Source organism: Oryza glaberrima, chromosome 4 (genome assembly GCF_000147395.1).
Source record: "Oryza glaberrima chromosome 4, OglaRS2, whole genome shotgun sequence".
NCBI lineage: Eukaryota > Viridiplantae > Streptophyta > Magnoliopsida > Poales > Poaceae > Oryza > Oryza glaberrima.
Window position 1 is genome coordinate 12,919,457 of NC_068329.1, and position 144,179 is coordinate 13,063,635.

At 40.9% G+C, this 144,179-nt stretch overlaps 6 protein-coding genes, 1 long non-coding RNA gene and 1 pseudogene across 12 annotated transcripts; 6 read left to right on the forward strand and 2 right to left on the reverse strand.

Annotated features, from left to right (window-relative positions):
* Positions 1-23,243: 23,243 nt before the first annotated feature.
* LOC127772309 (aspartic proteinase 36-like) lies at positions 23,244-32,998 on the reverse strand. Its single transcript, XM_052298338.1, has 9 exons — positions 32,757-32,998; positions 32,535-32,664; positions 32,146-32,378; positions 29,170-29,394; positions 28,176-28,341; positions 28,023-28,093; positions 27,222-27,312; positions 23,450-23,519; positions 23,244-23,368 (listed from the first exon to the last, which is right to left on the reverse strand). The coding sequence occupies exons 1-9, from the start codon at positions 32,996-32,998 to the stop codon at positions 23,244-23,246; spliced, it is 1,353 nt and encodes a 450-aa protein (XP_052154298.1).
* Positions 32,999-58,701: 25,703 nt separating this feature from the next.
* On the reverse strand, positions 58,702-67,961 carry LOC127770450 (aspartic proteinase 36-like). Its single transcript, XM_052296173.1, has 10 exons — positions 67,505-67,961; positions 67,282-67,411; positions 66,938-67,185; positions 66,093-66,317; positions 63,273-63,435; positions 63,110-63,180; positions 62,667-62,757; positions 59,708-59,783; positions 59,527-59,598; positions 58,702-59,179 (listed from the first exon to the last, which is right to left on the reverse strand). The coding sequence occupies exons 1-10, from the start codon at positions 67,738-67,740 to the stop codon at positions 59,028-59,030; spliced, it is 1,464 nt and encodes a 487-aa protein (XP_052152133.1). The 5' UTR covers positions 67,741-67,961; the 3' UTR covers positions 58,702-59,027.
* A 10,706-nt stretch (positions 67,962-78,667) lies between these two features.
* LOC127770118 (importin beta-like SAD2) lies at positions 78,668-93,717 on the forward strand. 2 transcript variants are annotated; one of them, XM_052295793.1, is made up of 22 exons: positions 78,668-78,838; positions 80,620-80,755; positions 80,828-80,912; positions 81,685-81,837; positions 82,225-82,387; positions 82,457-82,641; positions 82,707-82,880; positions 83,236-83,381; positions 83,512-83,635; positions 83,716-83,896; positions 85,000-85,159; positions 85,249-85,290; positions 85,364-85,482; positions 85,563-85,761; positions 86,278-86,409; positions 87,563-87,666; positions 87,767-87,946; positions 91,191-91,330; positions 91,427-91,566; positions 91,767-91,918; positions 92,777-92,906; positions 92,994-93,717. In XM_052295793.1, the coding sequence occupies exons 1-22, from the start codon at positions 78,749-78,751 to the stop codon at positions 93,143-93,145; spliced, it is 3,087 nt and encodes a 1,028-aa protein (XP_052151753.1). In that variant the 5' UTR covers positions 78,668-78,748; the 3' UTR covers positions 93,146-93,717. The 2 variants fall into 2 exon arrangements, with proteins under 2 accessions (XP_052151753.1, XP_052151752.1); XM_052295792.1 differs by having other exon boundaries at positions 78,669-78,838; positions 80,825-80,912.
* A 3,583-nt stretch (positions 93,718-97,300) lies between these two features.
* On the forward strand, positions 97,301-103,388 carry LOC127771345 (uncharacterized). 3 transcript variants are annotated; one of them, XR_008017126.1, is made up of 4 exons: positions 97,301-98,129; positions 98,350-98,460; positions 102,544-102,783; positions 102,982-103,388. It is a non-coding gene; the product is annotated as an uncharacterized LOC127771345 (long non-coding RNA). The 3 variants fall into 3 exon arrangements; XR_008017127.1 differs by having other exon boundaries at positions 97,322-97,845; positions 98,050-98,129; positions 102,544-103,388; XR_008017125.1 differs by having other exon boundaries at positions 97,387-98,129; positions 102,544-103,388.
* Positions 103,389-104,808: 1,420 nt separating this feature from the next.
* On the forward strand, positions 104,809-110,107 carry LOC127771341 (probable aldo-keto reductase 1). Its single transcript, XM_052297233.1, has 5 exons — positions 104,809-105,293; positions 105,399-105,602; positions 108,460-108,632; positions 108,717-108,819; positions 109,429-110,107. Exons 1-5 carry the CDS (start codon positions 105,060-105,062, stop codon positions 109,765-109,767), a joined length of 1,053 nt encoding a protein of 350 aa, XP_052153193.1. The 5' UTR covers positions 104,809-105,059; the 3' UTR covers positions 109,768-110,107.
* Positions 110,108-120,965: 10,858 nt separating this feature from the next.
* On the forward strand, positions 120,966-128,246 carry LOC127771342 (probable aldo-keto reductase 2). Of its 3 annotated transcripts, none has more exons than XM_052297234.1 (5): positions 120,966-121,251; positions 121,388-121,591; positions 124,136-124,308; positions 124,394-124,496; positions 127,635-128,246. In XM_052297234.1, the coding sequence occupies exons 1-5, from the start codon at positions 121,018-121,020 to the stop codon at positions 127,971-127,973; spliced, it is 1,053 nt and encodes a 350-aa protein (XP_052153194.1). In that variant the 5' UTR covers positions 120,966-121,017; the 3' UTR covers positions 127,974-128,246. The 3 variants fall into 3 exon arrangements, with proteins under 3 accessions (XP_052153194.1, XP_052153196.1, XP_052153195.1); XM_052297236.1 differs by lacking the exon at positions 127,635-128,246 and adding an exon at positions 124,637-125,065; XM_052297235.1 differs by lacking the exon at positions 121,388-121,591.
* A 3,761-nt stretch (positions 128,247-132,007) lies between these two features.
* On the forward strand, positions 132,008-135,298 carry LOC127771340 (probable aldo-keto reductase 2). The gene is made up of 5 exons (XM_052297232.1): positions 132,008-132,359; positions 132,470-132,670; positions 133,781-133,953; positions 134,038-134,140; positions 134,670-135,298. Exons 1-5 carry the CDS (start codon positions 132,126-132,128, stop codon positions 135,012-135,014), a joined length of 1,056 nt encoding a protein of 351 aa, XP_052153192.1. The 5' UTR covers positions 132,008-132,125; the 3' UTR covers positions 135,015-135,298.
* Positions 135,299-140,521: 5,223 nt separating this feature from the next.
* On the forward strand, positions 140,522-144,161 carry LOC127771343 (probable aldo-keto reductase 2; annotated as a pseudogene).
* Positions 144,162-144,179: the final 18 nt, after the last annotated feature.

Below are 144,179 nucleotides of genomic sequence, written 5' to 3' on the forward strand. Positions count from 1 at the left end.
ATCTTCCGGAGCATAACGAGCCAGACGATTGAACTCGTGCAGATACTCGGTGACCGTGCGAGATCCTTGGGTGAGCGACCTAAATTCTTTCTTCTTGAGAGACACCACTCCCGATGGTATATGCGTCTTCCGGAAAGCAGCGGTGAATTCAAGCCAAGAGATAGGTTCAGCAGTAGTCCTGTTAAGGCGGAAGTGATCCCACCACTCAGAGGCAGGGCCATGCAGTTGGTGTGATGCAAATGAGACCTTCTCCTGATCGGTGCACTGAAGCAAATCCAACTTCTTCTCTATGGCGTGCAGCCAATCACCAGCTTCCACAGGATTAGTGGTGCTAGAGAAAGTGGGCGGCCTCACACGAAGAAATTCTGCTAACTTGTTCTGGGGAGGTGCGTGGTTATTTCCCTGATTCTGCTGGTTCTGGAGTTGCTGCATCATCATGTTCATAAGCTGTGCCTATTGAGCCAGGACTTGAGCAAGTGTGGGATTCTCTCCATTGTTGTTGTTGTTGTTGTTGGGGCCATTCCCGTTGCTGCGAGTGAGCACCATCTGGCACAGGCAAGAGCATAAGAAGAGAAACCGGGAAAAACTACTTAGGACAGAGAATTTATTTTTCCACTAACTTAACTTTTATTGATCTTAACTGAGTTTCATTATTACAAAACTGAAGACTCTCTCACACCACTAAACTCACCAACTACCTAACACTCGAAAGCAAACAAACGCATGCACTTACATCCCACCACTGATGTAAACCACATGCAGGACCCACACACACAACCAAACTTAAAACAAGCAAACTAACACAACGATCTAGGACAACAGCTTGACAGGGAACTCTAGGTCTTACGGGCATCGGAGTTGATTGAAGGCTCGTTCGGCTCGTCTTCATCATCTTGAGTGGCTCCCCACTCGACCTTTGAATGGGTGCGCTTCGATTCTTCTCCTTCATCATCACTTATATTGACGACCGGAGGATCTGCTAGGGCTGGGGTAACTTCTTTCTCCACCACACGGACCTTTGGCGCCAATTGGTAGCGAGGGATGAATAGAGCTCTCTTCCTTGCGGTAAGACGAACCCTGGCCTTCTGCGGCGGTGCTTCTCCCTTCAATGCGGCTAGTTCCTTCTCCAAACGATCCACCTTGTCTTCTAGCTTGCAAATCTTTCCACGATTCCGGTCTTCACGATCTTGAGCTGCTAGTACAACCTCCGCGCGGGTCTCATCCATAGCCCACAGCATCTCAACCAGATGCCTTGTGGTAGCATCATTCTCAATCCCCTCAGTCTCAAGGTAGCTGCCACGGTCACTTCCCTGGGGTTGGCGAGGATGGTAGCGATACTCAGTGTCGGCCAACTGATCACTGTAGCGATCGCGGAGCTCTCCTATGGCGATCCTTGCCACCTCCTGACATGCATGAATATAATTTCCCCCTCCAGCTTCGAACATCACTGATGGGATATCTTCACTATTACTGTTTAAGGTGACTTTGACTCGACACTTCTCTTCATCCCGATCATGAGGAATCTGGGCATACATAGGGGCAGTCCCAAATCCTATGGCAAAGGACATCGTACGCAACTCCTGGACAAATCCCTCAACACCAAACAAGTACTCAGGCTTGTAGTGCGGCATCTAAAGACAAGTGAAAGGAGGGAGTTAAGACGTTTGTCCAATTAATAGCACAAGTTTTTGGATTAATTTGAATAAATTTAGAAAATCAAAGTAAAAGATAAGTAAATAAAGTAAACCAAGCTTGCAAGATAAGTTGAAACAGTTGGAAACAGGATCACAAATTTTGCACTTTTGAACAACAGGTTTCAAAATAAAAGAAAAGTTATCAACCTGCTAAATTTATTTCATTGTAACAAGATAAAACAATGTTGTAAAACTTTTGCTGGTAAATGAGTCATTAGTACAGTAATAGATGTACGGTACTAATAACACAGGATTAATAATAAATAAATTTTTAAATGAGAACAATTAAAGGAATTATAAACTGCATGTGCCATTTGTTTGGTTTAATTAAAAGAGAAAGAGAGGAGAATAGTTCTATTTTTCCAATATTTTTAGAGGGCTTCTATGGGTAACCATTTGGCATAACCTAGGGTCAAGGAGGCTCTGATACCAACTTGTCACACCCGGAATTTCTATCCAAAATTCCAAACGCTTACATGTGCGCGAACCCTCGTCCAGGAATCAGCCGAGGCACACAATAACAAATTGGTAATAGAGTACAATTATTACTCTAATTAATAAGCGAATAAAATGTCATTACAGAGGTAGATAGTTCCTCTCAATCAATAAAGATCTAAGCAGCGGAAAATAAGATCAACGGCGCAGACGATTCCACTCCACAGGCAGCTTGACCAGGGCTACACCTAATCCTCCACACCATCAGCATCACTGTAGAACTCCTCCTCTGATGAATGATTGCAAGGTGAGTATATGACATACTCAGCAAGCCACGCAGCAAATATGCAAGTGCACAGGATAACAAAGGATGGCATAGTAGGGTTTCATTTGCATAAACAGCATTTAATAAACATTTCAGAATTTAGTAAAACAGTTGAGTAATAATTAAACAATATTAATCCAACGCTATACAACATACCCTGTTGCATAGGCCCAACCATTCTGAACAACCAATCCCGGCTGCACAGTTCTATCTCCAAACCAGGAATATTCCATTCCAAACCAGGAGCTAACCAAATTATTACCAGTCATAGTATCTTTTATTATGATGAGAGGTGTGAGACTAATCACGAAAGACATTGTTAGACCCGCCCATAACCGCGGGCACGGCTATTCGAAGAGTTTTACTCTGACCAGAGGTGTACCACTGTACCCACAAGACACAGCCCCACGACATGTCACCATGCGCCTTGATACCACCACGGTACCTCAGAAAGGAACTGTGACAGTACCCCTCGCACAACACAATCCACCACAGCGCACCGTTCCTGGATCATAATCACCCCCTTATAAACAAGGCATGGACTCCCCAGCGATCCCCGTGGGCTTATCTCCGCCACTTCTCAGTCTGGTGCCCCGCCATGAACCATGCTATACAAAAGGTAAAGCCGTTGCCCACGCTGGCTTGTGGTTGGCACGGTTAATGTTTCACAACCGAAACTCGTGAACCGGTCCTTAATTGTCATGAGCACGACCATCAAAACCATGTGCTCACAACCCACCATTATCAGGTTTTAGTTGGCAAATTAATTAATTTACCAATCATGATTAACCATCATGAGTCATCATTAAGCCATCATTAAATAATAGTGAGTCATAAGTTATCCCAATAGTGTGCTAAAGTTTCTAAGCATGGCTAAGCAATCACATCTAATATCTAGCTGAACCAATATAAAGCTCAACTAGTCAATTTATAAGAACCCAAGGTATCAAGGAATAAAGTAATCAAGAACAAAAGGGCTATAACAAACAATAGGTTAATTCCACCCAATGACATTCGAAAATAAATGCAATAGTTGAATAGAAACAATAGCTTTAAATGGGATCAACATGCTCAAAGGGGTTGTTTGGGATCTGTGTGACTTGCCTTGCTGGCCTTGGAACTCTTCAAATTCTTCTCCTGCGAAAACGGACTCTCCGGAAACGTCGGAATCTAAACAGAAAAGAGCAAAACACCAAAACAGCACATAAACAAGCATGAACAGTACATGTGGATATTTTTAACATGTAGATCTCAATTTTAGAAAAATTTAGAGACTTGAACCAACTAAATCCGAGCTAAGATGAATTAGTTATGAATTTTTAAAGATTAAATCGGATTAAAACACTTATATGGATTTTAATTGAATTATGACATAATAATGAATTATTTTTGAAAAGGAAAAGAGGATTTATTGCGTCAGCGGCTAGGGTTTGCGGTGGACCGGGTGCACGGTGACGGTTCACGAGAACGGACGGCCGAGATCGATCCATCCAAAATGAACGGCCGGGATCGAGCGGTCCACAGCCAGACCACAGCGGTCGGCACCGATGGCGTCAGCGGTGACGTCACCTCCGGCGGCGACCGAACCGCGCGAGCTCGCCGGCGAACGACGGCGCGGCGGCGCGAACGGAGAGCACCTACGGGTAGCGGACGGCACGGCGAACTCACCGGTGACCAAAGAAACGGCGGAAGAACAACGGTCGGCGACAGCGGCGAAGAAGAAGCGGCGGCGACCTCCGGCTTGACGACGGCGACGATGTTCCGGCGGTCGACAGCGATGGCGGAGGGGCGGACGAGGACGGCGACGCGACGGCGACCACGACGGCGGCCTTCCCGAGTGACCGCGACGACTGGAGCGACGGCGGCGCACGGCTGGAGCGGCGGCGACGACGGCGGCGCTAAGCTACACGGTGCTAGAGCTCTACCGGCGACGAGAGGCGAAGGCGAGGGTGGCGACGGGTAGCGGAGACACCGGGGATCCTTTTAAAGGGGCAAGGAGGCGGCGGCGAAGGCCCACGGCAACCGGCGACGCGAAGGAAAGGTTAGGGTTCGGGAGAGAGAGACGAATCCGATTCGAGATCGAATCCACGAATTTCCAAAGCGATTTAGATAAAGTTCCAAAAGGGAAAAGGTAGAGGAGGTCCCGAAGATCATTTCCCCTCTATTGATTTCATCGGAAACGGAAAGGATCGGCCGGATTTGGAAGGAGACGACGGCGGCGCGACGCTAGGGTTTCGGGCGGCGGCGGCGCGAGGAAGACGACGACCCTGACAGGCGGGCCCCACCTGTCAGCGGGCGGACGCGCGCGAACGGCGGCTGCGGACTGGGCCGACTTGGGCCGAGGAGGAGAGAGAGAGGGTTTTGGGCCGACTTTCGGCCCAAAGCCAAAAGAGACTTTTTGAAACTTTTTCCAATTTAAATTATTCATGAAATGCAATTCCATTTATTAAAAATACTTCCTTAGCTCAAATAAATCCCAGAAAAATCTAGGAATTATAGAATTAAGCAAAGTATTTAATAAAATTTTATCTGGCCCCATTTTATATTGGAATTTATTATTTAAAATTAGATCTTCTCTTCTAGGCTTTTAAAATCAATTCTAATAATTCCAATTAAACAACAATTTATATATTTGAAATTTTTAGGATGTGACATTAAGTCAAAGGAAATAGAGGGCCATATAGCCGATTTGAGGAAGGTTTTCGAGAGAACTAGAAAATATGGCTTGAAGATGAACCCGACAAAGTGTGCTTTTGGTGTATCGGCTGGCCAGTTTTTGGGATTTCTTATTTATGAAAGGGGGATTGAGGTGATTCAAAGGAGTATTAATGCAATTAAGAAGATCCAGCCTCCAGATGATAAGAAGAAGCTGCAGGAGTTGATCGGCAAGATAAATTTTGTCAGGAGGTTTATCTCTAATTTATCTGGAAGATTGGAACCGTTTACACCTTTATTGAGATTGAGAGCCGATCGACAATTCACTTGGGGGGTAGAGCAACAAAAAGCTTTGGATAATATAAAGGAATAGCTTAGTTCCCCTCCAGTTTTGGTTCCTCCACAAAAGAGGATACCTTTCAGATTATACCTGTCAGCTGGTGAGAAGTCAATCGGCTCGGTATTGATTCAGGAGCTTGAGGGCAAAGAGAGGGCTGTATTTTATTTAAGCTGAAGGCTCTTGGATGCAGAAACAAGGTATTCTCCTGTGGAAAAGTTGTGCTCGTGTTTGTATTTCTCTTTGTCACACCCTAAAAATCTCAAATATATAAATTGTTGTTTAATTGGAATTATTAGAATTGATTTTAAAAGCCTAGAAGAGAAGATCTAAGTTTAAATAATAAATTCCAAAATAAAAGTGGGCCAGATAAAATTTTATTAAATACTTTACTTGATTCTATAGTTCCGAGATTTTTCTGGGATTTATTTGAGCCAAGGAAGTATTAATAAATGGAATTGCACTTCATGAATAATTTAAATTGGAAAAGGTTTTAAAAAGTTCTCTTTTGGCTTTGGACCAAAAGTCGGCCCAAATCTCTCTCTCTCCCTCGGCCCAATCCGGCCCAGGCCGAGCCGCCGCCCGTGCGCGCGCCCTCGCCCGCTGACAGGTGGGGCCCACCTGTCAGTCTTCGTCTTCCTCGCGCCGCTGCCGCGCCCGAACCCTAATCGAGCCGCGCCGCCGTCTCCTTCCAAATTCGTTCATTCCTTTCCCGATCCGGTGAAATTGATCCCCGCGATCCACTCTACCTTTTCTCTTTTGGAATCGTCGGCTAAAATCGTTTGGAAATCCATGGATTCGATCTCGAATCGGATTCGTCTCTCTCCCCGAACCATAGACCTTCCTTCGCCGTTGCCGGTCGCCGTGGGCCTCCATCGCCGCCTCCTAGCCCCTTTAAAAGGACCCCCGGTGTCTCCGCTACCCGCCGCCACCCTCGCCTTCGCCTCTCGCCGCCGGTAGAGTTCTAGCGCCGTGTAGCCTAGCACCCCCGTCTCCACTGTTCGTCCAGCCGTGCGCTGCCGCTGCTCCAGTCGTCATCGTCGCTCGGGAAAGCCGCTGTTGTGATCGTCAAGTCATCGCCGACCTCGTCCACCCCTCCATCGTTGCTGTAGACCGCCGGAGCACCACCGTCGTCGTCAAGCCGAAGGTCGCCGCCGCTTCTTCCTTGTCGCCGTCGCCGTCCGTTGATCTTCCGCCGCCGTTTTGGTCACCGGTGAGTTCACCGCGTCGCTCTCGTTGGTTCCGTTCGCCTTTTCTTGGTATAGGAAGCGCATGGAGGAGGGTTGACGGGACATTTTGGAGCTAAGAAGACGGAAGATGTTTTGGCCTTGTATTTCTTTTGGCCAAGGATGAGGAGAGATGTTGAGAGGTTCGTGGCACGTTGCACCACTTGTCAGAAAGCTTAGTCTCGTTTTAATCCACATGGTTTGTATAAGCCTCTTCCTATACCTTCTATTCCTTGGGAAGATATTTCTATGAACTTTGTTTTGGGATTGCCTAGGACTAAGAGGGGTAGGGATAGCATTTTTGTTGTGGTGGATCGTTTTTCTAAGATGGCACATTTCATACCATGTCATAAAAGTGATGATGCTATTCATATTGCTGATCTATTTTTTCATGAGATTGTTCGCTTGCATTGTATGATTTCTATTATTGTTTCAGATCGCGATGCAAAATTCGTAAGTCATTTTTGGCACATACACACTATGGAACAAGTTGGGTACAAAGCTATTGTTTTCTACAATAAGTCACCTACAAACAGATGGACAAACGCAGGTAGTCAACCATACTTTGGGTACCCTGTTGAGCGCTATTTTGAAGAAACATTTGAAGATGTGAGAAGAATGTTTGCCTCATGTGGAGTTTTCATACAATCGGGCAAGACATTCTACTACCAAGGTAAGTCCTTTTCAGGTAGTATATGGTTTCAACCCTCGTGCTCCTATTGATATCTTGCCTTTACCTACTAGTGAGAAGGTTCACAATGATGCTAAGGCACGTGTTGAATTTTTTTTGAAAATGCATGAGACAACTAAGCACAATATTGAAAAGATGACTGAAAAGTATAGAATTGCTAATAGTAAAGGTAGGCAAGAAATGAAGCTTGAACCAGGTGATTTAGTTTGGTTGCACTTGAGAAAGGATAGATTTCCAGAATTGAGAAAGTCTAAGTTGATGCCTCGCGTGGATGGTCCTTTCAAAATTGTTGAGAAGATTAATGATAATGCATATAAACGTGAGTTGCCTCCCGAGTTTGGGGTTAGTCCCACGTTTAACATTTCAGATTTGAAGCCATACTTGGGGAGAAGAACATGAGCTTGAGTCGAGGATGACTCCAATTCAGGAGGGGGAAGATGATGCGGACATCACTCCTTCAACAATCCTTCAATGGTCATTCAAGGACCGATAACAAAAGCTCGCGCGCGACGATTGAATTTAGAGATGAGCTCGTACCTATGTTCTTCTTGGTACAAATTTGAGAATAGATTGCTACCTAATCATTATATTGTGATTAGGAACAATGGAGGGGACAAGGAGACACTTAGAGAAGGACTTAGAATCATCAAGGTGGAGGCCCAAACCAAGTCAACCTCGAGTGCAACTCGGAGTCCAGGACCAGTCTGCACTAAAACGGGCGACCAGGTCGCATACGTGCTTGGATTGGGGCATTCTTTACATGTATGGAAAAGGTAAGAAGATAACCTTTCCAATGGATTTGGTCCCATGTCCAAATTCTTTCCGAGTCAACAGGAATCAATCGAACAAGCTGGCATCTAGAATCTGTTCCGGTGCTGCATCACCGTATTTGGGCCTTTGGGCAATGTATCGTGTTGGAGCCCATTAGGGTTGCGCCAAGGGTTTGTTGCACGACCCAAACTCTATATATCAGTACCGGCCGTCATCTTTATGGTTTGGGTTTTGCTTAGATTATTCTGTCGAGAACAATTTCGCCGCTAGATCGGTTTGTAAGACCCCAACTTGTGAGCTTAATCATTCATTTGCAATTTTGGTTGTATTCTATCTTGTTTCTTATTTGTGTTCTTCGATTGGCAACCATGGATTAGCATTCTCGGCTGTGACGGTCGTTAGCGATCAGTTTCGACCATCAATATTACCAAAATAGAGGAGAACTAGTTATGCTTGTAATGCATATTTATGTTAGAATAATAATATTCCACTAGTGTTTGGATCACTTACCTTTTGCAGAGAATAATCATAAAGTGGAGGAGAATTGACATCAAGTTAGACGACAAATCAATCGGACGATGTCGAGAATCAGACTTATGTATGAATGGGCCAAGAACTCAGAATTGACACGTTGAATTGGGCCAAAATTCACAAGTCTGAAGTGAGCAACAGAAGAGGAGGCCGCCAGCCGAAATTGGGTTGGATTTTGCCGTCCCCTAGTTCGGCCAAACCAACCATGCAGCCGCTGGATGCAGGGTCTTTGATGGACGGCTGGGATTGATCCCCAATGACGGTTGGAGGGTATTACTGACCTTTCCAACCGTCATAGCCATCATTACCTGTCTATTTAAGGAGCTCACTCTCTACATTTCAACACACTCTCTCATATTCTCTCAAGTTTAGTTTAGTGTTCTTAAGCTAGTGGAGTAGAAATAAAATAAAAATCGGAGTCCGGAAGAGTTCGGGTATGGCTCTAGTAGCTCTCCTTTCCTCTTTTGTAAGCTTTGTACTTTATTTAGAATACTCTTCTTTATACATTTCTAGTATTGGAATACTTTCCGAGTATATGAATGCCAACTTTACATTATGTTCATGTTATATTGATTATACTACATAGGTACGGGTATAACGTTTGCCTATGCAATTACTCTATGTCATGACGATGATATTAGAGTAGTATCTGGTAGTTTTGGCGTGGTGTCTAGATTATGGGATATCACTATTTGGTGTTATATGCTGCAGATGAGAGGTGGGCCGCTGATGGTGACAGCTCAGTACGGGTATTCCTCCACGCGTGTATATAATCCTATGTTAATTTCCTAGGGAGGGTACTCCTCCATATTTACCCCGGTTGTATGGTCATAATAGGCTGTCGTAAGGAAAATCGACAATCAGTGGTGGCTTTTTGAAGTACCAGGAGGGCATCAGAAAGAGGGTATTAGCTAGTTAATCGTATAACTAGAATGTATGCATACTATGTATACTGGAAGTATAGGAATAGATTCTTTTCTATTTTCTTTCCACTTAGCTTAGATATTTTAGTATGAGAATGAGTAGCTCCACGCTTATGTGTCACTCTACCCTTTGATTTATCTTAACCCCTGCTTAGACTATGATTATTACAAGTAACATATAAATTATTAGTATGGTTCTCTCTACTATGATCTTCCCACGGAATTAAACAAATACAATACCCTTGGAATACTCTCGGGTGAAAAGCTACAATGGTATATCCGTGCACTTGCGGATGAACCCTGTAACCATAATATACCAGGAGTATTTCTGCGCCATTGCTGGGAATTATATTTCTAGTAATATCGTTAAGAAATACCAACATCGGTGAGGTCATCCGCATTTCGACACGAGTGATAACTAGAGGAGACGTGGTGCTGCGATTGCGGGGCTCAAGAGCGTGTTCGTTCAAGAAGCCAGATCGATTTGTGTCGGTTCTCTGCCAAAATCGTTGTTTATCAAAACATTTCGGAAGATCGGCAACCCTAGTCCACATCATTTTGCCGTGGTTTCATGTGCGGAATCGTGTCTTGTGGGTAAAGTTGTAGACCTCTGATCAGAGTAAAACTATTCAAATTGCCGTGCCCGTGGTTATTGTGCAGTCAACTAGCTCACAATAGATAGCGATGATTCGGGTTGTCGAATATCTGGGCGCGACAAGTTGATCAGAGCTGATCTTGACCGTAGGACAAGCCAAACGGAAAACACATAGAGCCCTCTGAAATTCTCTTCTTCCCCTGGAAATCTCTTATTCCCACATTTTGAAGTGGTCCAGTGAGTCTAAATATATGAGTCTGTTTTCTTTTGAGTTTCTGAGTTTCGTCAAAATATTTTTTTTTCTTTGTGCCTTTTTTATTTTCAAAGAAAATGTGTTTTCGGCTATTTTTTTAAAAAAAAGATTTCGGCAAAAAAAATGTTTCGGTTAAAAAAAGGGGGATTTTTCGGCGGAAAAAAAAGAGAGAGGTTTTGGTATTTTTTTAAAAAAGAGTTTTGGTATTTAAAAAAATTTGGCTGAAAATAGTATTTTAAAAAATATATTTATATATTGCTTTAGTCTTTTGATTTCAGTTTAGTGCTTTTTCTTCCTTTTTGCTTCTAGTTTTAATGCCAGCATCTCATTTCTGATCGGAGTCAGCTTTGTTCCTTCTATCTTCTCTTTAGATGGCCGATTTCCCCCTATTCACCGTGCTGAGCTCGCAAATATGACATTGGTTGCCGGCTACATTGAAGCTTCAGAGTACACAGTTATTGAGCCCCTCAGTGGAGAGTTGCTGCATAGAGTTCGCTTGGAAGTTCATGGTAGTTTGGGCACCCCTCTGCTTAATATGGTGGTTGAGACTTCTAGAGGAACAATAGAGCATGCTTGCCAGGAAGCCGTATATTTGGTGATGACCAGGATTTGAGAGAAGTTTGCTTTCATCTTCGATGGAATTGCTTACCGTTATCATCCAAGCTGTTCAGCAGGAGGCACTGCTAGTACTTTCAGTTCAGCTTCAAGTGAGAATGATACTACTTTTGGTCGCATGAGGACTGTGATGAGAGCGCTTGACAAGATGCACCAGGATCTTCACCGAGCCTCAGAGACGTTGAACGACAAGAAGCTTATTCAAATAGCTTGTTTGCAAGATGAGGTTGATCGTCTCAAGGTCGATAGCGCAACGCTCCAAGGTCGTCCAGCACCAAGAAGAGCCAAAATCCGGACAATGTCGAGGAAGAGGTCTACAGCTCCCATTCGCATGCAGTTGGCGTCCCGCCCCAGTCGATGTCCTAGCCGTCGATCCCGTTCCCGTCCCAGTTCGCGCGTCTTCACAGTTGCCGATGCTCTCCGCCGCCGAAGCCGCAACAGTTAGTGATGCAGTGAAGTGGATCGTGTCAATCTCTAGTAGCAGCAGTTCGAGTGGTGATGAAGAAGACGATGTCGTCTCTGCCGATCATAGGAGCTGTTCCGAGCATTAGGCTTGCTACCCTAGTTTACCGTTTTGTTTACTCATTGCTTGGTAGATTTTTGTGTTTAGGTGTGTTTGTTTGTGGGGTTTAGTTGACAGTCGATACCATGTGCCTATGGTATGACGTTCTACTTAAGGATTTTTTAGTGTGTTTTAAACCAGAGCAGAACAATTACAGTTGAACAATAAATAAAAAAGTAATGAGGTTCCCTAGTAACTGTTTTTCTCCTTCCCTATTTCTCTTCTCGTCTTCTGCTTCAGATGGTGAACACAAGGACTACCCGTTCTGGAAACAATGTCAATGAGGAACAGCTGTTAGGAAATGGTTCAGGAGATATATCAGAGAATCCTCCGCTTGCCTAGACAATAGCAAGACAGACTCAGATAATGACAACCATGATAAATCAGATGCAACAACAGTATCATCAGATGATGCAACATATGATGCAGCAACAGTAGCAGAACCAGCAGCACAATGGTCCCCCTCAGTCCATGTTGCCAAAGTTTCTATGTGTCCGTCCGCTGACTTTCTCGAGCACAAGTAACCCAATGGAGGCTTACGATTGGTTGTACGCCATTGAGAAGAAACTTAATCTACTTAAGTGCACTGATCAGGAGAAGGTTGCGTTTGCCACACATCAGTTGCAAGGTCCAGCTTTAGCTTGGTGGGATAATTAAATGATTACCTGTTCAGCCGGAATAGAAGTTACTTGGGATGAGTTTTGTCGTGTTTTCAGGAAAGCCCAGGTTCCCGATGGAATTGTTGCATAGAAGAAGCGAGAGTTTAGGTCTCTACATCAAGGAAACATGACTGTTACTGAGTATCTGCATGAGTTTAATCGTCTAGCACGTTATGCCCCTGAGGATGTGCGAACCGATGCTGAGAGATGGGAAAAGTTCTTGGCAGGTTTGTATGATGAGTTGACTAACGAGTTGATTTCTAGAGATTATGCTGATTTTGAGAGAATTGTGGACAAAGCCATTCGTCAGGAAGACTAGCGTAACAAAATGGATCGCAAGAGAAAAGCTATACAGTTCAGGAGTCAGCAAGGTGGACAACAGAAGCCCCGCTACGGTCCTGGACAGCACAATGGTCCAACTACTATGATTGTCAGCACAATGGTCCAACTACTATGATTGTTCGACAGCACAGGCCGTATCAGCCAGGAAATTTCAGCCAAGGCAATAGTGGAAATCAGAACAACCGTAATCCCATTCCGCGCCCGCCAATGGAACAGTCTCAAGCTTCGCAGCCCCAACAGCCGAAGGAGTTAGGAGGAAAGCCCCTCACATGTTTCAACTGCGGAGATCCCGGACATTTTGCAGGTAAGTGTCCTAAACGAAAGAGCAATGGACCCAAGATTGTTCAAGCTCGTGTTAATCACGTGTCTACAGAAGAAGCTCAAGCAGCGCTGGAAGTGGTTTTGGGTACGTTCCCTGCGAACTCAATTCCTGCTACAGTTTTTTTTTATTCTGGTGCTACGTATTCATTTATATCCAAGAGATTTGTTGGGGTACACGGGTTAAGAAAAGTGGAACTTAGTACTCCCATGAAAGTTAATACACCGGGAAATAGCTCAACATTAGTTAGTTTTTGTCCCTCTACGATGATAGAAATCCAAGTGTCACCTTTTCTAGCCAATCTTATCCTTGTGGAGTGCAAAGACCTAGATGTCATACTGGGAATGGATTGGTTGACAAAACACAACAGAGTCATTGATTGTGCAAGCCGCACAGTTACGTTAGTTAATGGAAAAGGAGAAGTGGTAGTGATGCAGTCTCCATTAACTCAGAAGAAAGGAGTAAGTTTGAATCAAGTGGAAAGTGAACACCAGGAATAAAGTGATCAAGTTTTGTAGAGTTCAGTGGAGCCATCATTCGGAAGATGAAGCAACTTGGGAGAGAGAAGATGAGTTGAAAGCCACCCATCCCCATCTCTTCACCAGTTCTTCCGAATCTTGAGGATGATATTCTATTTAAGGGGGTAGGTTTGTCACACCCTGAGTTTTACCTTCCCTTAGGTTCCAAATCACTAATAAATGGCTTCAAGAATTTGCTTTGGTTAATCAGGAGAAAAACCCAATTAACAATGCATTTAGTAATCGGAATTGTCAGGGAATTTTTTTTTTCAAATTCTCTTTGCTCTGAAAATCACTAACAGGACCTAAAGAGTAAATATTAGAACAATGGAGGCAGTGTTGCTAAGTAAAAGTGTCAAGCTAATAATTTCTTCCTTTGCTTTTGGTCGTGAATTGTGCCCAATTCACACCCCTCTTGGTCTGCGGTTTCGTTTTGCATGACGAACAATATCCGTTTCCGTTCTTTTCCTAAAATGGCACTGCATTGATTTTCCTTTTCAGGAAAGTCCTAGTCTCCCCTTGTTTCCTTTTTCCTTCCCACTTTCCCCATCAACCGTGCGCCTCCCCCTCCTCCCGTGCGCGCGCCGCCCTCCCCCTTTGCCGAGTCCGATTCCCTCCCCTCCTCTCAATCCTACTCCCCCTAGGACTCCACATTTCCTAATTTAGTCCTCCCCTATATAAGTGATCCCTCCCCTTTTTTTTCCCTTTTGCAACTCAATAGCCTAGCCGCCGCCGTCGCCCTCGCGTCACTGGTGATCCATTTTCCCTCTTGATTGAATTGTTTAAACCCAATGTCAATTATATCCCTGTCTAACATAACCCGTTGTGTCCTCTCTAGCACCGCCTCCATCATCAATCTCGTGCTTGCCGCTGGACTGCCGCCACCGTCGTCGTGCTCCCTCGCTGGTTTTGCTCTACGGTAAGGTTTTCAACCTTGTTTTAGGGTTAGTTTTTCCCCTTGTTTTAGTTGGTTTGAATCGTGCTGCTAAACCCTAGCCGCCGCGCTGCGCCGCCCCGCCTAGCCGCCGCTGTGCCGCTCCGTCTAGCCGAGCTGCCACCGTGCCGAGCCGCCATGCCGCGCCGCCACAGCCATGTTGCCCCGCCTAGACGCCTTGCCGAGCCGCGCCGCTGCCGTGCCGAGCAGCGCCGCCGTCACGATGAGCTGCCGCCTTGCCGTGCCGAGCCGCTTGCCGCCGTTGTGTCATGATTGCGCTTTGCTAGAACCTAGTCGTTGTTTTGTCCCGTTCCTCAGTAGTTGAGTTGTCTAGCCGTAGGTGCAACCCTAGGTTCCTACCGGCTTATTGTTTGCCGTACCAAGGCTTTACCGTGAATCGTGTCTAGCTCGCCGGTTTAGCCGCAGCCATTGTTGAGTCGTTCGCTCGTTCGTTCGAACAAGGTGCTCCCGTGGTTCGTTCATTCGTCCGTGTTGAGTCGTCCTTTAGTTTAGAGCCGTTCAGAGCCGTCAGTTTTGGTTGATCATTTCGATGATCCCCTGTCACGTAGAATCAACTCGTTGAGTCAGTATCTCGTGAGGCTCGCTAGCCAGTCAATCTATCCTTTGATCTTATTTTGTTTTGGGCATTAATCTCTGTCAAATGATTAAGTTTTTTCTGTTATTAGTAATAACACAGAGCATCTTGTAAAATTGATAATTAAATAATATGAGCTCCGTTTTAACACATTCAAATTGCAGTAAATTCACTAAAATGTCAAGAATTCAATAAAATTGGTTTCTTTTGCTGTTTCAGTAGCTTTTTAGCTTGTACTTACTGTGTGCCTTGTTTGTCGTTTAGACTCCAGCAGTTCTGACGCTCCAGTTTATTTTGAAGTGGTTACTGAGGTCTCGTCAGCTCAAGAGCAAGGCAAGTCATATGAATATCATTGATCATATTGAGCCTATTTGCAAAACCCCTGCTTTTCTCTTAAATTTGCATTATTTTATTATGCAATGTGGGATGGAATTTACCAGTACTCAGCCTATGTTTACCCTGATTCATTGATAGCCTAGGATAATAATTTGACTAGATGATTGGTCTAGGGACGCTTAGCCATGCTTGGATCAACTAGCTCACAATGAGATTCACTGTAATATAGTCCTTAATTTTTATGCTGATATTGTGCCATTTTGGCATATGGTTAATTAATTAGATATGCTTTATTGGTGGGTCGTGGGTACATGCATGATTCATTTGGTGGTCGTGCCCATGACAATTAAGGACCGGTTCAAGGGAATCCCTGGAAGATATGCTTGTACTAACCACAAGCCAGATGGGCTCCAGGCTGAATCTTAAGTATTATATTTTCTAGCTAGCACACCATTGGCAAGGGTAGGCGTGATGGAGTATGGATGGGCTGGGGGACGGTCTACGCTGCTTCTGGATTAACCAAGGCATGAGCGGGGACTGCCCATCGCCTTATGGGGATAGGGGTGAAACCGGAGGTGGGTGTACTGGTTAGTGGTGGTTATATGGAGGATTTTGTCACGATTTATCCCTTTGCAGTATCGTGGCGGTACTTGGGGGCATGGTTTCATGTGCGGAATTGTGTCTTGTGGGTAAAGTTGTACACCTCTGATCAGAGTAAAACAATTCTAATAGCCGTGCCCGCGGTTATTGGGCGGTCAACTAGCTCACCGTGATTAATCTCACCTTAATAATTTGACTTCTTGAACTGGTGTAGTTCAGGTGGTTTTGGGTTGGGCCTGTCGCAATGTGGTTTAGCATTGGACAGTGATGATGTTAATACTTCTTAATTATCTATTGTTTTACTATTTTCAACTTATGATTTATAAATGCTGCTTTTAATGCAAAATATCCTATGAGCCAATCCTGTGATTAACCTTGCATCATACCTTCTCCATCGTATGACTTGTCGAACACGGTGGTTGTACTTAGTCTTGCTTTATTTTTCCCAATCCCCCAGAAGCAGAGATATTTTGCATTAAAAGCAAAATATGAAGATTAGGCGTGTGCCAGACGTGTGCCAGACGTCAAGATTTTGCCTGTGGAGTATGGAGGAAGCTTCGCTTCGCTGAGAAGATTAAGTTTAGTTGGTCTTTCGTTTTTCCGCTGCTTTTTTGAGTTTATTTTGTATTTTTGTAAGACGTGGAACTGCATCAAATTGTCACCTGTGTACTCTGGTTGATGCATGGACAGAGGTTAAATGCACATATAGCCGGTGATTTGGGTTGTCGAATCTATGGGCGTGACAAAATCCATTTTCACAAACATACCTATTAAGAGACACACCTTAAAAAATAGGTCTATTTTCGCTGATGGTCCGATTAAGAGGCCTGCCTGCAAGTTTTCACACCCAACCGGTTCATACTTCCTTTATGATTTACTCCCCCGTCCATCACCTCTCCTCCCGAATCTCCTCTCTGTACTCCTCCCCTCCCCTTTCCTCTCCCTACCTCATTTGGCTCCTCTCAGCTCTACCGATGATGGGAGCGTGCAAGCAAGCGCCAACGGGTGGTGGCACTGTCCTCAGGAGCGGCAGGAAGGGGCAACAATGACTAGGGCGATAGTGATGGAGGCAGCGGCCTTAAGGCAGCGGATTAGGCGGCACCACCCTTGGCCGCGGGAGAGGCGGATCCATCACCACCAGGCAGCCCCGCTATGGGATCCGCCTCTGCCGACAACACGATGGGCGGTGACAACAACTGTGCGGCTACGGTAACTACGATGATAGTGAAGGCCTCAAGGGGAGCGGATCCACTGGTCCCAATCTCAGGAGCGACGCTGGTGAAGGAAAGGCAAGGGGTGGCAGTGGAGGTGCAGGATCGACTGCCCGGCCCTGCGACGGGTGGATCTATACAGGGTGGTGAAGGAGTGCTGAGGAGAGGCGGCAATAACTTCCGGTGCAACGACAATGACATTGGACTGCGCTGGCGACAACGACAGTGGGAATGGGAGCACGGGTTTCTAGGTTTTTGATTTTCTGGACTTTTTTTTTTGCAGATGGATGGCATTATGCAAAAAATCTGTTTTCGTACACGGTTCAGCTACCTGTTTGGGAAAATACCGATTTTCACAGACACCTCGGGGCATGTGGGCCTCATAGTCGTTTACAAATTTATGTTTTGACCGCTTGTAAAGATGGTTTATGTATGAGAGAACATGACTCGTAAAACCGTAGATGAGACTATTGCACAAAGTCACTTCCTCTATAAAATTTTGCATTTCAACCCTTAACTATTTGACCATTTTAGTCCCTTTATTAACTAAAAATGTTCAAATTTTACACTACAAACCTTATGGCACTAAGTACTATCATACATGTACCATTTCCTTACCCATGCCCCACTGGCCATTGTCAAAAGCATCACATTTTCGTCACCCTCATCTATCTCCCTCACACAATTACTCTGCTCACCGCACATTGGACACCGATCCCAAATCGCCTACACACTAACACCATCACCATCCCCATTTACTCCAAAGCACAAGCAACGTTGTTGTCCCTTATTGGTGATATGCCCTAGAGGCAATCATTGAGATGATTGTTTCACATACTTTGTCTAGAATTATAATGAAGTGTTCCTTGAGATAGATGACTTACTATTGATCAATGAGTATGTGACTTATTCGTGATACTCTTCATCTAATATGCTACTATTTCTAAATCCTCCTTGATTGTATATCATAGGTGGTATCATGATTCTCAACAAGCATATTGGCTAACTTTAGGTTGTTAAATGCTACTGCACGTAACTAGATTGCTATAAAGGAACTATCTAGGTCTGTTATGATACATGTAGTGAGTGTACACGAACCTATTGGGTCGCACACTTAATGTATTGAAATGACTTGATTGGATAGGGATCTAGGTAAGCGTCCTAATGGTCCTTGGAGGTCCAATTAGAAGTTCTATTCATTCAAGGGCAACGGTTGAGGGGGTAAATGAGACATGCAAGTACATGAACCATCATGATAAACCCTAGCCGCCCCTGCACTCACGAGCCAAACACTAGCTGTAGGTAGACGTGTCTGCACACAACGTTCCACCCATAGACGTGTGGATAGCAGTAGTCCGCCCATGTTGTGGCATTGATTAGCGAGTGAGTGCGAGGAGAAAACGTTCATGCGAGGAGGATACGATCAAGTTGCTGGGATTGACTACTTGAAATATGTTGTCCCAAGTTTGTCAAACCAGTTTGCTGTGCTCCAAATCTTGTACCGCTGCTCAGCATCTCACGGTTCCTGTTTTATATGGTAAGAAATTTTCTTTTAAACTATCATAGCCTAACCATAACCCTGCATACCCATCTACCCTCACACGCCTGGACCGTCGTTGTCCTCTACTCCCAAATCACCATCGCCACTTCCGCCTCCAACTACTTCCATTCACTGTGAATGCTGCCATCCTCATTTACTTTAAAGCTTTGAGTCATCACTCTTCACCAATCACCACCACCTCCCCACTTCCACCGTCCCCTCCCACGATTGAAGGGCTTGTGGTAACACGGATGACGGATCGTGAGCAGCCCTCCATGGAGTTTGTGCAGTGGGCTGATGAGCTCTGTGGCGCCGAGGGCTGCTCGGCTGAAGGACGATGTTGATGGCACATATCAGACGATAAGCTTGCAGTGGTGTGTCACGCTTGACGGCTGTGGCACATATATGGCAAAGAGATCAGCCGATAAGCCTTATATCAATGCAGATGCAAAAACTTGCCCAGCAATGGTGCAGATATGGTGTCAACGTGAGCAGCTGCGTGTCTGAGGTACTGATCCAACAACGAGACAAACACCTGGAGATGCTTGCCCTCACTAAGCTCTCCCCATGCCGTTTCCTCTGCGGTGTGGAGCATCGTTTTATTCTCCAAAGGAATGTGCCTCAGTGAGTGTACCCTGACACTACTGCAAGCCACTGCTTCCACCTCCCCTCTCCTCCATGACAGGATGCCTCCTACATGGACTTGTGAGGCCATTCGCCAACATAGTGCATTGTAAATTAATATATATAATTTGAGTGGTTTAAAAGTTATGACCAGAATAATAAGTAAACATAGTTTTGCTTGTTTGTCGGAATTCAGGTTTTTCGGCTTTCAGATTTTATATTGAGCATTCTAGAGGTAATATTTTTCATTCTAGAGGTAATATGTTTCGAACTTGATTTGTTCTTTAAGTTTGAAGGGTTCTAGTACCGCTGATAAGACTTTGGGCTATTACCATCTTTAAGGTAATTGTGTCATGAAGTTGTTTTATGTGTGATCATTCAGCAGTTTTACTCTATTCAATTCACTATATCTATTTTATGTTTTTAATCGGTCTAACTATTTTATAATCCATATGTGCATCATTATTATTATTGTTGCATGCTATTAATCCTCTTATATGTCCATCTTTTCAAGTTCATGATGTTATTCTCCTTAAATAAATTAAGTGCCACTAATAGTCATGGAAGTGTATCTTCGGTTCTTTATTTATGTTCGTGTTGCTAGGCACTGGTACTGTTTACTTGACTTGAACGCTAAATGCTAAGATGCAAATCAAGATTGTCCACAATAAAAACTAGGACGGAAACTACTATATCATGAACTTCCGTCTTTTTCCATTGAAGGAAAAATGTTTCAGATAAACGAAATTAAATTGTCTGTTGTTATAAAGGAAATAAGAATATTTTTATTTGTAAGTTGTTTATTTGTAGGTCATTGTGCATATGTTTCAAAATACTGAATTATACTTGCTATTTTTTTTTTGATTTTGCAAGTTATTGAATACTTCTACATATAATTTTGTAAATTTTTAGAAATTGAAAATGCTTGTCATATTTAGGTTTGGAATTTGTTGTTTGACCTTTTATCCGTATGAAAGAGACTCTATTTTGACTAATTAAGAGTGGACTTATTAGAACTATAGGATTGCCACCCAAGGAATCTAAACAATCCCTTTTAATAAACTCTAGACATACATTGGTTTTCTCTTTGTTATTTGGTGGCGACCAAAGGCAAGGAAGCCCGAATTCGGCGTGCCAATGCTCATGTATCAGCGTGTGGAGGTCGCCCTTTCTTTCTGGGCACCCCTTCTTTTCTTGCTCCACATGCTTTCCTTATTTGAAATGTTTGTACAGCTAAAGTTTATACAATCAAAGTTTATACACCCAAAGTCTATACACATAAAGTTTATACACCAAATTTTAAATGTCTGACAAATGGATTCAAATATCTCATACCGAATTTAGCTTCATTGAATGTTTATACACATAGATTTTATGTGTATAAAGTTTATACACATGAATATGTCTGAGCAGATTTTTTCTTCTTTTGTTAGTATTTTTTTTCTTTTCTAAACATATATTAAATTCTTTCTTGAAAACCATATGAGAAGGGGGGCGAAGCCGCGCATTGGGATGGGGGGAGCACGTCCGTGCACGGTTGATCACATGTTAGATCCCCATTAAAGCATGCCTCCAAGAAAATATGGGCAACCGTCGTTGTGAATGGGTATGCGGCCTAGTATTTACACTTTTATGCATGGTAGCACCTACTAGCTCATGGGTTCAACTCTGGTGTGAATTTTCAGAGTTGGTTTAAGAAAAGGTCATTCGCTGGCCCCTTGAACCGACCTACAAATAGTGGGCGGCCATTGTGTACGTGATTGGGGCCTCAATGCACGGGTTAAGGCCTCAACCATGTGGCATGGGTCATAATTACTTACCGCCGTCGCAAGCAGCAGTCCAAGAACACGTCGGGTGCACCATCAAGTTTCCTTTTAGTGTGTCATATCCCTAGTTGGTAATTTCCTATTAATCAGGTTATAATTTGATGTACTATTGGACAATAAAGAAGGAATAAGCAGAAACTATCTCCTTCCTTGCATGTTGTTCACAGCATGATGATTCCTTGTCCTCACTCACGGCTGGTGCCTCAGCATCCTAGGGCACTAGGGACTAAGCCTCCTATTGGACACTCGTACAACATTCGCAACCTCATTCACCACCTAAATTCTATCCATAATATATTGGTATCAGAGCACTCTTTCGCCACCACCATCTCGATGTTAACAATTGAAGGCATGGTACCCCTCTTCGCCAAGATGGATGAAGTCCTGGGTTAGTTGTCCACCATCATCTACATACAGGACAACCATGAGCTCCACTTTCACAAAAGATGGATGAAGTCCGGGGGCATCTATCCACCATTAACCGAATACTGGAGAGCCACGATCTCCACCTTCCAAACATCGACAAGCATGGCTCAGGTTTTGCTCTCCACCTTCCAAACATCGACAAGCATGGCTCAGGTAGCAGTACAGGAGAGGAGTCTCTTGTTCCAAACATGGATCAGAGCACCAGTGGTAGTGGTGTTCTGCGGTCAACAAGTCAGAGTTCCTGGACTTCGACAGCCAAGCAGGAACCACTATCGTTGTTAAAGATATGTGAGCAGTTCCTCCATGGGCACAAGGTCATGGAGGAGGACATTCTATGGCTGGCTTCTTACCATATGATTGGCAATGCTCAATGTTGGAACATACACTTCGAGGAAGAGGAGGGCGAACCATCCTGGCCACATTTCTCAGAAAGAGGTGCGCCACAGTTTCACTTCGGACTAACAGCAACAAATCTTCATCATTGGTCTTGGTGATCCCCTAAGTTATGAGTATTGACATCTGTCATCAAAAGCTAGACAATCTGGGGGAGACAACCACCAACTGCACACGTCGTGACTAAGGGCATGTCAGCGACTTCATCAGCGTCATGATCGTTGACCAAACTAACATTGTCGGCTGCCAGTGCAATTGCGGTGGACAGCCAAGCTGTGACCGGGGAATCAGCAGCACGGTGGCAGCGACCACTGTCGTGAACCCCCCTCCCACCTCCCTCCGAACTAAATCCGTATTTTTAGCTATAGTTCGTCTATTTTCACCATATGTACACTCTCGTCCTTCAAATCCCAGGCACCTACATAAGCCTAAACTCAGTCCAAAGCAGAGTAAAGAAGCAAGTGGTGACCCTCCCCCCATTTTGGTCTATCTTCGGATGGGAAAAGCACGCTCCTCGAGATTCGATTGCCACACCACAATCCTTGGTGGATTCTGGTTAGGTTCATTGCTTCCTATTCACGGAGGCCAAGGCTCGTCTCGGGGTGCATGTGCAGCACATGCGCTAGAGCATGTCCATCAACGTTGCAAACCAAGAAGGTTGGCATGAGTGGCCAAGTCCAAATAAACAACCAGAGGAGGATAAGGCATACCTGATATTTTAGTGTTAGGCTCGACGGGGCCCACCATATACCAAGTCTTGTACGGAATCAAGCCTCATATACGGAAGGTATTCCGAATAAGGAAAGAGAAGCAAAGTCCTACTTGGACACTAGAAGGACTAGTCGGATTGTATCCAAACTTGTCTTCCTATTCCTAGTTCTACTTGGACAAGGGGCACCCAAGGATATAAATACACTCCCAAAAAGGCTTATTTGGATGTAACTCCACCCCAAAAAGGGATGGACTGTGGAGGATAATCAAAGGGATAAACAAAGTGTTTTCTCTTTCCTTTCCCTTCTCACTCTGGCCTGGCGCCTCGGATTCCTAGAGTGCTAGGGCCTTGGCCACTAGTTTGACAATTATACAACCTTCGCAACCTCGTTCACCTCCTAAATTGTAGCCGTAACACTATCCTTGCCATGGCTAGAACAGCCAAGATGCAGGGGCATAGCTAGTTCAGCATCCAATTCATACTCCTTACTCCTAGCCAATGACTTTATTCGGTGCCTCCATCTACAAGCCTCCATGCATCCTTCCTATTGGGCTGAGGCCCTCGCTACCGCCACATGCCTCCTCAACCGCTGGTGTTAGAACAGAATATAACACTTTATCGATAAAATTTGAACAAGTTGAAACTTACAGTTGTGCTCTGTCCAGCCAATGGCTTGCTTTTCCATGTCATAGACGACCACCTTATTTGAGATGACCATGTCTGAAAAAAAACAGGGCAATGGCTCTAGCATAAAAAAAATATGAAAAAGGAATTTTCTTTTGGAGAGCAATATATGCAAACCTCCGAAAATGATCATATCCTTGTATCCATGTATTCCAGCATCTTGGAATCCAAACCAATACTGGTTACCCTGCTCCAAACAAGTCTAAGTGTGATGAACATATATCTATAGACTTGCACTATAAAATATTAAACAAAAGCATGTATACCAAACAGAGTAGCATGCATGACTGAAACAACTAACTGTCAGTTGATTGAGAATCTCAGAATGGGACTCTTCACGTACGAAACAAGAACTAAAATTTGACAGCTGAAGGTGAAACTCAAAACCATACAGTTACTTTTGGAGATATCATCGTCTATTTAATGTATATAGATTATTTCTTATCTCTCTTGTAACTAATTAAACAATTCTCTACATTATAATGCCAATGACGATGAGCCTAAGTTACTCTGTCAGTACAATGAAGAAAAAAAGTATGACACGAAGTACATATATATTCAATTTAGCGAATGTTTGTTAATGGGTACCCATTATATGACTAGCACATATATCTATGTAGCGCATGATGTGGCCCGCAATATGTATGGGATAAAATCCATGGTTGGACTTTGAACTATTTTAGCTTCATATAATTGTTTCATGTTTCATTTTTGTGATGTCTTGATAAATTCATCCCAAATTAAAGATCACATTCTAAAATGAATAATAGAAATAATTAAAAGCTAAAATAGTTTGAGAAAAGTTCAAGAACATGTTCAAGAAAAGTTTGAATGTGGCTTAGAGTATGTTTCTTAAATTCTCCATGCTCTAAAATGTCACCTCAGTTTTTCCTTGATTTTTTCAGAGCATCCTAAAATATGCAACAAAACAAATTTCAGAGTTTATGAAAATAAAAAACCTAAAAACAAGTATGTCCTCTCTTTGGGCCGATTATAGCCAAAGTCCGCTTCCTGTCCTCCTCCGTTGGCTCATGAGCAAAGTCCCCTCCTTCTCCCGGGTCTACCTTGCTCGGCCTAGGTGGGCACGGCTCAGCCAGCCCAGGAAGTCGTTGCGTCATCGTCTTCCACCTCCAACTCGCCAATTCAGTTCCCCTCTCCCTAGCTAGCACTAGCACTGCCACCGAGGTTGATCCGCCTCCCCAGACGTCTCTCCTCCAAATTGATTGCAAAAATCATTTCCCTACTTGCATCTCTCCAATTCTGTCATATTTTCCCCCCTATTAATTTGGCTTTATATCGCAGATTTGAAACCTCCCAATTCATAGTCGCCGTTAATGGCCTGTGGCTCCTCTGACGACCGTTCCCCTCCTTCCTCTCCCAGCCTATAAAATGGCGCTGTCTTCCTCCCTTCGATCCATTTTCACAGCCACCTCAAGCTCTCTTGCTCTCCTGCCATCTCGACTGCGCCGGCGAGCTCCTGCCACCCTTTCCCGTAGACCCACCCAAGCCACGTATGGAAGACCTCGGCGCCGCCACCCCTGGCCACGCATTAACCTCCTATAGCTCAGCAACCCCACCATTTTGCCTGGAGATCGCTGGAAGTTCATCCTTGCTAGTGATCAGAGAAGAACGCCGTCTTCTTCCTCCTTCGGCAGTCCCTCCAGCCTTGCCAGAGCACCACCCCACTGCGTTAACTTGTCTACCTTCGATGTCGGTCTTCGATTCCCTCATCGTCCTCTTCCTCAACCGTGCCTTCTCATCAAGTGAAAACCATCGGAACGCACCCCCGCCATCGACCCGAATGACGTCACCACTATCTTCCTCTGGCCGCTGTCCCCTCCTCATCCAAGTGCTTCCCGTCGTCACCACTCACCACCGCCTCCCTCAAGTCTGCAGCACCAATCCCTCCGTTGTCCCCTCGTCGTTGACCAGTTGCCGTCATCACTGCTCAAGCTCGCCATTGTCTTCCTCACCAACAATTCCCTCCTCGCTATTTTGGCTGTCGCCATGTTTGTGGTGAGAATCCGGTTTCCGCTCTTTCCCTCCTATTTTCCTTGCCTTAGGTGACTACCAGTCATGTGCCGCAGTCACCGGTTGTCGTCTCCATCCGCGTGTAGCTGCATTTTTTTGACGTAAAGTGTAGCTGCGTTTAGACGCACGTGACTGCTTGTTTGGCATCATGTGGGATCCACTCTTCAGTCTTTTCTCTGAGGCTTACATGTAGGTGCTCTATTCCCGTGCATCGTCTCGGTGAACCTGATCCACGGTGAACTAGCCGTCTGACCCGTTGGTCCTGGCTGTTAGTCGCTCGATCCTTTCTCTCCTCGAGCGATGTTGTGTTACACATAATTTATGGGAACAATAATAATTAAACAATTCAGAAATCTTCATTTAAACTACAGTTAAATTTTGGATTGTCTTCTTTTGGCCAAATGAGCTCCAAATTGACCAGTTGAACTTTTGTTATAACTTAAATTACCCATGTATGTTGTTTTTATGTCTTGTTATCATTTCTCTCTTAGAGTTGTGGCTTTGTTTTGGGTCACCTATAGTTGTTGTCATTTTGGAGTTTCTAGTCGTGCAGTTCATGTTCGTTGCTGAAGTCTCGGAAGTTTGTTCTGTTGAGCAAGGGAAGTCACGCTCTCCTTATTGAATCCCAATTTACGGAAAGTATTTTAATTTAAATTTTTGCATTCGCTTTACTAAATTTATCGCGTTATAACTGTTTTACTTAGCCTTTCCTATATTCTTTGTTATGGCCTTATTTATTGAATATTGAGTAATTACCTTTGACAACCCTAGAAAACCAAAACTATCTAGTGAGAACTCTATGTGCGGTGTTTACTAGAGATTTTAGGATTATGCTTAACAATGCCCTAACATAAACATATAGTTATTTTCTAATGATCTGGACATTGGGAATAACCATATAATCTTGATTAATGGTGGATTAGAGGCTTGTTAGCCTGGACATGTTGGACTTCTTTTCATAATTCTCAAACTTGTTTTAGGTTGGGCTCAATGTGCTTGGTTCTGTTAGTCGCACCTTGGCCATCATATATAAGGATCGGTCCCCGGGCCTATGTTACAATGCATATTCCTTACAACCACATGTCTAGTGGGCAAGGCTTAACTCATAGCTTAATATGGTCAGAAACAAAAGGACATGGATGATCAGAATATAATCTATTCGAATAGCCAAGCCCTCGGTTATGGGCAAGCCTAGCAATGTTCCCAAGTTAGAGATTTTATTTAGTTAAACTGGAATGATTGGAACTGCAATTTGATGACCTGGGTTAACGCAAGTACGTGCAAGTGTGCAGCTTGACTAAAAAAATTGACTAGATTAGGATCATGCTTTGAAATGTGTTTTAAAACTAAACTATTTAAAAATGGGTTTTAAGCAAAAGTCAACATGTATCATTATTGCTTGTACCCATTTGCATTATGTGTGCATTTCTTGGTGTGGCTTGCTAAGTATGGTGGTTGTACTCATTCTTAATCTTTCATCCTCTAATTGGAGAAGCTTTGAAGAAGTCTTAAGTGGAGTCCTAGCTTATAGCACTGTTGAGCGCTTGTGAAGATGGAGTCATAGGTCCTCTAGTCCGCTGTTGTTTTTCTTTTGTTGATAGGCCTAATGTGCCTATGTAATAATATAAATATCATCGTGATAATTAATAAAGATGTGTCTTTTGTATCAAGTCTATTGTGGTGTCCCCGGATTTTCCTACGACGGGGATTAATACACTAGCATTCGGAAAAGGTATTTTCTGGCCGTGACAAGTTTGAAGTGTTAAGTTGTCAGAAGTAACAAGACAAGGCAATACCAATTTGTGAATAAATTTTTATACCAACTTTGGTAGAGCATGGGGGTAAAATGTCATGTTACCTCATATTCAAGAATGTAATCATATGGATACACGTCCAGGGTAAGATCATTCTCGAAATGGAAAGTTATCTTTGGAAATTTATCATCAACACTGCACAAGAAAACAACAACATAGTTAGAATAATCACAAAGTAAAATGGAATAATTATATTCTACCATCTGAAGACTAAGTTGCATATAATATACCCCATCCCTCAGAACTATGGAACAGTCTAAGTAATCCGAAAAGAAATAGGAAATCCTCTAAATAAACCCTTACTGCACTTTTGACATAGGTTTTGCTGCTGTAGCAGATGAAATAGCAGTTTATGTGTCTTTTACCGAGTAAATAGTATAATGAAAACAATTTCCACTACTGCTTCTCCATCGTACCTTATATTTTGTCTGAAACTCATATAGAAAAGCAAAAGTTTCTTTTATTTTTATTTTTACTCTAAGGTTTTGGTAATTTGGGCAACTTCACCCATTTAGAGTATTATTCAAGACTTAAAATTGTCCATAACAAAGCTTCGGTTTGAGTAGGCAGCGTTCTTTATTAGGTTATGACCCAATGGGAATTGTTAGAGAATTACTGGTTTTCCTCACAATCAACAAATGTATAGGGTACTTGGGTATTAAAACAAGGGTAATGTTAGCGGAGTACCAACAAATTGGAGTTACTTGATGGATAAAGCGGAATTCAGAGGCATTGAAAAGATTGAATTAGAACTCAATATGAATCCTATGAATCTTCTGGTATTTAGTCCATTGGTGAATGTAATGTCTCTGCACTATAGCTAGATTTTGTGTTATAGAGTATACCTTCCAAGAAAATGAAAACATTGAAAATTATACATAGCACCCATGTTTATATCCGGATGCTTGGCAAATACCTGCAATTGGTTGAGAGTTATATGTAAACGTAATTGCAAACAATTCTACCACTAGAAAAGAATAGCAGTACTTTTGCCATACCGCAAGTATTAGTTCTGAATATATAATCTCTGGAAGGTACACCAAGGTTGAACCGCTATCAATGAATGTACCCTTTGTTTTGGTCGTTCCAAAAATATTGGCAGGAAGCTGAAGTGTTGTGCTAGCAACATCGATCGACTTGAGGTTCACAAGGTGATATACCTCACTATGTGATAGAATCGTGAATTGATGTGAGTTAGTGTGCGTGGTGTGTGAGTGGGCTCAAAAGTTCCAGATGCCTTGTTGCTTTTAATTTTCAGAAGATGCAGATAAACATGATAAGTATTTCTATAAAAAACTATGCATATTCCCTCAAATTTGTAAATCCATGCTTTGGGTCCAGTGATTATTATACAGATTCAAAATGGATACAATAGCATTAGTTTGGTGGAAACGAGAATAGAACCAAACAAGGTTTGGTTATGGTCTTTGTGTTGGAACCACGAGTCTGGGTTACACGCTGAAAGACATGTATTCTCAAAAGGTTACAACATGTAAAAAGGCATACGTGCACTACAATACAAATTGATATTATATGCATATATCCCTACTTGTCATAAACCTAACATCCAACAGGGACTGGTGGAGAGCCAAGATCATGTACTAAAGTATATAAATAGCTTTTTTAAAAATTATAGTTTAAGGTTCTAGCGATTCCAGCCTAAGAGCACCCTTCAGTCCATGTTGAAGACAGCCAACATAAATTTTCACATAGCTATGTGCATTCAAAACTTTGAAACATTGTGCCTAATAAGAACACTCAAGAACAATAACACATACATTTTTTTCACAACGTTTGTACCAGAGATGTACCACTTGACACAGTTCATGTTTAAGTGGATAAATGCATCTTATTTTAGGGGGGTTGATAAATGCTTCTTAAACAAGTATACCGGAAGATGCTATAACCAGGGTAAAAATATATGTATTTAAAGTAGAGCCAAATTAAATTGTGACCATAAAAGAAACATAATAAAGTGCATGGTTAACTCACTTATTCTTTACTATAGGTGTAGTTTTTACTTTTGGCTCCACCACTTCTCCTATAGCAAAAATTCCACCTCCATTTGTGGAATCAAGGCAATGAGAAAATATTTTCTTTGTCTTCCCTGCTGCAGCCAATTGTGATAGCACAGTCTGATTAGAATTGCCAAAACCAATAATTCCATCAATCACTACTGCTGAATTGTTTAAACTTCCAGATTGTTGTAAACCACACCTAGAAGCACAGGGGAGCCATTTCATCGAATTATTGTCACGGATTTTCTCCACGTCCCTAAAAATATGTTTGCTAAAAAATATTCTTCTACTGCATAGGTTAGATTACTTTCCAAGCCATTTGTTAAGATTGTTTCTCAAGTAGGTAATCCACAAAAATAAACTAGTAATAATTTGTTTCAAACATGGCCTTAGTGGCCAACATATATAGTACACCTTCTTAGATAGCACAGCTATAATAAAACACAATTAATACAGCCTGCCCACCTTATGGAGAACAAGGCATAGAAAATATCAAAATATACCTATAACCGCCATAACCGGTTATTGTCATGTGATGAGTTCATCAGAGATTTACATGAAAAGCAAATAAAAATACTTACACAAAACCCATAACCAGCATCTACGCTAATTTCTAAACCAGCAGTGGCCAGCCGACACTAGTGATCTCGGCTATCACTACCGGTGGCCGAACCGACAGCGATGCTCAGGCTATCATAGTGAATTCACATAGATTTGGTAAATGCCCAACCCGGCTGGCATGAAATGGCATTAATAGTCAATAATTGTTGGCACTATGCATGGCAACCAGTAGTGATGGGTGGTAGTGATTAGCTCATGTGTGCTAGTGCAATAAAATACCATTCATATGAAAAAGAACTAGTGTGTTGTGTGATGCAACATCCAATGGTAGCCCCCCACAGGACCATTCATATGAAAAAGAACTAGTGTGTTGTGTGATGCAACATCCAATGGTAGCCCCCCACAGGAGCATTAACTTATGCCATGTCTCTTCTGCTACTTCGCTGGATTATAGCCATGGATTTGCTCAACGCCTCTAAAATTGAACATTCTTCTATTGCATGTATACTTATTGGACCACTTGTTCTAAGCTATCTGTTGAATATATTTCTGAAAATATTTTGTCTATCCCTATAATCAAAGCAGATAATCCATGAAAAAAATACAGTCAATAATCAATTTCAAGCAGGTCCTAAGTGGGCAAACTTATATAGTATGGCTTCTCAAAAAGAATATCTACAATAAAAGACAATCAATACAGCATACCCACCTTATAGACAATAGTGAACAAAAAATATATGTATGGTTTAATTATTGCCATGTGATGCAGTAAAATAATGCTTCAGATTTAATAAAACAATACCAGTACGGAAACTCCGATCACCATCGGTTCATAACTAATGCATCACTATCAGTTTTTGAACTAGATGAGGTCATCCAGCAGTGGTGGCCTCACCTATCACTACCAGTTGCTGAACCGACAGAGATGCTAGGTCTATCATAGCCCATACACATGGGTTGGTAGGGAAAAAAATATCCAAGCCAGCATGAACCGGCATTATATATAGTTAATCACTGCTAGCCTATAGCAACCGTTAGACCGGCAGTGATTGCCTACTGTGTACTTGTGCAATGGAATGCCTTTGGTATGAAAAGGAACATTGTAAATGCCATCATCATGCAAGTGCTCGACTCTATAAAATGCCATCAACATGCAGCCACTCGACTCTATGAAATGCCATCAATAAATATGACTCAAATTTGGAAGGAATCCAAATTTGAAAAGATTGGAGTTTGATTTGTAAAGCGATAAGTTGTATACTTGTTCGGGTAGGTTTTCTATGAGATTAGAACTAGTTATCCAAGTTGAATTCGTGGCTTTGTGCAGCCACTTCAAGGTATAAATAAAAGAGGGGTTGAGCCTCTTGGTACCATTCTGTGAGATAACAGTTTTGAAAAAAAAAAAGGGTTTAGCCTAAATTTTGAGTATAGTCAAAAGTTGAGAAATGAGTGTTATTGTTACACATTGTGAGCAAAATTAGAAGCAATAAAGTTGATTTACTTCTAAAAAGTTCTTTGATTTGTGTTTTACTTTGTTTTGGTAGTTAGACTCGTAGCATCCTTGAGGTCTGACCGGCGATGGCACAGTGGTCACACAGGTGACTTCTAGATGGTTGGACCGGCAGTGTCAGGCAAAGGGAGAAGCAAGGCTATTGGACCGGCGACTCTACACCGGTCAGACCGACAGCATCAGAGCGGTCAGACCGGTGCACACCAGACTTCATCGTGGACTCTGTAAGGTTAGAGGATTATTTTTATTCCATTTTGGTTTTTGGTGTTCGTACCATTCACCACTCTCTGGTAGATTTGGTTATTGTGTTTCGATCTTATAAATATGAGTTATATGTTATGCCATCATACATGTTATTTTTCTATCTTTTCTCCATTGCTGTGAACTAACCATTAAGGGGCCTTTGTTGTCCTCTAATGGAAAGTTCATTTCACCATAAACTGCAACAGGCACTCGCGAAAGTCTGTCGAGGGTTTAACAGAGTTATCAAAGGTGTTTTGGTCACTGTAAAAAATAAAAGAAGTCTGTCAAGGGTATAAGTGTGTTCTCAATGATATTTTGGTCATTTTGTAAAAACTAGAGACAGAATTTGAGGTTAACCATGATGTGATGGTAAAAAAGAAAGAGTATTGCACGTATGGAAAACATATTGTTGAACTATTGCTTATCAATGGCATTTTACAATAGATCACTTCAGTTGTAAATCAATAAATTTCACATACGAAAATGGTTGTAATACATTGATATGTCATGCTATGAGTGTATCTAGATTTTTTATAACTTCCATTTAGCAAAATCAAACGGTTGAGATGATTGTTAGTAAAAATTTAGTAAGAAAAACATAGTACGTGTAGCAGTGCTCTTTCTTTAATAACTCACCCAAATGTGACACTGGTGCTGGTTGGCTGAGTCTGCCCATTCCCGTACAGTTGATGATAGTGCAGAAGATCAGTGAAAAGGATGCCCATTGTTAAGCCACCATCAGCGTACCCCGTGATGTACGGACAACGTAAGGTCATGTTGCATGGTGGTCGCGAAGTGCATATTGTATCGTCACATTTCACCTCTTTTGAACTTACTGAGCTCCTAGGGTCATAAAATGTCAGCTTTCTCTGCACACAAGCAAATACAGGTACCCACGACAAAAACAAAAACATACTACAATCCAGAATTTCAACTTCTATAATGAATAAAAACCCTAAATTGCAAAAGAATTTTGCAAGCAAATTAAGGGACTGAAACTAAAGAAACACTACAAGGAAACCTACCAATATGTCGCTCTCGTGAGGGCATTGCTTGCAGGAGATGCCGTTAACCCAAAATGCCTTACTACCGGTGTCCAACTGCACATAGTACTTCACAGCGGGTGTCCCGATCCCTATATCCGTGTAGTATAGCCTATGCCAAGATCTATTTTTTAACCCTAATAACCAAACCAACCAACCAAGCAAACACAGACATGACCAAATGCAGAGATGATTGAAGCATACCCAGTGCCGTATGGGATGTTGAAGCCACCAAGTGGGAGCTCTGCAGCCATAAGGTTACGGCGATGATGGCGGTTCTCATCATGGGTTTGTAATGCACCTATGTCGCTCCCCTTGTACACACCGTCCACGATATGGAATTTGCGGCGCACCTGGAATACCCCATTGGCCATGGTACCATGAGTAGAGGATGCTACCACCACTAGAGCCAAAATGATTGTTGATAACAACAAAGGAGCTGCCATCTCTTCAGCAAAGTACGTACTATCCCTTCCCTTTTTGTATTTTATGGAGTTTTAAATGGTAATTGTTGGTTCCTCATCTGGTCCTCATCTCTGGCAATGGGCTATTCTATGAGCTTCAATATGAATGGGTAGGGGCATGCTAGCAAAAGATGTGGGAACCGTGAACAGGAAATAGCTAAAAGTGGAAGCAGTCACCAATTATTGCCGGGAGAGAGTACGAGGAAACTGGAAACTACATGGGTTTTTGCGGTTGAGAAAAATGCACGTGCGTTTTTTTCAGATAATGGATATAAATCTGGCCACTACACTGGTGAAGAAACCGTCTTTAGTCCCGGTTTGTAACCCATGTAGTCCCGGTTTTCCAACTGGGATTACTAATCCGGGACTAAATATCGCTATCTTTAGTCCGAGATGAAAAAACCGGGAGTAAAGATCGATCTTTAGTCCCGGTTGGTAACACCAACCGGGACTAAATATCGATTCATTTTCTTTATTTCCATGGCCACGTTGCTGCATTGTTGTTGGTATTTCTTAACGACATTACTAGAAATATAATTCCTAGCAATGGCGCAAAAATACTCTTGGTATATTATGGTTACAGAGTTCATCCGCAAGCACACAGATATATCATTGTAGCATTTCATCCGAGAGTATTCCAAGGGTATCGTATTTATTTAATCCTATGGAAAAATCATAGTAGAGAGAACCTGACTAATAATTTATATGTTACTTGTAATAATCATATTCTATGCAGGGGTTAAGAAAATCCAAAGGGTAGAGTGACACACAAGTAGGGAGCTACTCATTCTCATACTAAAACATTTAAGCTAAGTGGGAAGAAAACAGAAAGAGAATCTATTCCTATACTTCAAATATACATAGTATATATACATCCTAGTTATCTGACATAGTAGCTAATACCCCCTATCCGATGCCCTCCTGGTACTTCGAGAAGCCACCCCTGACTGCCGAGTTCCTTACGACAACCCGTCATGACCATACAACCGGGGCTAAATGCGGAGTAGTACCCTCCCCAAGAAATTAACTTAGGACTATATACACACGCGGAGGAATACCCGTACTGAGCTATCACTATCATCGGCCCACCTCTCATCCGCAGCATATAACCCTAAATAATGATATCCCATAATCTAGACACTACGCCTAAACTACCAGATACTACTCTAATATCATCTTCATGACATAGAGTAATTGCATAAACAAACATTATACCCGTACCAACGCATCTCCCAGATAAGCTAGCAGTATATTCAATATAACACGAACATAATGTAAAGTTCGCATTCATATACTCGGGAAGTATTTCAATACTGTCGACGTTTGATGTCACGACTACGGTATTTGCATAGTATGGGGATCGTTGGTACTAGGATATATGCGAGATTGAGGTAAAAGAGATGGGGGCGAGGATTTTTATACAGGTTCGGGCCCCTGAATTGTCAGGTAATAACCCTACTCCGGTTGGCTGAAGCCGGTCGTTGCTCTTATGCACCATAATCACACCAGTACAATATTTGGGGTAGCCTATCTAACTGTTGTCGACTTGGCGATCTGAAGTGCTGACTCGTAGTCGACAACAGGGTAGCCTTCCTCCTCGAATCCGCATCCGGCGAGATCAAAGACAGCGCTATGTCTCTCCTGACAGTATCTGTAGATACCGTAGGGGACTAGCCATGCTTATTTTCGAAGTCAATATCCGGCGTCTTGTCTTGGCGCATGTTGGCTTATATATTGATCTTGTGTCTTGATCTATTGTTCTGTGTCCTCTCCTCCTAGAGGGCCTTATATTTATACCCATAGGTGTCCCCATGTCCAAGTAGAACTAAGAAAACCAATATGGATACAATCCGAGTAGTCCCTGACGTTTCCATGTAGAACTCTAGTTGTCTTTTCTTATCCGGAACTCCCGCCATATCCAAGGTCAGTTTCCATATAAGACATGTTATGTGGTGGTTCCTGCCGAGATTTAGTCAACTACTATTAGGTATGTGGTATCCACAACCCTGACAAATACCATAAATGTATAAAGAAGAGTATTCTAATAAAAGTACAAAACTTACAAAGAGAAGAGAAGAGCTACTAGAGCCATACCCGAACTCTTCCGAAGGCTTCCGGACTCCGATTTCTACTCTATTCCTATTCCACTAGCTTAAGAACACTAAACTAACTTGAGAGAATACGAGAGAGCTCTTGCTTGAGGTGTATGTTGAAGTGAAGAGAGTGAGCTCCTTTTATAGGCAGGTAATGACGATTATGACGGTTGGAATGGTCGGTAATACCCTCCAACCGACATTGGGGATCAATCCCAGCCGTCCATCAAAACCCTGCATCCATCGGCACTATGGAAGGTTCGGCCAAACCATGGGCTGGGCCCACCTGGCCCAAACTCAGCAGGTGGCCTCCTATTCTGTTGCTCATTGCAAACTTGTGAATTTTGGCCCAATTCATCGTGTCAATTCTGAGTTCTTGGCCAATTCATACAAGTCTGATTCTCGACATCGTCCGATTGATTTATTGTCTGATTCAATGTCGATTCTCTTTCACTTTATGATTATTCTCTGTAAAAGGTTAGTGAACCAAATACTAGTGGAATATTATTGTTCTAACATGGATATGCAATACAAGCATAACTAGTTCTCCTCTATCTCAGTAATATTGACAGTCGAAACTGATCGCTAACGACCGTCAACAATAGTTTATATATATTATGTATATATATGTTTCAAAATGCTTCTATACTCCCAGGTGTACGTACTCCTACTCTCATCCACCGTTGATCCCAACCTGCATGATCGAGTATCCCCATACCTGCTAACGGGCGCAGCATCACGAACCCGTTCCGGTTTTTGTGGAAAGAAATAATTTCCGTAATTGTTAATTATCCTGAATAAATGGACTCGTCCATACCGAACGGATCGCACAAATCCATCATTCCCGATATCAAAAGGAAATAGTAGAAAATAAAAACCCTAGTGTCCAGGCGGCGGCGCCGATGCCGACGACTAAATCTCATCGGCAGCGTTCCCATCCCTTGCGCAGGTGGGCGACATCTCGCCTCTCTCCCGTGACATTCCCTGGCGGACGGCGACGGTGTCACACCTCGATCTCCCTCGGTATTACCAGTTGATCAGAACAAGCAAACCTTCCTATTTTCTCTGTTTCAAGGCGTTCAACACAGTACTTTGTTTGAATTTCCTCACTCCAAATTAATGGTGACCGTTCTACACGAAAATATTAAAATATTATATCAACATCAATAAGAAAATATTTGACGCATCAATACATATAATACAAGATGGAAAGCAGAGAGGCAGAAACTAGTAGTATATATATACCGTTATTTCTAGAGTATTAGGAGAGACCACTTGTTCTATATTTATAGTATATACCATTTTTCTAAATCTGTAGTGTATACTGATTTTTTTTGTCGAAGGAGTATATACTGTTCTTTTCTATTTTTTTTGGGGGGATACATACTATTCTTTTTTTTTAAGTATGTTACTACTCTTTCGTTGTTAGAAAAGACAGTATGTGCCGCTCTATTGAAAAAATCTAGCATATCTATGGAAAATGCAGTATATACTTTTGTGTAACAAAGTTCAGTATATACCCGACCATAGAAAAATTCAGCATATTAGCACTCCATAGAAAAAAGCAGTACATACAGAGTCCAGTATATACTTCTGTAGAAAGAAAATCAGCATATATGGCTGGTAGGTGTCGCCGCTGCCTGCCTCAGAGCTGGAACTGCTGATGATCACACGACCACCACTGGGACAAGCTGGCAGCCATCCTCCACTGCCACCTGCTGGACCCCTGTAGGCTGAAGCTGGCACGAAGGAGAGGGCGGATGCTGGAGCTGGCACGGGAGCAGGAGCTGGAGCTGGCGCCGGAGCTGCGGGAGGTGCTGGAGGTGGAGGTGGTGGCGGATTCCTGGGCGCAAGCTGAATGCGCACTGGAGCTATGGTCGACTTCCTTGGCATGGTGCGGATGCGGGCTCCTCCTGGCGGTGAGCGTCCGTGCAGCCTGGCTACCTCCTTCTTGAGGCGACCGTTCTCATCCTGCAACTCCTCACAAGCTTCTGGTCGTTGAGCCTCTTGGTTGCCTTGTGGAGCATGGCGTGCAGCTTGTCGTAGCCCTCCATCACCTCACTCATGTGGCCGAAGGTGACGTCGTTCTCTCCCCAAGCTGACTTGAAGGTGCTGGTGTTGGAGCTGGAACCGCGGCGAGGGTGGAAGCGGTAGGTGGTGGTGTTCAGGGTGCCGTCATGCCGCTCCCTCAGATGGGCCATCATCCTGAGGGAGGCCTCCTCACAAGCATGCTCAAATGTGCCCCCACAAGCTGTCACCTCCATGTTGTGCAGGTAGGAGTGTTTGCCGTGAATCTCCAAGCGGACCTAATGTGGGAACTCGCCACTAAGAGGGTGGATGCTGGTGTACTGCAGCTCCCTTGGAAAACCGATCACAAACGCCATGCGGGACAACTCTGCAACGAAGCCTCCCATAATCTGACCTTGGTGCGTTAGGGGACAGTCGGCCATCTATAGAAGACAAAGGATGGAGAATCAATGTATGCTCAAATCCAATTATAAAATAAACAGTAAAGGACTGAAATAAAGTAAGCGAATAAGAGCAGAATTTTGTGCATAGATCATTTTTGCATGAGAGCGAATAAATAAGACTGATATACATTGCAATAAGATAATGAGGAATTAGATACATAATAATAATAACAATGATAATAAGAGCATAAATAACTTGCAACCCATGTTCCTTAGTGAAGACCTAATGCATACCTCCTATTAAATCCCGACTGACTGTCAAATAATTCTCAAATAATTTTACTAAAACCCTAGACTGACCTCATTTGAACAAATTTCAATTGAAGGAGCGATCAAGATTTTTCCCACGAACCCAAGGAACAAACCCAATTTTTTCCCGAAACAAATCCAATTTGCAAAGAACATATGCAAATGAAAAGGATTCAGGGGGCTCTTAGGGTTTCCATTTGGCTTGTCCTACGGCCAAGGTCGGCTCTGATACCAACTTGTCACGCCCAGAAATTCTCGAATAGAATTCCAAGCAGAATGTGCATTATAACCCCTGTCCAGGACCGGCCAAGGTACACAAACGACAAAGTTAACATACAGATCCACGTCTTACAAACATAATAAAATTCTTACATAAATAAAGCGGAAAATTAAAGATAACTGGAGCTAAGCCTTGACTTGGATTGCAGCGGGAACACCACTCCACAGGCATCCTCAACGGCACGGACGAAGCCTACTCCTCGGAGAAACCACCACTGACGCATACTCGAACTCTGAGGGTTGGGAGATAGAGCAAGACTGAGTACTACCCACTGTACTCAGCAAGTCATACCAGAACGGAGGGTATGATGCAATATATAACCAAAGGAAGGCTAAAGGGGATCATTTGCATAAAGCTAGCATTTATAAACAGTAGTTGAAAATAGTAAAACAATTGTAATAATTAATCAATATTAACCATCCATTGTCCAACGCTACACCGCATTGCAACAGGCCCAACCAACCACCTGAACTAATCAATTCCATTAGACTAAGCTAGGGTGAGACTAATCACGGTGAATCTGGTTGACCGCCCATAACCGCGAGCACGGCTATTCGAATAGTTTTACTCTGATCAGAGGTAGACAACTGTACCCATAAGACACAGCCCCACGACACGTTTCCGTGCGCCGGCATGCCATCACAACATACCGGAAAGAGGCCGTGACAGGACCCTTTGCATAACCCCCTCTAACCAAACACACCACACCTCAGGTTTCACCCCCACTCCTTGCAAGGCATCGGGCAGTCCCCTCTCGTGCCTAGGTGAATCCGAAAGCCGCACAGGCTGTCGCAGGGCCCATCCGAACTCCATCACGCTCACCCTTGCCTGGATGCGTCAGCTAGAGGAAAGCTACACTACAAGCCCAGCCGTTGCCCATACTGGTTTGTGGTAAGTACGGTAAGTTTTTCCAGGGCACCCCGCGAACCGGTCCTTAATTTCCATGGGTGCGACCATCAAAACCATACACCCACAGCGCACCATTTAGTATATTTTAGTTAACCAACACCAGAGTGGTGGTTATAGTCCAACACCAATACTAGAATCTGAAATCTATGCATTGATGTAGTTCCCCATTATGTGCTAGTTGAGCTAAGTATGGCTAAGCAATCCCTAACCCAACATCTAATCATGTTATAACCCCAAGCTAACAAAGGAACAAGGTAACAAATAGTATGGCTGAGACAGTAGGTAATCATCCCATGGTATCATACTAATTACGTCAGGTATATGTGCAACATTCGAATTTTGTTATTGGAGTAGAATAATAAATTGGCATGAAATAGATCGAAATGGATTTCATTCTCTTTTATTGTCCATCAGATGTATATGTGATTTACGAAACAAAATCACCAGCTGTATACTGATTTATGCAATCAGTATCCAGGTCTTAATGGAGATATTCATATAAATGGTAAGAAATGATATTCTGAAAGGTACCACTTTCATAGCTGTATCTATATCCATAAATACAATCTTTATACATGGTGATTCCTTTCAATTTTTGCCGCCCTACCAACTCAAGGTCGCCACTACAGGTGACAATAAATATCAGGGCCGGATGACTTTGTTCTTCTCATACGTTCTATCCTCTGGTTTTTGTCACCAACAAGAATTTCGGCTTTTCAGTTCCTACTGTTGAATCTTATCGGCGACGACGTTCAGGTATGTGCTCCATCTATCCATGTTTTTCTGATATGTGTTCAACGCTACTGGGGCACTACTCAATATATTCCTCTATTTATGTTCATGCAGACAGATCATATGGACAAGATGAACACTGCAGCTCGAAGCCAGGAGATCAAGCAGGGATTGTGGAAGCATAGCGACGAACGTTGTCGTTGGCACACTTTCAGTTCAGTCCAAGCAAATGTGCACTCTGCGTACATTATCAGATGAACTCAAGGTTGGTCAAGCACACACATCACAGGATTTTGCAAAGTATTGGATGCCCTCTGTCCTTGATAAAGGATGCACAGCACAGGAGTTTGAAAATGCTTGGGTGGCTTTTGTCAATCACTATGGCTTGCAAGATGAGAATGAATACCTCCAAAATGCGCAGAAAATAATAGATGATGAATCGGATCAAAACGATTCTTGGGTTTTTTTTTTTCCAATTTTATTCATGCATCATGATCCGTACCTCTTTTTTTTTCCGACCTCCAATATAATCATTTCCCTTGTTTGCTGATCACAGGAGACAGACGCAGATAAACTCACTGATGTCAAGATTAGAGTGGATCCTCCCAAGTTGCTCGTTCAGGCTCATGGGGATCAATCTGAAGATCAGGTGAATCCGGCGCCCCTGAAAGCGTGCAAGGATTGCAAGCCATCTGTCAATTAATAATCCAGTTTGGTCTTTTCTTTTAGAGTATCAAATATTGTAATAATTGCCACACGGCACCTAGTAGCTTCAAAAAACCATTTTGATATGAAGATATATATTTCCAATCAAATTAGTACAAGTCTTGTGCCCGATTTTCGTGCATGTTATCTAGTAATTATACAAACTATAATTGTCACAATACATCACATTAATGTATTTATTAAGTACTCCATATGATTTGATCATTTAATTTGCCACTATTACCTGGCACGAGAACATATAAGTATACAGAAGTTTAGGTTCTTGGAGCATATCAAAATATAACATAGTACAACTAACTTTAGATCACATACACGTATTTATCACATACTACTTTCTTTCTAGCCAAATCTGGAGTATATTGTTTGTATGGATGGAATTTTTATCCTGTATATACTGACAATAAATAATATATTTGTCAAGTGTCCATCATATATTAAATCGATCAATTAGGCATTATCTACATCTATACCTAAGTTTATATCACTAACTTAATACATAATACATGACATATTTATTCATGTCTCGGGCTTCCTTCCTTTAATACTCACAAAAAATGTATATTGGGGTAAAGGGATTTTTTCCGATCCTTTTCATACCCAATTTTTTGAGTATATGTTCAATATGTGTAGCTTAACCTCGGAAAGTGATCCGCTGTGCATATTTTGTGAATCAAATAGCTAAATTAACAGAGCTTTAATGTAGTAATTGGGTACAGCTACATTACCATATAAATGAGCTGCGATATATAGTATCCATGTTTCCAAATAATTAGCTTCCATGTTTCCAAATACGAAGGACCAGTATTTAGTATTACACATACCTAGTTTGCATAAAAAAAAGTCAATTTCTCCATATACTTTGTTTCCATTTGTCACCATTATATAACCATTTATTCAAACCTCACCATGCATGCGATCACGCAAGTTTCCATACTTACAAGATATTATTTCCAATTTCATGGGTATTTAATGTTTCCATTTTTGAAATGTACACGCACTTATGGATTCAAACCACACCGAGCAATCACGTAATTTTCCATTTACTTATTTTCCATATACTTAGTTTCCAAAAACGAAGGATCAGTATATTGCACGTAACTTTCCATTTACTTAGTTTCCATATACTTAGTTTCCAAACACGAAGGATTAGTATTTAGTATTACACATACCTAGTTCGTAGAAAAAAAAAGTCAATTTCTCCATATACTTAGTTTCCATTTTTCACCATTATATTACCATTTATTCAAACCTCACCATGCAATCACGTAAGTTTCCGTACTTACAAGATATTGTTTCCAATTTCATGGGAATTTAATGTTTCCATTTTTGAAATGTACACGCAATTATGGAATGTTTCCATTTTTGAAATGTACGTGCAATGAAGTAAGTTTCCTTATTTTAGATGTATTATTTCTAATTACACGGACATTTAATGTTTCCATTTTTGAAATGTGCACGCAATTATGGAAATTCTCTCATCCACACTGCATGCATGCATATAAATGCATTAATTCCTGTTTTAATCTATTCAAATATATGGAATCCATTAACTAGTAAATCCTGTACTCTAAACGGGTCTATACCCATTAAGCGCTTGCAATCAAATGATCAAACCGATTAGCAACCATCCAACGGCTCCCAAGTTTGGAGCCCATACTCCATGGAGTCCCTCCCATCCGGGCGTTCATATATATATATATATATATATATATATATATATATATATATATATATATATATATATATATATATATATATATATATATATATATATGAAAATGCAGATTTGCACTCGGGTTCATATGTACCTATAATCTACACCGTTGATGTGTTTTAAGATTCGTGCTGCAAAATGTACCTAACCTTAACCAAATGAATGCTTACTATAGGGAGAAAAGATTAGGATTAGGTTGGTTCACAATATGTATAACATGTATGTTGTATTTTTTACCAAATAACTTTTTCAATAACAATCATATATGACATTTATATATCTAGTGTATTGTATTTCTCTAACCGTTATTTTGTTTATAACATCATATTTAATCAAAATGAGAAAACAATATATCTACTATATCACTAAATTGTCATCTTGCAAAAATGATACTTCCAAAATGATATATATCCTACCATCAAAAACTACATAAACAAGGTAATTTATATAAACAAGGTAAACTACATAAACAAGTTTTGCCTACAAGAAATACAAAAATTACATAAACAAGGTATTTTACACTTGTAAAAAATATAGTATAACGTAAACATCATGCATGGTACATTTTATTAGCATCTAATATACTCGCTCTAAGATTCGTGCAAGCTACATATAGGGTGTAGATTGTGGGTACATGTGAACTCGCGTGCAAAAAATCCAACTCCTCTATATATATATATAATATATATATATATATATATATATATGCGAAACTCCTTATTGGTATTTTTATTCCCACTAGATCCATAGGTTGATCATTCATTATTAGCTTGCTACATACGCTGCTTGTTATTACACTGAGCGTTGTCAAATATTGTGACCCTTGTGACATACTTTTCATACTTTCATTGTCAAGATCACATACACCCACCTATGCTTGACTTCTACTGGAAGTTAATATTTCTCATTTTTCATTCATTTCATCCATAGTCCATAAAATAAATACTACATGTCATTTATGTTTCTTGCTCCAAAGTTCTTTCAACAAAAAAACAGAGAGAGGCATGCCTATGCAAAAAGAAAGAAATAAAAAGTGTTGCTCACATGAGTATGGAGCATCATGATGATAAAAAGGAAAAAAAGAGAAAGAAAAGAAAAAAAAGATAGCCATGCAAAAGGATGAGTAGGTATACAAAAGGAGTTATTATTATTGGTAGTAGTATTTTCCTTTTTTCCACCCACAAATTTAGCATACACATACACATGCACATTCTTGACTAGAAGGTATGTCTTGTATTTCCGTGGATCCATTATTTGACTTTGCAATATATGTGATGCAAGTAATGCTCTACTCTTTTCCATACCCTGAGCTCCACATAAGCCTTATTAGATGGTAGGAAATGAAAAGGCACAATCATAAGCCTTTGTGAGGAATCATACACATTGAATGATCGAGAGAATTAATTAAGAAGCAAAGCAAAGTTATAATTTTGTGTTACTTGAAAAACCTCAAGTTGTTCTTCATGAAAAGTTAGGGTAACTTGAATCAAGATTGTTCCATTTCTCAATTGCCCAAGATCGCATGGTAGACACTACAAAGACTCACAAGTACAGGTATGGCTTTGAATAGTTTGTTTGCATAATTATTAGTAAGGAAGTTATAACCTATTGTAGAGTCCATAGCCTTTACTCGGGACGAGCAAAGGTTAAGTGTGGGGGTGTTGTTGACGGTCCTTAAATCATAATATCTGATCGTCAACACCTGCATATAATGAAATAAAATATGGTATCCAACTTAGTGGTAGGGATTATTACTAATCATTTCCACTATTATTGGTGAAATATGTCTATGCAGGTGTTTTAAGGAGAAAACACACCTGTCATGCGACAAAATGCACCTCCGCACCATCCGAACGCGTTTACACGGATTGAAGGGCCCATATGTCAATCAAAACCACTTAGAATTGGGCCAAATCATAGTACATGATGTTGGGGCCCAAATAAACAACGTCCTAGCCGAAGGAGAGGCCAGGAGGAGTATTTTTGGGTTCGGCCAAACCATTCCTGGCGCCTCCCGCCATCTGTGTCCACGTGGACGGCCCTGATTACTCCCCAATGACTGTTGGAGGGTATTTTGGTCATTTTTCATGGCCATAACCATCATTTGGAGCCTATAAAAGGAGGAGAGGCTCTTATTCCAATACACACAACTTTGAGGTAAATTACAAGAGGCTCTATTGTATCTTTTGTACATTAGAAAATAGGTAGAGAGTGAGAAAAGCTCCGGAGGAGTGCCCGGAAGTTTGGTGCTCTCTCCGACTTCTACCTCGGTGAGTGTAGCTTTCTAGGAGGAATTCTGGAGGAGTACCGGAGCTGTCGGTACACTCTGCTCTAGATTCGGAGAAACTTCTTCTCTTAAGTAAGCATTTGGGATCATTTCTTTTGTTATTTAATTACTTAGTCTAAGTGAGATAGATTTCCATCTTTGCAGGTTCATTGTTTAGTATTTGTACTAAGTGCTCTAGTACTAAGACTCTGGATAAAGGAAGAAGTTCCTGCGAAAGTATTAGGGTCTGTTTGGTAGAGCTCCAACTCCTAAATTTAGCTCTAGAAGTTGGGTCTGGAGTGGAGTTGTGAAGCTGCCTAAACCCAGCTCCACCTCTCTAGTTCATTCTGTGAGAGAGCTCCACCCAGCTCCGCTCCCATTTTAGGTGGAGCTGAAACTGTTTGGCTGAGCTCCAGCTCCACTGGAGCTGTGCCAAACAGGCCCTTAGATTAGTAATTAATAACTTAGACGTGATGTCTAGGTTAGAGATTATCTTTGTTTGTTGTGTATCCCACGGATTTGTTAGAGGTAGCCGGCAGGTGGTGACAGCCCTGAATCCCGTCCTAGTAATCCTCCACGTTCGGATATATCATACAGCTATAGCCGGAACCACACTGGCAGACCAGCAGCGGTCGGTGCCCGAAGCAACGGATAGAAAATTACCTTTACTTAGCTTAGATAACTAAAACATGTAGAAAGTCCTCTCTAGCCTAGCTAGCTACCAATAGTTGTAGTCCTTGGATATAGTCTTAGCCTTAGGTAGATTAAACACGTTCCCTAAGTTTGATATCCTTTTGGGGTTACCCGAAGGTGAAGTGCTACAGCGGTATTTCATGCACTTGCAGATTTATCTGTGGTCGTAAGAAATACCAACAACCACCCACCATATGAAGAACACACTACCAGCCAATCAGGAGAGATCACAATGATTGGAGGCCCCACGTGTCAATCAAAACCGACTACAAATGAGTCAATCCATGGTGCAACATGTAGAGGGCCCTCCAGTCAGTATCCCAGCCAAAGGAGTGGCCGATAGGTGGGACTAGAGAGTTGACCAAACCCCTTTTGGCCCCCTCATCTTGGCCCTTCACATGGCAACTTCTCATTCAATGCCAATAATGGTTAGGGGTGTTAACCAACTGACTTCACAATTGTCATAGGATGGTTATAAAAGAAGCTCGGTTCCCAGGAATGATGCTTCAGTAACACAATGGTTAATTCTTAAGCAGAATTTAACTCTTGCTGAGGCTACCTGGGAGGATGCCTCATACATCCAAGCAGCATTTCCTACTTTTGAACCTTGAGGACAAGGTTCTCGCGAGGGAAGGGTATTGTCAGGAGCTGTGAACTGAAATGGAGTTCAGACTTAGGACTGAAGTTTTAGATGGGAAGCAGAGGAAGCTTCAGCTGGGATAACGGTTTGATAGGTACACTTATGAGGATCAGACGACTATCAACGATGGAGAGAAAAGCGAAGGAGATCAGGCGGAGGTCACTACACCAGGACAACTGTAGTGATTACCTGTTGTTATTTTCAGCTGAAATCACGCAGCTCATTGTTTCCATTATTTCTTCTCACTTTTACCTGTACAGCCTGAATTGTAAGCTACATATTAAGGCCTTTGGCCCTAGGGAATGAATCAAGATCAAAACTACATTTCATTTTTTTGGAGATTATGGTTACCACATATTCACTCGGCTGGGCTATCCAACTGGTTACAGGGGATAGATAATGTATATAGAATATGTACAAGACTAGGACTCGGGTATTATGGTTTCTTGTGTATCAAGAAATAACTTGTAGTTCTAGTTTGTTAAGTTTGTGTTTTAGATATAGGAAACTTAAACCGTAAGTGAATAAGTTTCTATCTTATAAGACTGCTCCTTCACCTATATAAGGAGGGCAGGACGCCCCTTAGGGGGTATTCACAACCCGATCGTCAGATCAATACTACACCCTACGTTTTCAAATCCCCAAACAAGAGTAAGGTATTACCTCTCATTGAGAGGGCATAAACATGTCTAAATCATTGTCTCCGCATTCATCCACTTTTAGGTCTGGTGCGCTACCCCTTTTCATATTGCTGAATTCCAGTTTCGACAGTTGGCGTGCCAGGTAGAGACTGTGTTGAGTTTCCCATCGATAAGTGCGATGGAACTAATCTCAGGAGTTGTCGGCACCGTCTTCGCTCCAAGATCCAATTCAGCTGATGATGAGATCCGCCGGCTACTGCTGATGACGGCATCAAGATAGCCATCGCCTATAGGGGCAGATACACACATGCGGTGGTGGTTAATTTTTTTGAATCGCCCCAGCCAAGCTGATCGACGCACACGGCGTGTCACCGGCCATCACTCACGATCCAAGCCACGCCGCACTATTCGGGTTGGCTGTTCCAATTTAATTTTTATTAGATTGATTATTAATTTCTGATCGCTATTTGATTTCCTGGCACTTTTTGATGTTTTCCACATGCCGGTTGAGATAACGAGACGTCCATCATCGACATCCACTACTCATGTCTAGCCGTTGCTGAGAGCTCCTCTCTCTCTCCCTCCCATGTAGATGGTCGAACTGTTTTTATGCATAAAGTTTATATATCTAATATTTCTATTTATTAAGTTTTCATATATAAAGTTTATATATATCTTTACCTAGTATTATAGAAGCTTAAGGTGTTTTTACCAGAAAGTTCGTATGTCGCCCCCTAAGTGCATCAATTTTTTTTCATGTCCAATTCGGTTTCCGTATAGTGCACGAATTTTTCTCCCAAAACGCTTACGGCTTACCTCCGCACGTTCGAGCATTGCAAAATAATCGGACGCATGTGTGGAGATATGCACCCGGTGTGCATGCAGTGAGGGGCCCAGACGGTACCACCCGGTGTGCATGCACGGATGCACCATGCAGTAAGGAGACAGCAGCAACAAGTACATAAACTTTAAACGGCTTTAAACATTTTTTTCTCTAAAATTACTAATCTGAGTTTAGAACTAATTACATCATTGTAATGGTTGCAATTAAATCTTTCTAATATGTCAGCGCCAGTGGTGCTCTTTTTTAAAAACTTTAAACGGCTTTAAACTTTTTTTTCTCTAAAATTACTAATCTGATTTCAGAACTAATTACATCCTGGAACAGAGAGAGTATAGTTCTTGAATTGTCCATTTAATTACCATGAATACAGTTGTTGAAACGAATTATAAATTGAATATGTGTGATTTATTAGTTATGATTTCTAAAGATCATTAATTTTAAATAGACAACTATCCTAAAGTGGGTGAGAAGGCCGTACGTAATTCGGCAGTTATAAAATTAATAATGGTCCGGAGAAGAAAAAAAAGCGCTCTCCACCACGACACCGCTGGCTCGCCACTTCTCCGTCCGCCCGCCCGCGTCGCGGAGGTGGCGCGCGCGTACGCGACCGGACCACACGAGCGCAGCGGCGCCAGAAAAAAACAGTGGTGTTGACGTGTTGACTGGTACTAGTACGTACAACATCGTTACGTGCGAGCCAGGCTGGTCCTAAGATTATTAGTGCTTTTCTTATTTTATTTTTTTGTGTAGGATGATGATACTCTATCGCCAGTTAGTTGGTAGGCATTAACTACGAGAGCTGTTCTTTTTCTTTTCTCCTGCTGAATCTTCTGCTGCAAATATCTAGAAGCGAGCAGTGGATGGTTCTATCGGCTCACGACGCTAGAGACGATAGACGAGAGTATAATAGGGACTCCACAGAAGATTGGGAAAGAGAAAAAAATTAATAAAAACGGGAAAAAGAAAATTATATTTGATGGGAAATTGGAGACAGTTTAAGATCAAGGTAGAAGAAAAAGAATAGGCACCTAATTTTCACTATATTCCAACAAAGAAATTTTTTTGTTGCTTGTAGTTAATTCTTTGAAACATTTTTTATATATATAGTGAAACACCATCGGAGTTTTGATTGGAATCGGATGTCCGATCCATAGTCGTCCCCATTTTTCTCATATGTAGCGCCTAATTTTTTTTGTTTGATTCCCTCCCATATCACTCCCTCCTCAGCAAACACAAGACAAAAAAAAAAACCCTCGATGCATCGACTCAATCAAGTTGCTCCCCATTGCTCTAAATCCAAATCAAAATCCCTAAATCACAACCAAAAAAGAAAAACCCTCGATGCATCGACTCGATCAAGTTGCTCCAGTTGCTCTAAATCCAAATCAAAATCCCCAAATCACAATGCTCATTTGACAAGAACAAGTTCATCAAAATCCAAATCATAACTCGCCACCAACCAGCCGCTGGAGATGTGACAACAACACGGTGGATAACGACGAGTGGCACCTCCGCTGGAAGATCTCCAACTAGGAGTCCCACCATCGGTCCGTGCGCTCAAGTAGCGGCACCTCGACGAGCCCCGCACGCGCACCGAGCACATCCGGTGCTGCAGCTGCGAGCTCACGGCGCAGGCACGCTGCCCGCGACCGCATGGACCTTATGCTCTTCCCCCACTCTAGCATCTCCACGCCGAGGCCACCGCGCGCTCATACACCAACTCGAGATGTACTCAGCGGGGACAGAGGGCGGCAGACAGAGAGGAGGAGGAGGCCAGGTGGGGGCTGGAGCGTCGGTGGCAGTGATAGAGTAGTGGCGGCTGATAGAGAAGAGGAGGAAGAGGAGGGGCGGCGGATAGAAAGGAGGATGTGGCCATGCGCGAGCGGGGGTCAGAGCGGCGGTGGATAGAGGAGGAGGGGTGGCGGTGCGGAGAGGCAATGCGACAGAGAGCGTGGTATGGAGAGGATAAGGTTACGAGAAAGAGTGAGATAATTAAGAATGTTGGGCTCAGTCGGTTTTATTGGTATGGCTTAAAAAATGGCACCTAATATATTAGGTATTGCTTTTTAAAATATAGGTGTTAGTTTTTTAAAAAAAAACTGGTACATATAGGGATAGTTTTCTCACTAGAACCAGAACCTACAGTGCTCAAAGGTGTTGGTTTTACTTTATTTTATTGCGCGGAGATCGGAAAAGCTCCATATGTGCACCGGCACCTATGAACCAATACATAGGAGCTCCCGAGATCTAGCGATCAATTTTGATAATATGATTGTTGTTGGACCAGTGGATTAGTGCATGATTAATTTAGTATTAGCTAAAAAATTGAAACAAAGATTAGTATGTTTTGTAAAGCATTTTTTACATTGATTTTTTTTAAAATAATACAATTTAATAATTAAGAAAGCGTATGTGCAGAGAACGAGGGATAGAAGCTGGTAAAGTATTCTAAAGAACAGGGTCTAAGTTTATCCATCTACTCCCTCCGTTTCTAAATATTTTACGCTGCTGTCTTTTTAAAATATGTTTGACCATTCGTCTTATTCAAAAAATTTAAGTAATTATTAATTCTTTTCCTACCATTTGATTCATTGTTAAATATACTTATATATATACATATAGTTTTACATATTTCACAAGAGTTTTTAATAAGATCAAGAAACGGAGGGAGAACTTATTATCACATATCAGAGCGCATAATGCAATACGCTAATGCGAGTTGCCGAGTTGGTAAGAAGGTGACGAGAGAAAAAATATATATATATTTTAAGGAGCTATACTAAAGATAAAGAAATACAATATATCTACGGTACAGTCAATCATGGGTTGGCTACTAATTAAGAAACGAAACTATATTTCGTTCGAGCTCCTTCATAGCCGGCTGATTTGCTCAATCTCTTCTTCATTGGTATATAAAAGTTTCAATATGTTTCTGCTGAAATTTTAGTATATCATTGGTGATTGAGTTGGTTTTCTAATTCTCTAATATCTATCTCTACTATTATAAAAATTGAAGTTGTTTTTACCAGTATTTTGGTAGATCATTCATGTTTGATTTGGTTTTCAAGTTCGTTCGCTTTTAGAAAATATGTATTTGAGTCGGTTTTTAAGTTCGTTCGCTTTTGGAAATACAAAAGACGCCATATAAGAAATCTCTTTAAAAACACTCGCATGCTAACTTGGGTCACTTTTGGAAATAGAGAAGGAGTCGTATAGAAAATCATTTTAAAAAATTCCCATGCTAACTTGAGATAAGAGTCGAACTTCTAATTACAGCTCATGATTATCTTTTTAAAAAATCCTAAACATATTCTCACAATGATTTTCACCTTAGCTAAACCGTATAACAATAATAATAAGACTAAAATAGCCCTCACCCGTTGTAACGCACGGGCATTTTTTCTAGTAACTTTATATATAGAGAGTTTTCATGTATAAAATTTTTCGGCAACGGCGAAGCCAGAATTTAAACACGAGGGGGGCCAGCTTAACAAGTGATTATGATCATAAAAAATAGTGTAACAAATATACGTAAATTTTTAACTCTTTCCACAAGTAATAAATCATATTATTGTAAAAAACAACACATGATAATATAAAAGATGGATAGGTAGCATTACTTCATGCATTTATTAAATTTTAATTTAGCTATATGAGGACTAAGCAGAATGATTATAAGCAGAGATAATATCATCCAAGCTAAAAGTCTAGCTGATAAATAATAAAAATAAACCTAGATCTTGTCAAAAGAAGCAACAAACTCCCTATCTTGCAAATATTAGTTAGTATTATAGAAATTTAAAAATTGAAATGGATTGGTAAATTACACTATGGGAATTGAGGTTTAATTCATAATTGAACACTACACCATAATAAATTATACCGCTTAAATATTAGTCACCTAAGGACTTAAACTTGATTATTACTGATATGTAGCACACTAGCACTAGTAGTGTACAGGTGGAGGGAGATTCATTAACTAGTATTCATTCTGTCGTTGGGGGAGGCCAGGCCTCCTCCCTCCCCCCTTAGCTTCGCCCCTGTTTTCGGCCAACATAAATGCAAATAATCACATGGGCTTTTTCCCTAGTTTACACGTGGGCCACAAGGTAGGAGGAAAAGGGAAGCAAGTGGGCTGGATTGGATTTAGTTTCTTAGCTTTGTGGTCCTCTGGTTCACCACGCTCTAGACTAAGCTAACTACTAATTTGACCCTCTTCTGTCAACTTTACTCATTTGATCTTTTTTTTTCAAAATTGAAGACACAGTCTGACCCTATTATGTTAAGGGTACGTAAATGTGTTAACTGGAGTACAAAATGTCCCTTCTGCCCTTACTCATTTTACTAAGTTTTTAGTTAGTTTGGCATAGTTACGTATGGTGAAATATTGAGAAAGAACAATGATAAATTTGTGCACTTATTTTAGTTTTCACCGATTTGTGACAAGTTTGACTTAAATTTATCATATTTTCGTGAAATTTGACCTAGGTTTGTTAGATTTTTTTGTCAAATTTGATTTCAGTTTGCAAAATGGACTTCAATTTGATAGATGTTTGACAAGGCTAACATATATGTGATGAAAATATGAATGAAAGTTTAACAAAAATTTTGGGCAGTATCCACCCAAAATACACCCACATTGAAGTTTAACCTATATTGAAGTTCCTCATTTGATATAAATTCCTACCAGAGCCAAAAATATTCCATATTGATTAAACCATATATATTTTGGTTACTTGCAATTCCATTGAACTTTGTCAAATTCTTGTAAGTTGTGTAGATACTTCTCATGCTCTATGATCAAGATCATACACCCACATATATGCACATGCTAAACTCCTACACTGGGAGCTAGCAATTATCCATTCCATTTCCATACTATCACCAAAAATGAATTCTCCATGATTTTATGTGCTTTCTTCTCCTAAAAATAAAATCCTTTTTGAAAAAAAAGAAGGAGGGAAAGGCATGGTTATGAAAATAATAAAGATATGCTCTCTCAAGTATGAGCATGATATTGAAAAAAAAAAGAAAAAAAAGATAATAATGTAGCCATGCCCTCTCCTTATTAATAAAAAGAAGGATTTTTGGGAGAAGAAAGTAAGCACAAAGGAGAAGCGTTTTCTTTATTTTTCTTCACATTTCATTTCCACCAAATATCACACACACACTTTGCACGATCTTGATCTTAAGTATGTTTAGTCATCTATTTTAGTCTAAGTTTTTGACTTAGTAATAAATGTGAATGCAAGTATGCGATGTTTGATCCCTACTGAGCTCCACATATCAAACCTTAGAGTAGGAATCAAAAAGGGCAAAAAGGTGAGGAATTCATATTGATACACTTGGAGAGAATGAGTGAATCATTTGAGGAACTTGGATTTCTTTTGCAAAATCATTTGAAAACTTCTGGAATAAAAGTTGAATAAAGATTGGGTGATTAGTGCTCTAATTGTTGTTCTGTCTTTCAACCGCTCAAGGCAAGGAAAGGCAGTGTCTTGTAGGAATCAGGGGTAAGGGTAAGCCACCATGTCAAATATTATTTAATTTGAGAGAGAGTACATATACCTTGCACTTGTACATTTGAGATATACAGCATAGTAGCAATTCCTGATCAACAACCAAGACTTTGTTTCTGTGAGCAAAGGTTCAAGCTTGGGGGGTTTTTGTTGATGGATGTTAGCGATCAGTTTCGACCGTCAATACTACCAAATTAGAGGAGAACTAGTTATGCTTGTAATGCATATTTGTGTTAGAATAATAATATTCCACTAGTAATAGGTTTACTAATTAACCTTTTGCAGAGAATAACCACAAAGTGGAGGAGAATCAACATCAAATCAGATGATCAATCAATCAGACAATGTCGAGGATCAGACTTATATATGAATGGGCCAAAAACTCAAAAATGACAAAACCAATTGGGCCAAAATTCACAAGTCTACGGAGAGAAGCAATGGAGGAGGCTGCCAGCCGAGGATGGGCTGGTTTGGCCCATGCCATGGTTCGGCCAAACCCCCATCAGTGCCTTCCATCCTGTGGTTTTGTGTGGATATCCAGGATGCATCCTCAATGACAGTTGCAGGGCAGTTAGGAAATTTCCAACTGCCACAACCGTCATTAGCAGCTATGAAAGGAGCTCCTCTCATTCCATTTTCCACACACTTCAAGTAAGAGCTTTCTCATATTCTCTCAAGTTTAGTTTAGTAGTATCAAGCTAGTGGAGTAGGAATATAATAGAAATCGGAGTCCAGAAGTCTTCGGAAGAGTTTGGGTATAGCTCTAGCAGCTCTCCTTTCTTCTTTTGTAAGACTTGTATTTTATTTAGAATATTTTTCTTTATACAATTCTGGTATTGAAATACTTTCCGAGTATATGAATGCCAACTTTACTTTATGTTTAAGTTATACTGATTATACTGCTAGCTTATCTGAGAGATGCACAGGTACGGGTATAATGTTTGCTATTGCAATTACTCTATGTCATGACGATGATATTAGAGTAGTATCTGGTAGTTTAGTCCTGGTGTCTAGATTACTGGGTATCATTATTTGGGGTTATATACTACGGATGAGAGGTGGGCCGCTGATGGTGACAGCTCAGTACGGGTATTCCTTCGCGCATATATATAGTCCTAAGTTAATTTCCTGGTGAGGGTACTCCTCCGTATTTAGCCCTGGTTGTATGGTCATGACGGGCTGTCGTAAGGAACTCAGTAGTCAGGGGTGGCTTCTCGAAGTACCAGGAGGGCATCAGAAAGAGGGTATTAGCTAGTTAATCATATAACTAGGATGAATGTATAATATGTATACTAGAAGTATAGGAATAGATTCTTTTTCTATTTTCTTTCCACATAGCTTAGATAGTTTAATATGAGAATGAGTAGTTCTATACTTGTGTGTCATCCTACCCTTTGGATTATATTAACCCCTACTTAGACTATGATTATTACAAGTAACATATAAATTATTAGCACGGTTCTCTCTACTATAATCTTCCTATGGGATTAAACAAATACGATACCCTTGCAATACTCTCGAGTGAAATGTTACAATGGTATATCCGTGTGCTTGCGGATAAACTCTGTAACCATAATATACCAGGAGTATTTCTGCGCCATTGCTGGGAATTATATTTCTAGTAATGTCGTTAAGAAATACCAACAGTGGCAAGTTTACACCACCGTACAGCCGGCCGGCACTAGCCGTAGGATATATAGCAGGTTTGTCTCCTCCCTATAATCAGTACCAGTAGATAGGCAAGATCTGCTATTCTCCTAAGGAGAGGAGCCAGGATGGTCGATGGTCCTGTGAAAGCATATACCCCAATTTGCTGATGAAACATTTTCTTTCAGGTGTTGTGCAAAGAGAAGAAGCGTGGTCGAGGTTGCTCTCGCTGCCACTCAGATGATTTGCCATTTATATGCATCTCAGATATGGTGTCTCTACTTTTCCCCTTTATAAGACAATGACAATATTTTTGGTACATGTTGACATAGAAAACTCAATTTGTTGTATATTTTACTTCCTAAGGTTGTGTTTTCACCAGCGTTGACATTTTCATGGTATTTTTTCCCTTAATCATAATGCTTACCTGTGTACTCCTGACCTCAAGGTGAGCACGAAAATCCCCTTTGTTGTATCCACTATATACCAGTCGCTATGCTACGGGCGGGATAGGGGTACCGGGCTCGTACTTGCTTGCATCCCCGCCTAGATGCTCTTGACTGGACGAGTGAAGCGAGCGAAGCGAAGCCCTAAGTTCAATGTATAAGCCCCGGGCTATCCTACTAAACATATTCCCACCATATGGAAAACCCACTCAATCTTCTGTCAAAATGACCCATCAGATTTGTCCTTTCGGGCATCTTCGACTTTCTTTCTTCCTCCCGCGCCCGCCTAAGCCCGGCCCGGCCCGCGTTAGAGGGGAAGATTAGCAAAGCGGAAAAAGACAGAGGGAGGGGGAGCTGCATCTTATTCTCTTCGCGAGAACTTTAGGATCGGAGAAGCATTCGGAAGGGGCGAGGCCTTCATTTCGTTGGCAGAAGGGCTACGGATTTGTCGGTTAGTTGATTCTCGAAATAAGGTCATTCGGAAAAAAAACTGCCGGTTTCTTAAGGCTTCAAACGAACGACTAGTCATTAAGAAACCCATGAAAAAAAAGTCTATTTATTACCTTTCATGAAGAAGTTTTGCCTGCGTGGGAATCTGCCGAACAGTTCGGGCCAAATCCTGAAGAAAGCTCAAAAGCGCTATTTGATGAGCCTGCGTAGTATTAGGTAGTTGGTCGGGTAAAGGCTCTGTTAAGGAGCTGATCCGAATACAGATACAAGGCCCCCACTCATCACAACGAACGGTGAGCTTTCCCACTAGCCTTCACAGGAGCAGCACAATCATGGCCAAAAAACAAAACAAAAAAAGATCGTATAGTACGAGAAAACCAATGGCATTTATCTATTCTAAGTAGTTTCTTCTTTTCTTTTTAGAGGATTTGTATGCAGATTTCAGACTTTCAGTCTAGGATTTGCATATCATTTTGAAAAGATAAGCATAATCCATCACTTGATAATTATTTTGCTTTTATTACTGATTTTTTATTCACCTAGCTCTAGTTCTACCTCTAACAACCTAACTGTTTCTATAACTCCGTATATTGCTGAACATTTAGTGTAAGCCCAGCTTTCCATATGCATCGATTTGGGAAAAAAAAAGTAAACCTTGTGCTCACTTAGGATCTACAAAAATTTATATGTTGATATTATTTTCAGCTAAAAATTATCTCTAGCTAGCCTTGGCTTATTGATTGCTTTTGAAACATATTACCTCCAATACTTAAATATCTAAGCTGTTATGTGTGACCACTGCTTTATGACGAATGCTACAATTAATATGTATGTGGTCTTCCTTGCCCATATACTGTTATGTTATTAAAGGTGATTGTTCTTGCTCTTATGCTGCAGTTTTTGTTTGCATGTCTAAACTCTAAAGGATGGTTATAGACTTCAGATTATTGTTCTACGAAGTAGGCAAATACTTATTGTTAGCTCAAGCCCAGTTTATCTACAATGGTGATCACTGGGTCCCTTTTTTTGAATGAGAGTGTAGGTCAGTACCCTTTTTACATCCAAGGTTACAAATCTGAAATACAGTTGCATATTAGCTGTGTTCGCCAGTAGACGTTCCCAACCGGAACAGTATTTGCGGAAAACGGAAAGGTCCATTAGCGCGTGATTAATTAAGTACTAGCTAATTTTTTTTCAAAAATAGATTAATTTGATTTTTTTAAGCAACTTTTGTGTAGAAACTTTTTGTAAAAAATTACACCGTTTAGCAGTTTGAAAAGCGTGCGAGCGGAAAATGAGAGAGGGGTTGGGAAAAGGGAGTCACGAACACACCCTTAGATGAGATTGTTGCCTTACAGCCCTGGTGGTCTGTATTTGAATAGCCAAGTGGTTTATGTCTTTGCCGGATCAAATATATGATTTATATTCCTTTTTTCCTTTCCCGCTAAATGCAAATTAGAAATGACATGCTTCTTTGTTACCTTCTCCTATGATTATATTCAGCTGATTTGCTGCCCTCCTCCCTTTTCCCCTTCTACTTCGAAACTCATGCTCTCATCGACTAACAATGAAGACAAACAATTGGCCTATGCTTAAGGGGTAATCATATATTATCATCACCATGCTGGTTTTTTTAGCTGAAAAATCTGTAACAAGCTCCATAGCTCATTGAATCATATTGTGATAACTACAATAGTCCAGCAGTGTGTCTGTAAGTCAATACATAATCCCAAGGTATGCTGCATCTAGCTAGAAATCGATGTATTTAGTTTGAATATGGTCAGAGCTTTAACGGACTAACGGACTAATATAGGTGTACTTCTTTACTAAATCAATTCAAGCTCTAAAATAATTTTACATATTTTCTTCTGCTATCATATTGTTTTCTATATATGATCCTAATCTTAAAAATGGTGCTACTGATTCTATAGCATGGTTTTCTTTCAATGACAGGATAAGAGACATCGAAGTCACCCCAACAGATCAATGCCACGTTCTTTTTTACCGTTAGATAAATGACTTCATTACCCCACAGGTACTTTTATTCTTATAAATTGGTATGCTCAGTTTATCAGTAAGTATTAAACGTGGTCACATATATTATTCCTTTTCTTTTGAAAAAAAAGCATTCAATATAACTTTGTCTTCTACACATGATTCGCCATAATTAAGCACATTTGTATTCTTTTACATCAATGATGCTTCTCCACATGATGTATTAGTTCTAAACTTATTATCGAAATTTCATGCCGCTAACGAAAAGTTGAAAAGCATGAACATGGAGTATATTGATCAACTTATTTTGCTGTTGAGATAATGTGATGGGTTCTGAGCTAAATCATAAACCAGGTAACAAGATAAGGTTAATAGACTATTGATCATCGATATTAACTCATTGTCTTAATTTATTTTAATTTTCTCAAGACATGATCTGAATATGTTGCAGTGAAGATGGTCATACTTTTCTCAGCTATGCCTTATGAATGGCATACATACAGGGCTAAAAGGCATGGTGTCTGATTCATGTTTACCAAGATTTTTGGGAATTTGGATATAGTTTACCTCTTTAGGAATGCATATAGTAATTACGCTCTCTGGAGACTACATCAAGAGGTAGAGTCACATGTTTCAATAATTAGTGATTAGTCAAATGCATACTTTTCTCAACTATTATAATCATCAAAGTTGTCTGAGGACCCATAAATGTTCTTTTTTTCTACCTTATATTGGTTATATTATGCACTTATACTACATCCAGTTTTACTTCTTGGTTCCCCTTCTTCGTATAGATGATACCAATAGATGTATTTTATTTAGTTTCCTTGTGTTCTGGGACTGATATCATTCTTTGTTGGTAATTTGGTACCCAAAAGCAGCACAAATAATGGATAGCAGAACAAATTAAAGATCGGATGTACAGACAGTTTTACCAAGTGTTTAGAGAACTAGCGTTAACATGCCATCACATTCCATATATGTGGAGATATGCATGTATGAAAGTTCATCTAAAAGATGGTTTGTTGTTGGCGTGCCCATTAAGTGCAATCTGTGGGGTTATGCCCGTATAGAGATCTACTAGCTAATAGATGTTTTCTAATTATTACAAGGCCTCATTGTACATTAACTTGATCTTTTAGCGCATTATGTTATTACAATTTGAACAAAATTTGGTTTGCTCAGTACCGAAATATGTGTGATTATAGATATTCGTGACAAAAAATACTAGCTGGCTATCAAATATAGTTAGTCTCTTATGCACGCGCGCAGCGTAGCGCGCGATTATTGCTTTTTTAGATTTAATTATTGCTAGTTAGCTTTTAAATCGCTATGTACAAGTTTATAAAAGTTTTACATATAAATTATCATTATCTAAAAAAATATATAAATTATTCTTTTTCTTTAATATGCTGTACGACATATTATCAGAGTATATTCAAAAGATGGGGGCCTGATATCATTCCTAGAACCTCCCAAAAGCACATTCAGCCATAGTATTTTCTCACCAGTCACCACATCATTACATTACATTACACTACACACTCGGGTACATTGTGTAGCGTACAATGTTTCCTTTTCAGTTCTCTCGAGTGGTCAGAGAACACCATCTAAACACCCCTACCCTTTTTCCCTCTTTGGTGAAAAGAATTTAAATCAAATGAATTTCCACTAGAGTCCGTGTCATACACCGGAGTTAGAATATTATTAGATAGCTGTACACCATTGTTACCAGCAACACAGCCAAATGCTTCTGCCAATGAAACCTCCGTCCTGAGGAGATGTTGTGAGCGTCAACAGTGTATGTTGCCCCTGTCTGTTCATCCTTAATTTTAATGCTAGAGGAACCTGCAAAGAGCGGACAAGCCAATTATGACACACAAGTTAGGTACTTCATCCATCCCAGAATATCTTTGTAGCTAAAAGTTGCAAATTCTGGGACGGAGGAAGAGCCCATCACTAATATGTTCAGAACTTGGAGCACGCAATGAGTGCAACATGCAAAGCTCTTTTACTGAACAACGCTTAGTATAACATGGTTCCAGCGCCCCATTTTCCTTATGGAGTGAAACTCAATCCAACTTTGGTGCCATATATTTTCGGATTGTCAAGACATTAGCAAGAACAATAGACTAAACATGTAAAGTACTATGGAATGAACTCATAACAATCAAATTTGAATGTGTTAAACTTACAGTTGTACTCAATCCAGCCAATGACTTGATTTTCCAGGTCATAGACAACTAACTTATTTGAAAGGACCAGATCTGGAAAAAAAACAGGTAATAGCACGAACATCATATATATAACAGTTCTAAAAAAACATCAGATATATAACATTGAGTAAAGGATTTGCATGTGCTGAGCAAGACAAACCTCCCAAAAGCACCATACCCTTCCCATCCTTTGATTGTAATCCACCATTTTGGAATCCAACACAATATAAGTTATCCTGCTTAAATACAAAAAAAAAAATCACAAATCTAAGTGTCATGAACATATATCTGTGAACCTGCATATTATGATGTTATATACAGAACATAACAACTACTACAAGACTGAATGCAACGGTATAGTATCATTTCAAACTATAGTACTACATTAAATTCAAATTAACTATCATGATCGTTGATTGGAACAATTAGACTTTGAACCACTGAATGTGGCAGGTTTAGGCTGCGTTTGTTGGTTGGAGATGGGAACTAATCCCTCCGACATGCAGAATGGAGCGACTCATTAGCGCATGATTAATTAAGTATTAGTCCTTTTTTTGAAACATGAATTAATACGTTTTTCTAAAAGCAACCTTCATATAGAAAATTTTTGCAAAAAACGCACCATTTAGCGGTTTGGGAAGCATGCGCGCAGAAAACGAGGGGGTGAGTAGGGAAAGGAGGGGAAAGAACACAGCCTTAGGCTACGTTCGGCATATGAGGATGGGAAATAATAACTCACGCACGTAGAATGGAGCGACTCATTAGCGTATAATTAATTAAGTATTAGCTTTTTTTGAAAAATGGATTAATATGATTTTTTTAAACAACTTTCCTATAGAAATTGTTTACTCCTTATGTGTTGGCTTTATTTTTTTAAGTTATTTTTGTTGCTTGAGTGTTTGCTCTTTTTGAGAGAATATTGTAATAATTGGCTGTAGGTTCGTTGAAGCAAAGGCCGGATTTTTAATTCCATTATCTAAAAAGAATATATTTTTAAAAAACAAACACGCTGTTTAACAGTGTAGGAATCGTGTGCGTGGAAAACGAGGGAATGGAGTTGGGAAGAGGGACAAAACAACAGAGCTTTAGAGTCTGATTTATGCATCCTACGACACAATTAGTGCAATTTTTCAAGACACAGCAGTCATTAGAATGTTACATATTTTGACATTTCTGACTCAGGTGGGATTGAAAATGCATCTCTGCCTTTGAAAGCAGGTCCAGATCCTGGCGAAACATGCATCCAAAGGTCAGTCCATTCAAGTGAGTGAGAACCAACTCTCTTGAAATATTTATGTGCGACAAGTGCTAACAATTCTATTATAATGTGTGTATTAGTAAAAGCCCAAAAGCTCAGGCTAGCAAGGAACTCTTTCCTATACTGTCAATACATATGGCTCTTTGATTGACGAGAAGAGCACTAGATTCTTCATTTATTGATTTTTGCTTGATCTAAATTAATATACTGCTCCTTTATTACAAAGGCTTTGGCCTAACATTTTAATCATTTCCAAGGAAACTAATGCTTCACTAACAAGAAAACTACTATCTTATCCTGAAGCAAACAACTGTATAAGCCACCCATGTGAACAGTTGCAATGCTATAGTACTATGCTGTTAACCCATAGCAATTTCTGTAGGGATTTTCTTTTATTTTTTGAACCTTTTCTTATTAATATTTTAAAAATAATTCCTTAGAAAAGTCATTTCCATAACAGAACCTTTTTTTTTGCCCATGCCATCAGTGTTGGCACAGCAAAACTGTACCATGTGTTGTTGTGGCAATGGTTTGCCCATGTCACCAACAATGTTGTGGTAACAATAAGCATGTTGCAGGATGGCACTACCCATGGCGTGGCCGGCAAAATTGTTCAGTTTTGAAATTAACTCCTTGGAGGGTCTATTTTAAAATGTAGTATGAAATGTTCAAATAACTAAACAAATTCCTTTTGTGAGACAGACAAAAAATTCCACATTTTGCCATCTTGGTTCTGGGGGAAAACTGGAATATGGTCAGTTCCAGCTTCTCAGCGAGACCATGTCAAAGGCAATTTTACCCTCTTTTTTTGTATTTTATATAACTTAGAATTTTATTTGGAATATCTGAGTCTAGGGTAAGAACTGGAGGCAATCATAAGAATATTGGTGTATAAGCTAATCAAATATGAGGGTTTCGAAGGGGTTATTCAGAAGTTCCCTTAACCCTGATCCAAATATTTCTGTCATAGAGAATGGCTGAATGCATCTTATAGAACAGAGAATGCCAATATTAAACATGAACAATTGGAAAAGAAGGGAAGGGATAATAAATAAAATAAAATAAACATATGCAAGGGAATGACTATTACTAATTGGGAAAAAGGTAACAGAGATGCAAACAGCAATGCAACTAGTATGCAAGGGAACCATGTTTTTGTACAGGTTTACAGTTTAAAATTAATTTGGATATGAAAATCTGCAACATTGTCATCACCTTCACAGTTGTTGCAAGTTGCAAAATACAATCGTAAACAAGAGTGGCTACAGAATACCATTGTAAAGTGAACAGATTTGGAAAACACCAGCACAGTCCATTTTCCGTTGAAAATGTGTAAAATGGCCAATCTACCCTCATTTTTTGTTTACCAGGGAGCAAGATGTGGGTTCAACCATGTATAGCCACTTTCACCACGTAAGTAGTGCATGGACATGTCCCCCTTTTTAAGGTCATATGCAATATCACACAAATTACAAAGAAGAAAAGGAGGATGTAGGAGTGATAACGTCATTTCAGGAAATCCCTCTCTCCTAATTGGATGTTAACAATTGCCATGGACTGCAAAGCCAAGGGCAATGCCACCCTCCAAAATTTTATACCTATAGTATTTTAAAACCCCTCATGTTAGCAATGGTATTTTAAGACTCACCAGCGGTTGAGATGGTACTAAACCAAATTTAATCCTCTTTAAATAGTGTGCAAAATTGCAAATATACCTGGAAAAGCTGCCCAAATGCTCTGAATCCATTTCATATTCCAGTTTAACATGTTATAACCTTATAGGTGTCATAAGTTGTAACAACTAAGTTGGCAAAGAAATACCAATAGGTGACCAAATCACTGGAGTGAGATGTTACATTACCCCATTTTCGAAGAAGTAATCGTGTGGATACACATTCAAAGGAAGATCATTCTCAAAATGGAAAGTGATCTTTGGAAAGTCATCATCCACTCTGCATAGAAAGATAAAAATATATAGTTAGAAATGTAACAAATAAAATTGCACTCCTGTGTATTCAAGAAAAAACGAATAAAATTGTAGTTGGGCTCATAATTCATTCTTCTCCCAACTTATTTGAAAGTCACGAACATAACATTATGGAACAATTTTGCTGCTCAACAATATAGCTAGATACTACTTCCTCCGTTTCACAATGTAAGACTTTCTAGCATTGCCCACATTCATTTAAATGTTAATGAATCTAGACATACGTATGTGTTTAGGTTCATTTACATCTATAAGTATGTAGGCAATGCTAGAAAGTCTTACATTGCGAAACGGAGGGAGTATGTTGTAAAGTATACCTCCCAACATACTGGAAACACAGGAATTCTTGAACATTATGGAAGGTTATATCCTTATGCTTGGCAAATACCTGAAATTGGTTGAGAAATATAACATGTAAAGAGAATGCATGCATGCAATCCTCCATAACATGGGAAAACAAATGCAGGGCTCGTTTCATACCGCAAGCATTATTTCCTTGTAAACTATCTCCGGAAGGTATGTCAAGGTCGTACCACTATCAATTATGGTACCCTTCTTTTCGCCTGTATCAAACATATGTGACGGAAGCTTTAGTGCAGTACCACCAACATCAATTGACTTGAGGTTTACATTGTAGTGTGGCCTGAGTAGTAGAATCATGGATAGGTATTAGAATGGTGTAAATGGAACAAAAGGAAACCAGTTGCAGACATGCAATACATATCACAGGTACATATGTACCCTATCTGCCAAAAAAGTGTACATTCCCTAAAAATCAGTAACTGCCATGGAAAGAGGTTCTTAGAGATTCATAAATGATACAATAGAATTAAGTTGAACTGGCCAGGAGAAAATATGAAGAAGAGAGTAGGATACTGGCAGAAAGACATCTCTGCACCACACATTGATTTATTCTGCACATGAGATGTGCATGCTACAAAGGTAAGCCAACTTTCCACCATAAAAACATCAAGTAACAAATTCTAGCTAAAATAGTTAGGTAACAAGCAATTCCAAAATAGTATCCTTCAATCTGCGGCAAAGATAAATAAATCAACGACAAATTTCACATGATTCCATCCCTTCAACATCTACAGCATACTATGTATCATTTTCTTCTCAACATTTGTAGCAGTAGATATTATAAACCAGAATCACAACATTTTCCACATTAAGTTTTACAGATAAAAATGAAAATCATGCTAACAGCATATGAGGACGAGAGATTATACAAAATGTGAACCCAATACATCTAAGGTCGAAGATATCTATGTCAAGATTTACAGTTATTTGGTATGTTCATCAGTTCCAAAAGGAAATGGCAATTTGAGCCAGAGTCAAAAGAAAGGGATGACAATAATAAAAGAAAAGAATCAATTTTACTCCCCCAAACTATTTCACTGGAGCACTTAACCCCCCTAAACTATTTTTCAGCTCATTTTACACCCCGAACTATTGAAAACGGTTCACCTTACTCCCTAATAGTATCTCTTTTTTGTTTCTCAAAGTTATATTTTGCACTGAAATTTGGTAGTGTTGTTAGATGCATTACAACTTACTCCCTCTATTCCATATTAATTATCAAATAAGTTTTTTTCATCAAGACCAAGGAAGTATTAACTTTCTTATATTTCATTTAATGTGACTGTGGTACGAGAAAAAAATCAAGAAACATGCACACTTTAACTTCCACCATACACAAGCGGGACCTTTACTACCCTAAATGCCTACCTGCATGCATGCAAACTCAATTTGCATGCATAAATGCAATGATACTACACGTCAAACGAAGGGACCATGGTTATATGATGATCAATTTGGAATTTCTGATTTTGGAATGGAAGGAGTACCTATGAATATTTTTTAGATTTTCTTTATCACTGTTTACATAGATTGAAGGCATGTAAGACTAATTTAAATGTTGAGATTTTAACTTCAAGCAAACAGTCTTGAAAAGAATTTAAAAATATTTTGGAACTTTGATAATACAGCCATCTATGGCTCTAAAAAATTTCAGCTTAAAATATAAGTAGTACAAAGAGAAACAAAGAAGAGAAATGCTATTAAGCAGTAAAGTGAAGCATTTTTAAAAGTTTAGGGGGAAGATGAGCCAAAAAAATAGTTTATAGGTTAAGTGATTCAATGAAATAGTTTGACGGAGTAAAATGGACTTTTTTTCAAAATAAAACATGCAATGTTCCTGTTATCTACACTGTGCTGACAGCCAGTGTGAGGTATTTGTACTAGGTATCTATCTATATACTACCTTAAAAGAAGATAGTGGTGGTGGCAGTGAATCTGCCATCCATCTACTTCCATTGTAAATTTTACAAATTACCCCCTTGAATTTCTCAATATTAAAACACAACCATAAATGGATAGCCACATAAAAAACAAAGTGAGGTGAATATTCCCTATAGCATAGGAGGATGGGTAACACATTTCATGGAAAAAAATTATTTATTTCACAATATTATAATATATTTTCTATTCGTAGCAAAGCACAGGCATTCAGCTAGCATACAAAATTCCTCTAACGATTATCTCTTCCTGAAGCTGTTATTCGTATATTCCAAATAGTTTCATTCCCTAAGTGCTCAACTCAATAGTTCAAGGCAGATGGTAATTTCACTGGATTAAATTTGACCAAAAAAAAAGACGCGAATATTAGGGAAGGACCTAATATTAAATAATTAGAAGGGGTGAGGCTTCGAACCCATGTCGTCTAGCCCACCACCTTATGGAGCTAGCCGGAAGACCCCTGAGCATTTCTCAAAAAACCTTGAATGCTTGACTTTAGAAAACCTCAACTAATTGGACAGTTCACGCTACATTGCAGTTACGGATGAACAAAAAGTAGAGCGTTTAATTAGGACAATTATGTTTCACATAGTGCATCAGATTTGGACCATGCGTCCTTGATAAGAAGATAACGCAATGATGCAGAGGGAAATATCACATTTCTATGTCCTTTTGAGGGTTTGAAACATGATTGATGAATCTCCTAAAATATATAGGGAAAATTGGAACCATGTCATTATATTTTTGCAAAATTTGAGATATGCCATCCAGACCCACATGTCATTGACTTATGTGGGTCCTACATGTCATTGAGATACCGATGGCATATCTCAAACTTTGCAAAATTATAATGGCATGGTTCCAAATATCTCCAAAACCATGTTTCGCTAACTAATTGTTCAAATAGAGTCAAAAATTTATATTTAAAGTAGCTTAAGAAATTTCACTATGAGCAAAAAGCAAACAGAATAATGAGGTGTTGGTACAACGTTGACATACATATTGGGCACCAATGGTGTTGTTTTGACTTTTGGTTGCACCACATTTCCAATAGCGAAAATTCCACCGCCGTTTATAGTATCCAAACAATGAGCAAATATCTTCTTCACCTTCCCTGCAGCAGATAACTGTGATAGCATTGACGTATTTGATTGACCAAACCCTATAATTCCATCAAGGGCTTGGTTTGAACTGCCTAAATCCCCACCTTGCTGAGAACCACACCTACAAAGGACAGGAGTGCATTTATTTGCATTGGCATCTTCAACACATATAACTAAATTGATTACTAAATTCCACATTGCTGTACACTTCTGTTACTGTCATGCATTCATGTTAATTGTTAATTTTGCTTACTCCATTGCCACATTCTTCATAAGAGCATGTAATGAATATTTTTTACACCAAGACAATATTTGATGCCTTTCTTAATGGCAGATTATGCAATAAAAAAAACCCCTCTTCAAAGAACATGGCTATGAGTCTTAGTCACCTTATATAAAACAAAACATAGACAACAAAATAGTTAGGAAAATATTCGCAACCTCTGGCACATGGGAGGAATCATGTAAGCATTTTCCAACAAAACATTACTACATACAAATTCTACCTAGAGACCAGAGGCATTGCCACCCGATGAATTGAAACAGTTTCATGGTTTTTTTTTCCTTAACTATAGGGAAGTTTCATTATATATCGTGTGACAGACATAAGCTATCTGAAATTCACATGCAAATTTGATAACGTGATGTCATTTCTAAGAAACAATAATAAGTGTAACAGTAGATCATTCGAAGGTAGCTCATGCAAAAGCAGCGGTAAGACAGGGACAGAGCACAACTGACCCAAATGTGACGGTGGAGTTGGCGGGTCGTGTCCGCCCATCCCCGGACACCTGATCAAACTGCAGGAGGTCGGACACGAAGTACCCTGTGGTGGAGCTACCGTCACCATACGTGACGCTGTACTCACAGGGCAAGCTGGTGGTGCACCCGGGCAGCAAGCCCCCGTAGGTGGCGGCGCAGAACCCCTGATCGCACGAAACCTTGCTCCCAGTAGACGAGTCCTTGGGGTCATACAGCGTCAGCTCTAGCTGCACGCAACGCACAGTTTTGCCCACAGTTGAGAGAATCCAAAAATCTAAAAGAAGAAGAAAAGAAAAGAAAAAGAAAACGAGATGGTGTGTTACCCCGAGGCCGCTCTTGCGTGGGCATCGATCGCAGGAGATGCAGTTCACCCAGAGGATGTCGCTGCCGGTGTCCACCTGCACGTAGTACCGCTTGGTCGGCGTCCCGATCCCGATCTCCGTGTAGTACAGCCTGCGGCGAGACGAGAGAGCACCAAATCAGCCAAGCAAGCAAGCACGGCAGCAGCAGAGGCCAAGCGAAGGGGAGGGAGGTGGCGCCGCGTACCCGGTGTCGGTGGGGAGGCCGAGGCCGCCGAGGGGGATGTCGGCGGCAGCGAGGAGCCTCCCCCTGCGGCTCCCGTCGTGCGCTCGGTACGCCTCCGCCGCCGCCCCCGCACCACCGGCGGGGAGGCTGCGGCGCACGTGGAACACCCCTGTTGCTTCCGCCCCCGCTCCCTCCACCGCCGCCGCGACGACGACGAGGAGGAGCAGCGCCACCGCGGGCGCTGGCGGGCGGTCCATCGTGGGAGTGCGGCGGCGGGCGGCGGCGGCGAGAATCGCTGCTGCCTTAGGCCACCGGCCCTTCCCTCCTCCTCCTCCTCCTCCGGCTCCACCTCCGCCTCCGCGGGTGAGCTTGAGGTTAATTGGGGGAGCGGAAAAGGTGGGGGAAGGGAGGGAAGAAGGGGGTGGGGGGAAAGGGAGCGGGTGGCGGTGGGGTGGCCTCCTCCGCCCGGGGATGCGGGGGGAGGGAGACGTAGACGGAGACGGGCCGACGACGCGGAAATAGTAGGCGTCCAAGTCCAACCCCTGCTTCTCTCCTCAAGTTGTCGTCGTCAGGTGGGTGGTCGCCGTGTCCAAGAAAAAGGAAACGCGGGGGGCTCTTCTTTTGTGGTTGTGGTTATGGGAGCTCACTTCATTAGTTTGACTCAACGTTGAATAATAATACTCCCACGTCGTTTATGGCAAAGCTAATTAAAGGTAGAAGAAAAAATTACAACTGGATGGGTTCTTTTTATGGCAACTTTTATAGAAGATGGGACTATCGCATCTAATCCTATAAGATAATCTTATAGAGAGTTGTAACCCATTAATTCTAAAGCTCAACATATAAATATGCCACTTCATCATCCACTAACAATAATTATATATAAAATTTATGCAAGCATTTAACATCATCTATAAATCAGCATCCAATCATCTTCCTTCACACAATATTTTTAACATATACACACACACATATATATATATATAAAAATCTCGGAGCCACCCATTAATCGTAATGGAACTCTGTGCAAAGTTTCCCCCTGTGATATGAGTTACCACCCCTTGATCACTTATAGTACCCCAAACATCCGACTGCATTTTCCAACTGCAATGGAAAATGACTACCGAAATAGAATTGTTCATCCAGAATAGACCTAAGAAAACATGATCCCAGGCGGATACTTGACATGTTCCCCTCGCCCAGGCCCATCGCAAGGGAAGCGAAAACCAAGATTTGCTTTATCGGGTATCAAACGGGAACTGCGAGCAAATAAAACACCTTTCAAAAGTATTAATACAGTCACATGGATTGTAAATGCGTGAATGTGATGGACTAAAAAATCTGCGGTTATATATATATATATATATATCATTTTTATAATACTTAACAAATATTTATCCATATAATCAAAGTGTGGGATATCATATTTCATCTACAATGTATTTTTCTTTGAACATAGTTTGACAAACCACTTGTATTTGTTGTTAATAACTAATATATTTTTTCTTTTAGCTCGATTACTAAAAAGTTATTAAAAGTTAGTTAGGAATTTCTGCAGCAAAACGCGGGGAATCACCTAGTTTCATATATGACATACACCGCTAAATTAAGAGGTAACTGTCGAGGGGGCGGTCCCTCGGACAGCGGGGAGTCCCCGAGAGTGAAGATTTGACTAGGGGTTAGTCGGCATGAGGTGCGGAGTATCTGCGATCGTGATGGATTCGTGGGACTCGACCGCCTCGCGAGAAGAGGGAGGCGGGGGTTATACAGGTTGAAGCCACCCGGAGGTGTAATACCCTAGTCATGTGTTGGTGTTCATTGTCTTCTCTAGATCAGCTAAGTACAAAGGAGACATTTTTAGGCTACAAAGCAATAGTTCTGACCTAGAAGAATCCAACCCTTCATCCGTATCTAGTCCCCTTCCTTTTATAGTCCAAGGAGGGGCTCACATTATTAGAAATCTACTCTTAGTCTTGTCTAATCAGTCGTCTTGTCGTTGCTGGCTGCTTCCCTAACGCAGTTCTCAAGAAACCCTTCAAGTCTTACCGTTCATATTATCCCGGGCTCCGGGCTCCGTCTTAGACGGTTGGGCCTCCGCCAGTGTGTTCACCACGTGGTGCGTGGTGGGCCCGATAAGGCTTGACCTGCCCGAAACAATGCCACGATTGCTTCTCTACCCGTTTGGCTAAATCAGGTGGCACTGGGCATGTGCGACGCGTGTCCCAGGCGCCACCGTCCAAAGTAACTTAGCGTTGGCATATTGTCCACGCCCTTTCAACTCCAGATTGGCCGAGGATCCCCCATAAACCTGTTTCATTTATGGCGAGGCGTGCTGCCTCATAGCTGGCTATGGAGCACGCCCAACTTCCCGGTAGTTTCTGAGGTCGCGTCCTCCCGCGCTCAAAGAAGGTTGATTATTCTTAGATGAGCTTCTAGTGATGGAAGAATATTCCAAGATTATGCGCCTTGTCTATTTTGACACCCCTCTAGGCAGAAGTACACAAGTTATACAAGGACCAAGGTGAGCCCGGGGCCCAGAACAAGGCCGAGCTCGAGTCAAACCTTAGTTTACGCTTTCATGCTTGGCGTCTCGTCACTCTTCTTCCTTGAGTAACATGTGAGTTGTACGGGCTAAGGTGAGCCCGGGGTCCAGGCTCAGGCCGGGCCCGAGGCAGACCTTAGTTCATTCTCTTAAGATATAAGTCTTGTATGTTTCTACGCCCTTCCTGCTGAGGACCTAGAACCTACAAGGAAGGCATATTTGGGGTATGATTGGGACCCAAGCCAGGCCCCAAGCTACTTTTATACTTAGAGTTTTGAGTCATATATGCAATATTCCTCCTTAGCTAGAGAGAATCCCACATATGAAATCTTAGGCGGGCCCGGGGCCCTCTGGAAGGGGCCCCTAGCTGCATCACCCTAGGATTACCCTTTTATTTTTTAAACACTTTATGATGATACTATCTATATTTTCTATATAGTTGGAAGAAAATAATGTTCGATAGAAGATGTTGAAGCCAACATGAACAGACAAAGATCATTTATCAGCTCTATTCCGAGGATACGAGAAGAAGTCCGACCACCCCAATAGTAAGAAGAACGGGAAGATCTTAATAAAACTCCGCAACAAGTATGACGATTACATATTTATGTGCTAGAAACATTGAATCCCATACAAAAATACCGTATGACATGTCTCTACTGGGAAAAGCTATCGAATGTTGGATTTCCGAACTTTAAATCAGATGAGGTTGAATCAAGTGATATACAGCTTTCTATTACCCAGTACATACAATTACGTGTACTATAAAAACATGAAGTTGTTCACCAACAGATTAATCAATCAGATATCCGGAATTTTGGGAAGAACCAAGGAAAGAATATGATTCCCACGCTACTATTTGGACTCATCAGAAATATCGAGGACGAGATTTATTTAAGAGGGTAGGTTTGTAGCATCCTGAAAATGTGTCATTTTCTTGCATCACGCCGATTCTTATATTCTTAATAACCTCCTAAACTTAGGACAGTATAATTAGAGGGACCTCCTAAACTTGCACAAAATCCTTCTGTGGCATTTAATCTCTTTTGTGTTTTTCATTTAAAAGTATATTTGGTTAAATTGAGGTATTTCTTGATGGAATTTTATTTTCGAATATAAAACCTTCTTTCAACTAAAATTCTTTCATTCAAATTTAGTTTGAAAACCCTTTCTATTTTTATGAATTATGGTCCAAGAAATTCTCCAGTATTGCCCTAGAACCTAAACCAAGCGATTCCAATTTTATTGGAATTAATTGTCGACCCATCCTTTAATTCTAAATCTATCTTTAACTTTCTTCGAATATTCAAATTCCTTCCAAGAAGTGCTGAGCAAATTCCTTCCAAATATATATTGTGTCCAAGTTCCTTTGTCCAACCTTCCTATTCAAATCCTCTCCAAATACAAATTCTATTCAAAATTTCCTTTCCTCGGCCCAAATCGGCCCAGCCCGAGAGGCAGCCGCCTCTCTCCTCTCTGTGGGCGCTGTTGCCATGCGCCATGGGCGCCGCCGACCGCCGTCGTCCATCGTCGCCCACAGCTTGTGCCTCGCCGACGCCGTGCCTTACCCTCCTCCTCCGTCACCCAACTTTGCCGCAGCTGCCACGTGCTCACGCCGCCATCGCCAACCAACCATAGAACGAGGCCGGTGTTGTTCCTTTGTTTTCCACGCCATTGCCGCCGTGACCAAATCGACGACCGCCTCTGCAACCGACTTGATTCATCGCCTCTCAGAGCATCTCCAACAGCCTCTCTAGATTTGACTCTCCAAATGTCTATTTGGCCAACTCTCTATTTCATTGTCAAGTCAAATTGATTGTTTACTCCAACGGCCTCTCCATCCATCATCTCTATTTTGAGTCTATGATAGCGGGACCCATGCGTCAGCCTCCATACCCATTCTTCCTCTCCCTCTTCCTCTTTCTCTTCCCGTACTCCCGACACAACGGCGATGAGCAAAGGGTGGCGGCGGCGGGCGCTGCTGGAGACGGCGCGGACGACGGCGGCAGCGGGCGCGGAAGGCGCGGACAGCGGCGGTGGCGGGCGCGGACGGCGGCGGCAGTGGACGCGGCTAGGGACGCGACGGCGCGGACGGCGGCGGCGGCTGGCTCCGGCGCCTCTCTCCTCCTTGCCCTCGTCGACATGCGGTTCTGTTGCCTTCTTGCTGGGGGAGAGAGAGATGGGGTGGGAGAGGGAGTGGTGGGGCCCACGAATAGCCAGGCAGAGTGACTCTCCAAGTTTGGCTAGTGAGGGGTGAGATTTGGCCATCCAAATGGCTTAGCTAACAGGATGAAGAGGCTGTTAGATACTTGCTAAAATTTAACTTGGCCAGCCATTTGGCCATTCTATTGGAGTTGCTCTCACTGCCTATAAATAGTCGGCAACCCCTCCCCTTTTCTCCACACAAGCCGAGCTCCTCGAGCTCTCTCTCTCTCTCTCCTCCCATGTCCGGCCGTCGTTGCCGACGGTCGATCTCCTCCACCGTAGCGTTTCTATCCTTAACCTTGCGCCACTATGTTGGCCTCCCTCTGGCGAACTCATTTTGCCCATCTCCCCCTTTATTCCCCCTCACTTTAAGCCACCATCGTCACCACCCAATCTGGTTCAAGCCAAGCTCTTAGCTGCGTCGTTCCGGCCTTCTCTCTCACTCCCTCTACCAGCCACCGACCTCCCTGAGTACGCATCGAGCGGGAACACGATATGTCACCGGCGTCGCCGCATTCCGGCCACCGGAGGGCCGGCGCCCCGCTCACCCTCTCCTCTCTCCCCCTCTCGGCTACTAATAGAAGAAAGAGTAAATTTCACAAAACTACACGTTTTATGGTCCAAGTTGCAGAAAATCACACACATTTTGACACTTGGCACTCAAGTACATATATTTTGGTAGTGTAGTTTGACAAAACCACACTATCAATGAATGAATTCACTTGTGAGATGACGTGGTTGTTCCACCTAGGATGAGGACGAGGCATCCTATTAAATTCGTGCGATGGCTGGTAATAGGATGCCACGTCCTTATCCTAAGTGGAACAGCCACGTCATATCACGAGTTAATCCATTCATTGATAGTGTGGTTTTGTGAAACTACACTATCAAAATATGTACTTAAGCGCCAAGTGTTAAAGTATATGTGGTTTTCTGCAACTTGGATAACAAAACCTGTAGTTTTGTGAAATTTACTCTAGAAGAAAAGAAAAGAAGAAAGGAACGGGAGGAAGAAGAAGGAGAGAAGGAAAAAGAAAAGCCTGACAGGTGGGTCCCCTGCACAGTGACTTTTCTCATTTTCTCTATTTAATTCAAACCTTATTCTTTAGAAGCCCATATCTCCTAAACCGTAGATCCGATTCAGGTGAAACTTAGACCTAAATTCATCTAAATTCAAAAGCAACATTTTGATACCCAATTTGCTATTTTATAATTTTATTTGAATTTCCTTAATTTATTTTAATGTCATTTGCTTTTCAAATATCTCCTTTTACTCCAAAATACCCTTTAGCCACTAAAAGCCGCTGGTTGGAACTTTACGCCTTTCATGGGGACGTTTGTGCGGTCTGCTGACCTCGACGTCGGACCGTTAGTTGTAAAGCCCGGCAAAACCAAACCTACGGTCGAAGTGTTGCTCCTGGCACCCCACGCCTCGATGCATATAGCGGTCGGAGTTTCACTATTTCCTCGACCTCCATAGCACACCACATAGTTAGCTCTCGAGCTCTATGTGATCCTAGCCGCTCTGCCGCCACAGCGCCACTCACGGTTGTCGGAGTAACACTTCCACCCCACTAAACCTGCACCCACCTCCTATTCTTCTAGCCGATATGCTGTCTATCGACACCGGCTAGAAATGATACCAAACCTAGTCGTCATGCTACCCAACTTTAGCAACGACTAGTAAATAACCAAACCCTAGCTGAGATACTGCTCTATTCCATAATCAGCTCAAATACAACTAAACCTACCACCAGCCAATACTAGCCATATACCAGTTAAACCAGTTCAATTACCCAATATACATCCTATCCTTTCAGCAACCAAGCCCACACATGAAATATAAGCGACAGTAGTTGCTTAATCCCCTCTAGCCTCCAACCCTATAGAACTTACATGTGAAATATTAACCCAATAATCCCTATACCATATAAAGGAGATATTTACACCCTAAACCTAGCCCTTCTCGGCATTTTATCATTTTTCTTGTTATTCAATGACTTTTATTGAATTTGGTTCTTCCTCTTCCTTAGTAGAGTCTATTGTCTTTTGGATGGCAACATGTGGTATTTCGAGGACCGAATAATTATGTTGCCTATCTTGGATTTTTTTTTGCGTTGGAGCAAGGCAAGTTATTATTCCTCCCCTTTGAGCATAAATGTCATACATTCTATATCTCTATTATATGCATTAGTCATTCATGATTTCGAATGAATAACCTGAACATATAGCAAACCAGATATATGCTAGACCTTGCTTAGCCATGCTTAGTTAGAATATGCATAAAATTTAATGAACTTAGATTGGGACAATACGTAGGAACTAGTTGATTTCCGGGTGGCTAGTACTGTCCTGGTCGATATAATTGTCACCAAGTACTTATGTCAAACGAACGGGTACGACCGCAGCTTCTAGAATGGGGACAGACCTAGTTATTATGTTAATTAACAATGTGGTACCTCTGTGTAGTGGTTCTTGTTTTTAAGTCCTCGCGCAAGAGGCAAACTTATGCCGAGCAGGGCAATTGTGATATTTACCGAGGCGCAGGTAAATATATGGGATTTATTGATGTTGCGACTTGTTTGTGAACCCTGATTGCGATGACATGGTGTCATACAATCAGTTCTCTCTAAAAACCTCAGGAACGCCAGAACTCCTCTCGCTGCTGATAACGTCACGCTAAGAGCGCATGGGGACTAGAGTTCATGGAACAGGTGCCACTATTGTTAGTAACCTAATACTGGGCTCATGACTAAGCTAATGATTATTGCCAAGTTATGGACTGCGGGTAAAGCGTACATTTACTGCAGTAAAGTGAAAATGAATCTATTCGAATAGCCGTGCTCACGGATTTGAGTATTAGGACTCATATGGTATTTGGTTAGAAACATAATTCAAGATTTTATTAAATACTATTGCATTAAAAACATTACAGGTTTTCTCCCTCTTTATTCTCAGCTTTCTGCAAGTAATAATAGCCCTACTCAAATATTACCATTTCATGCCTTCATATTGAATATAATAGCTTGCTGAGTACGTTGTACTCACCCTTGCTTCAACCCCTCTTTTTCAGAGTCTATTTGGAGTTTTTGCCAAAGCTGGGAGTTCAATCACATAAGTTAGTTTCATTCTAACTTAATTCTCAATTATAGATTAGATAGATGGTTTAAGTCTATAGCCAAACATTAGAGTTAAGTCATTCTATAACTTCTAAAAAAGTACAATATACCATTTGCTCATTTGCCGCATCACATCATGTCGACCCATTTGGCGGGATATGCATTACTTTAACTTATTAAGGACATAACAACCTTCACATTTGCTTAAATAAAAATGATAGTCCTCTCTAATCGCATTGTAATTAATCACCAAAATCATTAGGGTCTAGATGCACTTTCAATTATCTAGGAACCCATATTTAAAAAAAATACTCTTAACTTTCATAAGTCCTAACAAAAATGGGAATCCCCTAGTTTCCTCTCAACTTAAGCTATTGATTTATTATTAATTATTTTCTTTTAAAGAAGTCTTTCCAAAAACCTTACTCATTTATTAACTTAAACAACAAACATTGGTTTTGTATTTCAAAATTTCAAACACCGAGTTCACCCTAATCTTTTGGCTGACATATAATGTCCCATCTTGCCGGTCTATATATCTTTTTATGCTCATCCCTTGCCAGAAGAAACATGATATATAATAATCAATTTGTGAAGAACCACTTTAGAAATCTCAAAAAAAGATAACACAGAATTTATCAAAACCAATCTCCCCTACAGACATGTGGGGTGTGTTTGGTTGCTTGTATCTATCTAGCCTGGTTCATCTCCCTCATCCAGGTTGAGCTCATGCTGGTTGTTTTTTTTTTTCAATTTAATGTGATACACATGCAGTTGTTTGGTTGTTTGCATTAGTCTAGCCTGGCTAGTATGAGATGTTGTTTGGTTGTGGTGTTAGAAATAGCTATATGTTTACCTTTCCAATTTCTAAGTTTTTTTTTCAATTCTTTACTCAATTTTTTTCAACTTTTGTTACTAAGTTTTCTAAAATGCATAGAAATACCAAGATATCTGAAAGGAATCCCCTAGTCTGCAACCAAAAATGTTGGAATATTAATCTTGACATTCTTTGCCTGACCCAAGCAAAATAATTCACTTTTGTGAAAAATATCATATATTTTCACTTTTGTTTGAATGATACATGCAAAATAGGTTACATGACAAGTGAAAATAGATTAGTTTAAATCAAATCGATGCATTCAATACTGTTTTGCCTGTTTTATTACCGAAGGTTTGTGATCGAAATATGTTTTAACAACCGCAACCAACGTTCAAGATGATTCGAAGGTTGGAGGTCGAAATATATTACCGAAGGTTGGTGATTTGAATCAAGTTGCATTGAATTCTTATTTTGGTTAAATATTTAAGTACTATGCTGTTCATGGATATGCAGTTTGGTTTTCTACTTAAAGTTTTATACTTAGTTATGGATATATAATCTGTTCTTTATTTGTATTCATGTGGGTAAATCGCTACTATGAAAACGATTTTTCCGTGTGGCCAAAAGGGGTTTTCGCATGTGGATGGGCTACCCGCACACACCCAAGTGTCTAGAAAAATCGCTATTTTTGCATGCGGCGGGTGGCGCACCCGCACGCAGAAATCTGATTTTCGCGTGCGGGTGCTTACGTCGCCCGCACGGAAAAATAAAAAACCGAAAAAAATAAAATCAATAAATCCGAACCCTAACCCTAGAAGTCGCAGTCGCCATCATCCTCATCGTCGTCGTCATCCTCGCTAGATCCGCCCGCTCCCGTCGTCGTCACCGGATTTGCCGCTGCCACACCTCTTCCCCACCGCCCGCCGGCCACCGCCACCGCCGCCGCCGGAACTGGGTGGGGGACGGTCGCTGTCGCCCCTCGCCGCGTTCCGCACACGGCCGCGGTCGCGCACCCACCGACCCAAGCACGTCGACCACCGCCGTCCGCCGAGCAGCTCGCCACCACGCTCGAGCCCGCCACCTCCCGCCTCGTCACCACTCACCAGCCTCCCCGAGGCCAGTCGCCAGCCGCACGCCGCCTCCCGCCCCTCCCGGGAGAGTAGAAGAGGAGAGGAGAGAAGAGAAGAGAAAGAGATAGAGAGGAGAGGAGAGAAAGTGAGAGATGAGTGGAAATAAAATGGAGGGGAGGTGAAAAATTTAAAGTGAGTAAGAGGGAGAAGAGGGAGGGGTATTTTTTGCGTGTGGACCTCTTAGAGCAAGTATAATAGTAGGCTATAGGTCGGCTAAATGCTAAGGTGGAGGAGAGAAGAGAGGACAGAGAGGAGAAGCGGGCTGTAGACTTACAGCCGGCTTGAACACAAGAACCAAGAAACTCCGTGAGAGAGACAAGTATGCCATATATTAATTGTAAAGAGCTAACTATTATATGGATAGGCTGAGAAAAACTATAACGAACCTTATAGCTAACATGTCGGCTGTATTATTAGCCTTGCTCTTAACCACCTGCGAAAATAGGCCCACGGTCCATTTAAGAGGCTCGCACGTGAAAATCGATTTTTCTGTACGGTCCTTTTGAGAAGCCGAACATGAAAATGGAGGACTTTTCGGTTTTATCGGTAAATGCTTTATAATTGTTTAGGATAGAAACCTAAATTCAGGATTGTTCAGAATAAAAACTACCACTTCAATTCTACTCATACCTCTTTTTTTAATAAATAACACCGTTAACTTTTAAACACATGTTTAACCATTCGTCTTATTCAAAAGTTTTATGCAAATGTATAAGATATAAATCATGCTTAAAATACTTTAAGTCATAAACTAACTCACAACAAAATAAATTATAATTACGTAAATTTTTTTTAATAAAGATAAATGGTTAAACGTCCCATAAAAAAATCAACATAGTAATTTATTAAAAAAGGAAGGTAGTATTTGTTTGGTCGGTGTGTAATTGTGTTCAGCCTATTCGGTGTTGCATTCGGCCAAATTAAGGCCCACGCCGGTTGCCACCCACCTTGTACTTGTCACGAACTCACGATTTGGCGCGTCGCCGTGCACGGAGTCCATGAAGACTGGAAAGCAGAGGCACACCGCACACGTACGCGCGGTCTCGCGGACCGGGGCCTGCGCTGCGGCCGGTGGCCTATTGCTAGCTAAGCTCTACCTTGGCTCGCTCGGCCGCCTGAACCCGAAAGCCAAAAACCCCTTGCGGCCTTGACCAAACCCTAGCGTTGATCTTTGCTCCCTCCTCCTTGAGTCCCCTTTCCCTGCCTGCCGCCTCGCACACCCGCACGCACGCACGCACGCACGCACGGCCGCCTTCTCCTCTTTCCCCTTCCCGCACGCGCCTCCCCCAAGTCTCCGCGACGCCCACACAAGCGGGGGGAAGGAGAGGACTCCGGACTCCACTCCCCCCCCCCCCCCCCCGCCGCCACCGCCGCCACCGCCGCGAGGAGCCCTAGCCCCCCGCCCCCGTCCGCGCGCCGCCGCCGCCGGTACCCCAAGCCGGCCCGGAGATGGATCTGCAGAGCCTGGCCGTGGTGCTGCGCGCGGCGCTCAGCCACGTCCCCGAGGAGCGCAAGGCCGCCGAGGCCAGCCTAACCCAGGTGAGATCGCGCTCCCGCGCTCCCGCTCGCTGCTCCCCGTTGCTTGATCACGCGTTAGCCCCTGGGACTACCCCGCCCCCCCTCTCTCTCTACCTCTGTCGTTTGCTTCTGTGCTGGCTCGGTATCTGTGGGGGGCAACGGGGTATTCACGCGCTGAGCTAGAGTTGGAGCGGGGCCGGTGGGGGCGTGATTGCTTCGTTTCGCTTTGATTCTCCTATCATCAATCGATTCGATATCAGTTGCACAACGGCATAAAAAGAGCGGATAAAGCATCGGTTCTTCGTTTGGACTGCTGTTGCCATGTTTCGTGCGATCTGCGGCTTGTTTGATGTTTTAATTCGGTTAAATTTGAACGGTGACTGGTGTGTGAATCCTGCACGTGCCTGATGCTTAGCTTAAATCCGTCGTGCTGTTGGATTTTGGTCTTGTTGATTTGTTCTGAGAATTGTTACATGTTGTATGCCTTACTAGTTCTTAGCTCTTGTTGCAGATGTTATTGTTAGCATTATTGCTATCCATGTTAACGCCTCAGAGTTGGTAGCTTAGCTGCCTGTTCAATCATGTATACTCACTTTACCACTAATATAGTGTTATCATGCATATTTTATTCGACTAGTGGCCTATAATGATTCCACATGCGTAAACTTGTTGAAATGGGCATCTCTGTGTGGCATTCTGATGTTTGTTTACCCATTTGCTGTTCAATAATATACTAAAGGTGCAATGGCATCCTTTCACAAGTTTGTAAAGTCGACCGAACTAAGAGAGGGTAGCCTTTTTGTTTGCTATCTCCTTGCACATCCATAAGGATTGGCCTTTTTGTGAAGTTAGGGTCGAAATAGTTTGCATTTCTTTGTTGTAGTTAGCTCTATCTTTGTTGGTATGACATGCTAAGGTGGCAACCTTGTTTAGATATCATGTTATCAAAATGGATGTATAAGGACATCAATTTCATTTGGATGTGTAAGGACATCAATTTCATTGAGTTGGCCATTTTGTGAGGGCTTTCACTTGGCACGTAGACCCTTGTAAGTTTATATGAAACAGACACCTCTACCTGATGCCTTCATAATCAAAATATATAGTGTACTAGTGTATATTTAATAGTCACATATGGAGCAAGCATCCCACTCTTTTTCTGAGTTTATGTTTGCTATTTTCTTATGTTACATAATAACGTATCCCAACACTACAGTTTGCCAAAATGAACTGTCAAGCCAATAAGGGAAGAATTATCTAGTTTTGGCTTGACAATGGGGGATTCAAAAGACTACACATTTACATTTTATATTGTACTGGTCATATGTTTCTTATCTTCCAGCTTCCATTGCAATTTGTTCAGAAAGCTTTGATGATTCGTTGTTATCCGCAATTTGTTCAGAAAGCTTTGATGATTCGTTGTTATCCTTGTTTCAAGAAAGATAAGGATCCACTACAACTCATTACTAGGTCATATACCAGCGGAGATAAAATAGAATTCTGATCAGCTGACCATTTATTTTAGTGGTGGGCTTTTATCATTCCACACGTACCGTTTCTGTTTGCTAAAATTGCTCTACATCAGCTGATCATTTAATGGTTTTTATGCTTGGTGACTAATCATCATACTGTCCTTGCTCCTCCCTTCCTTTTGGGTTTTACCTGTGTTTGATCTATTTCCTTTTTCCTGAGTAGTCCTGTTTGTTTCATTAAATACTGATGATGTCATTGGCTCATTGCTATGCTTTATAAATTTCAGTCTGCTTCGGACTCATGTATTCATATTTCTTTAATTCCTGCAGTTTCAGTACACACCACAACACTTGGTTAGATTGCTACAGATTATTGTGGATGGAAATTGTGATATGGCTGTTAGACAGTTCGCAAGCATTCATTTCAAGAATTTTGTTGCGAAGAATTGGTCACCTACTGATCCTGGTATGAAAAGGTTACTATTTGAGCAATAATTCCTTGTGTCTCATTGACTTACAATTCGTCCTTCTTTAGAAGAAAAACATATAATTCCAGAAAGTGACAAGTCCATGGTCCGTGAGAATATATTGGGTTTTGTTACTCAATTACCTCCATTGCTAAGGTATTTCTCACTGTCCACCTACCCTTTTCTTAATGAACAACATTTTTGCGCCTCTCTCCAAATGCTATAATCGTAGTCCTTATGCTTTTGGTGTACTGTTGTTTCTGAATTCTAGATAAATTGACTTCTAAGGCATTTTATTTCAATACTGGAGTACTTTTCTTCTTACAATTGATGTCAATCTATAAATTCTGGTTGGCCGTCTCACAAAGTCACAATGTTTGCCTACACATATTATTGAATGCTGACATTTGTTTAAGTAATTTAGACCCCAGCCAATTGGAGTTAAGATGAGTCTGAAAATACCATTTTTGACTCATGTTTGTACTTTGGATAGAATATATTTTTGGTCCTTGAATTCGCAAAGTTCATTTTCACCCTGCCTTTAAAAACAGGTTGTTTACAACCTTCAAAACTGGATAAGTAACACCTCGATCCCTTTTCCACTGCCATACCAATCAAAACCACTGTGGAATAGGGTTTGGGCCTTCAAGGTGTTATCTGTTCAGTTTTGTTAGACCTTATGACTGTTTCAGCATTTCTAGATATTGAATTTAGGTTAGTTTTTCACAGAAGCATCATAAGTTTGAACGGAATGCACTGTCAAGTTCTACATTGTAAACAACAACTTGTGGTACTTTTATTTTTGATGAGTATTTCAGTGAAATTTGTAGTGGATGTGTTTTTCCTGATGACGAAGCACAATATTCTTCAGTACTGATGGTTATGAAATGTGCATACAAGTAATTGACACATATTTCATGGTCTGTAGAGCCCAGCTTGGAGAAAGTATCAAGACCTTGATCCTTGCAGATTATCCTGAGCAGTGGCCTAGTCTTCTTCCTTGGGTAACACATAATCTAGAATCACAGGATCAAATATTTGGAGCACTATATGTGCTAAGGATTCTTGCCCGGAAATATGAGTGAGTCTAAATGCCAGAATTCTACCTTCTTTTTTATTTGTTTGTATTCACTCTATCCGTCTTCCTATTTTGAATTATTTTTCTGTAACTCCAAAAAACTTAGGATTTACGTGTTTCTGTTACTCTGCTGTGAAATATCTCTACACATCATGTTATTCACTCTATTTGTTTTATTTGCTGACTTTGTGATCTTTATTGTAATTTAGAGATTACCCAAAGAAATAGTGTAAAGATAACATTGTTGTTATAGTTTTCTTAAAATGATGGGTGCACAACATAATTCTTTGCTCTATGAACATTTTTCTGGACAACATCATACAGTGCTTACCTTTTTGTCTTTTGTTTATGTGAGCTGCCACACTATCTCATTACTTTCTTCATGATTAGGTTCAAGTCAGAGGACGAGAGGATACCTTTGTATCAAATTGTTGAGGAATGCTTTCCTCGTTTGTTGAATATATTAAGAAATCTTGTTCCGATTTCCAACCCTCCAATTGAAGTAGCTGACTTGATCAAGCTGATATGCAAAATTTTCTGGTCATCCATTTATGTAAGTTCTTTGCCTTATTATGTTTTCCATTTTTTTTTCAATACTCATTATGCCATGTATTTTCTGCAGCTAGAAATTCCAAAGCAACTTTTTGATCCAAATGTCTTCAATACTTGGATGATTTTGTTCTTAAACTTACTGGAGCGACCAGTTCCAGTGGAAGGACAACCATTGGATCCTGACGCGAGGAAATCTTGGGGATGGTGGAAAGTCAAGAAATGGATTATCCATATATTGAACCGTTTATACACTCGGTCTGTGTCAAGTAAACTTTTTGTGATTCTTGTCATTTGTATTCTAAACCTGGTTTTCATTACAGGTTTGCTGATATGAAGCTTCAGAGACCAGAAAGCAAAGCCTTTGCTCAAATGTTCCAAAAGAACTATGCTGGAAAAATTTTGGGGTGCCATTTGCAGTTGCTCAATGCAATACGTACTGGTGGCTATTTGCCTGATAGGGTTATCAATCTTATTCTTCAATATCTTACCAACAGGTTTGTGGAAAAACTGTGCAGCAGCATACTGTATTTCCTTAGTAGCTCTGTGGTCTGCCTTCGTATTGTTTTTGCCACTCCCTTTCTCCATTTTGTCTGGTTTTCCGCTTGTTTCACATGGTTGCAATCAGTCTTTATCTCAGTTCCATGACAAATTGCTCTAGTCATCAGATTTGTAATGGCACAACTTCCACTTCATTCCTGCGATATGGATAATTTTCGCCTGATTTATATTTACATGCCTTTCATTATTTTAGTGTACAGTCAGTATGTAATATACGTTTTTTGTTGAGGGGGGGGGGGGGATTCAGTGCTTTCTGAATTCTTTGTGGCTGAATGTAAGTATTTCTTGCAGTGTCACGAAGAACAGCATGTATCAGCTTATGCAACCACAAATTGACATAATTCTATTTGAGATAATCTTCCCATTAATGTGCTTCAATGATAGTGACCAGATGTTGTGGGATGAAGATCCTCATGAATATGTTCGGAAAGGCTATGGTAATATGTTCATCTAAGCAACTTTTTTTAAAAAGAATTTGCATTATTTCTTCTCAATGTTCTGCAAGGTAGTATGTGCACTCCATTAGTTTTCTGTAGCCATGATACTACTTGGTACTTTTGTGTACAGATATTATTGAAGATTTGTATAGTCCTCGAACAGCTGCTATGGACTTTGTGAGTGAATTGGTAAGAAAACGAGGGAAAAGCAATCTGCAAAAGTTTATCCATTTTATTGTGGAAATATTTATGAGGTATGTGTCATCCTGTGATTAATATGTGTGTGCTTAACTTTGTGAGTTATCTAATATCTGATTGAAGAACATTTTGGCAGGTATAATGAGGCATCCATTGAAGTGAAGCCATACCGCCAAAAGGATGGTGCGCTTCTTGCAATTGGGACATTGTGTGATAGGCTAAAACAAACCGAACCATATAAGGCTGAGCTGGAGCGAATGTTGGTTCAACATGTCTTTCCGGAGTTCAGTAGTCATGTTGGACACTTACGTGCGAAGGTAACAAGCTATAAATTGGTGTGCATTTTAGATCATGAACATTTTTTCTTGAAGCCACCATATTTTGGTAGTACAATTGTAGTTCTGCATGACTTCTGCATCTAATTCTTCCTCTTTTTACTTAAAACTTGGAACATTTGGTAGGTTCTGTCCTGAAGTATTCTACCTAGTCCGAAATTCATAAGTTTGAATTCTCAATGTCTCCAAAATGCAATTGTCCAGTAATTTAGTTTGAGGCATGCACATATATTTATAAATGAAAAGTTTATACGTACTAAATTTTGTCTTACTAAACTCTTCATGCTGTGAGTACATCTAGATTTTCTGTAACTTCCATCTACTTAAATCAAACGGTTGAGATCATTGTTTATAAGAGTTTTGTAAAAGAAATTTAGTACGTGTAGCAGTGCTCTTTTATAAAAAGAGAACAATCCTCATGTGCCTTTAGAAATTCATTGGTTTCCTTATATTGCCACCAAACAAAAATTTTCTTCCCTTGGATGCCATACACATTACACAGACACCGTTAGAAGCAATTCTGTCAGTTTTTTTAATGGCGAAATTATCCTTAGATTCTCCCTTATCTCTCACATCTCCCCCAAATCACATTTGATTTCTCCTCTATCGAGGTGCCGCTGTCCTGTGTGCATCGTCTTCTGTTCCACATCTGGTGACATCTTTTGTCCCCTGCTGCCTATGGAGTCATCCTCCCAAGTGCCTTTGTTATCCTACCATGCCCCCACTGCAGTGATGTCATCCAAGGGCCAACGTCATTGGCCCTTGCCCCACCGCTGGTGCCCCTGGTCCGTTGGCAGTGACATGTAATATAAAATTCCAATTTAAAAATGCTAAGTTTTAGTACCATTATAAGATAGTTCTTCCACAATGTACTTTCTTGCAAATTATTTGACTGCAATTATCATATTTGAATGACTTGTTACCTTAAGGGTCCTATTTTACTTAAATATATTATATTTTTACTTTGTGTAGCCTTTTTTGTGTTCTATTATTGTATTCTATTAATGCAGTTATTCCCCTGTTTTTTCTTTATTACTTCTTATTTGCTTGTTTCATTAAGCTGATTTTTACCATATGATGTGTAGGCAGCATGGGTTGCTGGGCAGTATGCTCATATCAATTTCTCAGATCAAAACAATTTTCGCAAAGCTATGCATTGTGTAATCTCTGGTTTGCGTGATCCAGAACTTCCTGTTAGGGTGGATTCAGTCTTTGCACTCCGTTCTTTTGTTGAAGCATGCAAAGGTAGTCTTTATTTAATTTCTTAGAGACCTAATTAACTTGGATCACCCTTTCGAATAGATCACAATCTATATTTTGTATTTCTTCTACAGATCTAGATGAGATCCGACCAATTCTTCCTCAACTACTTGATGGTATTCTATCACTTTCTTCAACTTTTTTTTTAATTTTATTGTGGTTAAATCATGCTTTAAGTATTATTTGCAGAATTTTTTAAGCTTATGAGTGAAGTTGAGAATGAAGATCTCGTTTTCACCCTTGAGACAATTGTTGACAAATTTGGTGAAGAGATGGCACCATATGCACTTGGTTTGTGCCAGAGTTTGGTATGTTGCCCCTCAGTGCATTGTGTTTAGCCCAATAAGTTCTTCTGTTCCTTTGAACTTCATGTTACTGTTTTTGATAGGCTGCTGCTTTCTGGAGATGCATGGCTAGTTCAGAAGCTGACGAAGAAGTTGAGGACACTGGTGCTTTGGCTGCTGTTGGTTGCTTACGTGCGATAAGCACAATCCTTGAGTCCATTAGTAGCCTTCCTCATTTGTTTCCCCAAATAGAGCCGACTTTGTTGCCTATTTTACGAAGAATGTTGACTTCAGATGGTCAAGGTATAAAATTATTCACTCATAACTATGGATCCACAGTTAAAAAAAGCAAAGGCTCTATCTTTCAAATATAAAAAGTGTCCACATGATTAGATGAGATCATTCACACCAATTTGTATGCATGTGCAAAAGAGTCATTTTAAAATGAAGATCCTTGTGGAGGAGGATGGCTGGATGGGTGTACAAGTAAACAAGCCATCACCCCAACTCTTACTTTGAAAAGAGTAAAGATCAAGATATAGCATATTCAGTTCAACTAATCAACTAGAATGCACCTTTTCTATTTCATGTCTGTTCACTTCATTTACTTAGGATGGGTCAATGGGTAGGCTTGACCCATGCTCATCCCTGGTGATATACCTTTAACCTGCTAGATACTTGTACAAAGTTACAAACTTACAATTGAATTGTTTGAACTCAAATTGTTATCAAAGGTTTAAGAGTTGTTTGTTTTAAATTTAATCAGGTTTGGGGTGTTTCTTGCAGTTTTCTGCTGATGCATTTGACTCTGTCTTGCAGATGTGTATGAAGAAGTTCTGGAGATAGTCTCCTATATGACATTTTACTCACCAACCATTTCACTGGAAATGTGGGGCTTGTGGCCTTTGATGATGGAGGCCCTTAATGATTGGGCCATTGATTTCTTTGAGAGTAAGTCTAGTTTTGAATGGCAAGCAATTATGTTTGTTTTAAACTGAGAGTTCTAGATTAAGCATATTCCTGGGTTTTCTTGCAGTTTTATGCTTGTTATATTTGCTTGTGCTATTTTCCAATGACAATCTTGTTTAGTTGTATGAATGCTTGTAATTTGGAAAGTCATGCATGATTTAAAATAATATCTGAATCACCTTGTATTAGTTTCCATGTGCTCACTTCACTAGTTTGTTCAGTTTGCATGTCATATTATTTTCTGACTATTTTTTTTATTTGGTTCGTGCTCATTTATAAAATTCTTCCAAGTCGCTAATAAAAAATGATTAGGTTTCCTAACCTTAACCTGGATTTTAGCAGCTCAAACCTTTTTTTTTTTGTGTCCAGCAACTAATCTAGTTAGTCTCAGATTATGTTTGGCTAGATCTGCTTTGTTGTTTTGATTATTAGTAAAAGAACAAACTATTATAGTTGAGGTCGGCTTGCTTATTGCTGCACCTATTTTGTGGGTCAACTTATTCCTCACTTAGAATGGTTCTAAAGGCATTTATTGTGTTAAATTAATGCTTCCTAACGTGCATGTGTTTGCAAGATTAGACCTTCAACCAATCTAATACCTTGGACCAAATGCAGCCTTTGAATTGTCTATTCTTACATTATTCATTCGTCAGGATTATATAAGATGGTTATGCCACTTAGTAAGGAATTGAATTTATGAAACTAGAACCATCTTGTATTGTTAAGATTCTGTTTAATTGAATTGAAATTATGATTTCTGTGTGATAGTTTAGCATGCCGGTATCTGGTATCCATTATGCAAAAGGAAAATTTTGTATTCACATGTGCATCCAGATTTTAGATAAGAACATCAGGAATAGTTGTGTCATCGTTTGTTCCTTTGAATTGGAATCCTTGTTTTACATATTTGGTATAGTACTAGAAAGTATTGAAATGCCAACTGCTTGGTTGTCTATCCTTCAGAATTTTTTTTAGTCAGCTGCTAAGACTGTTTCTATCTGTAGAAAATTGCTTGGTTCTACCCTCAGGCCACTAGATGGAACTAATCTCCTACCATCAACTATATTTTCAGAAGCAATTGTATTATCTTTGACATCCTTTTGCTACATTATTCAATGTTCTTATTGCCCTGCAGATATTCTGGTACCATTAGACAACTACATTTCCCGTGGCACTGATCAATATATTGCATGCAAAGATCCTGATTATCAGCAAAGCCTATGGAGAGCACTGTCATCTGTGAGTGAATTAAATTCATGTTGCATTAAAATTTGCTCTGAAATATTTTGTAAAGTTCCTAGTTCCTGTAATTTTTACAGTTGATTACAAATAATTGTAGATTATGACAGACCAAAACATGGAAGATTCTGACATTATACCTGCTCCCAAGCTGATTGAAGTCGTTTTTCAAAATTGCAAAGGTCAAGTCGATCATTGGATTGAGCCGTATCTCAGGCTAACAATTGATCGGCTGCGTCGTGCAGTGAAGCCGTATCTGAAAAGCTTACTTGTACAAGTGGTAAGAAGCTAACTTCCTGATCATAGTATAGTTGACATTTTCTTGTATTACTTTATTCTATTTCAAGTTTTTGACTTGTTATCAGGTACTGTATAGTGTAATATAGTGTGTCATTTGTCATTGTTAGAGAGCTTCATAGTATGCATCCATACAGCTGTACACTTGGTTGCCTTGGTATGCATATACCATAACTGCATTTGGTTAATCATTCTAGGTTGCAGAGGTTGTTCACACTTTACACATGCTTGTCTGCAGCTACTAATTATTTGTAGGGATGCAACTTCTCAAAGCTAATATATCTAATGCCAGGAAAACCTTGAGAACTTAATAAATCCAACAGTTATGTTGAATAATCTAAAATACCATGTTTGCTACAAAGATATGCGGTTTGCTAAAAACTAGTCTAAATTGGTAAAGCTCCAAGCCTCCAGCCAAATCGCCAATTCTGTATTAACTGAAGATACCTGCCAGTCTACTTCATCCTCCAGAACCAGCAAACAAGTAATCTCACCCCATGATGGCAAGTAATCTTGAAAAGATGCAATTTATGCCATTCGTTTCAACATGGTGGTAGATCTTAAGGTATTCTTCTGGATTATAGCCATTGTTAATGTGACATCCTGGCCCAATTAGGATTTGGCCTGTGTGCCCTATAAGAGCTGTGTTTGCATGTTTAGTACCACATTGCTAATTTAGCAAGGTTGCTAATTTAGCAAGGTGGAACCAATTTATAAGGGTTTGTCCCTCCAACCACATCACTCTTGGGTTAACCCATTTACACGAAGTGAGGATGGAAGTGTAAGTGGCGTGGTATGCGTAAGTGGGCTGGGCTACGCGGTTCTGGAGGGTGAGCTGTTATAGTTAACCTTACCAAATTTTGGCAAGCCAAATATTTTGTAATGCCATTGTTTTGGCAAGGTGTGGTTGTTTGGTTTGATGCCCAAATATCGGCCAAGTTACTTTAAAGCTTGTGTTTAGCTTTGTAAAAATACTGCTTTGCCAAATTTGAATTTCTGGCAACAAACCAAGTGTATGAGTACTTTGCCATGTCATTTTTTTTTGTTTGGGCAATGAACCAAACACACCCTAAGTTCCCTCTTATCTATTCTTAAGCCTTCCACCCTCCCTTGACAGTATATGGGAATCGATCAGTTCTAGGATTGCCATTTTGTAGCATTTAATTATTTTTTGCCACTGACGTGGAAGCACCTGAAGAGTGAAGTCTTTAGTCCAAGTGGGAAGTAACCCAAGGTTTGTACCCCTGACCTCCCCCAAGTCTTTAGTCCTGGGCCACTAACTACATCCTCCCCCAAGGTAGAGAGGAAGAGGAGCGGTTCATGGTGCACCTATGAGGTGAAGCTTCCTGCTACTGTGAAGAGTATGGATAAGAGCAAGGTTAATAGTAGCATAGTCAGTTGGTGTCAATTTCATCCACCTTGTGGATACAATAAGTGACCTGCAATGCTCGACCCATCAACTTCACATCATATTAAAATAACTTAAGCTTCCTCTCACATGCAGCTCACTCCCTCTGCACTCATCACTTTTCTCTCGAAGCTGGTGCTGGAGCCAGCGATAAAGTTGTCGCCCACTCTCACTCTCTCTCCTCTCCTCTCATCCAGCTCATCACTGTAGCTGACGTGTTTCTCCTATCACCAGTCCAGCTTGTACTATTGTACTCGCTCTAAGAGGAGGTGTAAGGTGGGAGCTGGAGATGTAGGTTGGAGAATGCATGGAGGCTTTATGGTGGGGAAGGGGAAGAAGAATCTTGCCGACGCTGTATTATTTGCTTGCAATGGGGATGGAGTTGCTCCAACAATTGCAGCCTGTCAATGGGCTATGGGAGGACGATGGTGAGGTGCGACTGCAACCGGCAGAAAGGTGTTGGAAGGCATCCATGGCACCACAGTTTACCTAACACATGTTCATACTGGCAATTGCCAAGATGGCCCCCTCAGGAAGATTGTTGGCTCTGCCTACTGCAGGAGGCACTCAGTGATCTTGCTGTCAGAACAGAGGGGGGGAGGGGAGGGGGGGCGGTGGGCAAGATGAAAAAGAAGGAATAAATACATGGTTGTTTGTAAACTATAGTTGTATAAGTCATAAAGTCGAGTTGAGTCATCCCTGTATTGACTTGTGCACTAGTCCTGATTGAGTTGACTAGTCCATTACAAGGGATCATGCTCATGAAAAAAGAGGGAGCAGATGGGGAAAGGAGGGCCATTGGCAGCCCTGCGCAGCTCTCTGTCAAGCTTCTCTACCTGGCTCCGCTCCTGCCAAAGTGATGGGCAACGGCATCCTGAGCACCAATGTCCAGCGTGTAGCTCTTGCTGCTTCCTCTAACCTTGCTCTCGTTCTGGCTCTAGCATCTAACTATGTACGTGGGATCCTATCTCCCTTTCTGATTGACTATGCCGGCCCAATTTGCTCTCAAGCGGCCCAAGTCTGGTCGTGCCCTCAAGTTGTGCTCTGTCTGACTAGTTTGCACAACTTGACCGCAGTGAATAGATAGATATTGATAAAATGATAGAAAGTTGCAAATCCTATAGGCTATGTATAGCTATGGGATGTAATTGGTGTAAGATATCTATTGCATCCCAAAGAGTGACACTCTGCATGTGCTGTGACTAGTTTGTAGCATATCATCCCTATGTAACTCCAGCAGGTGACAGGATCACTGGATAATAAAACTTTGTTGTTTAGATTGATCTGGCACATGAATTGACTTTATTACACCCAGTGATAGCGGAAGTTAGAAATTATGAGCAATTATATGTAAATTATCCATCATATGACATTTTGTCTTAAACCTTAGACAGCATTTATAACTCCTTGATCAAAAAAAAGGGTGTCATTTGGTATAGATAAAGCAGGGATAGTTTTTCTACTCACAGCACAGTAGCCAGCTTGTTGAAAGCGATGTAACCATTTGATTATAGTGTCTTCAAGGAACATAGGTTTTCATGTTGCATGGGGCAAACTCATATCTGTATCTGGCCGATCAATATCATAGGTCAATTTAGTCATTAGCAGTGGAATTTTCAGTTATGTTCCATCAGAACAACTGCATATAATCACTATTATTTGTTGGCCGCATTTACCTAACACTTCCCAATGTGGTAGTCCATATTCATATGTTGCATCAATCTCATCACTGAAGTGTCATGTTTGTTCAAACATGGCATCTGTATTACTCTTGCTAACTGACGACATGTATACCTAAAACTTTCTACTGTGATTGCAGATAGCTAATACACTGTACTACAATCCTTCATTGACATTGGGAACATTGCATAAGCTTGGAGTTGCTACTGAAATCTTCAATCTTTGGTTTGGCATGTTACAGCAAGTAAAGAAAAGTGGCATAAGGGCAAACTTTAAGAGGTAGCTCTTGTTAGCATATATTTGTACCTTGTAGTACTATATGTGCTGTGTTTTTATGCTGCACTGACTCCGTACATTATTTTTCTTTATTTGCAGAGAACATGATAAGAAGGTTTGTTGCTTGGGATTGACTTCACTAATTAGCCTTCCAGCTAATCACATTCCACCAGAAGCTCTTGAGCGCATTTTCAAAGCAACACTAGAGCTTCTTGTTTCTTACAAGGATCAAGTTGCAGGTTCAATTTTATCTTTTGTTTATTTTCTGATGAACATAACAATTCAAATACTTCGAACAAAAACTCTGTGATACCATTCTGTTAACATGTTGACCTGAGAAAATTTTCTAATCTTATGTCTCCTTTTTGCAATTACGATGTAGAGGAGAGGTCTTTAAAATTCCTTTTGCCTGATCTTAATCATTTCTGTTCATAAGCAGAATCTAAACGGGAAAATGAGGCTGCAGCTGAAGATTTGGATGGATTTGATGGTGATGAAGAAGATGAGGATATTGAGTCTGATAAGGAGATGGGGTATGATGATGAGGATGGGGATGAAGTATCTAGTGTCAATCTTCAGAAACTAAGAGAGGTTTGTATTGTGATATGAACTTAAGTAGAATTAGCATGTAAAAATGTGTTCCTTTTTATTTAGATGCTCAAAATAGTTAAATTTCTCTACAAGTGTGTTTCATGGGGTATTATTTAATAGAACTAACATGGTCTCTGGTAACAAGTGTTTTCAGTCTGGTTTCCCCTAAACAAAAGGACTAGTAAAGTTAGTAACACAAATACTTCCCTTTAAATAAACATTAACTTATGTTTTATTGACTATGAAGGATGTTGTATCACTGAATTCTGAATAATGACAATTACAACTGACAAACTAAATTACTATATATATACGGCTTGAGTTGCTAGCAATGTTTAATCCCAAATTGCATAGTTGTTGCATATATAACAAAGTGTATTTGAGTTTGTTTTGCTGGCCATTTATATCCTAAACTGCAGTAGCTGTAACATATATAACACACACAAAAGCTAGTTAAACAAAAAGGAGAAGCTCTATTTAAACCTGTAAACTATTGTCCCCTAAACTATAAATTGTGTAAATCTATCCATGAAGTATGCTAAACGGTCTAAACAAACCCCTGAATCAGTTCTGGAGGTGTTTGCCACCATGCATGGTGGGTGAAGTGGTCCATAATATATGTATATTAAAAAACTACATTAGAACGCCTCACATTTCTCGTGAATCACCTTTGTTCTCTGCTGGCCTTTGAGCTTGCTGCTGTCTTCTTTTAGCACGCCACAGAAAGTGTCACCTTCTCTTCCCTAGACTATTTTTTTACCATAGTGTCTTGTGAAATTCAAATCTTTATTTCATGTAAATGTTTCATGTTTATGCTGTACCCTGTACTCATGTTTTTGTATGCTTCCTGTGATTTAGGCAAGAGGTTTCCAGCCGCACTATGATGACGACGACGATGATTCTGATGATGACTTTAGCGATGATGAGGAGTTGCAATCGCCAATTGATGAGGTGGACCCATTCATCTTCTTTGTTGATACCATCCAAGGTAAAACAGCATTCTTGTACAAGTTTGTGCTTACTCTATGCAACTATGGCTGAAGTTACCTGACAAGTTAGTGACCATCTGTTACAGGTATGCAAGCATCTGATCCAGCCAGGTTCCAGAGCCTGATGCAGACTCTAGATTTCCGCTACCAGGCACTTGCGAATGGCTTAGCTCAACATGCCGAGGAAAGAAAAGTTGAAATTGAGAAAGAGAAGTTGGAAAAGGCGAATGCGCAGTGAAGAGAGTCATTGCTTGGTTGTTTCTCCAGTTTTGCCAATCCGTGACACTGGCACTGGTCAGTATCCTGTGATTCGGTGATCGCAGGCAGTGAGTTGTTTTTTTGCAGGCTTGGCCTAGTTGTTTTTGGCGGCCAATTTTGAGGCACAGATGTTCTTGGGAGAGAAGCAGATTCAGTTCATTTCTCCAGTGGGTCATGGTGGGAGCTATATTGATACTTGTCATACTGTTTTGATCCAAAGTCCCATCTCCTTTTTGGTTGATGGATGCTTGTTGTCGAACCTCCCCAAGCCCCAAGGTGACAGCTACATCTTTTAGGAAGGTCTCCAAATGTAGAGTGTATATGATTGGGCAATTGTCGGTGGATTATCAATACGACAGTCGAGATATGTGTTCCTTCTCTTCTTTTTTTTCGGTCGAATTTTGGTCCTCCATTTGTTAACATTGCTTAAGCATGTCTCTGTATCCTGGGACTGCGGCTGGTGGAATAAGCCTTGGCATTCATACGGTCCAGTGAGCTTGTATGTTGGATCTGGTAAACATTACTATGCTATACACACAACTTGGTTGCAAATTCGAGATCAGAAACGTGGGTGCAGATCTGGTGGTGACGAATAGTTGCTGTGAACAGATCACTTCATACTGAACGGCTGGAATCCACAAATAGTAATCTTGAGCAAAAGCTCTTTTTATATACAGATAGGCATTCCGGCAATAAAAACTCATGTGCCTTTTTTATTCTCTTTTTGTTAAAGATAGAATGCTTTAACTCCTAAATTTAGCTTTAGAAATTGGGATCGTGGAGTTGTGGAGCAGTATAAACCTAACTCCACCTCTCTAGATTATTTTGTGAGAGCGTTTCATCCGGTTCCAATTCTATTTTAAATAGAGCTAAAACTGTTTGATTGGGCTTTAGTTTTAGGAGAGCTGCAGCCATGCTAAATAGATCTCTACAAGCTTCAATGAACTCCACACCTTAATCTATTTGCTCTATTCGTGCATGTGAACAATGGATGGGATAGGTCGGGAATTTATTTTTATTTTTGAGGGTGTTCGGTTTGAGAATAGGTAGTTGGTGAAAAAGCTATTGCCAACAGTTTAGCATGTGAACAATGGATGGGATAGGTCAGGAATTTATTTTTATTTTTGAGCGTGTTCGGTTCGAGAATAGGTAGGATTGGTTGATTTCTGAATGGGAATATTTCCTTATCTAACTAGCTGACTAATCTAACTCACTTCTTTTTCAATAACATGCTGGCTATACCCTCCCATCTCTTAAAAAAATCTCATGCCAAAAGATAATATAACCATTCCATAAAAAGCATAAATGGGTGCGACCCATCTCACCTCATTCCGAACCAAACACACGTTTAGATTCTCAAGTGCCTTTCTAGATTCTCATCGTTATCTCCATTACATAGGTTCTTGGATATGCCCTTTTGGGTAATGCGAAGTTAGGTAGTCCCTTTGTCCTATTTTAAGTGTAGCTATGGTTTTCCACGTCCAACTTTGACCTTCCGTTTTAAAAATTTTTTGAAAAAAATTAGAAACATAAGTCACGAGTAAAGTATTTATCATCTCATAACAGTAAAAAATACTAATTATAAATTTTTTTAAATAATTTTTTTTAAATAAGACGATATGGTTGCATGTATAATGGGACGGAGGGAGTATACAAACAAACTCCAGTAGAGGATCGGTGGAGTGCAGGTTGGTCAAAAATTTACGGCCTGTACAGTGTCGTGCTAGCTAGTTGATGGACCGATTCCAAATCCGGCCGGCCATTTTGGACGGCTGCTGTTAGCCCGGAGGCTCGCGAAAAACGACGGAATGGCCTTAGCTACAGCCTGCACTGCAGGCCACATGCCCAACTTGGATCCATCACACGCGTACGTGACACCACTAGCCATTGTTACATTTTTCAAGGACAATGAAACTGGTCATGCACACAGAGCCTCGTGGCGGTGGCTGCTCACATTCCCTAATAAATTTAAACGGTTTATTAAAAAATAAAAAATAATTTATACGTAAAACTTTTATATAACATAAAAAGAAATTATATGAAAAATATCTTAAAATTAATTTTAATATTATCTTCGAAAATTTAAATATCAGATTTTGCTTTGGTTTATTAGGCCAAGCGATTAGGAATATTTATGGCCGGATCACACACGGACGACTTTACCGCTATAACAGTATTGTTTCTCCTTTATAATGTTTTAAACAATATTTTTTTATAGTTTTAAAAACACAGCATAAACACATATGCTCACAACGCGCGTACGCTTACGGCTTACCCCTATAAAGGTGTAACGGGTATGTCATTTAGCATTGAAAGAATAACTAATCGTAAATGCGAGCATCTATATTAAGTCTAGTAGTTAAATTAGGTGGGCTAGTTTGCCACAAGAAACCTAACCAGTTGAGTTACGCACACTTTGTACTGATTCTTTATTCTTCTTTTTTATGAAGTATAACTTTTATCACCCGTATGTACGAACAAGTGAATGTAACTATATTATATAATTTTTCATCCTAAAATATAGAAACCTAATACTATTAGATTAAATACAATCTAGTATAAACCTAATACTATTAGATTAAGTTACCACATCCATAGCTTTCACCAATCACCACACATTAAACACATTAATGATGCTCTCTCTACCAACCCTTTTTCTCCATATGTATGTATATGGCCTTGTTTAGTTCCCAAAATATTTTTCCAAAAACATCACATCAAATCTTTGGATACATGTATAGAGTATTAAATATAGATAAAAAGAAAAACTAACTGCACAGTTTGCATGCAAATCGCGAAGCGAATCTTTTGAGCCTAACTAGTCCATGATTAGCCATAAGTGCTACAGTAACCCACATGTGCTAATGACGGCTTAATTAGGCTTAAAAGATTCGTCTCGCGGTTTTCAGATGAGTTATGAAATTAGTTTTTTCATTCGTGTCCGAAAACCCCTTCCGACATCCAGTCAAATATCCGATGTGACACCTAGAAATTTTCATTTCACTGACTAAACAGACCCTATATGTGCTGGGAACGAGAAAAAAAAAAGATGATGTTGACTAACTAATTACTACCTCTGTCATAAAATATACTTCATCCGTCCTATATTACTTGTTGCTTTGAATTTTAGTTTATAATGTTTGATCATTCGTCTTATTAAAAAATGGAATTAATGTTTATTTTGTTTGTGACTTGCTTTATTATCAAAAGTACTATAAGTATGACTTATACTTTTTTATATTTGCACTAACTTTTCAAATAAAACGAATGGTCAAACGTTGCAAGAAAAAGTGAAAGCGACATTTATTATGGGATGGAGGTAGTAACAACATAGGATTGAATATGACTTAACCTATTACGATGAATCTAGTACTAGGTTGAGTTTCATCCCATTGTATATTTTAGGATGGAGGGTGCAATTATTAATTTCCTGTTGCATTACAATAAATGGATTCGTCACAATCGTGTCATTTTGCCGATGCTAGTGTGCTATATAAACCCAGAGGGATCCAACTTCTAGAGCAACTAAGAGAAGGAGATCGATGGACGATCATATCGTGAAGGCTAAATGGAGAAGAGAGAGAGTACAGCTTTGGGCGGTTTAGTTGTTAGATGGTGGAAGTACTTGCGACGCCTACTACCCTTTTCACCAAGGCTGTACCCTCCCTCTTCTTCTCTTAGCTTTTTGATGATCCACACACATATATACATGAATTCTCTCTCAGCCGGCTCAGCTGATAATTTATTTGTAAGCATTTCTACTCTCTCTGTACTCTTATATTACTCCCTCCGTTTCACAATGTAAGTCATTTTCGCATTTTTCACATTCATATTGATGTTAGTGAATCTAGACATATATATCTATCTAGATTCATTAACAACAAAATGAATGTGGGAAATGCTAGAATGACTTACATTATGAAACGGAGAAAGTAGTATCTTATCTGTCCATGCAGCCGGCCGGCTTCGTAGGATAGATGCAGCAACTGAGTATTATTTTGCTATCTAATTTTTAAGGTGGTATTCTAAATAGTTTAAATAGCTTTCTTGTTTTTAATCAAATGGTGAATTTGTAAGTCGCAGTCATTCGTCCTATAGTCTATACAATAATGGGTTATAGCCTCTTTAATTAAAGCAAGGGGCGAAGGGATATCTCAATGTTTAAAATAAACTATCTATTTATCCATGCATACACACGAAAATGCTTTTGTTTTGCCGATTGACAGGAGTTATCCCTTCTTTCTATATAGACAAGACCCAAAGCTGAATCCTCATCCTTCCACGTCACTTCTTTTACTTTCAGCCTTTAGATCTCAATCAAACGAACCAAGCCATTCTTTTCCATTGATTGGAGGTTTCGTTCAGTGGTTTCATCGGCTCATTGCATGTGGGCCTGCAATCAAGCCCAACCACTACCAGCCCAAGCAACGGACAAGCTGCATGCACGCGCGTTGATCCGCCTTCTGAGATCCCGGTGGTCGACGTGTGCGCTCCTTGCCGCGCACGCGCGTTGGCGACTTTTGTGCCACAAATCAAGGAAACTGAAGCAACTAAATAGCCCGTCTTAATAGCGTCCACGTGTTTTAATTGTCCCTGCAGCCGTTAAGAGCTTCCGTAATGGTGGCCTTGGAATATTTAGCTGCACCACCTACATGGAGTCGTCCTTCCTACATTCTGCAGGTTGAAATCAATAGCTCCCTGCCTTGATTGCTGTTGAATTTGTTCGAGAGCTTCTGCCGCTTCATCGATGTCAAGTCCCTTGAATCCATGCTAGCATTGGACGGCAGCTAGCCCATATTTTGTCCTCTCTCGATCAAGGAAGCTATTTTATTTTCTATCTTTTACTCATCCTTTATTTTGATCTATCTTTTTCTGCCTAGCCAGTGGTCTATTGGAAAGGTTCGGTCTTTTAATTTCGTCAGGGATTGAAGTGAGCTTATGCATGCCTGATGGGTTGAGAAGAGGTCAGCCTCCCCTTCTATGCTGGGTCATGCATCCTTATTTTTTCCAATCGATCGATTCCTAAGGAATAATTTTACCCTAATGGCCAAGAAGTTTTATGATCCCCAGTTTTCCATCATTCTATTCATTTGTTTATTGTCGCTAATGAGAATCATCTCCTTTCTCCAAAAACACATTGTTTCATACCATTTGGCAGGACGATTCACAATCTATTTTTTTCAGCATCACTTCTTTTTCATTCTAATCAGAATGGCATCGAGTGATTTGATCAAGCACAAAGATGAAAGTGCGCAACTACCAAACCGATATATATCCATTTGCAACAGTACGCAGGTATCTGATAATTAATTAGATTAATTAGCCTGTACAAAACTTATGTTTATCAGCTTTATGCTGTAAGGATTTTTCTTAGAGACAATCCATTATATGCCACTGACTTTATCACACGTCCACGATTTGCTACTGACTTTATCACATTTTACAATGTACCATCGACTTTTGCTTAACTTCTTGTCCGGTTAGTCTCCGTTAGGACGGTACAAATTTGTCAAAATGACCAAAATACCCCTAGGACAAAAACTTTCAAAATTTAGATAAAAATTCTGAAATATCAGATTTTAAATTTTTGGCCAAAGTTTGGATGTTTACAATCTTATGTTTATAATATGATATTTTGAAATTTTTATCCACATTTAGAAATTTTTGTCATTAGGGGTATTTTGGTCATTTGGACAAAATTGTACAGTCCTAACGGAGGCTAACCGTATGGCGATGGTAAATCGTAGAAGTTAAGACAAAGTTGATTGCATATTATAGAACGTGACAAAGTCGGTGGCAAATCATAGACGTATGACAAAGTCAGTGGCATATCCATTCAGTAAGTGTTGTTACTGTCGTTGAATATCATATGAAATATTCCTTTATGAACTATTTATTACGTGTGAATCTCTCTTTTCCTTATTACCGCATATTGTTTCCGTGCGTCAAAGGTGCATGGTTTTGTTTCGTTAAAAAAAAATGTATAAGCTTGATCAGCTAGGACATTTCACCTGATAAAGATAAAGTGGATAAAGTGCGCAACACTGTTGTTTTGTCATTGAATTCCACCTCCTTTTGCTAACAAGTCATTAAATACGTGTGATTTAATCTATATTTAAATAAAGAAATACAATATTATTTTGTGTCCGCAGTTTTACAGCAGCTATATATTCCCCCTCTATTTCTAGGAAATTTCGTTGTGTCACATCTCTATAGGCCAACTTTCTGCTGCTTATATACATTGTTGCTCCACTCATCAAATTATCACTCTGGCTGCTATCCGAAGAGAGGATCGATGTTACGAAAATGCTTTGCTTTACTTAGACTGGAGTTAGAATTTCTTCAAACAGATGGACGAGTAATGTTTTAGGAAAACAAAAAAGATGCTGATAAATAGTTCCATTCTCAGTGAACATCTTTGTATCATTGATTTGATCATTGTTCGTCATTTTCCATTTTTATTGTGCACATCTCTCATATATTTATAGATACAAAGTCCCGCAGCAACGCGCGGAGTATCATCTAGTTCTTACTCAATACTCCTAGCCCAAAAAAAAAAGAAGATATTACTCAATATATACTGCTTAGTCAGCGAATATATACTGCTTTCGAGCTTTGACACCATTGGTCTTTTTTAGCAACATATTTACAGACACTAATAAAATACCCTGATAATTAAGTGTGTATTATGTCCAAGTAATTATTGGTTAAAGTTTATAATAGTAAAGTTAAATTGTTCAGTTATTTGAAAACCGAGCATGTATATGTTCATCAACTGTTAAAACTAGTTAGAACACCACATAGAGCAGTCCATAAATAAAGCCTAAACTCATGCGATCTTCACACATGAATCAAATTAGCATGTTCTAGTTTTAACTAATGACAGTTTCTGGCAACACCCAAACCGGCCATGTTAAACAATACTTCATCCGTTTCATTTTCTATCATTGCCCACATTCATTTATATATTAATAAATCTAGACATATGTAAATGTTTAGATTCATTAACATCTATATGTATGTAGACAATGCTAGAAAGTCTTATATTGTGAAACGGAGGGAGTAGATTGTTCTTTATCGAGAGTTTGCAATAATTATTTGCTCATTGTACCGATTATGAGTCTGTTAATTTGAGTAATAAATCTCTCTTTTCCACGTACACATATAGTTGACTTACTATTGCCTTTCTTTTAGTACTCTTGGTACCATTTCCTAAGCTTCAACTAAATATGTATGTGTTAAGAGCAAGTCTAATAAAAGCGCTCGCTGCTGGCTCCAATCCTTCTCACGTCATGTACAGATAATATAAAAGCAAGCGCATACAGTAGGTAGGCTCTAATACATTTACCCATCTCTCCATATAAATAATATTTTATTCTTTATTTACTTTATCTTCTCTTTCCTTCTATTTCTATCTCACTTTTGGATGGTGCGGAGATCAAATGGTGAGACTACTTTTTCTTGGAGCGTGTGTGGCGCTAGTGGCAAATTAGTCGGCAACTGATGCTCTTTCTCCTCTCTTTTTTGCGCCAACTCAGCGTTCATGCTTACGTGGATTTTTTTTCTTCCAGCTATCCGAACCCTATTGTACCGGCTCTAACTTGATAGGCTATAACGCTATAAATAGTCTATGTGGGATAAATTAATCTTTAATGGTACAAATGAAGCTGCAACAGAGGTATATTGAATCCGTTGCTTTTTAATTAGGAAATGGGTGTGGAATTTCCAGCTGAACATCACTACAGGAAAAAGGCTTTGTAGAGACATTTTTCTCGTACTATAGAGACACTTTTAAAATATCTTTACAATACTATAGATGCATTTTAAAAAATATCTAATAAGTGCCTTACGGTGAATTGTAAATTGTACCACAATCGTATGAAACCAATGTAAAAATAAAATAAAATAAAATATCTTTCCTTGCTTTTCAATCCTTGAACTCACGATCAATTGCACAAATCATTCTTATCTTTAAGGCACTAACCAACCCAACCCCAAGTCATCACTTGTATGTATTTGCCTTGAGTTACTTATATTTAGTCATTTAGTATATATTTTTATTCTAAGTGTCTTTACAGAGTTTAAAGTGTTTCAAGAAAATGCCTTTATATACCAGGGACAGTTTAAAGTACCGAAAGAATGCCTCTACAAGATAAAATCTAATAAAATATGCTAAAAATATTTCAAAAGTGTCTATAGAGTAATAAAATTTCTAGGCAATTTTTAAAGTGTCTCTATACTATAAAACTCCTGATTTAAGAGACGATTTGCAAAACGCCTTTACAAAAGATAAATATTGAAGAGAAAGTTATATATGACGCCTTTTTAAGCAGGCTCGGCTCAGGCTCGGCTCGAGCTCGTTTAGGCTCGCGAGCTTGATTGATTATAGGATAATGTATATTTTGTTGATAATATTTAGTAAAAAAAATAATTTTAATCAATAATATTGAAAAGAAAGTTATATATGATGCCAAAATACACTAATTTTTCACATGAATATATACTAATTTGTCCTTGAGCTACTAACTTATCATATACTCCCTTCATTCTAAATTGATCTACATATAGTATTTTTGAGGTTATTCCTAAATGATCTACATATTTATATTCATTTATTAAGTCTATTCATTATTTATGCATTAGAGTAAATGGACATTGATGCATGCATCCATGCACACAAGTATTTATAACCCACATGTAATATTTTTATTTGCAATTGGCTAGGAAATAGTGGGGATGGTGCATGCATTGAGTTTGTTGCTAGAGTAAATATAGTATGAGAGAGTTATTAGCTTTTCTTGGTCTTGGTGTACCTATGAAATATGTAGATCAATTTGGAATGGAGGGTGTAAAAGATAAATATTTACACACATAGTTAGACTCGTGAGAAGCTCAAGCTCGGCTTGACAAAGCTCGTCAGCTTGTAGCTAGGCTTTGGTTCGGCTCGTTAAGAGTTCGAGCTGAGCTCGAATCGAGTCTGAGGCGACTCACGAGCCTCGAGCTTTTTTGACAGTCCTACGGGTGACAGTTAGCAATTCAAAACGAGATATGTCACACGCGTAAGCTCTTAAACACGTTCATGCTCCCACCCATGCAGTGACGTTTAGGATCTGTTTGAGAAAGTTTTTGGCAGGTGCATTTCTCTTATAATCATAAGTTCTCTACACAGTTGACATTTCGTTTAGATTCTAAAAGGATATAGCTGTAGAATCCAAAAAAGAATGAAGTCAGAACCTGGGAGCCCTGACTTTTCTATATTCTTAAAACTGATTACCAACCAGCAGCTTTTCAGAATCTTAATCTCTTGTAAACAATACCCTTACATACTCCAGTTACATTGTTATAGCATTAACCTTATATATGTGAGTGGCCATGCAGAGCCCAGGTAACATCACTACAAAGTAAGAAATCGACTGATCCGGCCAGCCATGCATGGCAGCGGCAGCCGGCTGCTCGGGGACGGCGGCAGTGGCGGTGCCTCACGTGAAGCTGGGCTCGCAGGGGCCGGATATCTCAACGCAGTGGGCCTGGGCTGCATGGGCATGCCCGCTTTCTACGGCCCGCCCAAAGCCGGAGGCCGACATGGTGGATTAGAAAAAAATAATTCTCTTTTTCTGAGTAATTATCTGTTCCAAATATTCGCTGGAAGTAGATAGACACGTTCTAAAATCTTAATGCATGGGCGTATGCCATCTTGATTAAAAAAAAACAAACGTTTTCGCCACTCCAACAAAGGCGGGAGCATAGATATGGGAGAGCTAGTGATGTTTTAACTAACATCGAGGTTTGTTGGTGTGTCGATGTTTTTGCAATCAGTGGCAGAGTTTCCGTCGATGCCGCGGTGGCCGCCGCCGCCGCCGCCGCCGCCGCAGATCGCCGGCGATGGCCGGGAAACCCAACAGCAAACAGTTGTCGCTGCAGGATGGCGTGATGATCCCCAACGACGACGGCCCAAGAAGCTTAATTGGGAATCCGGAAAGTTTTGCGTTGAGAATGAACACCTCAAGGGCTCGCCAACCACTTCCACTAGCTGCTGCCTCTTCCTCCCTCTTCTCGACCGTCTCTATCACTCGTTTCAAGAGTGAGGGTCCTCCGCAGTACTGCTCACTGATATGTACCAGACCCACATGATATGTGCCAGATGATCTGGATTGCTCGTTTCAAATACGAGCAGCGAAGTTTGTAGATTTTGTTGAATTGGAGTAATTGAATTGGATTGAACAGCAGTGTTTTGATTAGAATCAGTTTTACATACACAATGAAATAACTGACACAAGAAAGATTTTTTTTTTTCAAAACTGAAGTACTAGTATTATATTCTCTCTGAATGTACTTTTTCTGAATTGAAGTATTGAGTAATTAGATTTAGTTGGAGTACTAATTATTGTGAAACCTTGATTGATGTGTGAAAGGAGTCCAAAAGACAGAACATTTTCAGTTTAGCTTCAGTATATTAAAAAAAATCACATGATGCTCATGAAGCATCAGATATCTGAATATAGCTTCAGTATATTCAGATTGCTCATGCAATCAGTAGCTTCAATTTCGCTCATGTAGTTCTAGGTTGTGAGTAGCTTCAGACTAATGCAATGGCAGTTGGCACTTGTTCAGACATTCAGATTGTCATTCAGAACGAAGAAACATGCAATTAAACAAACTGACATTTAGATTCCATCCGCGAGCAGCCACCATTATTCCAATCGGCATCACGGAAACAATTACTATATATCATACTGACAAAGTACAAATTTGTCATGCTCAGATCACTCTACTGGCACTATTCCAAAATACTGATGGAATTCAAATTCGTCATACTCACATGGCAAATTTCTGCCAAAAAAATGGAAACTATTTGTAACTTTAAAGTGCCGGAGCACCATCGACTAGAAGTTGCCGCCTCGGATGTAGCATCAGAATCCAGTGTGGTTATATCAGGAAGCTGGCTCGGACATGGAGTACCTGCATTTGGCATGAAACATGTCTGAATTTCTATATTTCTTAATCTCTACAAACAAGAACCAGCTAATTAAGAAAGTTGCATATCTCTGAAACATATCTGAAACCGGGATGTGGATTTTTATCCCTAGGGGACATCCCCTCGTTGTTTGCATGTCATCTAAATAGTTATTAAAAAATTTAAAAAAAATTGACAACATAGATTAATGCGAAATATATCACTCCACAAACAAGCAAGACCAAATTCAACTTCTATAAGTTGCAACAAAAATAATAAATTAAACTGAAAATAGTTATCTCACATTCACAACTATATTTGTTATTTTTTTTACAACTTGTAGAAGTTGAATTTAAACTTTGATATATTTCATATTAATCTATATTGCCAATTTTTTTTCATATTTTTTGATGACTATTTAGGTGACATGCACGAAACGAGGGGATATCCCCTCGAGGGATGATTTCACTTTCCCCTGAAACCGAAGCATTAAATCCACATCTTGCAGTATATATATGATTCAAACCAAAGAAAAGTGTACTCAGCTTCAGCTATGTGTAAGCTATGAGCTACTGCACCACTGTCAAAACTATATGTGCACTCCATCAAAATAAGAACCTACAGTGAACAAAAATTCACAAGCAAATTTAAAGATCTATCTGCTTCACAGGATATCAGCTTATCTTCTTCTGGTAGTCAGTCAGACTGTCAGAGAGGGTGGTATTCGTCAACAAAAAATTCAGAAGCAGGCCAGAGTGAGCCAGTTGTTGGTCGATGCTGACATGTTTGGTCCTGCCTGCAGCAGCAGCAATTGAAATGTTCAATCATCTTGAATATAGCCATTTTTCCATCTCCCAGTGTGCAGCATTATATAAGTGAGTGACACACAGCAGAAAAATATATATATAGGCATCAGCCAAGAAGTACAGCGGCCGTGGCAATGGCAGCTGCTGCAATGGCGACGGTGGCGGTGCCGCGGGTGAAGCTGGGCTCTCAGGGGATGGAGGTCTCGGCGCAGGGGCTCGGCTGCATGGGCATGTGCCCGGCCTTCGAGCCGCCCAAGCCGGAGGCCGACATGGTGGCGCTCATCCGCCACGCCATCGCCGCCGGCGTCACGTTCTTCGACACCTCCGACCTCTACGGCCCCCACACCAACGAGGTCCTCCTCGGCAAGGTACGTACCTACCTCTCCACTGTGTCCCCGCCATTGCTCGGGTAGGGGTTGGGCTTAATTTGTGCATGCGCGAGCGCGCGCTGAAGGTGCTCGACGAAATGTCAGGCGCTGCAGGGCGGCGGCGTGCGCGACAGGGTTGAGCTGGCCACCAAGTTCGGCAAGTTCTTCGCCGGCGGCAAGCCGGGGATCCGCGGCGACCCGGCGTACGTGCGCGCGGCGTGCGAGGGCAGCCTCCGGCGGCTCGGCGTCGATTGCATCGACCTTTACTACCAGCACCGCGTCGACAAGAAGGTGCCCATCGAGGTCACGGTGGGTGCCCCTTCCCCTCTATGTTTGTGTTCCCTTTCTTTTATTTTGTTATATGTAAGTGAAACATCCATCTGTATCTGAAAGGGAATGTAGGTGGTGGTAGGCTGTTGTCAAGAGACATCTTTTATTGATGCCCCCTGCCCCCACCCCCAACACCCGCCAAACACACAAAAAAATCATTGGAAAAACTAATTGGAGGGAGGATTATGATGTTGCTGAAAACAAACTGTAAGACTCATTATTAGTAACGGCTCCGTGTCGCTCTCTACGGCAGGGTCGAGCGGGCCGCCATAAACCGTGCGGCCACAAGAATGGCAGCAGCGAGGCCTTCCTTTTCCGTGGTAGCGGGGTCGGAGCCCACGACCCCGACTAGCTCCGGGTGACGACAGCCATGATGGTGCTAGGATGGAGCTGCCGGCGTTAAAGAGGAGAGTGGCAGCGTCGATGCCTAGGTGGACCGGGGTGACGACGGCGAGGCGGCGCCACTGGATCTGGCATCGACTCCTATATTCAGCCCCGTCTTGGATGGATCCGGGCTCCCCGGTGCAGTAGGTCGGTCCCCAAGCCGGATGCGGTAGCAAGACAGCGGGGCACGGCTACGTGGACGCGGAGGCGTGAACGTGGAGGCCGCAGGGGTGCAGCTGCCAAATCTGGTCCCATCCCATCCGGATTTTGCCTCCTCGCCTTGGGAAGCTAACTCCTGAGCCAGCAGCGACGACAAGGCGAAGGGGTACGGCTGCGTGGAGGTGGCGGGGCGAGGCAGTAAGGGCATGACGACGTGCCGTCGACAGAGGGCACGCTCATAAAGTGCTGTCGGCGGGAGAAAGGTACTGGAAACAATGGTAGGGATAGGAGGAAGCGTGGTGCTGGTTGGGAGCAGCTGGTGGCGGTGGTAGGCCGACGCAGCGGCGCTAGGAGGCACGCCCGGCGGTGACAGGGCAGTGGTGGGAGAGGTCAATGTGGGCAGGCCGGCGCAAAAGGCGTTAGGAGGTTGGCGTGCGCAACTGCAGGGAGGCTAGCCCAGCCGACGGCACGGGAGGTCTACACGGTGACAACAATGAGGCCGGTGATGGTGGTGTGTGTCACAAGGCATGCCGAGGCTGACTGACCGGGGGTGGAAGGGGGGGGGGTCGGTGTAGCATTGGCCACATGCCGATGGAGGATGGCTGGTGGTGGAGCAATGGAGTGATATCCGCGGATCGATAGGGAGTGCGTGGCAGGTGTAAAACCTAGCCCGGTCTTGCCAGCCGGCTGTGATGGCATTTCGGACATCGTTTTCCCTCTTGGGTTCTGTCGCTTTTCTCCTTGGAGACGTCGTCTAGGAGGCCCCCCTGCTGAAACCTCTCTCTAATAGCTTGCGCGTGCTCGCTCTAGATGTTTATCCTCTTGCGGGCTTGCGGCAGCACCTAGCCAATGCAAGCTGACCATATTGGTGGGCCTTGAGGGGGAGAGTGGTTCCCTCTCCCCTCCAATCCCTTTGATACGTATAGAGTTGAGTGTGTTGTTTGCTTTTTAGGTTTTGGTTTTGGGCGGTTTGGTGGTAGCTTCTTTATTAGTCTAGCGGCGGCCAGTCCGACGCTAGCCTTTTCCTAGATCCTATATAGGCATCATCGGTGCGTGGTGGTGTTGTTTTTTTTCCTAGCTACTGCTTTCCAGGGTGCTAGCCTTTTTTTTATCCTATTGTATTTAATGAATATCGCACTTTGTGGTATTGGTCGTTAAAATAAAACAAAATGTAGGAGACGTCAATTTTGAAGGGAGGAAATTTTAACCCAGCTCGATGCACCCTTAAAATCCTACGTCTGTTTGGTTAATTGTACAATGACTTTTTGTTCCGGCAGCAACTTGGCCTGAATTCTGGAAGGCCAAATCAAGCTCCATTTTCTGGCACCTGTCCTTTTGTCGTTATTTTTTTAACCTCATGTATTAAATTTTCATTGTAATAAGCTATTATTTTTCATTGTAATACCAAAATGAAGCATATATTTATTTTTGTTTTTTCATAACAAGTGTTTGAATCATACATTTATAAAGGTATGAAGTACAATATTATTTGCCTTAAGATCTCTCTGTTTAGCACAAATGCGTGAAAAATATCTTATGAATATCTTCCAATGTAACTGTCATGTCACTGGGCAGTTACAGTACTCCCTATGTGACAGATGGTTTCTATAATTTAACAATGTTTTCTTTCCCTTTATGTATTGCATTTTTTTTAGATATAGGGGAGGGTTTCAATTTTTAGACATTAGCTGTGGGATTTTGAAGGGTAAAGAACATAAAGTAAATTCACTGACATATCACTGGGAAGTTACAACACACATTGTGGTTGTTGTAATAGCTGGGATCTTAACCACCACCAACCAACCCAACATTTCAAAGTTTAACAATCGAAAAACCAATGAAGAAATACATGAACCAAAATATATCTTCAGTGAAGAAGACTTCTTTTCTTTCAGAATATTTAACTACAAACTAGCAATAGTTATTAGAACATATCCACCAACACATGCATTTTCATCATTTTGGTGTGCTATATCTTTTTGATAGCGCATAAGAGGTAGCACCTGAACTGCTATTACTCCTGATATTTTCGAATCGTTGCATGTAATTATTGTGTATAAACTGAACTATCTTTTATTTTTGTCCTGAGAACCATGCACTTTTATTAAGTAATAATCTTTCTTCTCAAGATTATCTAGTTGTTTTGCCTTTCTTTACAAATATAATCGTTGCATGTAATTATTGTCTATAAACTGAACTATCTTTTATTTTTGTCCTGAGAACCATGCACTCCTTTTAAGTAATGACCTTTCTTCTCAAGATTATCCAGTTGATTTCCCTTTCACATTGTTAGATTGGTGAACTCAAGAAACTAGTTGAAGAAGGAAAGATAAGATATATTGGCTTATGTGAAGCATCGGCATCAACAATCAGAAGGGCTCATGCTGTACATCCTATCACTGCAGTTCAGCTTGAGTGGTCATTATGGTCTAGAGACGTCGAAGAAGATATAGTTCCAACTTGCAGGCATTGAAAAAACAAATTAGTTTGTCTGTTGAGAAAAAAAAATCACATGCTGCATTTTAACTATTTTTCTAATTTTCATTTCAGAGAACTTGGAATTGGAATAGTAGCTTACAGTCCACTTGGTAAAGGGTTTTTTTCTAGTGGAGCTAAACTAGTGGATTCTCTACCAGACCATGATTTTCGCAAGGTATATTTCCATGATTACTAATCACTCAGTTTTCCCTAAGAATGGCTTTGAAGGAGGTCATTAAAATAGCAGAACGGGTTAGGGAAAATGCTGTGATACCTGTCGTGTTAATGTCTTTTAGAATAAGAAGAACAGAAATTAATTTGTTTCCTTTCTTGAAACAAATCTTGTTTATGAGTTTACTCATACATGGAGTAGAAATGAATGATTAATGTAGGAAAAACGAGAAGAAAGATCATTAAATAGGCATTCAGACCTTATATTTTGAAACCTTGTAACATAATTATATGCCTTGTTGTTTGGATGATGGGAGTAATTATTATATATGTACCTTCTTCTGTATTCTCATTTTCTGTACTTCTGCATCGGTAGTACAAATTACACTTATGTTCGGTAGTACAAATTACACTTATATGTTCAGTAGAGCAAATTACATTTATGTTCATTAGAAATTTTTACTTTGTATTGATCGGACATAAGCCTTTTCCAATTAAGCTAATCTTTGTGCTGCATATTCACGTCTCGTCTATTTAGTCTTTGAAAAATGAAGTAGAACTATAATGAATTCTCATTCAATTAACTAACAACTTGTATTGGTGCCTTTTGCAGCTTATCCCTAGATTTCAACCAGGTAACATCGAGAAGAATGCTGAAATATTTGAGCGTGTTAACGAAATGGCAGCCAGAAAAGGATGCACACCGTCACAACTCGCATTGGCCTGGATCCATCATCAGGGGCGTGATGTGTGCCCCATACCCGGGACAACAAAAATCGAGAATTTCAACCAAAATGTTGCAGCACTATCTGTGAAACTCACCCCTGCAGAAATGGCTGAACTCGAGTCTTATGCCAGCAATGTCCATGGCGACCGGTATCCTCTGATGATGGCTAACACTACTTGGCAGGACTCTGAGACCCCTCCCTTGTCGTCTTGGAAATCCGAGTAAATCGTTTTCGTCTGTTCAAATACAGTTCCTGGTTCAAAATAGCTGGTTCAAAATGGAAGAGCGTTGCACAAGATTTCATCAGAAGTGTTTCATCAGACGCGTTGCTTGCTCCTGTTCTTCTACATCGCGTGTATTTGGAATGAGCTGACCTGTCGATCTATGCGTAGCGTGTTGTGTCATATGCTTTCGTGATGTTTAATTTGCGCGTAAAACTTACTTGAGTGAAGCGCCGTTTCATAAGCTTGTGCATTGCACGCAGAATGTGTGGTAATATTAAATAAAGTGTTGCCATCACCAGTTTTAATTTGTGTTATTAACATGTTTGTTCAAATTAACCACTATCATATCTAATCCTATGTTACCTTTACCTTGTGAACCGTGATTGGTGGGAAGACTATTCAGTGGGGTGGTGAAATTAAACTGAAAACTGTTGTCGTGAGCTAATGACTACCACTAGCATACAAAGTAACAAATAAGCAGTTTATATATGGAAGGAAGTTTATTTTTACATCCTTAAACTTTTTGAACTGGTCTAAATTTCATCCAGCCATCAACTTATACACTGGACACTTAGAGATGTTAATGGGTCAAGACCCTTTTGTTTTTTCACAACTCTAGGTACCTCAGATATTTTTAGACAAAGAAACATTATAGAAATTGAGCCCACCTTATTTTAGACCCAACTCTCAAAATTTTATAACCTAAAAAGTTAGGTTTATTACCACTCCTACCGACACTATCCATTAACCACGAGATGAATCTTTTGAGCACAATTAATCCGTCATTAGCAAATGTGGGTTACTGTAGCACTTATGGCTAATCATGCATGGACTAATTAGGCTAAACAGATTTGTCCGTGATTTTCTCCTTAACTGTGCAATTAGTTTTTTTAATCCATATTTAATGCTCCGTGCATGTGTCCAAAGATTCGATGTAATATTTTTAGAAAAAAAATTTGGGAACTAAACCAGGCCTAAGGAGAACTTAGATGCGGTTGTGGTGACCAACGAGGATGCGGTGGCTCATCGTGCAGTGGTGTGGTGACTGTGAGGTGCAAGTGGGTAAACCTCGAACCTACTTGTAAGTCTAAATAAGTGGGTTCATGATTTATTTTGGTCCATAAGTAGATTTCGTGGATTAGTCACTTACACCCTTAGTGTTGACTGCTTGATGCGTGGGAAGAGGTATATGAGGAAAATTGATGTTTATACATGGTCAAAAGTCATTTTTGCAAATGGGTAGAGCAACTGCCTGAACCCAGGTATATGTAGAAATCAGCATTTTTCAAGCCGGCTGCACAATTGTATGCAAAAAGTGATTTTCACAGGCGATTAAGTTATATTGACTGCTTTCACAAAATAAAACACAAAATAACATAAATAAAAGTTCCAAAATCATGAAATCCAAGTTTTGAACTCAAGCTCCGTGGTGGTGGAACCACCACTCCCCCATCGTCGTCGTTCCTGGAACTCCTGAGGCCCACAAGAAGCCCAGAGCTCACCACATGAAGTGTTGTCGCCCAGGCTTTGCCGCCATTGCCAGTAGCCCACCGCCTCCATCCCTCGAAGCGCTGGCCACCATTTCCGGATTGGCCCCTCCCATAGTCAGCTGCCTAGAACCTGCCACATGAGCTACTGCAGAATCACACCATGAGGCCGCCACCAATGGATCCACCCACTACAATACCGAATCAGCTAGGCACGGGGTCACCAGCGCCAGCTCAAGCTCATGTTGTAGCTGCCATCGCCACCCCTCCCATCATCGCGGCTGCTCTTGTCGTCGCTAACCGGTGGAGGATGGGAGAGTAGTGAGGGCTTAGATTTTTTTTAAGAGAGGAGAGAAAAGAGTAGGGGGAGGACGGGCTGCCCTGCGAAAATAGATTTATTTTCGTAGGTGGATCTGTTAAGAGGCCCACCCTATAAATGATTTTTTGTACATAGGTATTTATTGGGCACCCAGATCTTTCTTTAGCTAGTTTGAAAAACATAAAGAGGGTGTGGGTCGTGACGTCATCTATTCCGAAGCTCCACCAACATCAAGAACCTGACACGTTCCTTAGATCTGGCAGTGGGTGGTCTAGCGCTCATCGATCTGACTTGGCAATGAAGGGGAAGGAAAGAGAGAGCATTGTTTGCTGCACCTTTGTCGTCGCCAATGCGTCATTCCCCTAGTCGGTTTTTTCTACACAAATGTAGCAGAGATAAAAATGATCAGCTTAATTAGCTTCTCTGTCATGACATATATGGTATTACGTGTGGGCATCATTACAGAAATAATTGTAACTACTCCCCTTCATACTACTTGTAAATTAGTTTCCTAAATACTACTCCCTCCATATTTTAATATATGACGCTGTTGACTTTTTATCAACATTTGATCATTCGTTTTATTCAAATTTTTATGTAAATATAAAAATATTTATGTAATGCTTAAAGAACATTTGATAATAAATCAAGTCAAAATAAAATAAATAATAATCACATAAATTTTTTTAAATAAAACGAATAGTCAAATTTTGGTTAAAATGTCAATAACGTCATAATACATTAAAATATGGAGGGGAAGTAACATTTAATATATTCTGATAATATATTTGTTTTGTGTTAAGAAATATTACTACATTTATCTGTAGACTTAATTTAACTTTAAAATTATAAGAAAAAGAATCAAAATCGACTTATTGTATTAAACTGAAGCAATACAACATTCTTAGTTCTTACACAAGTACTCCTCCCCGTTTTTTTGAAAAATTGACCCTTTTCAAAAACTTATTTCGAAACTAACCCCTGCCAAAAACTTCAACCAAAAATAGACCGTCGGCTCAGCGCCAAGCGCATTGGCGCTGAGGTTGGCCGTGTCAGCGCCAACGGGGCTGGCGCTGATATCGTGCCACCGTGGCGGCCGGGCCGATCCCCCAGCTGACGTGGCAGCTACCTCAGCGCCAGCCGCATCGGCGCTAAGATGGTCAATCTCAGTGCCAACTGCAGTGGCGCTGGACCTAGGGACCTCAGCGCCAGGTAGGCTGGCGCTAAGGTGAGACTTGGCTGAATCGGCCATGGCCCAGCCCGGCAAGCCTTCTGGATGGCTTGCGGGCTGGGAACTCAGCGCCAGCCATAATGGCGCTGGACCCTGAATCGGCCATGGCCCAGCCCGGCAAGCCTTCTGGATGGCTTGCAGGCTGGGAACTCAGCACCAGGCATAATGGCGCTGGACCTAGGGACCTCAGCGCCAGCCCACCCGGCGCTGAGGTGGGACTTGGCCGAATCGGCCATGGCCCAGCCCGACAAGCCTTCTGGATGGCTTGTGGGCTGGGAACTCAACGCCAGCCATAATGGCGCTAGACCTAGGGACCCCACCTGGTGCTGAGGTGGGACTTGGCCGAATCGGCCATGGCCCGGCCCGGCAAGCCTTCTGGATGGCTTGCGGGCTGGGAACTCAGCGCCAGCCATAATGGTGCTGGACCTAGGGACCTCAGCGCCAGGTGGGACTTGGCCGAATTGGCAACGGCCCGGCCTGGCAAGCCTTCTGGATGGCTGGGCTGGGACCTCAGCGCCAGTGCACCTGGCACTGAGGGTGAACATCTCAGCGCCATTTTCCCTGGCGCTGAGTTTGCAGTCCTGCTAAAACTTAGCAAGACTGCTCTCTGTCCAGTCAAACTTTGCACACAACACACATCACAGGCAGTAATATATTCACAGGCAGTAATATATCCAGAGAACCATACATCCATCCATCAATTCCAACATCATTCCATACATCCATAGAATCCATCAATACATCCATACATTAACTCCATACATATAACAAATAAAAACATCCCATCCATCCATCCATTCATCCATCCATACACAACAAGCAAAAGTTCTAGTCCATACATCCATCGAACCATGCATCAAGTCCATCCATCCATCCATCCATCCATTGAACCATGCACTCACCTCCTCCTACCTCTAGTGCAAGGACGAGGCACATCGGGGGTGTACCTCCAGTCCTGCGAAGGAGCCTGCCGGCGTTGTGGTCGAGACGGGCCGAGTTGCGAGAGATCCGGCTGTGACGACTCTGGTGCGTCCTCCAGCTGCGAGGGACCGAGCTCATCCGCCTCCTCTTCTTCCTCCTCATCCCCTTCTTCCTCCTCATCTCCTTCTTCCTCCGCCTCCTTGTCTTGCTCGCCCTCCTCGTCACCCACCTCCCCTTCTTCATCCCCCTCTTGGTGGGCATGAGCATGTTCGACCACGTCGGTCGACCTGCAGCCGAGCCTTGCTGCCAACTTCCGACACCGCTGCCGTAGTCTCTATATCAAAAATAATCCCTGTTAAGTTATCGATTTTGGAAGAAAACAACGTAGTTTCATCTCTTATTCCAACGATTACCTGTAGGGCGTTGCGGAGGGTGCCACCCTCTCCTTCAGAGCCAGGAGCCGTGCCTAGCGCCACTCCCGCGTCGTTGATGGTCCGCAAGAGCTCTCGAGCCTACAGGATTGAAATGAAGTAAGTCACAACATTTATGGCGTTGAAATGAAGTAAGTCACAACATTAATGCTAGAACTAACCACTCTGTCACGAACAGGTCCCGTCTCGACCGTGGTACCTTGACGGGTACGAGTATCGTACTCGTTCTGCTTCTCAACATCCTCGGGATCATCTGCTATGTCAGCTAGCGTCCAGGCCGGACGTAGGAAAAGACGGTAGGTCCTGTGGAGCCACGCCAAGTACACGTCGAACTCCATCCTGTTGTGCTGACCCTGGTCTGGTACTCCATTCTCCTCGAACTTCTCCCATTGCGTGATATGATCCTGATGGTAGTAAGCCCAATCAGTCACCTTCTTGTTCTTCCGACGGTCCACCCTGCACATATGCAAAATATCCAACTCGAATATTTAATAAATGTTGATGTGAAAATAACTGAGCAAGCAAAATAATTTTTTAAGTGAATTTACTAACTTGTGTAGGTCGATACTTGTGGAGAAACGGTGTGGGATTGTTTGAAGCCTCCCGAACTCCACTGCATAGAAGCAGATCAGTGGGCACCATAGGGGGTCTTCAACTCATCCTCTATATGGCACATGGGATTTAGTTCTAGCTCGAGCACTTCCTGTGCCTCATATGGCATCCACACCACCTGCAGCAACAAAAATAAAACACATTGAAGCACATTTAGTACTATATAGTAAGAAACCATCTTCATGTGTGATAGAATAGTGAATTGCTTACATGTTCTGGCTGTAGATAGTCCATCTCGTTTGTGTAGTGGTAGTAGGCCAAATTCCTGCGGCCTACTACTGGAGATGGGACCGATTCCCACAGGTGAGCTACAGTGGGACGTCGGTCGGCATCCTGGTGTGGCCAAACCTGATGGGTCCTCCACATGGGCCGACCAATAGGAAGCCTCATCCACATCCAAACCTGCGTCACATACGTTAGCTTCCAACTTTTTAGCAAGAAATTGAAATGTTACGAAACATAACATGCGTGAACTAACCTGTAGCAACCAAACACAGCCTGCTAGGTTCGCGTCCCCGCCTTGCCTTCGGCAAGCATCACAGAGTTGCCGGTACAACCAGGCTAGGGCAGCAGACCCCCAGCTGAAGGTACCCGCCTCGTCCCAGTCCGAGAGCAACGGCAGCCACATCCAAGAGGCCATGTCTCCACTAGAGTCAGGGAACAGAATACTGCCGAAGATGTACAGGACGTACGCCCTGCAGTATTGTTGTACCGTGGCCTCGTCTGCCTCGGCGGGACACTGACCGAAGTTGGCTCGCAACCAACTCAAAGGAACCCCTGATGTCTTCGTCTGCCTCTGACCATCAGGTGCCACTGGAGGCTCCACACCAAGGTACTCCTCGACCCTCTCCCTCTAGTTCCCCGACGCTGTGTCACCTGTGACCGCCTGACCCCGGATAGGAAGACCCAGGATCATGGCGACGTCCTCCAGAGTGACCGTCAGCTCCCCGCACGGTAGGTGGAAGGTGTGTGTGTCTTTGGACGCCACCGGTCCACGAGGGCGTCAGAGCAGCGGCGTTGTATAGAGGCACGGGTCGCTGGGCCATGGTCACGAACGCCAAGAGCTTCGCCCGCCGTAGGTACGGGATGTACCGGTCGTCGAACAGTATGTGCGCCGTGTGACCTCTAACTCAAAGGGTCTTCAAGCGCTGCATCAATAGACAAACATAACAACATATAGTTAGCGACAATATATCATATACAAGGGTTGTGGAAAATATATCAAGCAACTGGGAACTTTAATTTTGGGATTGGGTCAGCAGGAATCTCTGTGATTATGATCAAGTAATACAAGCAACTACTACTCATTATGAGCAATCTTGAGCTAAGTACTAGTTCTGTATGACTAGTAGAATTGGCATCTCAAATACTATTTTTAAAAACCAGCACTAATACTGACCATACTGGTAAGCATGTTCCCAAGTACTAAAAAAAGTCATGGAAAAAGCACATCTTAATTCAGTGGCAAGATTATCTTAGCCATATGAAAATTAGCTTATCTGATTAAGATGCTTTGTTGCATGGACGCCATTTTTCTAGGAAAAAGAAAACTGAAAAGAAGATCTATGGCATCCTTGCATACGTTATAAATAAATAATAAACAAAATGATAAAATTTGATGAATTGTGCCAGGCTGCCAGATCGTCCAACTGGTGTGTTCCCAAGCAAAACAGATATACAGTGACGTACAAAATATCATCAAGTTTGTTGTGTCACACTTCAGGCAGCTTAATTGAACTCATCAAGTTTAAGGCCCATTTGGGACCTGCTTCATACGGAAATCGAACTATTTCCTGCTCAGATTTGGGCGTTCTGGAACGGGGACAAAGAGAAGCTGAGATTTCAAAATGAATCAAACAAATTCAGATCAATTTTTGTTGATTGTGTGTGTTTACATGCTCTGCTTTGAGGCTCATGAATCATGATCTCTCTCTATGTACAGTGTGAAAAAAACAGAACAAAAAAAATGGGGTTTTTTCTTTTTTGTGTGTGTTTGATTTGAGATATCTCTATGATGGTTGATCTATCTATACAGAATCAAATCAAAGAAGAAAAAATAAATTCGACCATAAAAAAAATGGAATATTGTTGATGCTAAACTCTTCGCTCGCAATCTAGGGTGCCCGGTGCTTCTCCTCCTAGAAATCCTCCAACCCCGGAAAGTGCTCCATCCTGCAAATGAAAATGGAATCATCAGTAATTGCAAAAAAAAAATAAATGGAAAAATCACAATGAGAACGGAAAGGAGGACAACAGAAAGTAAACATTGAAGCAACAATATGAACTTAACAAATGTAATGCAAACTAAACTTAAAACATTAAAAAATATGAATGTCATCCAATCCCACCTGTGTGCTACCCTCACCACCTCCCCCCGTCCTACGGCGCTTTTTCGGTCGATCCTTAGACTTGTCTTGCTTCGGGCACCTAGTTTTCTTATGGCCTAGTTCGTGGCATAGCGAGCATCTATTTTGCATGACCGGCTCTGAATTTGTATTGTTCGGCTTTTGTGACCGTCGGTTGGCTGAGCCTTTGTACGCTTTGTCCATGTCGTTCTTGAACCTTCTTGTCCTTCTTCTTCCTCGTGTGTTGTTCTTCAATGACAAGTCCGAAACGAAGAACTCTCCATCATAACTTGGCCACTGCGATGGATCTAGGTAAGGTTCAAACCTAGGGGAGTACGTGTCCTACACAGCCCTATTGGAAGCTTCATAACACATTCGGGGGGGCCACCTCCACATCCAAACCTCGCAACTTACAAACGGTTATCATGTGGGAGCATGGAAAGTGATGGAGCTGAGGGAACTGACAACTACATGTGTTATCTCTCACAACCACGACGTAGTGACGTCCGCCCCATTGCACCCCAGCCGCCGTGACTCTGCCTTGCTCGCTGACCTCATACTTCATCGAAGGGAAATCGAAACATGTTGTTTTTTGCCCCAAAGTTCGTCTTTGCTGCTCCTCCAACATGTCCTTAACTTTTGTGGGCCACTTCTTTCCACTCAGGATATCTACAGTTGTCTCTTTGTGTCTATCAACAAACCAACTATTGCACTTCGAAAATGTGTATGCCACAATAGCTGTAACCGGCAGTTTCTGAATGCCTCTCAAGACATTATTGAAACTCTCAGCCATATTACTGGTCATTATGCTGTGGCGACGCCCGTTGGTATCAAATGCTCTTGCCCATTTGACCTTAAGTGCCATATGGTCTTCTAGCCACTTCTTTGGCCTCTCTCCGACCACACCCAATAGCCGTTTTATCTCATCTAGGAACAATGCTTTCTCATTTATTTGACATATGCGCTCAAGATCTTTCATCTGATCAGTCGTAGCTCCAGCTGTGTAGAAGTTAGCACATAAGTGCCTCATGCACCACCTGTGGTGAATGGTTAGGTGATGAGGCATGCTGTGGTTGATGGAGTTCAAAATGCCAGGGTGTCTATCAGAAATTATACACACTTCTCTATTAGGACCGATCAGCTTGTGTCTCAACATGTTGATGAACCACTCCCAGTTGGATGTATTCTCCTTCTCTACCAGAGCAAACGCCAAGGGAACAAGATGTAACCCTGCGTCGACCCCTATTGCCGTGAGCAATGTACTTTGGTATTTACCGGTTAAGAAAGTGTCATCAATTGCTAGCACCGGCCTCAAGTGCTTGAATGCTTCTATGGACTAGCCAAATATCCAATATGCACGTCCAAATACTCGCCTCTGTACTCCCTCCACCATCCTTGACTTCTCGGGGTGAGCCTCAACACGGAAATGCATGGTAGGGTTCCTTGCTTTGATGGCACACATCAGTGTAGGCAAGCGAACATACGCCTCGTCCCAATCTCCCCAAATGACCTTCATAGCAACTTGCTTAGCACGCCAAGCTTTGCCATATGTAGGCTGATAGTGCTAGATTTGCTCAACTGCCTCGACAATAGCTGCAGGAGAAAAAGTTGGTTCAGCTCGCACAAATGACTGTAACCTATTTCCAATAAACCTCGAAGTAAGTTGCAAATGCTTGCCGGTTACTTCCGCACTACAGCATGTGTGGTCTTCGCCCACACTAGTCACCCGCCACCTATCTCCTCCACTCTTCCTTGCATTAATCTGCCATTTGCAACGGCGATCGAGACAAGCCACAATATACTTTACTGACATGTTAGATTCCTTGACATGGTAAGGCCGGTGGACACGGATAGAATAACTCTGCAGCCATATCTTTAGATCTTCCATTGATCGAAACTCCAACCCCTTCCTTGGTTCATCACACATTGGTTCGAAGGCACCGTCATATTGTGGATCTCCATCAGCAATTGCTAGCCCGGCTCTTGTAAGATCCTCGAATTGTGTTATTTCCGGGTTTCTACCCACCAGTTTCTCAAACACAGTCCTTTCATGCTCCGACATCTTGCGCACTGGACGATGATCATCGGAGTCGGAAGCGGACTCATCCAATTCATCCTCTGTATCATACTCCAACCAGCCTTGGTTCAATCCACTGCGTATTCATAGCCTCCTCACACTCCTGTCGGGTATAGATTTTCAGCCTAACCAACTCCCTAAGGCCCAAACTTACATCCTTAGCATTCGCTTCTTCCTCAGGCAACTCCACATCATCACCTACCTCCCGACCATCGTCAACATCTCCTTCCTCTCTTACCAGCACATTCTCCTCTACATTAACTCCCTCTCTTAATGGCACATTGTCCTCTGCATTTGCTTCCTCCCTTAACGGCACATTCTCCTCTACATGTACTTCCTCCCTTACCGGGACATTCTCCTCCCCATGTACTTCCTCCCTGACCTCTACATCCGCCGTATCATTTACTCCCTCGCCCACCTCCATCTCAATTAATTCTTCCTTCCTACTACACCTCTCCGACTGTTCATGGGAACTAATGGGTGATTCTATGAGTGGACTTTCATTCAGGTCTATAAGTTCTTTCTTCCCTTTCCTACCCTCTTTCTTCCATGCAAACACCTCAAGAGCTTTGAAATGTGACCCCAATACTATATCTATATATGTTTGCCATTCGATCTCTCCATTCAAGTCTAACATAAACTTATGCGACATGACACCGCCACCCACATCGTATCTCCCTTGCATACCAACTGACTCATCACTCCAATCCAATTCATGCCTAATGCGAGACATTAACTCCTCAAATGTAGGCTTCGCATGAAACACTAACTGTCTAACAATCATTCCCTCAAATTGGCTTCCACCGGTACTTTCATCTACCACACAACCACCATAATGAAGCCGGACCAATCTATCCATCTACAATATTTAACCCATACATAAACATTAATTAATTGAAAATAATCTCTAAATACCATAGCAATCCCAAAACTTCCAAACCTATCAACATGTCCAACTTTTTCCATAAAACATAACATAATTGTTTCAACTCATATACTACACATTATTCACAAAAAAAATTTCTCTTCTCCTACAAAGTGCCTAGACATCACCACAAATCAACCCCTTGCAACCATTTCAATCACCACACAACAATCCAACAAAGCCCTAACCATCACCACACATGAACCAAATGGAGCAAGATTAATATGTGTCTTCCGCACTACATCCCCACCCACATTATCCAATTAACATCGCAATCGGAGCCAAATATTATCAACCCACGCTTGGAACCAAACAATGCAAAATATCCAATAAAACATGGGGGAAATTAGGGTTTCTAGAGGAGTTTACCTTCTCAATCGATCCCCAACTCAATCCCGACGAAATCCCCTTCGATTTGAGTTGATTTGGGGGAGATTTGGTGAGGGGAGAAGAGAGGGCAACGAACCCTAGCGCAGCCGCGGTGGGGAGAAGAGAGGAGAGGCTGGCTGGGGCGGCCTCGGCCGGCCTCTAAGTACCAAACCTCAGCGCCAAACCCATTGGCGCTGAACTTTGGCATCTCAGCGCCGAAGCGGTTGGCGCTGAGGTAGCTACCACGTCAGCTGGGGGATCGGCCCGGCCGCCATGGTGGCACGATGTCAGCGCCAGCCCCGTTGGCGCTGACACGGCCAACCTCAGCGCCAATGCGCTTGGCGCTGAGCTGACGGCCTATTTTTGGTTGAAGTTTTTGGCAGGGGTTAGTTTCAAAATAAGTTTTTAAAAAGGGTCAATTTGTCAAAAAAAAAAAAAGGGTACTCCTCCCAACTACGCAGTTGCCATCGCACAGCATTATATGGGTACAGACGTGCAGTGGAGGGAAATCGATCGATCCGATTCCGGCCGGCCATGGCACCTGCTGCTCCGGCGACGGCGGCGGTGCGGCGCGTGAAGCTGGGCTCGCAGGGCCTGGAGGTCTCGGCGCAGGGGCTGGGCTGCATGGGCATGTCCGCCTTCCACGGGCCGTCCAAGCCGGAGGCCGACATGGTGGCGCTCATCCACCACGCCGTCGCCGCCGGCGTCACCCTCCTCGACACCGCCGACATCTACGGGCCGCACGCCAACGAGGCCCTCCTCGGCAAGGTACGTATAGTACCTTCCTCTTCCTTCCACTGGTGTCCCTCTCTTTCTTTGGGTTGATTTGCGCCATGCGCGAGTAGTGGTGCGCTGAAGGTGCTCGACGGAATGCTTGTTTGCATATGGGTTGGAAAAAAGGCAGGCGCTACAGGTCGGCGGTGTGCGCGACAATGTTGCACTGGCCACCAAGTTCGGTAAATTTCTCGCCGACGGTAAGGTGGGGATCCGCGGGGACCCGGCGTACGTGCGGGCGGCGTGCGAGGGCAGCCTCTGGCGGCTCGGCGTCGACTGCATAGACCTTTACTACCAGCACCGCGTCGACAAGAAGGTGCCCATCGAGGTCACTGTGCGTGCCCCTTCCCTTTCTCATGTCTCTCTTTCTGTTTTTTTTTTCTTTTCTTTTCTTTTTTCTTTTTGCCTTTGTGTTTATTGTTTTGTTATGAGAAACATAAACGGGTGAGTGATGAAAAGCTGATTATGAAAGGGAAAGTTGGTGGTGGCCTGGTGAAGGGTTTGGCAAATGGTTGGTGTCAAGGTTCATAATTATTCGGACAGTTGTTGGAAAAACGGATAATTAACTCTTAATTCTTTTATGAGTAAATTGTACTCATGGTACAACAACTTGGTAGATAGGTGCGATAAAGTATGAGAACTTGAGAAATGAACGTCTAAGTGCAATAACTTGACAAGTGGGTGCGTTCTAGTACAAGAACTTGACAATTTAATATTTTGATGCATCAACTTGGCTAAGCATATGCTAGTTGATTTTTTTTTCACGATGTCAATATACCATTAACATATAATCCTACATATATTACCTTATAATATTGGATTTAATCTTTAAAAATTATACTGCACATACAGTTTACATCCAATTAACATTTAAGAATTTTTTGTTTTCTTCACCTTCTCAAATATCAACCGAAATATAATAATTTCTACATCCAGTTTAATTGACTTTTAGTAATTAGTTATTAGGATAAAAATATAAATATGTTTATACAAATACACGCTAATTATATTATCAAAATAAGTACTTAAAAATTGAATCTATAAAAAAAATCTCCAAATAATTAAGTTGTCTCATAACTTCTTAATTTATTGTATCAAAATTGTACCTACCTTACAAGTTGTTACATTTATATGATTACTTATAAAGTTCTTATACTAAATTGCACCTACCTGTTAAGTTGTTGCACCAGAACGCTCATTTCTCAAGTTTTTTCACCAAATTGCACCCACCTGCTAAGTTGATGCACCGTGAGTGCAATTTACTCTTCTTTTATTAATGAAGAGCAAAAAAAAGGAGCATTTGATTATTTATCGATTTCACTATATAATTAATTTCATATTCTTTCGGGAAAGAAAAAACTTTGATTGAAGGACTCATTTTTTCCTTTTGGAACATCTAACTACAAACTAGCAATAATTACTAGAACACGCCCCACAGTATATGCGTGTTGATCATTCTGGTGTGCTATATCTTTCTGATAACGCATACGAGCTAGCACACATTTTTGAATTGTTGCCTGTAATTATTGTGTATAAACTGCACTACCTTCCCTTGTATTTTTTTATCATGAGAGCTATGCATGCCTTTTAAGTAATGACCTTTGTTTTCAAGTTTATCTAGTTGATCTACTAGAAAAATAATTTGTTGCCATGAAAAAAATCATGGCATCGATCAATACTAAAATTGTGGCGATAGATACATGCTGCCACAATTTTAAAATCGTTACTAGCCGTGGTAATAAATAGCATGGTAATAGGTTATTTTAACGATTTTTATTTAGCGGTAATAAATTTTGATGTTTCCACGGAATGGATGTGGCCAAAAAATTATATTGCAACACTTCACATCGTTGTAATAAATAATTATTGCCACCACTCCATATGTGGCATTAGTTCTACATACTAAATTAAAAGTTTAAATATTAACTAATTTTGTTCTACATCATAACTATTTATTATTTGATACCTTGTCTTTGCTAGGATTCGAACACAAGACCTATCCTTCACGTGTGCTCTCCTTTACCAACTCACCTACGCATCAATTCTGTTAGAAAATGCATATCGTTCCATTTGAGCATATCTAACTAAGATTTGAATCACGGATTTAAATATCTAAAAGGTTTCAAATGAAAAAGTTATCACCTATAAAATTGTAGATCTCGTTGAGAGCTATAACTTTCATATAAAATTTGTTCTAATCCGTGTCCATATGAAAAAAATAAGTTAAATTATGAGATGACAATTTTTTATTGCAACGAATTTGTTGATCGTGGCAATAGAAAATAGTAAAAAGTAACATACCACAGCCATGTACTATGCAAATTGCCACAAAATTAAAATTGTGATGATAGAACGTGTTTTTTCAACGGTAATGTTTTTTTTGGCAATATCTCATTTTCTATTGCAATAAAAATACTAAATAAAACAATGATGGTAAGTCGTTGCAATAAAATATAGTTATTTGCCATAGAAAAATTATCGTTGCAATAGTACAATATATTGCCACGAATTATTTTTTGTTGTGATAATTTGGTGGAATAGCTCAATTATCTTGTAGACCTTTCACATTATTAGATCATCCTCAATGTTTCTTACCAAACTCGGTATTAGTGTGGGCCCAAACAATAGTGGGTAGTAGGTCTTTACTGCATCTGCAATGCTTATGTGTACGGGTGATGAATAAGGTGGGGGCCACTTGAGAAAAAAATTATCCATTGCTGATAGCATTGTGACCGGGTGTGTCGGAGACATTGTTCACATAAGATTGTTTTTTCCTTCCATCCGGTAGTATACCACCTTTAAAATATTTACTACCAAGTAATAAGGTGATATTTAATACTTACTACTTGGTTTCTACTCACATTGTGGATGCCAATAGATTGATGAACTCAAAAAACTAGTTGAAGAAGGAAAGGTAAAATATATTGGGTTATGTGAAGCATCTGCATCAACAATCAGAAGGGCTCATGCGGTACACCCTATCACTGCAGTTCAGCTCGAGTGGTCATTATGGTCTAGAGACGTGGAAGAAGATATAATTCCAACTTGCAGGTAGTGAAAAGAAAACAAATTAGTTTGTCTATTGAGAAAAAATCATATGCTCCATCTTAACTATTGTTTGTTAATTCTGTTTCAGGGAACTTGGAATTGGAATAGTAGCTTACAGCCCACTTGGTAGAGGGTTCTTTTCTGGTGGAGCTAAACTAGTGGATTCTCTACCAGACCATGATTTTCGCAAGGTAAATTATCATATGCTTACTACTCGCTCAGTTTTCTCGAAACGTGGACTATCAGACAAGGAAGTCATGAAATGTGGGACTGCAAAAACTGCTGAACAATACATACCACATGATCACCGGACAAACCATCGGATAAACAGGATGACGTACTTGGATGTGGAGCGGTGATGGTGGGAGATCCAACAGGACAACACTCACCTAGATATGGATGCGCTCCCTTCTGCAGTAGCCAACGCTACTGGCTATCCTCCTAGCGTTGGTTATCCCGTCATGGCCTCAGGTCGTGACAAGTGCAAATCTGGTGGGCAGCGGCTGTGTTGGCAGATCTAGTGGGCAACAGTGGCGGCGTTGACGATTTCGGATTATATTTTCCAATTCATGGAGTTAGAGCTTTGAATCACTCTTGCCATTTATTATGTCTAAATCATTTTTACGGGCGGCGTCTTCAGATATCTGCATTGGAATATAATTTTTCCAAGCGGATGCAAGTCGCTGCCTGCGATAACAATTTTCAAAGATTTGAAAAATTCATATGAACTCTGATTAAGATAAACAACTTATCACTATGATCCCCACTACACATGTGTAATGTGTTTCAGCTATGTTAGGTTTCTTCATTAAAATATTTGCATTACTAGGGTCACTTACTATCGTTATATGTTGCATACCATTTGACTTTAATTTGTCAGATATCATCATATTAGTGGTAATCCCTAATAAGTTTGTAGTTGAAAGAGTTATTGACTGAATTAAACTAAAGGAATTGTAGCAAGGATCACTCTGAAATTCTGTTAATTTCAATCAGCCTTCATATAAAATTATTATGAAATTTTGAATAACAAGTAGACCTGGTTCATATGCAGTGGCTTATGAAAGCCGCTTGGGAAAAAGTTGGGACCACATTTAAGTGAGACAACAAATTTAAATGGGTCCACCTGTCAAATGCTCTGGATACTACATTAGATGAAATATTTAATATATATTGATTTGGATGAAAAAATGATTTAACATATATTTCAATTTCTACAAAAGATTTAACCTAGAAAACACAGTACTATAATACAAATCAAAAGTTTGCCCCTAATTACATACTAGTGAGGCTACTTGTCGTACTTTGGGCCTATACTAAAAAAATAATATGTACAATTAGTTGTGGCGGCGGCGCTTCACCATCGTTGTGGATCAAGCGTTGACAGTTAGCCCAGTGTCAGAGCTCGTGATAGGGCCAGCGCAATGGGGAAGGGCCATGCATTCTCCTCAATCTCTGCTTCTGTTGACGGCTATGCTTGGCTCTAGCCAGTGGCCCAACCTTTGCCTCATCCTACGGTGCCATAGCCACATAGGTGCCCTCCTCCTGCACCTTGGCCAAGCTGGGGATCAGCTTCGGCACCTCAGCCATGTTGGGTCTGCCTCTGGCATCGGCTCTAGCCGTGCCTCTTCTTAGATGGTGTCATCCTCATAGGCTGCCATCGCCGCCATGACCATGGTGATCAAGGAGGTTACCTCTTTCTTCGCACATGCCTCTGCCGCCCTCATCCGAGTCGTCAGCCTCGTTGCCACTCTTGTCCTCGTTCTATTCCTTCTGCGATAGTGGGCCCTCGTTGGAGTCCTTTGATAGGACCTGTTGTACCACCGGTCATCCTCGCTATGCTAATTATCCCCAGGAATTTTGCCTGACAATACGGCCAGTGACGACAAGGAGGATGAGATGTCCCCATGCTCCTATATATCATTGTTGTCCTCCTCGCTAATGGCGATGTACTATGGCTGACGCGACGAGTATATTATTGTCGTAGATAGTGGAAAAAGTTGGGAGATTATGGAGAGGGAGAGCATGGTGAGAAAACCCCATTGCTCTCTAATAGACATGGCATGGGAGGTGAGGAGGCGTAGTGTGGTAGTGGCGGGCTTGATTGGCATCCGATGGTTCGTCTTGTGAGGAGTTCGCATGATAATCGATAGTAGATATAGCTGAAGTATTGGCGCAAGAACGATGAAAAGACAAGACATAGGCGGGCATTTAAGAGCAATATCTGAAAAATGTCGTGGACATGGGTAGCTATCTGAATGGAGCTGCTTGTGTAAATAAACAGATTTTCGTACAGGGTAAAATCGTGTTACCACATGTGGTCACTGGCACCTGTAAAAATCAAGTGGCTGCTAGCACCCTCCCGTGAAAATCAAGTGGCTGGCCGTGAAAATAGGAATGATCTTTATGACTTCCTTAAGCGGTCTCCTATAGGGATGGAAACAGTTAGAAAACCAACTCTACCATTTTCATTTTCATTTTCATATTTTTTAGGAATTAAAATTGGAATAAAAATCCCTATATACAGAATAAAATATTATCGAATAAAAAATGGAGCAAATATGAATAAAAGCGAATACGGTAACTAATATTTATGGGAATATAAAAAACTGTCAAAATGAGCTTCCAAATCTTTTTAAAACAACAGATAAAATTTCCAAATTTTAGCAACAAAAAATACCACTATCATAAGATAATACCACAGTTCAGAGATCACATTGTCAAATCTAACTTATCATCTTTTTAGACAGTAGACATTATTAGGAAAAAACAAATCCAAAACCGTTCCAAGAAAAAATAATTCCAAATTTGTTTTCATTATTGAAAAGTTCTAAAACAATTCCGAACGCTTTACATTTCAAAAACAGGTCTGAAATCATGAAACTTTTTTGTTACAAACCAGCCCCGAAATTACCATTGATGGCTAAACAAGAAAGAAACACCTGATAACTACATCGAGACACGATATTTGATAATGGAGTTCAGCCGAAGCCTATATCTTCGAGGCACTTTACGTGCACCCCTCCCCGATCCAACATATTACAGTGAACCAGAGTTATAATGACCATCGGTCGGATACCACCTGCAGCCGCTCCTTCTCGGCTATGCTAAGTCATCATACGGTTACAACATGTTCGTCTCTCTATCTAAGAGAGTCTATAATAGCGTCTAATTCTTACTCTCTACTCTTTTACCTCCTACAAGTCCAAGTTCTAAACTATAACCGACTACGTACAAATATTTTGACAAAAACTCTAACATTTTTTAAACTCCTTTGAGCAATCAATTGGCAGCTTAATTTGCTGAGTACGACCTTTCACTTGTTGCAGAATCTGCCTAGATTCCAACCAGAAAACCTTGAGAAGAATGCCAAGATATTCGATCGCGTCAATGCGATGGCGATGAGGAAAGGATGCACGGCTGCGCAGCTCGCACTGGCTTGGATTCACCACCAGGGGGACGATGTTTGCCCCATACCCGGTACCACGAAGATCGAGAATTTCGACCAGAATGTTGGGGCTCTGTCCCTGGAGCTCACTCGGGACGAAATGGCTGAGCTCGAATCCTACACTGCTGCTGCTGATGTGCACGGTGACCGGTACGCTCAGATGGCCAACACCTGGAAGGATTGTGAGACCCCTCCGTTGTCCTCATGGAAAGAGGAGTAGCTGCTTGGGTCTCTCTTCAAGAAGTAGTGCTCCTGGTTGCACATGAATAGCGGAAGAAAATATATATTCTTGTTTGCTATGGTTTGCTCTTGCATGTTTGGTTCATGATGTGTATGTAACTTGACGATGTGCTGTACGTTGCTGCTGCTTACAATGCTCTACTTGCATCTTTGGTTCGTGATGCACATGTAACATTATGATATCCTATATATACGTTGCTGCAGGAAAACTTGTATGAAAAGAAACAAGCCATTTATATAAGGAAAAGTCTGAATTAACATATAAACCTTGGTAGTCTGATTTACGCCCTTAACTGTAATACCTGGACGTCCGACGTTTCCGAACTTATCAAAATGGATGAATTACCCCCTCTTACTCAATTCGAAGCAGTTTTAATCTTATGTGGCTCACGTATCAATTAAGTCAAAGGAAATAAAATTCTATGGGGCACACATGTCAAGGCCTTTTTCTCCCCTCTCCTTTCAACCACCTCCCTTTTGCAACATGAGCACGGAGGATCGAAGAGGTGGCGGATGGCCTCCGATCCATGAGGTGTGAAATCAAAGTGTTTTTTCTTATTATATATTTTGTCATGAATAATCGATATATGAGATAATTGATTTTAATATTTGGTGAATAATTGGTGAGCTGACTGTGTTGGACTGGTCAAACTAGGTAGAGAAGGCCAGTCAGACCGGCGTATAGCATGCTGTCAGACTGGCTAGCTCGACGGTCTAATCGGCTGGTTCCTGTTTGGAGTTGGTTTCGGGTTGTTTATTTGGATACTCATGATTATCTCGTGATTATGACTTCTGGATGATTTCTATATGTATGTAATACTGTTGTGTGCTAATGTTGAGTCAAGTTGGGAAAAAAATTATGCTCGGATATGGTTTCTTCTTTGATTCATATGTAGGTGTGTCTTGATGCCTCGGGATAGTATTGTTAGTGATGATTGGGAGTCAACTTGGGAGAAGATGACGTCCGAACATTCAGGATATCATGTGGTATACTTAGGCTAAAGAACAATGTGCGTGGTTGGTGAAGATTCCATGCGACATATGATGGGAGATTGTGTATGTATGGAAAGCAGAGTCAAATTTGAGAGGAGGCCAAATTTGAGAAGATTAGAGTTTGAATTGTAATGAGATAAGTTACATATTTATATGGGAAAGTTTCCTTGTGGATTAGGATGACTTGTACAAGTTGGATTCGTGGCTTTTAGGCTTCTACTTCGGGTATATATATATATAGAAGAGTGGTTGAGACCTCTCGGTATCGATTTTTTGAGAGTTGAGTGGAAAGAAAAAGTTACGGTCTCGAGTTTAGTCAATTTTTTAGAGATGAGTGTTGTTGTGCACTTTGTAAACACGAATAGAGTTCTTCGATTTGTATTTGCTCGGGTTCGGCGGTAACACCGGTGGCATAATGGGTTGTTGGACCGGCGACAGCGACAGGCATCGGTGGCGCAAAGTATGGTTGGAGTGGCCGATCTATTCCGGTCAGAATTGCGATGCATGGCGATAGGCGTTGGCACCGCAAAGGACAGTTGGACCGGCCGATTTACTCCGGTCAGACCAATCTCCTTCAGATCTTGAGGGTAACTTTTTCCGCTAAAAGTTCTAGTTTTTGGTGGTAAGACTTGCTTAGTTCTTATGTTTCGATGCTATACAAAGGTGATGGTAGGCTCCATGAGCTTGCTGAGGAAGGTACCTGCCCTATATCCACATTGATAAACTACAGGCAGGAAGATCCGTAGAGGATGGTTAGAAGCCCAGGGCATACTCGCCTGTGGTGGGTGGTACACCCTGTGTTGTCCACACCGTTCAAGCCAAATAACTCCATCTGCTATTGTACTCGTACTCGGATCTATGGAGGGGCCTTGATGTGCGTGGCACGAGAGCGGTGGAAGAAGTTGTATTAAGGGAGTAGCAAGCGGAAATGCTAAAGGGCAATCGCTCGCCTCGGGGTGGGGGTAGCGATCAATTCGCCCCACCCCCCTCTCCCTCCCTCTCTCCACCTGGTTTCCTTTTTTGGCACCGTATTACTTTTCTATTTTAGTAAATTTATGCACCTAAAGTTTATATATCTCAAGTTTACACATCTAAAGTTTAGAGACCAAAAGTTTATAACTCAAAAGTTTATATATCCGATTCAAATTTGAATTTGAATTCAAATATTTTTTCATATATAGTATTTCTATACATCTAAAGTTTATACACCTAAAATTTATAGACCTAAAGTTTATATATCCGATTCAAATTTGAATTTGAATTCAAATATTTTTCACATATAGTATTTCTATACATCTAAAGTTTATACACCTAAAGTATATAGACCTAAAGTTTATATACCCAATTCAAATTTGAATTTGAATTATATCCGATTCAAATTTGAATTTGAATTCAAATATTTTCTATATATAGTATTTCTATACATCTAAAGTTTATACACCTAAAGTTTATAGACCCAAAGTTTATAAGTCAAAAGTTTACATATTCGATTCAAATTTGAATTCAAATTTTTTATATATAGTATTTCTATACATAAATTTTTCTAACTTTTATTTTTTAAAATTTTTTTTTTGTGGTGTACTGTAGTAGGAAGAGAAGAAGGGAAGGAGGAAGGGGGAGGAGTGGGAGGGGGTATTGCCTATAGGGGGAGGGGTCGGATCTGATCGCTTGGATCGATCGCTGGCGATTGATCGCCCGTTAGGGCCCCCCAGTAGCAAGAGACATAAAAAACCGAGGCTATACAAAAGGAAATAATAATAATAATAATAATAATAATAATAATAAGGGAAAATTACAAAAATCACCCCACAAGTCACCCACAAGTCACTTGAAGTTTGACATTCCATCCCATAAGTCATTTTGTTGCAAATACCCACCCGCTACTAAGTTTTGTTGAAAAACCACCCAATGCTAGGGTTTGAAATTTTGGTTCGAAATTTCCGAAATTTCGCCCTCCCACCGGCATGCTCAAGTCTCGCCCGAAATTTTCGGTTTTTTGTATTTTTTTAAAAAATTTGGTCAAATTTTATTCAAATTCAGTCAAATTTTCAAATAATTTCAGCCAGAAATTTCTGAAATTTCGGGAATCCCCGACATAAAATCCAATTTCAGAATTGAAAACCCTACCCAATGCGCACGTGCTTAACCAAATCAGTTTGTTATTGCGGATGTAGGGTTACCACATGCTAAGCTAGCCAAGTCAATCTTGTCTAAGTGCTTAAATTAGACTTATTTTTCATATTTGATTGTTTTTTTTTCATATAGCGAAACTCAGTGCGACAATGTTTAAACTCTTGTCCACAATTTTATTTGTGGAATCTTACATAAAATGTATCAATAATACTCTAGAAATATTTAGTTTTGGTAAAGACCACATTGATAGATCACATTTTATAAAAACATGTTGATTCGGTTAAGCATACGGGGGCGTCCCGGGGGCCCGTGCGGACTGTGCGACCGAACAGGGCCCCAAATTTTAAGGGCCCTTAAAATATTAAGTATGCCATATATATATAATAATATTAGAGGCTTTAATTTTGTTAACTTGCAGTCCAAATAGTATCAAACACAAGGCCCAAAACACTGCAGAAGGTGAATCGATCCATCTTCCATCGTGCTCCGGTCCAGGCGTTCGCGTTGTCGCGTATCGCCAAAGTCCCAATGCCGCAGCCGTTTCATCTCCTCTCCCCAGTTCCCTCTAGCCTCCGCTTCTGCTTCATCGCTGATGATTGGCTAATCGTCACGCCCGTTTTTAATTTTACTATAAAAAAATTTACTAGGCTACTATGGCCTATTTTAATATTTCGCACGGGGACCTGATTTGACCGGGACGCCCCTGAAGCATGTGTTTACTGGGGTGGTTGTTGCAACAAAATTGAGTAGGTGGGTGGGCATTTGCAACAAAATAACTTATGAGGTGGAATATCAAACTTCAAGTGACTTATGGGGTGATTTTTGCAATTTTCCCTGATAATAATAACCGACACGCGTAAGCTCTTGAACACATGACACATTCCTTCTCCCACCAACCACTAACGATTGCTCTGCATTGTATTTGTATGTACTCCACCATTATATAAGTGACGGAGTGAACCAAGAAGCGGCGGAGAGAAATCGATCGATCCGATTCCGGCCGGCCATGGCAGCTGCTGCTCCGGCGACGGCGGCGGTGCGGCGCATGAAGCTGGGCTCGCAGGGTCTGGAGGTCTCAGCCCAGGGGCTGGGATGCATGGGCATGTCCGCCTTCTACGGCCCGCCCAAGCCGGAGCCCGACATGGTGGCGCTCATCCACCACGCCGTCGCCACCGGCGTCACCCTCCTCGACACCTCCGACATCTACGGCCCCCACACCAACGAGCTCCTCCTCGGCAAGGTACGTACCTACTTTCCTCCTGTCCTGCCCGCTCTCTTGCTTCTTTGGGTTTGTTTGTGAGAGTGCGCTCAAGGTGCTCGGCGGAATGCCTGCTTGGATCGGAACGGCAGGCGCTGCAGGGCGGCGTGCGTGATAAGGTTGAGCTGGCCACCAAGTTCGGCATCGCGTTCGAAGACGGCAAGCGGGACGTCCGCGGGGACCCGGCGTACGTGCGCGCGGCGTGCGAGGGCAGCCTCCGGCGGCTCGGCGTCGACAGCATCGACCTTTACTACCAGCACCGTGTCGACAAGAAGGTGCCCATCGAGGTCACGGTGAGTGCCACTTCCCCTGTCTCCTATCCTTCTTTCTTTTAGAAAATTTTGTGATGTGTGGATGCAAAAGATACACGTGTATCTGAAAGGGAAAGTAGGTGGTGGTGGGTTGATTTGTCAATGGGTTGGTGTCAATATTCTACAATAATTATTAGGACAGCTGCCGGAAAAATGGACATCTTTTATTGATGAAAAGCAAAAAAGAAAAAAAAAAGGAGCATTTGTTTGTTACCCACTTATCTAGATGATTAATTTCATATTCATTGGGAAAACTTACTAGAGGGAGGATCATGAAGTTGTTGAAATTTTTTTTAAGAGAGGTCAATTTTGAACAGAGGAAATTTTAACCCAGCTTAAGGTACACTTAAATTCTTAAGTTTGTTTGGCTGTTTGTACATTGACCTTTCTTTTATTCAGACCAATTTGGTATGAGTTCTGAAAGGACAGGGTATGTAATGGAGAGAAAGGATAAAAGGAACCTCCATTTCATGGCACCTATCCTGTTATTGTTGTTTTTCTACCTCATCTTAGGGCTGTACCAATTAAATTTTGACTAAACATACTAGGGCATTTGTAAAGATACGTGGTACAATATTATTTGCATTAAGATCTTTCTGTTTGGCATAACTCCCTATTTGATCGCTGGTTTCTATAATTGAAAAATGTTTTCTTCTATTTAAATATTATACTTAGTTTAGATATATAGTATTTCATTTACTCTAGACATTAGCTGTGAAATTTTGATGGGTGACGAGGCAAAGTAAAGATTGAGCCAACAATTTTCATTTACATGTCACTGGGCAGTTACAACACAGAATGCTGTTTTTGTAATAGCTTGGGATCTGAAGCACCAAGTAAACCAATATTTCAAAGTTTAATAAACCAATGCACAAATATCAAAATAAGTAAACATGAGAGGACTGAAAATTTGTGCAAATATGTTTGCTGAAGAGGACTCGTTCTCTTTCTGAACATCTAACTACAAACTAGCAAAATTTACTATAACATTTTGATAATGTGTTTTGATTATTTTGGCATGCTATAAACTGAACTACCGTCCATTGTATTTTTGTCAAGTTTATCTAGTTGATTTACGTTTTACATTGTTAGATTGGCGAACTCAAGAAACTAGTTGAAGAAGGAAAGATAAAATATATTGGGTTATCTGAAGCATCTGCATCAACTATCAGAAGGGCTCATGCTGTACACCCTATCACTGCTGTTCAGCTTGAGTGGTCATTATGGTCTAGAGACGTGGAAGAAGATATAATTCCAACTTGCAGGTATTGAAAAAAACACCAAATTAGTTTGTCTGTTGAAGAAAATCACATGCTCCATTTGAACTATTGTTCTTATTTCCATTTCAGAGAACTTGGAATTGGAATAGTAGCTTATAGCCCACTTGGTAGAGGGTTCTTTTCTGCTGGAGCTAAACTAGTGGAGTCTCTATCAGATCAGGATTTTCGCAAGGTAAATTCCATGGTTTACTACTTAGTTTTTCCTAAGAATTGGGATGAATGAGGTCATGAAAATAGCAGAGCATGACAGCGAAAACACTGTGATATCTGTAGTGTTATTGTCTTTCAGATTAAGAAGAATAGAATAATTAATTTATTTCCTTTCTTGAAACCAATTTTGTTGGTGTGTTTACTCATACATCGTGTAGAGATGAATGATCAATGTAGAGAAAAACAAGAAAAAGATCATCAAATAGGCATTCATGCCTTATATTGGGAAACCTTCTAGTTTAATTCTATGCCTTGTAGTTTGAATGATGGGAATACCCATTAAGTACCTCTTCTGTATTCTCATTTTCTGAACTTTCTACATTGGTAACACGAAATACTTATGTTCAATAGAAATATTTACTCTGCATTTATCGGACTCAAACCTTTATTAAACTCATCTTTGTGCTGTGTTGTCTATTTGTTCTTTGAAAAATTAAATAGAACTACAATGAGTTCTCATTTACTAAGAACTTGTATTGATACTTTTGCAGCATATTCCTAGATTTCAACAAGAGAATCTTGAGAAGAATGCTGAAATATTTGAGCGTGTTAACGCAATGGCAGCCAGAAAAGGATGCACACCGTCACAGCTCGCATTGGCCTGGGTCCATCATCAGGGAAGCGACGTATGCCCCATACCTGGGACAACAAAAATCGAGAATTTAAACCAAAACATTGGAGCACTATCTGTGAAGCTCACACCTGAGGAAATGGCTGAACTCGAGTCTTACGCAAGCACAGATGATGTTCGAGGCGACCGGTATCCTCAGGCGATGGCCAACACTACTTGGCAAAATTCTGAGACCCCTCCCTTGTCATCTTGGAAAGCTCAGTAATTGTTTTCATCTGTTCAAATACAAAGTCCTGGTCCAAAATAGCTGAATGGCAGAGCGCACACAAGATTTTGTAGAACGTATTCATCAGTCGCTGGACGCTGCTTGCTCCTGTTATACATCACGTATATTTGGAATGAGATGTCCTGTCTGTCTGTATTGTGTTATGTTCTATGCTTTCGTCATGTTTGTGCCTACAACCTACTTGTGTGAAGTGCGGTTCTATAAGCCTGTGCACTGCATGCAGTACGTGTGCTAATAATAAAATAATGTTTTGCAATCACTAATTTTGTGTTACTAACATGTTTGTTCAAATTAAGCAATGTCATGTCTTATTCTATATTCATATGGTCTGTTGAGTGCTGACTGCCTTGACAACCTTGTTTGTTTCTTACCTTCCCCAAAGAAAAGTTCGACCGGAATTTGGTTGTGAATTGTGACCGGTGGGAGGATTATTGAATGGGGTGGTGAAATTAGCCTGAAAACCGTTGCCATGATTGAGCTAATGCCATATTGATAAGGACACGACTAGCTCGGATATAACCATGATTATCTTATATATTAATCAATCAAAGGTGCATATGTTCTATATTTGATTTACTTGTTATATATTTGAACAAATATTGCTACACAATGAGTTTTGTGTATTTTCGTTTGCAGAGGTACTTTCTTAGGCGAAAGAAAAGAGACGAAGCGTAAGGAATGCATGGATGATTGAAGAAGTTGATTGAGGACCAAACCAAGACCTTCTCCAAGTCTTCTTTCATATCACCACGTCACTTTTGGTCCATAGAAGGCAAGAGATAAAGTTTTACACGTTTTGGATTCGGATTCGGGCCTCCTGACAGCATTAACTTTAAACGGACCTAGCCGCTGATCTAGAAGGAATTTAGGGACCCATGAGTACTTATTGGAAAGCTTATGGAGTCTACTTTTAGATGGTTTTGGTCCCACGTCAAAATTCCTACCGAGCTACCAGGAATCTGCAAAACAAGCCATGTACCTTATCCAGTCCGAATTTGATTTATGTTTTGGGCCTTATAATTGTGTCATGGGCTTACCCCAAGGGGGGTGTGCCCTAGGGCAACCCTAGAACGTCCCTAATCATATTTATTCAGTACCCGTCATTATTTAGAGTCGGGTTTTGCTTAGATTGTTCTGTTAAGAACAGTTTCGCCGCTAGATCGGTTTGTAGAACCCCAAATTCGAGTGCTTAATCATTCATATGCAATTTAGTTGCAATTTATCTTGTTCTTGCTTGTGTTCTTCAATTCGCATGCAGTGATTAGCCTTCTCGGCGAGGTTAACCGGGTTTTGGCACGATTGATAACCAAAAGAGACGTGGTGCTGCGATTGCGGGGCTCAGTAGCGTGTTCGTTCAGAAGTCGGATCGAGTTGTGTAGCGACTCCGCCCAAATCGACTGTTTATTAATACATTTCGAAAGATCAGGACCTAACACCTTCATCACATCTGGACCTGTATTATTTTGTAAGCAGTGATATATATTTAAATACTTTGTTCCGCTGAATAAGACCAGTGATAACCTGATTTTAACACTCCGCGTGTAAAGGGGTTCACACGTAGTTTTGAAAATTAGGCAAGTTTTTTTTAAAAAAACAACCACACAAGATAAACACGGCTTTACATGTACGGAAAATGTTAAAATCGACACCTATAATGCTTTTGGTATCTTAATGCGCGTCTATGGGATGCCATTTTTTAAACTGGCACCTATATGGTGACATAGGTACTGGTTTTTAAGAAGGATTGGCACATATATGTTATATCAGACATATGTTATATCAGACGTATGTGTCGGTTGTTAAGAGAAACCGGTACGTTTAATTGATGCCTGTTCTATCAAAGTAGTTCTTTCGGACCCACTTTAAAACCGACATGTTTCAGACTGTGATATAGAGATACCGGTTCTAATTAAAATCCGACACCTTTGAGACATGTCACACCGAAGTGACCGAAGTCATCAGTGCGGCTTGCGGGGTGCTAGTTGAGAAATCCGACATATAAAAGGGTTTCTCAACCGACACCAATCCAATTTTTTTATAGTAGTGATAGCACGATCAACTCGACAAGTAACTGCCACCCCCAAGAAATATAGTTGATGCAGATAATGAGGAAGTAGATGAAACCTCACACATACGGAACTATTATCAGGAAGTACTTAGTAGTAATTAGCAATTCCCATTAAATAACCCCACAAGAGTTTTTCCACAAAAAGATTTTGATCCATACATTTATAAAGATATGTAGTATAATACTATTTGCATTAAGATCTGTATTTTTAGCATAATTGTGCAATAATTTAGCTATATATATCATAAACACATACATGCCCATCTGTATTATATACCCACCCCTTTCCAAATTGGTCATCATATTATAAAATTCAACATTTCTTAAATTGATCATCATATAACCGCATGGACACGGATTTTATCAGAATACAATTAATGTAGCATGAGAGAATGTGTGCATGTAATTGGCATAGTGTTTTAATCGATGCATACATTGTGAGAGAATGTGTGCATGGTGTCTTGATTTATGTGATTTAAATTATTTTTCGTCTTTGTGTATAAATAGATATGACGATCAATTTAGGAAGGAGAGAGTAACTCTTACTCCAGATTGGTAGTAGAAGGAAATAGGAAGTACGGTGGCTCGATGTTGGGCTTGAAAATTGGCCCATAAATTGCATGCAGATTAGATCGATGTTGGGTTTGAAAATTGGCCCATAAATTACATGCAGATTAGATCTTAGGATCTAACGGTCATGATATATCATGATATTAATCAATGGTCAATTTTTTTTGCTGATTAACATGAGAGCTAATAGAAAGTGTATAGATATATATATAGATATAGATATAGATAAAGATACAGAAATAGATTTAGATATAGATATAGATATAGATAGAGAGATATAGATTGGCTCTTAACATTATTTTTTATATACTTTTTGTTAATAAATAAATGATGGAGGTCCCAGCGACAGAGCCCAGGCGGCCATTTGTCCGGCCTGGGAGCTTGATTCGCCGCTGTGCGGGACCAAGATATTGCATTTTACGAATTCACATTCCTTTTCCAAAATCCCAGCTCTCTGTATAATTAGAAAAAAAAACCTACATCTGTCCACTCACTGATTATGAAGTTGTATATTGGGGGTTACATGGTTTGGAAAGACTCGCGTATTATTGTATTATTAAATGGTATCGTAGTGTTACCACGGCATATTACTATGTCTACAAATGAAAACATTATGTTGCTTTCATCCCCTTTTTACCTAAAACAAAGTAGATTAACTAATTAAGGGATGACCCCTATGCAATATTGTTTAGAAAGAGAAAACATCTATCGGGGTAATCCGAGTTTAAGTCCCTAGCCAGAATAGGTGCTCATATTTAAGCTAATTATTCTATCATCGATAGACGATGTATCCGTTGATACTGAGATGCATGCATGTGGTTAATTACTTCGTCAATATCAAAATATTATAACAGTCCAGTGTTTAGAGGTACTCGTAAAGATAGCGTGTGCATGTATGTTATATATATGGTGAGTGAGCTCGCGCGTATTAGCGTATATATGAGCATCTGGCCATCTGCTATTATCGTGAGGGGAAAAAAAGAAAGGAAAGCGACACAGTTGGAAATTTAAGGCAGCACGACCACCTTTTGTGGCAAAATTTGCTACAAAACACACAAATTTTATGTAATTTACTGATAGACATAAAAAGAATATGTCACAACTAAAAGACATCCTTAAAAGACTGGTAATTTACTAGATGACACTGGAATGATAAATTCTTAATAAAACGAGAATGCCCCTAAGATCACATGCTTCAAACATGATGTTAAAGTAAAAATTTAGAAATTATGAAAATCTAAATTTACTATCACCCCAAGTACATCATTAGGATCCATTATTTTCCATCTTCGCTCAGTCTTAACTCAAAAGCTTTTGTCCCCCAACAAATTACCAGTTCTTTAGTGTTTTTAAGCCGTAATACGTTTTTATGTTGTCTACTATAGTAAATAACTCATATTTTGAGTGTCTTGTATCAAATTTTGTCCTTTCCAAACTGAAACGTTCCTTTCATCTCTTACGTTGAGAAGAATAAAAAAAAAACTTGGAACTCTTTACCTTATTTTTTTTCTCGTATTATCCAAAACTACAGGGGGTAACATGCTACTGTATTAATTTGCCACGGATAATGCCTGAGAATTCTCGCGCGAAGAAAGACGGGGCTGCCTACGACTCGGGCGCCGATGATTTGGAGAAAAATCAGGCGCTGACGTCAGCGCTCGATTTACGTACAAAAACTACTTTAAACTGATTTTTCTCTTAAATTACTTATCCAAATCATGATCCGATTGCACCATTAAATTTGTTGCAATTAAATCTTCAAAACAAGACCACACATGGATATATTCCGACGACAACTTTTTTAAGCTTATTATTGAATTATTTTTAAATGTTGTACGATGTTCCACCAGATATATCGGAATTGTTTCGCTAAGTAGATCGAAAATGTTTCACTCGTTTAAATTGGGTGTTGTTTCAGCGTATATAAAAACAATGTTTCAGCAAATAGCGAAAGATTGTTTCAGTTCATTGCAACATTTGATCCATACATAGTAAAACATTATAAGTGTACTAGGTGAAACATTTTTTGGTGGAACAACAAATAAAACGAATTCTCTTAATAGGGGTTTCTAAAATATATGGGTTTTTTTTGTTGCAATGGAATATTTCAGTTCACTGCAACGTTACATCTATACATAGTGAAACATTGTGAGTACACTAGATGGAACATTTTTGGTGGAAAAAATAAACCAAATTTCCTTACCAGAGGGTTTTCAAAATATGTGGTTGATTTGTTGGAGGTGGAGGCAGGTATTGTGGTGGGACCAAGACATTAGCGTGCGCGCGGGGACGGGGGCGGGGGTAGCGAACGATTTTTCCTCGCCCGCCCGGTCGCCCAACGACCATCATTATCCAAGAAAGACTTCCAAGTCTTCGACCGCGACACTCCTTGCCCGCACGCGCGGCCATGGGAATGTGAATCCGACGTATGGCCATGGAAAAACTGATACTCCTTGGTCTCGGTAACTATATGACGACATCATTTTAAATGAAATTAAACTCGTTAACTTTCGACTAATAATCATACTAACTATATATAGTATATATACTAAGTATTATACATACTATATAATATATCACTAGATTTATATTTTAAAATATACTTTTATATGACACTAATTTTATTTTTTTAAGAAATACAATATGTAATAAATTGATGGTCAAAGGCTCTATTTGGATCTAAGGGATATTTTTTTAGCCCTCTCTTAAATAGCCCAAAAAAATCCAAAAGGGTGAGCTATTTGAGGGCTATTTGAAAATAACCCACCCAAAAAACTATCCCACCCAAGAAGTGCTAATTGGGGATATTTTGAGTGAGGTCCTCCGAAAAAGTATCTTTTCTCTCTATCTCTTTTTATGGGAAAGTACATGGTTGGAAAAAGTATCTGCATGGGCATGTCCGCCTTCTACGGGCCACCCAAGCCGGAGGCCGACATGGTTGCGCTCATCCACCACGCCGTCGCCGCCGGCGTCACCCACCTCGACACCTCCGACATGTACGGCCCCCACACCAACGAGCTCCTCCTCGGCAAGGTCAGTTATAATAAGTTTCTTCGTGCACGCTTCGGTTGTTTTTTTGGGTACTGGGATACGCGCTGAAGGTGCTCGACGGAATGCTCATGTGCGCCAATATGCATGCAGGCTCTGCAGGGCGGCGTGAGGGAGAAGGTGGAGGTGGCCACGAAGTTCGCCGTCTCGTTCGCCGACGGGAAGGTGGAGATCCGCGGCGACCCGGCGTACGTGCGGGCGGCGTGCGAGGACAGCCTCCGGCGGCTCGGCGTCGATTGCGTAGACCTTTACTACCAGCTCCGTGTCGACAAGAAGGTGCCCATCGAGGTCACGGTGAGTGCCCCCCCCTTCCCTCTCTCCTGTCTTTCAGTTCCTTTCTGCTTTTTTTTTTTTACTTTTTTTCTTTTTTTCTTTTTACTACTTTCTCCGTCACAGAAAAAATATCACTTATATGGCCTAAATTAAATAAGGGCTGTTTGTGAACAAGGTTATAAGGGTAAAAAACAATTGAATGATTGGTGACTAATAAGATAAATATAATATTATAAAATTGTTACTTATTTTGGATAGATTTTAAATGGAAAGTGGTTTGATTTTTTTTACGGAGGAAATATCTTTTTTTTTTTTGGATGTAAGGCATACATGTGTAAGTGACGGCTGATGAATCCGAAAGGGAAAGTAGGTAGTGATGTGTTGATTTGTCAATGGGTTGGTGTCAAGATTATACATAACCAGATGCGTGGTAGTGGGGAAAGTTTGCATGATAATGATAGAAATAAGGTTTGTAAATAAGATGTAAGATGGGTTTGTTTTTTAGCTGGACTGAATATTTGATCGATCATGTTAAAAAAGTTATAAATAATTCAGATGATATGGTTTGTGATAATTTAAATCTTATATAAATTGACCATTTAAAAGTAAAACTAAAGTTACGTAACTTCATGAGAGAAGAAAAACAAGGGAAATAATATAGATGGATCATCCAAAGACAAAACTGCGGTGTTGTGGATTCATCGGAGAAGAAAAAAGAGGAAGACGATTTCGCCTATAGATTAATCATCCGTGGGTTATAAAAATTTGAGGTGATGTGGTATATACTCCCTCCGTTCCAAAATATAACTGTGTATCCAGATTCATAGCCAAAAGTTGTTACATTTTAGAACGGAGGTAGTAGTATTATTGGGACAACTGCCAGAAAAATGGACATCTTTCTATCAATGAAAAAAAAGGCATTTAGTTTGTTATCTAGATCTCGTAGATAATTAATTTCATATTCATTAGTAAAACTAGAATGGAGAGAGGATTAGGAAGTTACTGAAAAAAAATGTAAGAGAGAATTTTGATCAAAGGAAAACTTGAACCCGGCTTGAAGCACACTTAAATTCTTAAGTTTGTTTAGCTGATTATATTATACATTTGACATCCTTTCTTTCGTTCGCAGCAACTTGGTCTCTTAATTCTGAAAGGATAAGTTATTAGGTTTTGTTGTAATAGCAACATGAAGCATAAATTTCTTTTTATTTTTTCTCGAGAAGAATTTGGAACCATACATTTGTAAAGATATGAACCATACATTTGTAAAGATATGTAGCACAAAATTATTTGCATTAAGATCTGGACTGTGTGCCATAAATCATAATTGCGTGGAAAACCTTACATGAATATCTTTCACTGTCGATGACATGTGACTGGACGGTTACATTACTCCATATTTGGTCTCGATGGTTTTCTATAATTGATAAATGTTTTATTTTCATTTATATAGTACATTTATCTTAGATACAGAGGAGGGCTTGTTTTATTAGACAATAGCTGTGGGATTTTGAAAGTGAAGACGTAAAGACAAGACTGAGCCAATAATTAATTTTCACCGACATGCATGTCTCACTCGGCAGTTACAACATACAATGCTGTTCTTGTATTAGCTGAGATGTTAACCACAAACCAAACCAACATTTCAAAGTTTAACAATTTTAAAATCCAATGCAGCAATACATAACCAAAATAAATAGATATGAGAGGACTGAAATTGGTGCAAATATCTTTGCCGAAGAGGACTTGTTTTCTTGCAGAAAATGTGAGAATCCAAAATAGGACCTACAGAACGTCTAACTACAAACTAGCAATACGAGTACATGAACTACTGTGTTTCTGAAAGCGGATACTAGCACCTGAACTACTATTACTTATGATATTTCCAAACCGTTGGATGGAATTATTGTGTACAAATAAAGTGTACTACCTTTCATTGTATTTTTGTCTGCCTTTTAAGTAATGACCTTTAATTCTTCCCAATATTATCTAGTTGATGTTTACCTTTTCATTATTAGATTGGTGAACTCAAGAAACTAGTTGAAGAAGGAAAGATAAAATATATTGGTCTATCGGAAGCATCTGCATCAACAATCAGAAGGGCTCATGCTGTACACCCTATCACTGCAGTTCAGCTCGAGTGGTCATTATGGTCTAGAGACGTGGAAGAAGATATAATTCCAAATTAGTTTATCCATTGAAAAAAATCACATGCCCCATTTTAACTATTTTTCTTATTTCCATTTCAGAGAACTTGGAATTGGAATAGTAGCTTACAGCCCACTTGGTAGAGGGTTCTTTTCTGGTGGAGCTAAACTAGTGGAGTCTATCTGTTCAGGATGTTCGCAAGGTAAATTCTTATGGATACTACTCATTCAGTTTTCCCTAAGAATGGGGATGAAGGAGGTAATGAAAATAGGTATCATGCCTCTTATTTTGAAACATTGTAATTTAATTATATTCCTTATATATAGTTTGAATATTGGGAGTTTCCACTAAATACCTTTTTGTGTACTCTCATTTTCCAAACTTTGTGATGTATATTAACGCCTCGTCTATTTATTTATACTTTTGCAGCATCTTCCTAGATTTCAACCAGCGAATCTCGAGAAGAATGCTGAAATATTTGAGCGTGTTAACGCAATGGCAGCCAGAAAAGGATGCACACCGTCACAACTCGCATTGGCCTGGGTCCATCATCAGGGAAGCGACGTATGCCCCATACCTGGGACAACAAAAATCGAGAATTTCAATCAAAATGTAGCAGCTCTATCTGTGAAGCTCACCCCTGGGGAAATGACTGAACTTGAGTCCTATGCCAGCACAGATGTTGTTCAAGGTGACCGCTATGCTCAGACGGCCGGCACTTGGAAGGATTCTGAGACCCCTCCATTGTCGTCTTGGAAAGCAGAGTAAACGTTTTCATATGTTCAAATACAAAATCCCGGTTCAAATTTAGCTCAAATGGCAGAGCACACACCAGATTTTGTATAAGTGTTACATTGTATCAGACGCGTTGCTCGCTCTTGTTAAACCATCGCTTATGCTTGTTTGTGTCTAAAACCTAGCTAGTGGTGTTGTAAAGTGTGGTTTTATTAGTTTGTGCACAGCACGCAGTACGTGTGCGAATAATAAATAAAGTTCTGATGTCACATTTTTTTTTTGTTGCCGACATGTTTGTTCAA

Bases quoted from the DNA above. Each gene is read 5' to 3' on its own strand.
- LOC127772309 (XM_052298338.1), bottom strand. From the start codon at position 32,998: ATGGCAGCTCCTTTGTTGTTATCAACAATCATTTTGGCTCTAGTGGTG. The intron at 28,094-28,175 runs GTATGGCAAAAG...AACCAATTGCAG, and splicing joins ATTCAGAACTAATACTTGCG to GTATTTGCCAAGCATCCGGA. The intron at 23,520-27,221 runs GTAACATGACAT...TGTTTGGAGCAG, and splicing joins ATTACATTCTTGAATATGAG to GGTAACCAGTATTGGTTTGG.
- LOC127770450 (XM_052296173.1), bottom strand. From the start codon at position 67,740: ATGGACCGCCCGCCAGCGCCCGCGGTGGCGCTGCTCCTCCTCGTCGTC. The intron at 59,784-62,666 runs GTAATGTAACAT...GTATTTAAGCAG, and splicing joins ATTACTTCTTCGAAAATGGG to GATAACTTATATTGTGTTGG. The intron at 59,180-59,526 runs GTAAGTTTAACA...CGCTCTTTGCAG, and splicing joins TGGCTGGATTGAGTACAACT to GTTCCTCTAGCATTAAAATT.
- LOC127770118 (XM_052295792.1), top strand. From the start codon at position 78,749: ATGGATCTGCAGAGCCTGGCCGTGGTGCTGCGCGCGGCGCTCAGCCAC. The intron at 82,642-82,706 runs GTCTGTGTCAAG...TTTTCATTACAG, and splicing joins TTGAACCGTTTATACACTCG to GTTTGCTGATATGAAGCTTC. The intron at 92,907-92,993 runs GTAAAACAGCAT...CATCTGTTACAG, and splicing joins CTTTGTTGATACCATCCAAG to GTATGCAAGCATCTGATCCA.
- LOC127771341 (XM_052297233.1), top strand. From the start codon at position 105,060: ATGGCAGCTGCTGCAATGGCGACGGTGGCGGTGCCGCGGGTGAAGCTG. The intron at 108,633-108,716 runs GCATTGAAAAAA...TTTTCATTTCAG, and splicing joins GATATAGTTCCAACTTGCAG to AGAACTTGGAATTGGAATAG. The intron at 108,820-109,428 runs GTATATTTCCAT...TGCCTTTTGCAG, and splicing joins CAGACCATGATTTTCGCAAG to CTTATCCCTAGATTTCAACC.
- LOC127771342 (XM_052297234.1), top strand. From the start codon at position 121,018: ATGGCACCTGCTGCTCCGGCGACGGCGGCGGTGCGGCGCGTGAAGCTG. The intron at 121,592-124,135 runs GTGCGTGCCCCT...GGATGCCAATAG, and splicing joins AGGTGCCCATCGAGGTCACT to ATTGATGAACTCAAAAAACT. The intron at 124,497-127,634 runs GTAAATTATCAT...CACTTGTTGCAG, and splicing joins CAGACCATGATTTTCGCAAG to AATCTGCCTAGATTCCAACC.
- LOC127771340 (XM_052297232.1), top strand. From the start codon at position 132,126: ATGGCAGCTGCTGCTCCGGCGACGGCGGCGGTGCGGCGCATGAAGCTG. The intron at 132,671-133,780 runs GTGAGTGCCACT...TTACATTGTTAG, and splicing joins AGGTGCCCATCGAGGTCACG to ATTGGCGAACTCAAGAAACT. The intron at 134,141-134,669 runs GTAAATTCCATG...ATACTTTTGCAG, and splicing joins CAGATCAGGATTTTCGCAAG to CATATTCCTAGATTTCAACA.